This window comes from Salmo salar, chromosome ssa09 (assembly GCF_905237065.1).
Source record: "Salmo salar chromosome ssa09, Ssal_v3.1, whole genome shotgun sequence".
Lineage (NCBI taxonomy): Eukaryota > Metazoa > Chordata > Actinopteri > Salmoniformes > Salmonidae > Salmo > Salmo salar.
The window spans coordinates 111,817,972-111,922,428 of NC_059450.1; the positions used below are offsets into that span (position 1 = coordinate 111,817,972).

The 104,457-nt window shown below is 41.8% G+C and overlaps 3 protein-coding genes and 1 long non-coding RNA gene across 9 annotated transcripts; 3 read left to right on the forward strand and 1 right to left on the reverse strand.

The window, feature by feature from the left end:
* Positions 1 to 6,545: 6,545 nt before the first annotated feature.
* LOC106612445 (ion channel TACAN) lies at positions 6,546 to 23,278 on the forward strand. The gene is made up of 12 exons (XM_014213569.2): positions 6,546 to 6,821; positions 7,052 to 7,170; positions 7,302 to 7,421; positions 7,574 to 7,633; positions 7,842 to 7,937; positions 8,781 to 8,870; positions 9,449 to 9,514; positions 12,150 to 12,211; positions 12,364 to 12,456; positions 12,556 to 12,620; positions 22,460 to 22,528; positions 22,819 to 23,278. The coding sequence occupies exons 1-12, from the start codon at positions 6,753 to 6,755 to the stop codon at positions 22,933 to 22,935; spliced, it is 1,026 nt and encodes a 341-aa protein (XP_014069044.1). The 5' UTR covers positions 6,546 to 6,752; the 3' UTR covers positions 22,936 to 23,278.
* A 526-nt stretch (positions 23,279 to 23,804) lies between these two features.
* Positions 23,805 to 73,357, forward strand: porb (P450 (cytochrome) oxidoreductase b). Of its 3 annotated transcripts, none has more exons than XM_014213572.2 (16): positions 23,805 to 24,107; positions 33,628 to 33,817; positions 59,650 to 59,698; positions 61,351 to 61,479; positions 62,305 to 62,454; positions 64,599 to 64,723; positions 65,056 to 65,145; positions 65,259 to 65,357; positions 65,610 to 65,726; positions 65,895 to 66,013; positions 66,360 to 66,541; positions 66,948 to 67,097; positions 70,337 to 70,604; positions 70,800 to 70,945; positions 71,442 to 71,527; positions 71,684 to 73,357. In XM_014213572.2, the coding sequence occupies exons 2-16, from the start codon at positions 33,636 to 33,638 to the stop codon at positions 71,826 to 71,828; spliced, it is 2,037 nt and encodes a 678-aa protein (XP_014069047.1). In that variant the 5' UTR covers positions 23,805 to 24,107; positions 33,628 to 33,635; the 3' UTR covers positions 71,829 to 73,357. The 3 variants fall into 3 exon arrangements, with proteins under 3 accessions (XP_014069047.1, XP_045580278.1, XP_014069046.1); XM_045724322.1 differs by lacking the exon at positions 23,805 to 24,107 and adding an exon at positions 24,764 to 24,786; XM_014213571.2 differs by lacking the exon at positions 23,805 to 24,107 and adding an exon at positions 24,813 to 25,055.
* A 6,345-nt stretch (positions 73,358 to 79,702) lies between these two features.
* Positions 79,703 to 97,327, forward strand: LOC106612447 (RNA-binding protein FUS-like). Of its 4 annotated transcripts, XM_014213574.1 has the most exons (17): positions 79,703 to 79,751; positions 79,906 to 80,042; positions 80,826 to 80,856; positions 82,086 to 82,122; positions 82,208 to 82,274; positions 82,366 to 82,453; positions 82,609 to 82,718; positions 83,043 to 83,190; positions 86,455 to 86,489; positions 87,058 to 87,090; positions 87,269 to 87,414; positions 89,618 to 89,747; positions 89,832 to 89,939; positions 94,661 to 94,769; positions 94,926 to 95,005; positions 95,116 to 95,254; positions 96,898 to 97,327. In XM_014213574.1, exons 2-17 carry the CDS (start codon positions 80,033 to 80,035, stop codon positions 96,935 to 96,937), a joined length of 1,311 nt encoding a protein of 436 aa, XP_014069049.1. In that variant the 5' UTR covers positions 79,703 to 79,751; positions 79,906 to 80,032; the 3' UTR covers positions 96,938 to 97,327. The 4 variants fall into 4 exon arrangements, with proteins under 4 accessions (XP_014069049.1, XP_014069051.1, XP_014069050.1 ...); XM_014213575.2 differs by lacking the exon at positions 79,703 to 79,751 and having other exon boundaries at positions 79,895 to 80,042; positions 82,369 to 82,453; XM_014213576.2 differs by lacking the exons at positions 79,703 to 79,751; positions 83,043 to 83,190; positions 86,455 to 86,489 and having other exon boundaries at positions 79,889 to 80,042.
* Positions 88,514 to 89,227, reverse strand: LOC123744705 (uncharacterized). Its single transcript, XR_006771109.1, has 3 exons — positions 89,211 to 89,227; positions 88,574 to 88,745; positions 88,514 to 88,532 (listed from the first exon to the last, which is right to left on the reverse strand). It is a non-coding gene; the product is annotated as an uncharacterized lncRNA (long non-coding RNA).
* Positions 97,328 to 104,457: the final 7,130 nt, after the last annotated feature.

A 104,457-nucleotide genomic window follows, 5' to 3' on the forward strand; every position in this document is an offset into this window, starting at 1 on the left:
TCACTGTAATAGCGACAGTAAATTGGACAGTGCAGTTAGATTAAGAAATTAAGCTTTCGGCCCATATAAGACATGTCTATGTCCTGGGAAATTCTAGTGCTACCTCCAACGTCATGCTAATCACATTAGCGCATGTTAGCTCAACCGTCCCGCGGGGGGGGGAATAAGCAATATCCTAAATGTGTCAAGTGCAGTCTGGTGGCTCCTCATTACACACCACAGACCAGCAAATATTATTTACATCATCAACATAAGAATCACTACAAAATGTATTGTATGACCTCTTATTCACTATATTAGGCCCAGCCTTTGGAACTTTGGTTTTCCTAGATACCGCTACTATATTGTGATCACTACATCATATGGATTTGGAAATTGCTTTAAAGGAAATTTCTGCAGCATTAGTAAAGATGTGATCAATACATGTTGACGATTTCGTTCCTGTGCTACTACCCTGGTAGGTTGACTGACAACCTGATCCAGGTTGCAGGCACTAGTTACAGTTTGAAGCTTTTTCTTGACTGGGCAGCTTGATGAAACCCAGTCAATATTTAAATCACCCAGAAAATATGCCACTCTGTTGATATCACATACATTATCAAGCATTTCACACATATTATCCAGATACTGACTGTTAGCACTTGGTGGTATATAGCAACTTGTCAAATAATAGTTCTGCAGGAGGGGTGAAGTCAGGCGCAGGAGACTCAGGTACGTGAAACACGTAGTTACTTTAATGAAGAAAAACAAGTCCAAAATATCAAGCCTACAAGGCAAGGGAAAAAATATTCCAACAAAGGAAGACTAACACAGTCTTGGGAATATAACGGGATGCAGCCCAGCAACCCTAAAGCCAAAACGCTAAATATAAAAGGACCAGAAAAGAAATCCCCCCCCCCAACCTACGTTAACAGACATGAAACAATCCCGCACAACCCCAAACACAAAACAGACAGACTAAATACCCCACTAATTACTAAACACAAAACAGGTGCTACCCTAACCAGACATTACCAAACGAAACAGAAAAGGAAATCGGTGGCAGCTAGTAGGCCGGCGACGACGACCGCCGAGCACTGCCCGAACGGGGAGAGGCGCCACCTGTGGACGTTGTGACACAACTTCCCACAAGAATGGGGTTTAGGTGAGGCAGATTAACCTGTAGCCATATAACTTCAACATGAGATCCTCTCTAAGCTTTAAAGGAATGTGGTTCTGAATATAGACCGCAACACCGCACCGTTTGCATTTCTGTCTTTTCGGTAGATGTTATAACCATGTATTGCTACCACTGTATTATCAAAGGTATTATCTAAGTGAGTTTCAGAGATTGTCAGAACGTGAATGTCATCTATTACAAGCAAGTTATTGACTTCATGAACCTTGTTTCTCCGGCGACATTAATATGGGCTATTTCTAGCACTTTTCTGTGTTGCTTGATTACACAGACTTGGTGCTTGGAGCGACAAGACCAAGGGTCCCAGACCTATCATCGCAAAATTTGAACACTACCAACAATAGGAGCTGATCAAAAGCAGAGGAAGGAGCTAAAAAATAGATAGTTTGTGTGTATGTATTGATATGTTGGCTACGTGTGCATTTAAAAAGAAAATGTCATTGAGCTGTTCTTGTCTGTTAATGTTGTGTATTTTGGCATGTTTTGTGTGGAGCCCAGTTAGAGTAGCAGCTGCTTTTGGAAAAGCTAATGGGGATCCTAATAAAAAAAATTAAAAAGCCAATAACTGTGGCTATAAATGCTACAAAATCAACCTTCTTCACAATGATTGCATCCAGATCACTTGATTGATAAAAAAACATTTGCAACTGGTTGCAGTGCGTCAACTAGAGGTCGACCGATTATGATTTTTCAACGCCGATACCGATACCAATTATTGGAGGACCAAAAAAAAGCCGATACCGATTAATCTGCTGATTTTTTTATTTCTTTATTTGTAATAATGACAATTACAACAATACTGAATGAACACTTATTTGAACTTAATATAATATATCAATAAAATCAATTTAGCCTCAAATAAATAATGAAACATGTTCAATTTGGTATAAATAATGGAAAAACAAAGTGTTGGAGAAGAAAGTAAAAGTGCAATATGTGCCATGTAAAAAAGCTAACGTTTAAGTTCCTTGCTCAGAACATGAGAATATATGAAAGCTGGTGGTTCCTTTTAACATTAGTCTTCAATATTCCCAGGTAAGATGTTTTAGGTTGTAGTTATTATAGGAATTATAGGACTATTTCTCTCTATACGATTTGTATTTCATATACCTTTGACTATTGGATGTTCTTATAGGCACTTTAGTATTGCCAGTGTAACAGTATAGCTTCCGTCCCTCTCCTCGCTCCTACCTGGGCTCGAACCAGGAACACATCGACAACAGCCACCCTCGAAGCAGCATTACCCATGTAGAGCAAGGGAAACAACTACTCCAAGTCTCAGAGCGAGTGATGTTTGAAACGCTATTAGCTTGCACCCGGCTAACTAGCTAGCCATTTCACATCGGTTACACCAGCCTAATCTTGGGAGTTGACAGGCTTGAAGTCATAAACAGCGCAATGCATTGCAAACGGCTGTTTGAATGAATGCGTACGAGCCTGCTGCTGCCTACCATCGCTCAGTCAGACTGCTCTATCAAATCATAGACTTAATTATAACATAATAACACACAGAAATACGAGCCTTAGAACATTAATATGGTTGAATCCGGAAACTATCATCTCGAAAACAAAACGTTTTTCCTGTCAGTGAAATACGGAACCGTTCCGTATTTTATCTAACGGGTGGCATCCCTAAGTCTAAATATCCCTGTTACATTGCACAACCTTCAATGTTATGTCATAATTACGTCAAATTCTGGCAAATTAGTTCGCAACGAGCCAGGCGGCCCAAACTGTTGCATATACCCTGACTGTGTGCAATGAACGCAAAATGACACAATTTCACCTGGTTAATATTGCCTGCTAACCTGGATTTCTTTTAGCTAAATATGCAGGTTTAAAAATATATACTTCTGTGTATTGATTTTAAGAAAGGCATTGATGTTTATGGTTAGGTACAGTCGTGCAACGATTGTGCTTTTTTCGCAAATACGCTTTTGTTAAATCATCCCCCGTTTGGCGAAGTCGACTGTCTTTGTTAGGAAGAAATAGTCTTCACAGTTCGCAACGAGCCAGGCGGCCCAAACTGCTGCATATACCCTGACTCTGTTTGCAAGAGAAGTGACACATTTTCCCTAGTTAAAATAAATTCATGTTAGCAGGCAATATTAACTAAATATGCAGGTTTAAAAATATATACTTGTGTATTGATTTTAAGAAAGGCATTGATGTTTATGGTTGGAGCAACGTGTACCTAAGCGATTATATGCAACGCAGGACAGGCTAGATAAACTAGTAATATCATCAACCATGTGTAGTTAACTAGTGATTATGATTGATTGATTGTTTTTTTATAAGATAAGTTTAATGCTAGCTAGCAACTTACCTTGGCTTCTTACTGCATTCGCGTAACAGGCAGGCTCCTCGTGGAGTGCAATGTAAAGCAGGTGGTTAAAGCGTTGGACTAGTTAACCGTAAGGTTGCAAGATTGAATCCCCGAGCTGACAAGGTAAAAATCTGTCGTTCTGCCCCTGAACAAGGCAGTTAACCCACCGTTCCTAGGCTGTCATTGAAAATAAGAATGTGTTCTTAACTGACTTGCCTAGTTAAATAAAGGTAAAAATAAAATAAAAAATTGGCCAAATCGACGTCCAAAAATACCGATTTCCGATTGTTATGAAAACTTGAAATCGGCCCTAATTAATCGGCCATTCCGATTAATCTATTGACCTCTAGCGTCAACAGCCATATCTTCTACAGCTATTGCTCCTTCAACTCTCTTCACCGTCTCCACGAGGACTAAGTTACTGCTAAGCAACATGTTGCAAGAGGAAGAAACTGGCGGGATTTCAGGGTTTGCGACTCCAAGTTCAACGGGCTCTGGCACAAACACGGACAGGCCAGTGGCTAGTGCTGACGCATTTCGCATTAGTCCCCCAGAGAATTTTGATTGTATGGACATTCAAAACTGGCCGAAATGGATCAGGCGTTTTGAAAGGTACAGGGTAGCATCAGGTTTAAACGTGAAAAATTTGGCATTTCAAGTTAATGCACTGATCTACTCTATGGGTGATGAAGCCGAGGATATATTAAATGCTTCAACGTTGACTGAGGAAGAGAAACTTAACTACAGTGCCGTTAAAGGCTGTTTTGAAACGCATTTTGAAGGGAGACACAACATTATATTTGAGAGAGCTAGGTTTAACATGTGCAAACAGGAGCAGGGTGAAACCACCGACAGTTTTATCACAGCTGTTCACAAACTAGCAGAACATTGTCAGTTTGGAGCGCTCAGGGAAGAGCTGATCCGAGATCGGATTGTAGTGGGAATAAGAAATATATCACTTTCTGAAAAGTTACAGTTGGATTCCCAGCTTACCTTGTCCAAAGCTGTAAACCAGGTTAGGCCGAGTGAGGCAGTAAAAAGACAGCAGCTCCTTGCAGAGCAAAGAGAGTGAGGAAATAAATGCATTTTCATACCGAGCTAAAAAAAAACGGAGGGGAACACGGAACGGAGACAGACGTGGAGAAAACAATCACAGACAGCACCAGTAGCTAGTTCAAGTGTTTGTCGCAAATGTGGGAAATCCCATTTCAACAGATGGAAAGATTGCCCAGCAAAGGATGCGGAATGCAGGAAATGTCACAGGAGAGGACACTTTTCAGCTGTCTGTCGATTAACGCAAATGCATGAGGTCTCAGAGGAGGCACAGCAGGACAGCATCTTTCTGGGAGAAGTAAGGGAAAACAAGGCTAGCTGGCATTCAGACATTAAACTCAATGGGGAGGTTGTGTCATTTAAACTAGACACTGGGGCAGCAGTGACAGCTATCCCAACTAGGCTGCATAGCTATAGCAGAGATGGCCCTTTGCTCTCTACAAACAAAAAACTGTACGGGCCCAGTAATAAGATTTTACCAGTGGTAGGGCAGTTGTTGATTAAACTGGAGAGTAAAGACAAAAGTGCCATCCAGCCTGTCTTCGTCATTGACTCTCTAGCCAGACCGTTGCTGGGGCTGCCAGCAATTGAAGCATTGTAACTCATTGAGAGCGCGAGTGAACTGGAGGACCCAGGTGAGGTTTTCAAAAATAAATTCCCAAAAGTGTTTTCTGGTCTAGGAAGGATAGAAGGTGACTACCATATCCGCCTGAAAGAGGATGCTGTCCCCTATGCCCTTACCACCCCCCGCCGTGTGCCTATCCCTTTATTGGCCAGAGTAAAGGAAGATGGAAGAAATTGGGGCGGTGTCTAAAATAGAGAGTCCCACAGATTGGTGTGGTGGGATGGTAGTGGTCCCAAAAGCCAATGGGGGACATGAGGATCTGTGTGGACATGACTAACTTGAATGAGGCACTCTGCAGAGAGAGACACATCTTACCATTAGTGGAGCAGTCACTGGCTCAGTTGGATGGCTCACAAGTCTTCACAAAGCTGGATGCCCGCTCAGGTTTCTGGCAGATACCGCTGTCATCAGAGAGTAGGGCGCTCACAACGTTTATAACACCGTTTGGCCGATACTGTTTTAATGTTTTGCCATTTGGAATCGCTTTCGGTCCTGAGCATTTCCAAAGACACATGTCCCAGCTGTTGGATGGGCTGAGTGGCGTCAGAGTCCACGCGGACGATGTGCTCGTGTGGGGAAGGGACAGAGCAGAACATGATGTAAGGCTCACAGCAGTTCTGACCAGACTCCAGGAGACTGGCTTGACACTAAATGAAAATTGCACTTTTGCACAGTCAGAGGTCTTGTTCTTGGGACACAAAATCAGTGCAGCTGGAATAGAGCCAGACCCAGAGAAGATCAGCGCCATCACAGATATGCCCAGACCCCAGGATGTGGCTGAAGTCAGGACCTTCTTAGGCATGGCCACATATGTGGGTAAGTGCCTCCCACAGTTTTCAGATACAACCAAACCCCTGAGAGACTTACTAGCCAAAGAGAATGACTGATCATGGGGTCACATGCAACAGGTGGCGTTTGACAAAATCAAAGGAGACCTGGCCTCACAGAGAGTGCTGGCCCAGTACTGTCCCCACGCTAAGACAAAGGTATCAGCAGATGCATCATCCTTTGGGCTAGGGGCGGTCCTCACACAGATGCAGGACAACATGGAGTGGCTCAGCCAATACTTTATTGGCCTGCAGTTTACAGCAGAGACTGACCACAAACCACTGTTGGCTCTGTTAGGGACAAAAAAAAAATGTTTAGATAATACTACAGTCAACACTGCACTAGGACTGTTGTCCAAAACTGGTGTTAGTTGCAGAAGTAATAAACGAAGAATACAAGTTGGATTGGGAGAACGTGATGAAAGATGTGATAAACAGATAATTGCAAGAGAGAACAATGTCCATGTCAATCAAGCATATTTGTAACAAAGTCAAAGTTCACTGCCTGCCATAAACAGCCCGTGGACACGTATTACACACTCCTTGAAAACGTTTCACATTACAGGGTCAGGAACATAGTTTGTTCATATAGACTCGAGCTGCTCTCTAGTAGATTTAACAGCAAGACCCTATTGACATTGCCTGTGATTTTAAGCAGTAGGCCTCTCTACCAGCCAGAGGACACAAAATTCCAGGTGGACACTAAGATTTCAGCAATTGGGAAACTCACAAAAGTTAGAAAATATGCCTCCAAGTTTGACAGCTGCACTGCAAGAGTGGGAAAGTCTAGAGAAAGAGTATCATCAGATTCAGGTGAGATTTCAGATCCTATTCTAATACAAATCAAATCAAATGTTATTTGTCACATGCGCCGAATACAACGGGTGTAGAATACCTTGAAACGCTTACTTACACAGTTACATAGTGTTACATACAGTAATCACAGTGGTTCATCAAGAAGAATCATTAGAATAGATGTAATAGGCTATACATTATTGTCAGTATCTTCTATATTGATATGATGATTAACATTTCGTTACCAGGAGAGCCAACGGCTATACTTGCAGAAACTAGATGAAGTTTCCAAGCTGCAGAGCAATTGCTCTTCGTCTATCTCCCACCATCGGAGTAGACTGAAGGACATGTCTCAGTTAATGAAGAAGTAAGTTAATGGACACGCATACACACGCTCACACACACACACACACCTTTGCTCTCCTCGCTTTCTCTAAACGGTTTCATGCACCCTAACACACTGTTTTTCAAGGCCCTCTATCCATCCTTTATAAACAGATGCAATAAGGAGAGACTGACAGAGGAGGATGTAAAAACCTTGGATGAAATCAAGGAGCACATCAAGGCAAGACCCAACACTTTCTTTGAAATGGAGGCTTTCCTTCCAAAGAAAAATGGGTATGAGTGTCACTACATTAAAAACATTATTTCACAGGTCTCAGGGGAGGGACATGTGAAAGAGTTGTTGGCTGTTTTCCTATTCTGAGGATTTATACGTTTCAATGACTAGTTAAATAAAACAATTCTCATTCATATCTCACAAACTACAGGCTGTATCTCAATCTTGTTCTGGGCAATGTAAGCGTGACTCTTCTGAGCAAACAGTCAAAGTAAGTAGCTTCCACTTCAATGGATTTGTTAACTCTTAGAAATTTGAACATACTGTACTACTTATCTAGTGAACCATAAACCGAGTTGTTGTTCTATTCCAAATGTCCCCATCAGATGGAGCTGATAATTAACAAATCATAAATTATCTTTCAACAGATGGCAACAGAGTGACTTTGCATGATTAGAAAAATGTTTCTTCCTCCTCAGATTTGCCTACAAAGATGAATATGAGAAATTCAAGCTGTACCTCACAGTTATACTGCTCCTATTCACCTTCATGTGTTATTTCTTTGTGAGCTACAGGTAAGCTTGAACAGCTATGAATAAGCCCACAAAATCTTCATAATTGTGACTTGACAGCAAATGGAAAGTTTTATTCCAACACTATACAGTGTATATCCATTTTCAGAATTGTTGGTAAATTATCTTTTATTGTTTAAAGAACCTATGGAAGAGATTGGTGTGTTTTTCAACGTCATGGCATGGGGTTGTTCAATGACAAACATGTATTTGTTTGAAATCTATCACTTGATGGTTTCATTTCAGAAAGACAAATAATCATGTTTTGTTGCAAAATGCTATATACTGTATCTGCCTCACGCTCTGAGAAACAAGTAGTGATGCTAGGTTTTACACAGTCAAATGTGACAAAGAACAACATTTTTTTATAAATAACAAATACAAATGATACATTTGTGACATCAATATATATATTTTTTAATGTAAATAAAAATAACAATACAGTCATATGAGATCTGTATGTAAAATATTTACATTTTAGTCATTTAGCAGATGCTCTTATCCAAAATGAGCGACTTACAGTTAGTGCATTTATCTTAAGATAGCTAGGTGAGACAACCACATATCACAGTCAAATATACAAGATACAAACATTCCATTTCACCTAAACAATGGCTATATAGCGATTTGCAACAAAACCCATTTTAATACACATCTAAAATCTATTCATAAAAAAATCTGAGAACAGTAATACTTTGCACACACATGAAGGTACCCATAAGCAATCATATGTCATTCAACCCTGTCTAGTGTCTGAATCTCTCTCTCTCTCTGTGTGTGTGTGTGTGCGTGTGTGTGTGTGTTTGTGTGCGCGCATGTTTGTTTGTGTGTCTGTACCCTGTCTAGATTGGTTGACGCAATCCTCAATTTCTTGCTGGTGTGGTACTACTGCACCCTCACCATACGGGAGAGCATCCTCATCAGCAACGGGTCCAGGTAGGCCCATCAGTCTTCAGACCTAATCCCTGGCTAGAGATACATTCTTACACTGCTCAACCGTAAATGACTTTGGCAAAATAGTAACTACTGCCTCCCGAGTGGCCCAGCGGTCACTACAGACCCGGGTTCGAGACCCATGAGGCGGTGCACAATTGGCCCAGCGTTGTCCGGGTTAGGGGAGGGTTTGGCCGGCCGGGATGTCCTTGTCCCATCACGCTCTAGCGACTCCTGTTGCGGGCCGGGAGCTTGCATGCTGACATTGTCGCCAGTTGTACGGTGTTTCCTCTGACTCATTGGAGCGGCTGGCTTCCAGGTTAAGCGGGCAGTGTGTCAAGAAGCAGTGTGGCTTGGCAGGGTTGTGTTTCAGAGGACTTATGGCTCTCGACCTTCAACTCTCCCGAGTCCGTACGGGAGTTACAGCGATGGGATAAGACTGTAACTACCAATTGGGGAGAAGTTAAAAAAATATATATATAAAATAGTAACTACTACAGTATGATGCATTTATAAAAGTACTCACTCTTCATATTAGCCTATTCTGATTATTTTCTTGTTGTATTTGGTTGATGTTTCAGGATCAAAGGCTGGTGGGTTTTCCACCATTACGTCTCAGCCTTTCTGTCTGGAGTCATGCTGACATGGTGAGAAAACTCAGGAAGCGCTTGTTTCCAATAGTTGATCACACACCAACCACATTGTAGGTTTTTTCATAGGCAGTTTCCATTTCAAGCAAGGGTATGATAGATGGCAAACAATAGAATCCGGTTTGCATCCAGTTTCTATTGTCAACATGTTAAGTTACTGCAGTGGGATAAATCAGGGTCACACTTAGTGTTTCTTGGTAGTCTTAAACAAATCTACTTTGAAACAAAAGTATACCCCTCACACACATGGTTATGGGCTTAAAAAAAGAAGACACCTGTACCATGTCAGATATAGAGTTGAAATGTATTCCATTTTGAGTTTGCATCCCAATATTACACTTTATATTCGTCACAGAAGATTTAAATATAACAAAACCGTTTCACATAGAAACACCGAATTTATTTAAATAATGTTTATTAATTACGAATTTATGACAAATATTAGTAACATTCCACCTATGAGGCCACTAGAGGACGATCTAGTCATTTGACTGCAGGAAAGGGGTACGCACTTTTCACAACACCCAAAGTCACTTAACATACACAAAAAATCAGCAGGATATAAAGCAATAAAATCACATATTACATAAGTAAGTACAGTACCACTCAAAAGTTTGGACACACCTTCTCATTTAAGGGTTTTTCTTTATTTTTACTATTTTCTGCATTGTAGAATAATAGTGAAGATATCAAAACTATGAAACAACACATAAGTAATCATGTAGTAACCAAAAAAGTGCAGGGTTGGGGAGTAACAGATTACAAAAAAGTGTTAAACAAATCAAAATGTATTTTAGATTTTAGACACAACAAAGTAGCCACCCTTTGCCTTGATGACAGCTTTGCACACTCTTGGCATTCTCTCAACCAGCTTCACATGAAATGCTTTCCCAACAGTCTTGAAGGAGTTCCCACATATGTTGCTTTTCCTTCAATCTGCAGTCCAACTCATTCCAAACCATCTCAATTGGGTTGAGATCGGGTGATTGTGGAGGCCAGGTCATCTGATGCAGCACTCAATCACTATCATTCTTGGTCAAATAGCCCTTACACACCCTGGAGGTGTATTGGGTCATTGTCCTGTTGAAAAACAAATGATCAGTGCAAACCAGATGGGATGGATTATTGCTGCAGAATGCTGTGGTAGCCATGTTGGTTAAGTGTACCTTGAATTCTATATAAATCACTGACAGTGTCACCAGCAAAGCACCACCACACCATCCTCCTCCATGCTTCACGGTGGGAACCACACATGCAGAGATCATCCGTTCACCTACTCTGCGTCTCACAAAGACTCGGTGGTTAGAACAAAAAATCTCAAATTTGGACTCATCAGACCAAAGGACAGATTTCCACCGGCCTAATGTCCATTGCTCGTGTTTCTTGGCCCAAGCAAGTCTCTTCTTATTGGTGTCCTTTAGTAGTGGTTTATTTGCAGTAATTCGACCATGAAGACCTGATTCACGCAGTCTCTGAACAGTTGATGTTGAGATGTTTCTGTTACTTGAACTCTTGCATTTATTTGGGCTGCAATTTGAGGTGCAGTTAACTTTAATGAACTTATCCTCTGCAGCAGAGGTAACTCAAGGTCTTCCATTCCTGTGGCAGGCCTCATAAGAGCCAGTTTCATCATATTGCTTGATGGTTTTTGCGACTGCATTTGAAAAAAGTTGACTGACCTTCATGTCTTGAAGTAATGATGGACTGTTTTTTCTCTTTGCTTATTTGAGCTGTTCTTGCCATAATATGGACTTGGTCTTTTACCAAATAGGGTTATCTTCTGTATACCACCCCTACCTTGTCACATCACAACTGATTGGCTCAAATGCTTTAAGAAGGAAAGAAATTCCACAAATTAACTTTTAACAAGGCACACCTGTTAAATTAAATGCATTCCAGGTGACTACCTCAGGAAGCTGGTTGATAGAATGCCAAGAGTGTGCAAAGCTGTCATCAAGGCAAAGGGTGGCTACTTTGAAGAATCTCAATTATAAAATATATTTTGATTTGTTTAACACTTTTTTGGTTACAACATGATTCCATGTGTGTTATTTCAAAGTTTTGATGTCTTCACTATTATTCTACAATGTAGAAAATAGTCAAAATGAAGAAAAACCCTTGAATGAGTAGTTGTGTCCAAACTTTTGACTGGTACTGTATATAAAAGTGCACTAAACATAAGGACAGACGGACCATGGAGAACACTAAACATGATGACAGACTAACCAGGGAAGTGAACTAGACAGAAGATAAAAGCTAAGACAGAGAATCTGGGTAAGCCTGTGTGAAGAAGGTTTGGATAGGTGTATGGATTGTGAGGTCCTGACATGGAGAGGGAGTTCCAGAGTTGGGGAACTACAGTTCTAAAAAAAACCTGGTCTCCCATAGAGTGGAGCGTGGTGTGAAGGATGGTGAGGAGGCCAGTGTCCGAGGAGTGCAGTGAACAGGTGGGAGTGTAGGGATGCAGGAGGTCAGTAACGTATGTGGGCGCCAGTCCATTTGAGTGCTTTGTAGGTGAGCATTAGCAATATAAAGATGATCCTGTATTAAACTGTCAGCCAGTGAAGTTCAACAGTATACAGTATATAATAGAGTACACTGTATTTAAAAGTCATTGTCTGATGTCTCTTAGGCCTGATGGATACCTGTACCAGAATTTCAGGAACCAATTCCTCGCCTTTTCTTTGTATCAAAGTAAGCTTTCGTACTTAAAAAAAACAAGGAATATATTAGTGTTACAACAATTACAAGTAACTGTCGAGTTTAAAAAATGTCAACCGTGTGTGTGTGTGTGTGTGTGTGTGTGTGTGTGTGTGTGTGTGTGTGTGTGCGCATGCGCATCACAGGCATGGTTCACTGTATGCAGTACTACTATCAGAGCGGCTGTCTGTACAGACTAAGAACCCTGGGAGAAAGACACAACATGGACCTGACTGTGGGTGAGACACAATGTAATAATTACAATGACCCTCCATGTTATAGCTACATAGTTACAGATACATTTGTTTACGTCTATGCTGTGTCCATCTATCTTTTAGAAGGATTTCAGTCCTGGATGTGGCAAGGGCTGACATTTCTTCTGCCCTTCCTGTTTTTTGGTCATGTGAGTATGGGATCTGGCTGTGGGATTCCCCTCAGCTCAGCATTAGTTGAGCTGGAGTTAGTTTGCTTTGTCACATATATAATGCTGAGTCACATTGAGGCTACTTTGTTGTTGCATAGGAATTGCATAATAAATCACACATACAGTGCCTACAAAATGTAATCACACCCATTGACCTTTTTTCCACATTTTGTTGTTTTACAAAGTGGGATTAAAATGGATTCCATTTAATCTACACAAAAATGTGAACATTTATAAAACATGAATGTAAAATAAAATCTTGATTAGATAAATCAAATGTTACTGGTCACGTACACATACTTTGCAGATGTTATCGCAGGTGCAGAAAAATCGTGTTTCTAGCTCCAACAGTGCAGTAATACCTAACAATACAATATGCACAAATCCCCAAAATAAAAAAGGAATAATTATGAGAATGAGCAGTGTTAGAGTCCAGAATATGAATATATACAGTTGAAGTCGGAAGTTGACATACACTGTCACGGCTGTTCGAAGGAGCGGACCAAAATGCAACGAGTTCGTAGTTCCACATATTTATTCAAACGTGAAACTGAATGCAATACACAAAATACTTGACACAAAAACGACAAACCGTGACGCAGAGAGGAAAACACACTACTCAAAAGATAATAACCCACAAACAACAATGGGAAAAACCCCTACTTAAATATGATCTCTAATCAGAGGCAATGAGGATCAGCTGCCTCAAATTAGAGATCAACCCCAAACAATCCCAACATAGAAAAAGACAAACTAGAACTTAAACATAGAAATAGAAAACATAGAACAACCAAAAACACCCCCTGTCACGCCCTGCCCTACTCTACTATAGAAAATGACATCTTACCAGGGCCAGGACATGACATACACCTTAGCCAAATACATTTAAACTCAGTTTTTCACAATTCCTGACATTTAATCCTCGTAAAAATTCCCTGTCTTAGGTCAGTTAGGATCACTACTTTATTTTAAGAATGTGAAATGTCAGAATAATAGTTGAGAGAATGATTTATTTAATATTTTATTTATTTCTTCATATTCCCAGTGGGTCAGAAGTTTACATACACTCAATTAGAATTTGGTAGCGTTGCCTTTAAATTGTTTAACTTGGGTCAAACGTGTCGGGTAGCCTTCCACAAGCTTTCCACAATAAGTTGGGTGAATTTTGTCCCATTACTCCTGACAGAGCTGGTGTAACTGAGTCAGGTTTGTAGGCCTCCTTGCTAGCACACGCTTTTTCAGTTCTGCCCACAAATTTTCTATAGGATTGAGGTCAGGGCTTTGTGATGGCCACTCCAATACCTTGACTTTGTTGTCCTTAAGCTATTTTGCCACAACTTTGGAAGTATGCTTGGGGTCATTGTCCATTTGGAAGACCCATTTATGACCAAGCTTTAACTTCCTAAGTGATGTCTTGAGATGTTGCTTCAATATATCCAAATAATTTTCTGTCCTCATGATGCCATCTATTTTGTGAAGTGCACCAGTCCCTCCTGCAACAAAGCACCCCCACAACATGATGCTGTCACCCCTGTGCTTCACGGTTGAGATGGTGTTCTTTGGCTTGCAAGCCTCCCCCTTTTTCTTCCAAACATAACGATGGTCATTATGGCCAAACAGTTCTATTTTTGTTTCATCAGACCAGAGGACATTTCTCCAAAAAGTACAATCTTTGTCCCCATGTGCAGTTGCAAACCGTAGTCTGGCTTTTTTATGGCGGTTTTGAAGCAGTGGCTTCTTCCTTGCTGAGTGGCCTTTCAGCTTATGTCAATATAGGACTTGTTTCACTGTGGATATAGATACTTTTGTACCTGTTTCCTCCAGCATCTTCAAAAGGTCCTTTGCTGTTGTTCTGGGATTGATTTGCACTTCTCGTACCAAATCTGTCTGTAAACAATTGTTGGAAAAAGTACTGGTGTCATGCACAAAGTAGATGTCCTAACCGACTTGCCAAAACTATAATTTGGTAACAAGAAATTTGTGGAGTGGTTGAAAAACGAGTTTTAATGACTCCAACCTAAGTGTATGTAAACTTCCGACTTCAACTGTATGTATATGATGTGTGTATGTGTGTATAGACATTACGGGCAGTATATGAATAGAAAAGATGTGGACAGCAGTAGTTATAGGATGAGCCTTGACTAGAATACAGTATTTACATATGAAGAGGGTAAAACAGTGTGCAAACATTATTAAAGTTACCAGTGTTCAATGACTATGTACATAGGGCAGCAAGTATTCACCCCCCTAAGACAATACATTAGAAACATCTTTGGCATTAATTACAACTGTGGCTCTTTTGGGGTAAGTATAATGACACAGACACAGATGCAGGCACAGGAGGCAGATGGTTCGAGTCTCAGATATTTATTGTACAAAAGGGGCAGGCAAGAGGCAGGTTGAGGACAGGCAAAAGTTAATAAACCAGGTCAGCGTTCCAAACGGTACAGGCCAGCAGGCAGGCTCGAGGTCAGGTCAGGCGGGCTTAGTCTCAGGGCAGGCAAGAGGTTAGAACCAGGAGGACTAGGAAAAACAGAGACTAGGAAAAACCAGGAGCTCGGTTGCCAAGACAAGATGAACTGGCAACAGACAAACAGAGAACACAGGTATAAATACACTGGGGAAGATGGGTGACACCTGGAGGGGGTGGAGACAAGCACAAAGACAGGTGAAACAGATCAGGGTGTGACAGGTAAGTCTCTAAGAGCTTTGCACACCAGGATTGTACAATATTTGCCCATTATTCTTTAAAAAATTATTCAATCTCTGTTAACTTCTATGGGCTAGGTGGGACGTTAGCGTCCCACTCTATTCAACAGCCAGTGGAATCGCGTGGCGCGAAATACAAATACCTCAAAAATGCTATAACTTCAATTTCTCAAACATATGACTATTTTACACCATTTGAAAGATAAGACTCTCGTTAATCCAACCACGTTGTCCGATTTCAAAAAGGCTTTATAGCGAAAGCAAAACATTAGATTATGTCAGGAGAGTACCCAGCCAGAAATAATCAGACACCCATTTTTCAAGCTAGCATAGAATGTCACATAAACCCAAATCCCAGCTAAATGCAGCACTAACCTTTGATGATCTTCATCAGATGACACTCCTAGGACATTATGTTATACAATACATGCATGTTTTGATCAATCAAGTTCATATTTATATCAAAAACCAGCTTTTTACATTAGAATGTGATGTTCAGAACTAGCATACCCACCGAAGACTTCCGGTGAATTTACTAAATTACTCATGATAAACGTTGACAAAATACATAACAATTATTTTAAGAATTATAGATACAGAACTCCTTTATGCAAACGCTATGTCAGATTTTAAAATAGCTTTTCGGCGAAAGCACATTTTGCAATATTCTGAGTACATAGCTCAGCCATCACGGCTAGCTAATTTGACACCCACCAAGTTTGGGGCAACCTAAACTCAGAATTACTATTAGAAAAATTGGATTACCTTTGCTGTTCTTCGTCAGAATGCACTCCCAGGACTTCTACTTCAACAACATGTAACGCCCTGGCCATAGAGAGGGGTTTTTTGTTCTTTATTTTGGTTAGGCCAGGGTGTTACATTGGGTGGGCGTTCTATGTTCTTTTTCTATGTTTTTGTATTTCTTTGTTTTGGGCCGTGTGTGGCTCCCAATCAGGCACAGCTGAAGTTCATTGTTGTTGATTGGGAGTCACACATAAGTGCATGTTTTTCCGTTGGGGTTTTGTGGGTAATTGTTTCTGTTAGTGTTTGCACCTGACAGGACTGTTTTGGCTGTCAGTTTTTCTTGTTTTCTTGGAGAGCAGCATGATGGACTCATGGACGTGGGAACAAATACTGGACGGAGAGGGACCATGGACTCAGGCTGGGGAGTATCGCCTCCCGCAGTGGGAGATCGAAGCGGCGAGAGCGGAGAGGCGATGGTATGAGGAGAGGGAGCGCAACAGGCATGAGAGGCAGCCCCAAGATTTTTTTGGGGGGGCACACGGGACAGTCGGCGGTGCCGAGGTCGGAACCAGAGCCAGTCTGGTTGACGTTGGAGGTGAGGGAAGGGTGCGAAGCAGAGACAGTGAAGGAGTTGATGGGGAGATTGGAGGAGAGAGAGATGAGAGAGCTGCTGGTTTGGTGCATAAGGCACGGCATTCGCCCTACGGAGCGTGTCAGTGAATTGATGTCACCTGAGTCAGTTCTCCATACTCGTCCTGCGCCCAGAAACAGGCCTCCTGCATGTCTTCCAAGCCCTGCACGTCCTGTGCCTACGCCCAGAACCAGGCCTCCTGCATGTCTTCCCATCCTGGTCAAGCCCGTGCCTCCTCCTCGGACCAGTCCTCCAGTGGGTTTCCCCATCTTGGTTAAGCCTGTGCCTCCTCCTCGGACCAGGCCTCCAGTGGGTCTCCCCATCATGGTCTGTCCTGTGCCTGCTCCACGGACCAGGCCTCCAGTGGGTCTCCCCATCCTGGTCAGTCCTGTGCCTCCTCCTAGGACCAGGCCACCAGTGGGTCTCCCCATCCTGGTCCGTCCTGTGCCACCTCCCAGAGCCGCCCGCCAGTCAGGAGCTGCCAGAGTGGCCCGCCTGTTCGGAGCTGCCAGAGTGGCCCGCCTGTTCGGAGCTGCCAGAGTGGCCCGCCTGTTCGGAGCTGCCAGAGTGGCCCGCCTGTTCGGAGCTGCCAGAGTGGCCCGCCTGTTCGGAGCTGCCAGAGTGGCCCGCCTGTTCGGAGCTGCCAGAGTGGCCCGCTTGTCCGGAGCGGCCAGAGTGGCCCGCCTGTCCGGAGCTGCCAGAGTGGCCCGCCTGTCCGGAGCTGCCAGAGTGGCCCGCCTGTCCGGATCTGCCAGAGTGGCCCGCCTGTCCGGATCTGCCAGAGTGGCATGCCTGTCCGTATCTGCCATCGCCACCCGCCAGCCGGGCGCAGCCAGGGTCGTCCGCCAGCCGGGCGCAGCCATCGCCGCCCGCCAGCCGGGCGCAGCCAGGGTCATCCGCCAGTCGGGCGCAGCAAGGGTCGCCTGCCAGCCGGGCGCAGCCTTCGCCGCCCGCCAGCCGGGCGCAGCAAGGGACACCCGCCAGCCGGGCGCAGCCATCGCCGCCCGCCAGCCGGGCACAGCCAGGGTCGTCTGCCAGCCGGGCGCAACAAGGGTCGCCCACCAGACCTTCGGCGCGGCCAGGTGCACCACCTAAGAGGGCGACGCCAAGGGTGGGGCAGAGGCCACGTCCCGCACCTGAGCCGCCGCCATAAGAAGGCCCACCCGGACCCTCCCATTCAGTGTCAGGTTTTGCGGCCGGAGTCCGCACCTTGGGGGGAGGGGTACTGTAATGCCCTGGCCATAGAGAGGGGTTTTTTGTTCTTTATTTTGGTTAGGCCAGGGTGTTACATTGGGTGGGCGTTCTATGTTCTTTTTCTATGTTTTTGTATTTCTTTGTTTTTCCGTTGGGGTTTTGTGGGTAATTGTTTCTGTTAGTGTTTGCACCTGACAGGACTGTTTTGGCAGTCAGTTTTTCTTGTTTTTGTATAGTGTTCTCTTCGTTGTATTAAAATTCAAGATGAACACCAACTCCGCTGCACCTTGGTCTACTTCCACAGACAGTCGTTACACAACAAATGTTGTTTTGGTTCCAAATAATCCATAGTTATATCCAAATACCTCCGTTTTGTTCGTGCGTTCAGGTCACTAACAGAAGGGTAACGTGCGAGCGCATTTCGTGACAAAAAATGTACTTAGAAGCATGTCAAACGCTGTTTAAATTCTCTAGGGCCAGTGGGACGATTTCGTCCCACCTACGTAACAGCCAGTGGAATCCCGTGGTGCGTTATTCAAATACCTTAGAAATGCTATTACTTCAATTTCTCAAACATATGACTATTTTACACTATTTTAAAGACAAGACTCTCGTTAATCTAACCACACTGTCCGATTTCAAAAAGGCTTTACAACGAAAGTAAAACATTAGGTTATGTCAGCAGAGTACCCAGCCAGAAATAATCAGACACCCATTTTTCAAGCTAGCATAGAATGTCACATAAACCCAAATCACAGCTAAATGCAGCACTAACCTTTGATGATCTTCATCAGATGACAATCTTAGGACATTATGTTATACAATACATGCATGTTTTGTTCAATCAAGTTCATATTTATATAAAAAAAACAGCTTTTTACATTAGCATGTGACGTTCAGAACTAGCATACCCCCCGCAAACTTCCGGTGAATTTACTAAATTACCAGAGTGGCCCGCCTGTCCGGATCTGCCAGAGTGGCCCGCCTGTCCGGATCTGCCAGAGTGGCCCGCCTGTCCGGATCTGCCAGAGTGGCCCGCCTGTCCGTATCTGCCATCGCTGCCCGCTAGCCGGGCGCAGCCAGGGTCGTCCGCCAGCCGGGCGCAGCCATCACCGCCCGCCAGCCGGGCGCAGCAAGGGACACCCGCCAGCCGGGCGCAGCCATCGCCGCCCGCCAGCCGGGCGCAGCCAGGGTCATCCGCCAGCCGGGCGCAGCAAGGGTCGCCTGCCAGCCGGGCGCAGCCTTCGCCGCCCGCCAGCCGGGCGCAGCAAGGGACACCCGCCAGCCGGGCACAGCCATCGCCGCCCGCCAGCCGGGCGCAGCCAGGGTCGTCCGCCAGCCGGGCGCAACAAGGGTCGCCCACCAGACATTCGGCGCGGCCAGGTGCGCCACCTAAGAGGGCGACGCCAAGGGTGGGGCAGAGGCCACGTCCCGCACCTGAGCCGCCGCCGTAAGAAGGCCCACCCGGACCCTCCCATTCAGTGTCAGGTTATAGATACAGAACTCCTCTATGCACTCGCTATGTCCGATTTTAAAATAGCTTTCCGGTGAAAGCACATTTTGCAATATTCTAAGTAGATAGCCCGGCATCACAGGGCTAGCTATTTAGACACCCAGCAAGTTTAGCCCTCACCAAAGTCAGATTTACTATAAGAAAAATTTTATTACCTTTGCTGTTCTTCATCAGAATGCACTCCCAGGACTTCTACTTCAATAACAAATGTTGGTTTGGTCCCAAATAATCCATAGTTATATCCAAATAGCGGTGTTTTGTTTGTGCGTTCAAGACACTATCCGAAAGGGTAAATAAGGGTTACGCGCCCAACGCGTTTCGTGACAAAGAATTTTTAAATATTCCATTACCGTACTTCGAAGCATGTCAACCGCTGTTTAAAATCTATTTTTATGCCATTTTTCTCGTAAAAAAGTGATAATATTCCGACCGGTAATCTGTGTTTTAGTACAAAGTGAGAGAAACTAAAAACATGGTGTCGCCCCGTGCACGCGCCTCAGCTCATTGTCCTCTGATAGACCACTTAACCAAAGGCGCTAAAGTTTTTCAGCCAGCAGCTGGAATTACATCGTTCAGCTTTTTCCCGGGTTCTGAGAGCCTATGGGAGCCGTAGGAAGTGTCACGTTACAGCCAAGATCCTACATTTTCAATAAACAGAGCCAAGAAGCCCAAGGAATGGTCAGAGAGGGTACTTCCTGTACAGAATCTTCTCAGGTTTTTGCCTGCCATATGAATTCTGTTATACTCACAGACACCATTCAAATAGTTTTAGAAACTTTAGGGTGTTTTCTATCCAAAGCCAATAATTATATGCATATTCTAGTTTCTGGGCAGTAGTAATAACCAGATTAAATCGGGTACGTTTTTTATCCGGCCGTGTAAATACTGCCCCCTAGCCCTAACAGGTTAAAATCAATTTTTATGCTATTTTTCTCGTAAAATAGCGATAATATTCCAACTGGACAACGTTGTATTCATTCAAAGAGTGAAAGAAAAGAATGGCGAGATCTCGTTAACGCGCATCTCCAGACTCACTGTCCCCAGGCAGGCCACTTACAAACTCTGCTGCTGTACTTTGCCCAGAGACAGGAGACACGTCATTCCACTTTCTGAACGCTTTAGAGAGCCAATGGAAGCCTTAGAAAGTGTCACGTAACAGCACAGATGCTGTAATTTTGATAGAGATGCAACAGAAGGACTACAAATTGTCATACAGGCCACTTCCTGCATGGAATCTTCTCAGGTTTTTGCCTGCCATATGAGTTCTGTTATACTCACAGACACCATTCAAACAGTTTTAGAAACTTTAGAGTGTTTTCTATCCAAATCTACTAATTATATGCATATTCTCGTTTCTGGGCAAGAGTAGTAACCAGTTTAAATCGGGTATGTTTTTTATCCGGCCGTGAAAATACTGCCCCCTAGCCCCAACAGGTTGTAGGTTGTTGATCATTGCTAAATAAAGACATGTTTAAGGTTTGCCATAGATGTTCAAGTTGATTTAAGTTACAACTGTAACTAGGCCACTCAGGAACATTTAACGTCATCTTGCTAAGATCTTTGACGATTTTTAACATTTAACGTCATCCAGTGTAGATTTGGCCTTGTGTTTTAGGTTATTGTCCTGCTGAAAGGTGATTATTCGTCTCCCAGTGTCTGTTGTAAAGAAGACTGAAGCAGGTTTTCTTCTAAGATTTTGCCTGTGCTTAGCAGCCACCATCATGCTTGAAAATATGAAGAATGGTACTCAGTGATGTGTTGTGTTGGATTTGCCCAAACATAACGCCTTGTATTCAGGACAAAAAGTTCCTTTCTTTGTCTTATTTTTTTTGCAGCATTACTGAAGTTTCTTGTTGCAAACAGGATGCATGTTTTTGAAAATGTTTATTATGTACAGACTTTTCACTCTGTCATTTAGGTTAGTATTGTGGAGTAACTACAATGTTGTTGATCCATCCTCAGTTTTCTCATATCACAACCAATGGCCTCATGGTGAAATCCTTGAGCAGTTTCCTTCCTCTCTGGCAACTGAGTTAGGAAGGTATCTTTGTAGTGACTGGGTGTATTGATTCACCATCCAAAGCCTAATTAATAACTTCACAATGCTCAAAGGGCTTTTTTTTTTTTTTTTTACACATCTACCAATTGGTGCCCTTCTTTGCGAGGCATTGAAAAACCTCCCTGGTCTTTGTGGTTGAATCTGTGCTTGAAATTCACTGCTCGAATGAGATATTCGTATGTGTGTGGTACATAGATGGGGTAGTTATTCAATAATAGTGCTTTTCATGATTTTTCTAACACAGAATAAGTCCATGCAACTTATTCTGTGATTTGTTAAGCACAGTTTACCTCCTGAACTTATTTAGGCTTGGCATAAGAAAGGGGTTGAATACTTATTGACTCAAGACATTTCAGTTGAATTTATTCATGATTTTGAACATTTTCTTCAAACAAAATTCCACTTTGACATTATGGGGTATTGTGTGTAGGCCAGTGACCCAAAGTCTCAATTTAATCAATTTTAAATTCAGGCTGCAACACAACAAAATTTTGAAAAAGTCAAGGGGTATGAATACTTTCTGAAGGCACTGTAAATCTTCAGTCATATTGTAGAATTATGCTTTATCATGTTTTAGTGGCTCCTGAACCAGACCTGGGTTTCAAACTTGAAATAATTATTTCAAATACTTTATCTGTGCCTGTTTTAACTTGCCTGGCTTAATAAACAAATAGAACAGTCCCAAAACTGCTAACCCTGCCCATCGGGAACTCCAGGCAGACTCAAGCTTGTGCTCAAACAATTTTTTCAAGTATTTTAACCCAGGTCTGCCCTGAACATTTTATTGACCTAGCACTTGCTATTGTGTGTGTGTGTGTGTGTGTGTGTGTGTGTGTGTGTGTGTGTGTGTGTGTGTGTGTGTGTGTGTGTGTGTGTGTGTGTGTGTGTGTGTGTGTGTGTGTGTGTGTGTGTGTGTATTACTTAATGTGTGTGTATGTAAAGTACGTAAGTGATGTTTTGTGTTTCAGTTTTGGCAACTCTACAACGGACTCTCTCTGTTCAGGATGGCTCGGCTCCCAGACTGTAAAGAGTGGCAGGTCAGTGTGTCCCCAGACAGCTTTCCTGATAGACATATTCTTTGCTCCATTCACCCTCTAAAGTGATTCAGTTGATAATGATAAAGAGGGCCTCATGTCTTAACAATGTTAATGTGTGAACAGGGCATGGGGTTTGTACATAAAATGTTGATTTATTTATTAAACGTATTGATTATAGTCTCCCATCCATAAAAGCAGACAACAAGCCATCCAGTTTTCTATTATATAATTATAAAAAAGCTGTCTTCCCCATCTTATGGCAGTATTCACAATTTCTGCTGTCATTCTAGGTCTCAATGTGTGGAATCTCTTTCCTCATTCTGTTCATGGGCAACTTCCTCACTACTGTTGCAGTAGTCCGCACCAAGCTCAAGAGCAAGGACCAGGCAAAACCCAAGGGTCAGTGAGATGAAGAGGATACACAGAAACTGCATCCGCTGGTTCATCCCATAGGAGATTCTCCGGAACATTTCTATAATCATGGCTCATTTACAAGTGATAGAGGATCATGGGCAGTATTCAATGATCCCCTACTTTGGTTGCTTTGGGGTTGCTACTGTATAGATGTGTGAATTGGTTAAATATGAAGATAGTTTCTGCTCAATATAATAATGGCACAGCATTTCAGCATGTTTATGGTGTGACTTAGACATTTCAGAATAATTTCTACTAAATTAAAAGGATAGTCACAGTGTGATTGTGCAATAACATGGCCTCTAATTGCTAAAATAATAAATGATATACTGTGGACCTATCGCATACCCCCATCTTCAGGTGTGTTGTGTGTGTGTGTGTGTGTGTGTGTGTGTGTGTGTGTGTGTGTGTGTGTGTGAGAGAGAGATTCCACATGGTGTGACAGATTGTTATTGATTCCATGGATGTCATCCCATAAGGTACAGGTCTGTGGTACACTGCTATTTGTTCTTGGTACTATCAACAATCAAAATACACTCATTTATTTTTACCTTTATTTAACTAGGCAAGTCAGTCAGTTAAGAACAAATTCTTATTTCCAATGACGGTCTACCGGGAAACAGTGGGTTCACTGTCTTGTCAGCTCGGGGATTCGATCTTGCAACTTTTCAGTTACTAGTCCAATGCTCTACCAATTGGTTAGTATGACTGAAGGTAACTTGTTTCAGGGATGTGCAGACAGTTTGTACTATTGGGTGGATTACATAACCTTGACTCCTGGCCCACTGCACTGTGATCTGTGTTGTATTATTCCAGTTATATGTGCACGTCATTAGGTAATGTCTTTATGGACTAGTCCATTTCTTAAAATGTGTATTCTTCAAAGTAAGATATTCAGAAAATATCGTGAATAAGCAAATAAGTATAGTTAATTTAATTGTTAGACAAAAATAATGGGTGATTCTATGGTTTCTTTCTGTACACGTGATCTGACCTTGTCAATCGATAGCATGTCGTGACTTGTATATTCATTTTTTCACTCTTGAGTAGTAAGTACTACACCCCTTGAGAAAACTGTTTGGTTTAGTCCTACTGAGTGACGGCACGGTAAAGTTTCCTCATTATGTTGTGCACTGTGGTTTTGCATGACGTTGAAGACTAGAAGGTAAGTAGCTAGCTGAAAGTCTAGCTATGTTTCATATACAAAAGTGCCGTTTCCTTGACAGCATTGAATATTATTGTCCTGAGAATGGATTGTAATTCATGTCAAGTTTATTTCAAATTTAGCTACGACAAGGCCAGTTTAGCAAACTAACCAACTGTCAAGCAAGTAACGTTACTACTGTATAACATTAACGTTAGAACTAACACTTTTCAGCAAGTACAGCTAACCTTAGCTATCTAGCTAATGGCTAAATAGTTATATTTTGCGATTTAGTTTATAATCTAGTTAATTTACTGATATACCAAACACTGTGTTTAGTTAACAGCTTTGCCACTTGTCACTTTGTAGGGTCAGCTAGTAGCAGCTAACGTTAGTAGTTTGGTGTTTGATTGCTAATGTCCTGGTCAAGCAACATATCAATGTATGTAGGTCGTTATCAATAAAACGTCACAATAAGGTGCAGAGCGTTACATTTGCCTCCTCCGGGGCAACTGGGCAAAAACAATTGACAACTGCGTGCCGTTCAAAGGATTGTTAAATAAATGTTAACAATTTGGTTGTAATCGCATCAATTCTTGAAGAGTATAGTCAGAACTACAAATGTCCGATTATTCCATGGAAAACAATTGCGTATAGCTCTATCATCCGTTTTACAGCAAGTAACAGGATGCTTTTCATGGTAAGTAAACATCAGTTGATAATGTAATTTCAGATACGTGAGGGTAGCCTGACGATAGCGCTCTATTTGCCACCATTAATTGGATATTTGAGTGATATAAAATACAAGTGAACTATACATGACAAGGATGAGTGGTTTAGGTTAATTTCCAATTTCTGCACTCTGCATGTCAAGCAGCAGAAGGGACCATTTGCTGATGTACTATTAGCTGATCATGTTTACTTTGAAAGCTACCGGTAGAAACTTTGTACAGTCGCCTAAACATAGTGGTAAGTAGACTTCTTTGTACTTTTTTCTCCAACCTAGCAAAGTTACCTAACATGATCCTCTTTTCAACATCGTTTAAGTGTTTAATCACGATTGCGGCTGACAGACATGATAGGTAGGCTACTTTGATGGACAACGTCAAATCGGCTAGCTAGCTAATAACAGATCACGTCAAGGGTTAAGCTAGATGGCTATATCCAAGTATTGTTTGATTTGCTTGCCAACTATAGTGGTGATAACAGAAGTCTAACTGACCACTTTACCAGGACAAGGACTTGCTTATGTCAAGCTTTTTCCAAAAGCCTTATGATGAAGCAAGCTAAATGACACATGCTATTTGCTTAGTTAGCTACATGGCAAATGGATAGGCTACCCTAATTTATCTGAAGTTACATTTTTTAAATGTTTTATTTCACCATTTAACCAGGTAGGCAAGTTGAGAACAAGTTCTCATTTGCAACTGCGACCTGGCAAAGATAAAGCACAGCAATTCGACACATACAACACAGTTACACATGGAATAAACAAAACATAGTCAATAATACAGTAGAACAAAAGAAAACAAAAAGTCTATATACAGTGAGTGCAAATGAGGTAAGTTAAGGCAATAAATAGGCCATGGTGGCGAAGTAATTACAATATAGCAATTAAACACTGGAATGGTAGATGTGCAGAAGATGAATGTGCAAGTAGAGATACTGGGGTGCAAAGAAGTTCTCCCACTTAAAAATATGAGAGAGGCCTGTAATTTTCATCATAGGTACACGTCAACTATGTCAGACAAAATTAGAAAAAAAATCCAGAAAATCACATTGTAGGATTTTTTATGAATTTATTTGTAAATTATGGTGGAAAATAAGTATTTGGTCACCTACATCAAGCAAGATTTCTGGCTCTCACAGACCTGTAACTTCTTCTTTAAGAGGCTCCTCTGTCCTCCACTCGTTACCTGTATTAATGGCACTTATTTGAACTTGTTATCAGTATTAAAGACACCTGTCCACAACCTCAAACAGTCACACTCCAAACTCCACTATGGCCAAGACCAAAGAGCTGTCAAAGGACACCAGAAACAAAATTGTAGACCTGCACCAGGCTGGAAAGACTGAATCTACAATAGGTAAGCAGCTTGGTTTGAAGAAATCAACTGTGGGAGCAATTATTAGGAAATGGAAGACATACAAGACCACTGATAATCTCCCTCGATCTGGGGCTCCACTTAAGATCTCACCCCGTGGGGTCAAAATGATCACAAGAACGGTGAGCAAAAATCCCAGAAGCACACGGGGGGACCTAGTGAATGACCTGCAGAGAGCTGGGACCAAAGTAACAAAGCCTACCATCAGTAACACACTATGCCGCCAGGGACTCAAATCCTGCAATTACAGACGTGTTCCCCTGCTTAAGCCAGTACATGTCCAGGCCCGTCTGAAGTTAGCTAGAGAGCATTTGGATGATCCAGAAGAGGATTGGGAGAATGTCATATGGTCAGATGAAACCAAAATATAACTTTTTGGTAAAAACTCAACTCGTTGTGTTTGGAGGACAAAGAATGCTGAGTTGCATCCAAAGAACACCATACCTACTGAGAAGCATGGGGGTGGAAACATCATGCATTGGGGCTGTTTTTCTGCAAAGGGATCAGGACGACTGATCCGTGTAAAGGAAAGAATGAATGGGGCCATGTATCGTGAGATTTTGAGTGAAAACCTCCTTCCATCAGCAAGGGCATTGAAGATGAAACGTGGCTGGGTCTTTCAGCATGACAATGATCCCAAACACACCGCCCGGGCAACGAAGGAGTGGCTTCGTAAGAAGCATTTCAAGGTCCTGGAGTGGCCTAGCCAGTCTCCAGATCTCAACCCCATAGAAAATCTTTGGAGGGAGTTGAAAGTCCGTGTTGCCCAGCGACAGCCCCAAAACATCACTGCTCTAGAGGAGATCTGCATGGAGGAATGGGCCAAAATACCAGCAACAGTGTGTGAAAACCTTGTGAAGACTTACAGAAAACGTTTGACCTGTGTCATTGCCAACAAAGGGTATATAACAAAGTATTGAGATAAACTTTTGTTATTGACCAAATACTTATTTTCCACCATAATTTGCAAATAAATTCATTAAAAATCCTACAATGTGATTTCCTGAAGAAAAAAAATCTAATTTTGTCTGTCATAGTTGAAGTGTCCCTATGATGAAAATTACAGGCCTCTCTCATCTTTTTAAGTGGGACAACTTGCACAATTGGTGGCTGACTAAATACTTTTTTGCCCCACTGTAGCATTTAGTCTTCATGTTTCATAAGTTACAAATCTCTACTGGCCATTAGCCAGAGCCATGTTTTAAATTAAATATACTTTATAGAAACTAGCTACAGTTGAAGTCAGAAGTTTACATACACTTAGGTTGGAGTCATTAAAACTCGTTTTTCAAATACTCCACAAATTTCTTGTTAAATACTATAGTTTTGGCAAGTTGGGTAGGACATCTACTTTGTCCATGACAAAAGTAATTTTTCCAACAATTGTTTACAGACAGATTATTTCAAGTATAATTCACTGTATCACAATTCCAGTGGGTCAGAAGTTTACATACACTAAGTTGACTGTGCCTTTAAACAGCTGGGAAATTCCAGAAAATGATGTCATGGCTTTAGAAGCTTCTGATAGGCTAATTGACATCATTTGAGTCAATTGGAGGTGTACCTGTGGATGTATTTCAAGGCCTACCTTCAAACTCAGTGCCTCTTTGCGTGACATCATGGGAAAATCAAAAGAAATCAGCCAAGACCTCAGAAAAACCATTGTTGACCTCCACAAGTCTGGATCATCCTTGGGAGCAATTTCCAAACGCCCGAAGGTACCTCGTTCACCTGTTCAAACAATAGTATGCAAGTATAAACACCATGGGACCACGCAGCCGTCATACCGCTCAGGAAGGAGACATGTTCTGTCTCCTAGAGATGAAGGTACGCTAAAAGTGCAACTCAATCCCGGAACAACAGCAAAGGACCTTGTGGAGATGCTGGAGGAAACAGGTACAAAAGTATCTATATCCACAGTTAAACAAGTCCTATATCGACACAACCTGAAGGCCACTCTGCAAGGAAAAAGCCACTGCTCCAAAACCGTCATTAAAAAGCCAGACTACGGTTTACAACTGCACCTGGGGACAAAGATCATACTTTTTGGAGAAATGTCCTCTGGTCTGATGAAACAAAAATAGAATTATTTGGCCATAATGACCATCGTTATGTTTGGAGGGAAAAGGGGGAGGCTTGCAAGCCGGAGATTACCATCCCAACCGTGAAGCACGAGGGTGGCAGCATCATGTTGTGGGGGTGCTTTGCTGCAGGAGGGACTGGTGAACTTCACAAAATAGATGGCATCATGAGGACGGAAAATTATGTCGATTATATTGAAGCAACATCTCAAGACATCACTCAGGAAGTTAAAGCTTGGTCGAAAATGGGTCTTCCAAATGGACAATGACCCCAAGCATACTTCCAAAGTTGTGGCAAAATGGCTTAAGGACAACAAAGTCAAGGTATTGGAGTGGCCATCACAAAGCCCTGACCTCAAGCCCATAGAACATTTGTGGGCAGAACTGAAAGTGTGTGCGAGCAAGGAGGCCTACAAATCTGACTCATTTACAGCAGCTCTGTCAGGAGGAATGGGCCAAAACTCACCCAACGTATTGTGGGAAGCTTGTGGAAGGCTACCCAAAACGTTTGACACAAGTTAAAAAATTTTAAGGGCAATGCTACCAAATACTAATTGAGTGTAATGTAAACTTCTGACCCACTGGGAATGTGATGAAAGAAATACAAGCTGAAATAAATAATTCTCTCTACTATTATTCTGATATTTCACATTCTTAAAATAAAGTGGTGATCCTAACTGACCTAAAACAGGGAATATTTACTAGGATTAAATGTCAGGAATTGTGAAACTGAGTTTAAATGTATTTGGCTAAGGTGTATGTAAACTTCCGACTTCAATTGTTTACATCAGCAGAATTGTGTCGTAGTGGCAAGAAAATATATGTGAACCCTTTGGAATTACCTGGATTTCTGCATAAATTGGTCATCAAATTTGATCTGATCTTCATCTAGGTCACAACAATAGACAAACATAGTGTGCTTAAACTAATAACGCACAAATGATTGTATTCAATATAGACAAGAGAAATATATCATTTAAACATTCAGTGTATGTCGGAAAAAGTATGTGAACCCCTAGGCTAATGACTAACCTGGAGTCCAATCAATGAGACGAGATTGGAGATGGTTGGTTAGAGATGGTTGGTTAGAGCTGCCTTGCCCTATAAACACTCACAACATTTGTGTTTGCTATTCACAAAATGCATTGCCTGATGTGAACCATGCCTCGAACAAAAGAGAGCTCAGAAGACCTAAGATTAAGAATAGTTGAGCTGGAAAGGGTTACAAAAGTATCTCTAAAAGCCTTGATGTTCATCAGTCCACGTTAAGACAAATTGTCTATAAATAGAGGAAGTTCAGCACTGTCGCTGCTCTCCCTAGGAGTGGCCGTCCTGCAAAGATGACTGCAAGAGCACAGCGCAGAATGCTCAATGAGGTTAAGAATCCTAGACTCAGCTAAAGACTTACAGAAATCTCTGGCACATGCTAACATCTCTGACGGGTCTACGATATGTAAAACACTAAACAAGAATGTTGTTCATGGGAGGACACCACAGAAGAAGCCACTGCTGTCCAAAAAATAAACATTTCTGCATGTCCGAAGTTCACAATAGAGCACCTGGATGTTCCACAGCGCATCTGGCAAAATATTCTATGGACAGATGAAACTACAGTTGAGTTGTTTGGTAGGAACACACAACTATGTGTGGAGAGAAAAAAAAGGCACAGCACGCAAACCTCATCCCATCAAAACCTCATCCCAACTGTAAAGTATATTGGAGGGAGCATCATGGTTTGGGACTGCTTTTCTGCCTCGGGGCCTGGACAGCTTATCATCGACGGGAAAACTGAATTCCCAAGTTTTATCAAGACATTTTGCAGGAAAGTGTTAGGCTATCTGTCCGCCAATTGAAGCTCAACAGAAGTTGGGTGACGCAACAGGACAACGACCCAAAACACAGAAGTAAATCAACAACAGAATGGCTTCAACAGAAGGAAAATACACCTTCTGGAGTGGCCCAGTCAGTCCTGACCTCAAGCCGATTGAGATGCTGTGGCATGACCTCGAGAGCAGTTCACACCAGACATTTCAAGAATATTGCTGAACTGAAACAGTTTTGTAAAGAGAAATGGTCCAAAATTCCTCCTGACCTTTGTGCAGGTCTGATCCACAACTACAGAAAACCTTTGAGTTTATTGCTTCCAAAGGATGGTCAACCAGTTATTAAATCCATGGATTCGCATATTTTTTCCATCCTGCACTGTGAATGTTTACACGGTGTGTTCAATAGACATGAAAACATGTCATTGTTTATTTTACGCAGGCTGTGTTTGTCTATTATTGTGACCTAGATGAAGATCAGATCAAATTTTCCAAAGGGTTCACAGTTTTCTTGCCACTGTATGTCTCCTAATAGCCAGAACGTGCCACTTGGCCAGTGCACCATGGCTGACAAAGCATACTTTCTGAATGCTTGTTCAGCAGTTTATTTTCCCTTTTGTCAATGCTCCTGTGGTTAGTCATTACACATTATTATCGCCTTCCTCCTTATGAAATGGCACTAGTTGAGATGGTGGTTGCTGTGTGTCAGCTTGCACTGCTAATTGTTTTGACTTGGAATGAGCGAAGCACTTTGAGACATTATCTGGGTGAATGTAGATATCATTTCTTCCTAGTACTGGACCGCCTACAACGTGCACATTTTTTTTGTAGGGCCTAATCATAGAAGTTCTTATAACTACCTATTGAAATTGGGATTCTATCAATAAAATGTCACTAAGGTGCAGAACATTTGAGTTGCCTGCTGGGGGACAAGGCGACCACCAGCTCCACTAAAACCATTGATAAGTCTGTGCCGTTTTCAAGGTATTGTTAAATACATGTTTTACAACTATTTGCTTGGAGTATCACCTCTTGAAGAGCGTATTCAGAACTACACTGAGCAAAAATATAAATGCAACAATTTTACTGAGTTACAGTTCATATAAGGAAATCAGTCAATTGAAATGCATTCATTAGGCCCTAATCTATGTATTTCACATGACTGGGATTACAAATACAGTGCATTCGGAAAGTATTCAGACCCCTTCACTTTTTCCACATTGTGACGTTACAACCTTATTTTAAAATTGATTAAAAAATATATATAAAAAATTCTCAATCTACGCACAATACCCCATAATGACGAAGCGAAAACAGGTTTTTAGAATTTTTTGCAAATGTTTTACAAATGTTTCTACAACTTGATTGGAGTCCACCTGTGGTAAATTGAATTGATTGGACATGATTTGGAAAGGCACACACCTGTCTATATAAGGTCCCACAGTTGACAGTGCATGTCAGAGTAGAAACCAAGCCATGAGGTCGAAGGAATTGTCCGTAGAGCTCCGAGACAGGATTGTGTCGAGGCACATGTCTTGGGGACCTTCAATGCTGCCGACAGTTTTGGTACCCTTCCCCAGAACACAGTGGCCTCCATTCTTAAATGGAAGAAGTTTGGAACCACTAAGATTCTTCCTAGAGCTGGCTGTCTGCCTGGCCAAACTGGGCAATCTTGGGTGAAGGGCCTTGGTCAGGGAGGTGACCAAGATCCCGATGGTCACTCTGACAGAGCTCCAGAGTACCACTGTCCAGATGGGAGAACCTTCCAGAAAGACCACCTCTGCAGCACTCCACCAATCAGGCCTTTATGGTAGAGTGGGCAGACAGAAGCCACTCCTCAATAAAAGGCACATGACAGCCCGCTTGGAGTTTGTCAAAAGGCACCTAATGACTCTGACCATGAGAAACAAGATTATCTGGTCTGAAAAACCAAGGTTGAACTCTTTGGCCTGAATGCCAAGTGTCACGTCTGGAGAAAACCTGCCACCATCCCTATGGTGAAGCATTGCAGTGGCAGCATCATTCTCTGGGGGTGTTTTTTATAGCGTCAGGGACTGGGATCAAGGGAAAGATGACCGGCGCAAAGTACAGCGAGCTCATTGATGAAAACCTACTCCAGAGTGCTCAGTACCTCAGACTGGGGTGAAGGTTCACCTTCTACACAGCCAAGACAATGCAGGAGTGGCTTCGGGACAAGTCTCTGAATGTCCGATCAAACATCTCTGGAGAGACCTGAAAAAAGCTGTGCAGCAATACTCCCCATCAAACCTGACAGCTTGAGATGATCTGCAGAGAAGAATGGGAGAAACTCCCCAAATACAGGTGTGCCAAGCTTGTAGCCTCATAACCAAGAAGACTTGAGGATGTAATCGCTGTCTAATATGCTTCAACAAAGTACTGAGTAAAGGGTCTGAATACTTATGTAAATGTTATGTTTTTAATATGTTTGCAAAACCGATTTTGCTTTGTCATTATGGGGTATTGTGTGTAGATTGATGAGGAAAAAATACAATTTAATACATTGTAGAATAAGGCTGTAACGTAACAAAATGTGGAATAAGTGATCTGATAGTATTTCTGATTGGATTAACGCACCACCACTAATGAGCTGTGGAGCTTCCCAAAGTAATGTTTTCTTTTCCTCAAACGGCAAGCAAGGCCTGTTTTTACATCCATTGAGAATGACAATAGTTCCTCAATGTATTTTAATCTTTCCAGCTCTTTCCCTTTCAATAACTACTCAGCGTGAAAGGGAAAAATGTCATACTCTGATCCAGTGGAATTGTAAAAAAAGAAACCTACCTGATTACTTCTTTATTGTACAAATAGCCTACAGACAGCTGTGTCTGGAGGGTCCAGAATATTTTATACAATGTTGCAAGTTGAGCTTCCAGCAGGACCCAAATTAATAGTAATAGACAGGCTACCCATGGCCTGTCTGCAAATGGTATTTATTTTCATCAGGATATTTTCTACCTGCAGGCTGCAATGTTTTTCTTTGTTGGTTTAATAGGATAGTTTTACATTGTTGGCAATATAAGTTCATTTCAGGTTTATCATTTTCATTTGGATATAATTTTAATTAACCATGTGATAATGAATTTGAGATGACCACATTTATTCTAAGTTCAATTAAACTGTTCCATGAAAACCATAACTGGCATGCAGATCAGTAGAAATGGTAAGATAAATTGGCATTCCACAAGTTTTCCGATTCCTTGTGTAGCAGGCAACCTCAGAGTAATTGCAGAATCTGCGAAAGCCAGTAGGAGCGGGAGGAGAGTAGTTGGGGCGAATTAAATGTTTTCTTCTGTCTACTCTTGAGTCATTTGTGTCTTATTTCATCAAACAGTGCGCGTAGTTGACTTAATTAAAATATGTAGGGTGTGTCCTAATATTTGGAAAAATACACATTCTTTAGACCAATCGATTGGTCGAAAGAACAGACTACTTTCTGTGAACAGATCTATTTTTGTAGGGGACAGCCCTACTCGTGATCTTTAACCTCTGCCCTGTCTGGTTTCCCTGGCAGCCCTGTGTATGACAATGGCGGACGTGGAAGCAGAGAGCAGCACCCAGCCGGAGGCCATGGAGGAGGAGAATCCTCTGTTCAGTAACCTGGACCTCTTCCTCTTCACCCTCATCGCCGGCCTCATCATCTACTGGTTCATGTCCCGCAAGAAGGCAGAGCCCATCCCCGAGTTCAAGAAGCTCGACCAACCGTGAGTCCTGCTAGTTGTTTGCTTAATGCACACCAGGCGCTTGCTGTACATCCCTCAACAAATAAGTCACAAGGGCCTAACCACAGAGTTAACCTCTATGGGCAAGGCGGGACGAATTCGTCCCACCTACGTAACAGCCACCTGAATTCAGTGGCGCGATTTTTGAATCGTTTGAAATACTATTACTTCAATTTCTCAAACAGATGACTATTTTACAGCTATTTAAAGACAAGACTCTCCTTAATCTAACCACACTGTCCGATTTCAAAAAGGCTTTACAACGAAAGCAAAACATTAGATTATGTCAGGAGAGTGCCCAGCCAGAAATAATCAGACACCCATTTTTCAAGCTAGCATATAATGTCACAAAAACCCAAACCACAGCTAAATGCAGCACTAACCTTTTATGATCTTCATCAGATGACACACCTAGGACATTATGTTATACAATACATGCATGTCTGTTCAATCAAGTTCATATTTATATCAAAAAACAGCTTTTTACATTAGCATGTGACGTTCAGAAAAAGCATACCCCCCGCAAACTTCCGGGGAATTTACTAACAGTTTGCTAAATTACTCACGATAAACGTTCACAAAAAGCATAATTATTTTAAGAATTATAGATACATTACTCCTCTATGCACTCGATATGTCCGATTTTAAAATAGCTTTTCGGATGAAGCACATTTTGCAATATTCTAAGTACATAGCCCAGCCATGACGGCTAGCTATTTAGACACCCGGCAAGATTAGCCTTCACCAAAATCCTATTTCCTATAAGAAAAATGTTCTTACCTTTCCTGTTCTTCGTCAGAATGCACTCCCAGGACTTCTACTTCAATAACAAATGTCGGTTTGGTCCCAAATAATCCATCGTTATATCCAAATATCCTCTGTTTTGTTCGTGCGTTCTAGACACTATACGAATGGTAAATAACGGTCGTGCGCATGGCGCATGGCGTGACAAAAAATGTCTAAATATTCCATTACCGTACTTCGAAGCAAGTCAACCGCTGTTTAAAACCAATTTTTATGCCATTTATCTCGTAGAAAAGCGATAATATTCCGACCGGGAATCTGCAATAAGCTAAACAGCCGAATGAAATTTCTCCACGGTGGCGAATCGTGCACGCGCCTCATTCAATGGTCCTCTGATTGGCCACTTGGATAAGGCGATAATCTGTTTCAGCCAGACGCTACCTCGTCATCGTTCAGGTTTTTCCCGGGTTCTGAGAGCCTATTGGAGCCCTGGGAATTGTCACGTTACAGCTAAGATCCTTACTCTTCAATAAACAGATGCAAGACGCACGACTCCTTGTCAGACAGGCCACTTCCTGCATGAAACCTTGTCAGGTTTTTGCCTGCCATAGGAGTTCTGTTATACTCACAGACACCATTCAAACAGTTTTAGAAACTTTAGGGTGTTTTCTATCCAAACCTGAACAATAATATGCATATTCTAGCTTCTGAGTTGGTGTAGGAGGCAGTTAAAAATGGGCACATATTTTTTCCAAAATTCTCAATACTGCCCCCTAGCCCAAACAGGTTAAAAAGGGCACGATTACAGTATTACTCATAGATTTAGGAATTAGAGTACTAGAATTGACATGAACTATATGATGGTCCAAAGATCAGCCATGTTGGGCAGGGAGTTAGTCAACCATGGTTTGCCAGTGCTGTGATAAGATATTGTGTAAAACAATTAACCTCTATGGGCTAGGCGGGACGTAATCGTCCCACCTACGTAACAGCCAGTGTAATCCAGTGGCGCGATTTTCAAATACCTTAAAAATCCTATTACTTCAATTTCTCAAACATATGACTATTTTACAGCTATTTAAAGACAAGACTCTCGTTAATCTAATCACACTGTCCGATTTCAAAAAGGCTTTACAACGAAAGCAAAACATTAGATTATGTCAGCAGAGTACCAAGCCAGAAATAATCAGACACCCATTTTTCAAGCTAGCATAGAATGTCACAAAAACCCAGAAGACAGCTAAATGCAGCACTCACCTTTGATGATCTTCATCAGATGACAACCCTAGGACATTATGTTATACAATACATGCATGTTTTGTTCAATCAAGTTCATATTTATATCAAAAAACAGCTTTTTACATTAGCATGTGACGTTCAGAACTAGCATACCCCCCGCAAACTTCTGGGGAATTCGCTAACATTTTACTAAATTACTCACGATAAACGTTCACAAAAAGCATAACAATTATTTTAAGAATTATAGATACAGACCTCCTCTATGCACTCGATATGTCCGATTTTAAAATAGCTTTTTGGTGAAAGCACATTTTGCAATATTCTAAGTACATAGCCCAGGCATCACGGGCTAGCTATTTAGACACCCGGCAAGTTTAGCACTCACCATAATCATATTTACTATTATAAAAGTTTGATTACCTTTTGTTGTCTTTGTCAGAATGCACTCCCAGGACTGCTACTTCAATAACAAATGTTGGTTTGGTCCAAAATAATCCATCGTTATATCCGAATAGCGGCGTTTTGTTCGTGCGTTCCAGACACTATCCGAAATGGTAAAGAAGGGTCGTGCGCATGGCGTAATTCGTGACAAAAAAATTCTAAATATTCCATTACCGTATTTCGAAGCATGTCAACCGCTGTTTAAAATCAATTTTTATGCAATTTTTCTCGTAGAAAAGCGATAATATTCCCACCGGGAATCTCCTTTCCGGCAAACAGAGGAAAAAATCACAAAGACGGGGGCGGTCAGGTCACGCGCCTAAGCCCAGAGTCCCTTGATCGGCCACTTGAGAAAGGCGATAATGTGTTTCAGCCTGGGGCTGGGATGACGACATTCAGGTTTTTCCCGGGCTCTGAGCGCCTATGGACGACGTAGGAAGTGTCACGTTAGAGCAGAGATCCTTAGTAAAAGATAGAGATGGAAAAGAAGTTCAAGAAATGGTCAGACAGGCCACTTCCTGTAAAGGAATCTCTCAGGTTTTGACCTGCCATTTGAGTTCTGTTATACTCACAGACACCATTCAAACAGTTTTTAGAAACTTTAGGGTGTTTTCTATCCATATGTAATAAGTATATGCATATTCTAGTTACTGGGTAGGAGTGGTAACCAGATTAAATTGGGTATGTTTTTTATCCAGCCGTGTCAATACTGCCCCCTAGCCCTAACAGGTTAAATCGGGTATGTTTTTTTTATCCAGCCGTGTCAATACTGCCCCCTAGCCCTAACAGGTTAATGTGCAGTATTTATCTGCATTGTTTGTGTGTTAGCTAGCCAGCCAGCCAGCCAGAACTATTCTTCTAAAATTGTATCTGCCAATACGCCAACATTCCATTCAAACAATGCAGTCAAACTCCAGCCATACACTGATGCAAATCAGTTGATGATAAGACTTTGACAATGAAATCACATTTTATTGGTTGCACACACACATTTAGCAGATATTGCGGGTATAATGAAATGCTTGTGTACCTAGCTCCAACAGTGCAGTAACACACACACGTAAAATGGCGCCTGAGCAGAAGGCAGACATTTTACATGCCACCGATCGATAGTTTTTTGTTCTTTTTCGTTTATCTGCATTGTTTAACTTCTTTTTTTTAAACTCATTTTGTACATCATGTTGCCGCTACCATCTCTTATGACCGAATATAACTTCAGGACTGCGATTACTCACCACCGACTAGCAGAATCCTTTTTCTTCTTTCACGACTCTGACAAGCCCGAGGCGGAGGATATACGGCTCCCTCAGGAACAGGGAGGCGATTTAAATAAACCCCCACTAACCTCAATTCTGCTAGCAAACATTCAATCTTTTGGACAATAAAATCGACAAGTTATGGGGAAGATTAAACTACCAACGGGACATTAACAACTAACATCTTATGCTTCACGGAGTCGTGGTCGAACGACGACAATATCAACATACAGCTGGCTGGTTATATGATGTACCAGCAGGATAGGACAGCGGCGTCTGGTAAGACAAGGGGTGGCGGACTGTGTATTTTTGTAAATAACAGCTGGTGCACTATATCTAAGGAAGTCTCGAGCTATTGCTCACCTGAGGTTGAGTAGATCATGAAAAGCTGTAGACCACACTACCTACCGAGAGAGTTCTCATCTGTATTCTTCGTAGCTGTTTACTTACCACCTCAGTCAGAGGATGGCACTAAGATGGTATTGAATGAGCTGTATTCCGCCAAAAGCAAACAAGAAAATGCTCACACAGAGACCAGTCGTGAAGCGTGCACGACAAGACCTATTCCCCCTCAAGAGACTGAAAAGATTTGGCATGGGTCCTCAGATCCTCAAAAGGTTCTACAGCTGCACCATCGAGAGCATCTTGACTGGTTGCATCACTGCCTGGTATGGCAATTGCTCGGCCTCCGACTGCAAGGCACTACTGAGGGTAGTGCGAACAGCCCAGTACATCACTGGGGCCAAGCTTCCTGCCATCCAGGATCTCTATACCAGGCGGTGTCAGAGGAAGGCCCTGAAATGTGTCAGACTCCAGCCACCTTAGTCTTAGACTGTTCTCTCTACTACCGCACGGCAAGTGGTACCAGAGTGCCAAGTCAAGGTCTAAGAGGCGTCTAAACAGCTTCTACCCCCAAGCCATAAGACTCTTGAACATCTAGTCAAATGGCTACCCAGACTATTTGCATTGCCCCTCCCCTCTCCACACCACTGCCACGCTCTATTTATTATCTATGCATAGTCACTTTAACTCTACCTACATGTACATACTACCTCAACTAACCGGTGTCCCCGCACATTGACTCTGTATATAATTTTTTTTACTGCTGCTCTTTAATTACTTGTTATCTCTTATTCTTATCCATACTTTTTTTTTTAAACTGCACTGTTGGTTAGGGGCTAGAAAGTAAGCATTTCACTAAGGTCATCACCTGTTGTATTCGGTGCATGTGACTAATACAATTTGATTTAAAAGAATGGAGTTAAGAAATGTTAGAACAAGCAATGTCGGAGTCTGGGGTGTGTCTCATTTAGATAATGGTGAAAATAAAGAAACCCTGGAATGAGTAGGTGTCAACTTTTGACTGGTACTGTATGTAATGGGATGTATAGACAATACGGACTCGGGTGGCGGAGTTCCTTGATGATCTTGACCTTCCTGTTACACCAGGTGCTGTAGATGTCCTGGTTAGCAGGCAGTGTGATGCGTTGGGCAGACCTCACCACCCTTTTGAGAGCCCTGTGGTTGCGTATGGTGCAGTTGCTGTATCAGGCGGTGATCCAGCACAACAGGATGCTCGCAATGATGCATCTGTAAAAGTTTGTGAGGGTCTTAGGGGCCGAGATGCGCTGTTGCGCCTTCACCACATTTGTCTGTGTGGGTGGACCATTTCAGATTGTCAGTGACGTGTATGCCAAGGAACTTGAAGCTGTTCACCTTCTCTACTGTGGCCCTGTTTGGTGGATGGGGGCATGCTCCTGAAGTTCACGATCAGCTCCTTTGTTTTGTTGAGAGAGGTTATTTTCCTGGCACCACTCTGCCACGGCCTTCACCTCTTCCCTGTATGCTGTCTTATCGTTTTCAGGCCTACCACTGTTGTGTGGTCTGCAAACTTGATGATTGAGTTGGAGACGTGCATGGCCACGCAGTCATGGGTGAACAGGGAGTACACAGCTGAGCACGCACCCTTGTGGGGCCCCTGTGTTGAGGATCAGCCAAGTAGAGGTGTTGCCTACCTTCACCACTTGGGGCGGCCCGTCCGGAGGTCCAGGACCAAGTTGCACAGGGCGTGGTTCAGAGACGCAGGGCCCCGAGCTTAATGATGAGCTTGGAGGGTACTATGGTGTTCAAGGCTGAGCTATTGTCAATGAACAGATTTCTTACATAGGTTATCCTCTTGTCCAGATGGGATAGGGCAGTGTGGAGTACGATTGCGTCATCCGTGGATCTATTGGGGCGGTATGCGAATTGAAGTGTGTCTAGGGTGTTTGGTAAGGTGGAGGTGATATGATCCTTCACTAGCCTTTCAAAGCACTTAATGATGACAGAAGTGAGTGCTACGGGGCGATAGTCATTTAGTTCAGTTACCTTCGCTTTATTGGGTACAGGAACAATGGTGTACATCTTGAAACAAGTGGTGACAACAGGCTGGGATAGGGTGAGATTGAATATGCCCGTAAACACTCCAGCCAGCTGGTCTGCGCATGCTCTGAAGACGCGGCTAGGGATGCCATCTGGGCCGGCAACCTTGCGATGGTTAAATGTATTACTCGCGTCAGCCACGAAAACGAGAGCTCGCATTCCACGGGAGTGGTGGTGGCCCGCGTTAGCGGCACTGTTTCCCTCGAAGCGAGAGGTGTTTCACCTTGTCCGGGAGCTGGTTTTCCCTTTATAATCTTTGATTTTCTGGAGTCCCTGCCACATACTTCTCATGTCTGAGCCTTTGAATTGCCACTCCACTTTGTCTCTGTACTGACGTTTTGCCTGTTTGATTGTCTTACGGAGGGCATAACTGTACTGTTTGTACCATATTCCAGTCACCTTGCCGTGGTTAAATGCGCTGGTTCGTGCATTCACTTTTGCACGATTGCTGCCATCTTTCCACGGTTTTTGGTTGGAATAGGTTTTAATCATCACAGTGGGAACAACATCCCCTATACACTGTTGTAAATGTAACAAGTACTGATATTGTATCATATAATAACATCCACAACTTTCCAAGAAAACAAAATTAGACATTTATGTTCCGTTTACATACTGTAAATTTTAGAGCGCCGTTTCCCAAACACGGTCCTCGGGATCCCAAGGGGGTACGTTTTTGTTTTTTGCCCTAACACTACACAGCTGATTTCAAATGAAAGCTTGGCTATTTATACAAAGTTGGTATAAAACCTGTATAAATTGTTTTTATAATTATATGACAATTTAGGTTGACAATGATTCCATTACACAATTTCTGATACATCATATGCCTTTAATTTTCCTGCATTAGTAAAAGCAGGAAATGCGTCACCTATGCCAGTACCACAATTAATTCTAATTAGACTGGTTTTGGATTTCTCCCTGACCAAGATGGCTGCCATTTGTGTCCCATTTATGGAACATTTTTGAATATAATAGGATCTCTATGGTGTTAGGACTATGTTACTATTATCTCTATGGGCCCGACTAAATCCTAGTTTTCATCTGTTTATTGTTCCAGGGAACACTGTGCTTACTGTTACGTTGGAGTTTAGGGTTGAAAGCACACAATGCTGCATCATGGTTTAGAGATCGGTTTACTAGGGCCGGGATGTTATCACGATACTCATTAGTATCGTGGCAAGGAAACAACACGAAGCGGACTTATTTTCTTTAGGGAAAATGGCCAGAATTTTGGCAACAAACATGTTGTCATCCAGAGTCACATTTTCTTAATTTTCCAAGCTGTAGCACACTATTTTACTGAAAGCAGGTATTTTAAAGGACTAATGGGTTTGTTCTGCTTGGCGTTTTCATTTTTGCCATGCCCCCCCAAAAAAATCACAATACTGCTATGGTCAAAGACCTACAGTTTACAGTGCTGGTGTGTATTTTCTGAGGGAGGGGCTGTAATATAGCTTACCATACCATAATGTGGATTTAAATACACGGTGCTGTAAACGGAGTCAATTTTTTTTTCATTGATTTAAGCTGCTGTTTGGCAGTGTATTGTTACTGATGTTCACGAAAGAGGACATTAATCATTTCTGAATGTGTTCCTATACCTCAAGTTGAGCGTAGTCCATAATGTAAAATGAATGGAAGTTATTGGCAGTGCACCTATTACCTACATGTTCCAGCTGGGCCCAGTAGTGAATTGATGTATTTCTTTTCCCCTGGAGGAAAGCTACATGTGAGTAGCTTCCCCTGTGCTGCCCTGCTTGCTCCCACCCTCCTCATCGCTTATATTATCAGTGTGGAGTCAGTGACTGAGGCTTGGCTGTCCTTTGCTCCCAGCTCAGTGCACTGCTCTTCCACCACAGGCTGGCTGGAGCCTGAGCCATTCCCCAGAGCAGCTGAGGCTGCCTTCCATTTGTTCTAATCAATGGGGAAAAGCTGTCTATGAATAGTCCTGGCCTGCTCTCTCACTGGCCCAGGGCTGTGCTCAGTGAATGGAGACAGTGTTGCGAGGAGCGGAGGCAGACAACACAGCGAGGCGGCTCCTGACACTGCTGCTCGGTGTATGGGACATCATGAACATGTGTGAAAACAGGGGCTGGTTGGCAGGAGGCGAGGGCCCGGGGGAGAATTCCGGGAGCTGAACAGAGGGATTTTTTTTTTTTGTCGGGGTGGGGGCAGGGCAATAAAGTCTGACTAAATTGGTCACATATGCAACAAAATATTTTGACCATGGGTTTTATTTTGGGAGCACTGTGCTGTACTGTTGTTTCCGAGTGCCCTAGAGAAAAAAGTGGGTGTCGATTCGATAGCGTTATGGTTGCACCATAACGACATTGAAAACATCTTGCTTCTAGTCCAACCAGGTCAAAAGATCTGACCTATTATTACCGGCGCAACATTTTTATCTTCCTGTAGCGGATCGCCAGGACCACATTTTTACATTCATAAACCATGTCGTAGGCCGTACTAAAACTGCATCATTAACCATTTGTTTACACTTTCATGTTACTTCATTGGCTAGCTAACAACCTGGTAAGTTTACCAGTATATCTAAACATTTTGGGTACAGAAGGGAAAGGGATTGCTTCAGGAGATCAATGATCATATGAGTGACAGATCTCTTGCATGTCGTCACCACCAACCTGCATAAAGTGTACATTGTTCAATGTAATCAATCGGAAAATAGTGCATTTACACAATGTAGAAACCTAATTCCACAAATGATTTTGGAATTTCAATGACAGGTATTTGTATCAACATTTTAGCTTTTATAATAAACTGTCTTTACAGTGTAACATATTATTGTCTAAGGCACATGTGCTTCAAAAGTAGCTAGAATTCATATAGGCCCAATATACATCAAAGTCCAATTAAAAAAATATATTCTGGTGATCCTAAATTTCATGTGCTGCTCTTAACTTTTTTAAATTGGTGCTCCCAATTTTTATTTATAATATTTTAGAGCCCTGGGTGGGGGGTACAGCAAAGGAGAGGATAACTACAATATAACCCAGCCCCCTTTATTCTCCTTTAAAGACATGTTCCGGTACTCTGGCGTCTAAGAAAGTTCCTGCTTTGGGCTGGATGATTCAATGTGTAGTTCATACATACATACATACATACATACATACATACTGTTTTACCTCAATTAGCCGCAACTTTTCTTTAAGCTTTGCCCCTAAGCAATTTGAGTTCTAGTCAATGCGCTTCAGCCCCTCGCGTTTGAGTGATGGTTAGCAAGAGGCCTGCCCAGCATTATCCAATGAGGTTGCAGAGCAGTCACAACTGCTCAGTGGAAAGCAGAGAGAGGGAGAACAATGATGACCTGCACATATTTTCACGGGACGTAGTATGCCATTTTTGGGACACTTTAGGCTCTTGAGTGCTACTTTCAGAACTACTGGCTAAAAAGTATACAAAAGTACTAGATAATCTCTTTTGAATGGGTATTCTGGGCACCTAACTGTGTTATGAATTGGGTGTCGCAATCTCTCCTGTACAAGTTGAGCAGCCTCTGTGTTTTTGGGCCCGAGCCAAAGTTCCCTGGAGAGCTAGTGAGAAAGGCGAGTTAAGCCCTCTCTGTGAGTCCTCCCAAAGGTGGAAAGTTGAGGCAAAGACAAGCAGACTTTTTTTCCCTGCTCTAGTTGTTTTTGTTTTCCCTTCACTTTTTTTCTTTTTGGGGGAGGCCATCTCTTATTTGCCTGGCTTCTCCGCTTAATGAAGTAGGGTCTGTGCCACAAATGTAATCCTTTTATGATAGAGGTTGCTATAGCAATCACATTCCCCCTTCTCCAGTGGTTGGGGGGCACTTAGTCAGACGGAGCTTCTCACCCTTAAATGGACCACAACTTGTGTGCCGTAGCTAGCTAACACCTTTCAGATTGGAGAGGAAAAGAGGTGGGGATGAGGAAGGCATGCGTTGAGGTTTTTAAGTTTCAATGTTCTCTGTGTGTGTGAGTGACGCTTCAGGGTTTTATGGGAAGTCTGTTTCCCACCATTGCCTCTTCTGTGCTTGCCAGACGTGGTTGGGGTGTGTGGACTGGTGTGTGTGAGAGAAGGATTAAGTGTGTGGTGTAGAGTACTCAGTGGAGAACAGACCTCTGCTCCTACCAGAGGCAGAGGACCAGCCAGAGTTCAGGCACAGCGGGTTGTTCTAGGTGTCTTTGGGCAGCTGTAGCTTGGATTGTGGACGGAGTGCTGCTGTGGTTCAAGCTGGTGTACACACTACTCAGCTCAATCTTGTTGTGGAATGTGTGGCAGCACCTCTTAGCTTGGAGTTTGACAGTGGTGTGGCTTCGCTGGTGGACACGGCCGAGTGCTATGGGCTGTGTGTTTTCCATGCCGGAGGATAGGAGCGCTGCCGCAGAAAGGTCAGTATGAAACTTCGTACTCCGAAATCTGGACTTCAGTGAGTTTCTTTCAAAGAAAGGCACAGGCATCGCATGTGAGCCAAGTCTACAGCTTGTGCTTTCATAGTTCAGCTTTAATTTTTTTAATGTCTTCTGAGAACCTCTGATCGCACCCTGGCACACAATGACGTGAACAGATTCTTCTCCATTCAATAATTTTGCGGTTAGATCAGTTGATAGAAGCTTAACTCTGTGGTGTGTTAAGTTTCTATGGGATGCCTTGGCTTGAGGACAAAAGTGTGTGTCCCATTTCTATAGGCAACTCACACTGCTCTTAGTAGTTAATGCAATTCATATGCACTGTGTGGAGCCCCATTTCATGGATCCCACGTGTCTGACTGCTAGTAGGCCGACACCGTCATTCAAGATGGAGCTCCTCCACTGCAGATGATCAGACTGGATGTTGTTGCCCAAAAGAACTGGGTCTGCCCGAAGGAAGTTGACATAGGCTTGGGTGCTAAGTCAGTCCTCAAGGTAGTGTGAGAATTTAGAAGTATTACTTTCTGTCAAATTATGGTGAGGATGCAGGCAGCAGATTGTTTTCTTTTGTATTAAGTCATTAATCACTATTTACGGCCCATTATCCCTTTGTCAGAAACTGCAGAGAAAAACCAGTGAAGGAGAGCTCACTGTCCTAGAGTTTAGGAGAGACTGCATGAAGGGTATGTCAAACATCCTAAAGAAAGTGCAGGACAAGAGCCCCCTGAAATACCCCACCGTAAAACATATGGCATGTTTGGACCCCACTCATGTTCTCTGACCCAGACTGGTGTCAGGTAAGGATGAGCAGTCTTGTGCATAAGTTTCTGCTAGACAAGCAGTTGTCAGGAGGTGTCTCTGCTGGTAGGAATAGTTTAATAGAATAGTTATTACCAAATGTATACACAATTATAACTTGTATAAGTGACAGAAGCCTGTCTGATGTAATATAATGATTAGTCAGTGATGGTGCCAGAGGGTAGGGCTGCCGTCTTATCGGCTCTCAACCAATCATGCTGTTTTATTTATTTTTTGTGTTCGTAACTTTTGTACATAATGTGGCTCCTACTGTCTCTTATGACCGAAAAGAGCTTCTGAACATCAGAACTGGGATCATTCACCTCAAATTGGACGAGGAGTTCTTCTTCAATGAGTCAGACGCGAGGGATATACTGCAGACACCAGACCAGGCCCGATCGCTGTGATTCGCTGGAGAAGGAAACGCAGATTTCGAGGCAAAAGATCAGGGTGCCTTGCGAGCATCAGGCGATGAGTGGCAAATCTGCCCTTGCCTTCCGTTCTGCTAGCTAACGGTCAATCGCTGGTTATACACTCTATCGGCAAGACAGAACAGTAGCCTCTGGTAAGACACGGGGCAAGGGCCTATGCATTTATGTAAACAGCTGGTGCACGATATCTAAGGAACTCAAGGTTTTGCTCGCCTGAGGTAGAGTATCTCATGATAAGCTGTAGACCACACTATCTTCCTAGAGTTTATCTATATTTTTCATCGCTGTCTACATTCCACCACAGAGTGAGGTTAAAACCGCACTAAATGAGCTGTGTTCCGCCATATGCAAACAGGAAAATGCTCATCCAGAGGCGGCGCTCCTAGTGGCTGGTGACCTTAAATGCAGGGAAACTTGAATCAGTTTTACCGAATTTCTATCAGCATGTTAAATGTGCAACCAGAGGGAAAAGAACTCTGGACCACCATTACTCCACACACAGAGATGCGTACAAAGCGCTCCATTGCCCTCCATTTGGCAAATCTGACCATAACTCTATTCTCCCGGTTCCTGCTTACAAGCAAAAATGAAAGCAGGAAGTACCAGTGACTCTGGGTATAAAAAAAGTGGTCAGATGAAACAGATGCTAAACAACAGGACTGTTTTGCTAGCACAGACTGGAATATGTTCCGGGATTCTTCCGATGGCATTGAGTACACCACATCAGTCACTAGCTTTATTAATAAGTGCATCGACGACGTCATCCCCACAGTGACTGTATGTACATACCCCAACCAGAAGCCATGGATTACAGACATTATTCGCACTGAGCTAAAGGGTAGAGCTGCCGCTTTCAAGGTGCGGGACTCTAACCCGGAAGCTTATAAGAAATCCCGCTATGCCCTCTGCCTGTTTGATGGTTTGTCAAAGCGTCAATACAGGACTAAGATCAAGTCTTACTACACTGGCTCTGACGCTCGTCTGATGTGGCAGGGCTTGCAAACTATTAGACTACAAAGGGAAGCACAGCCGAGAGCTGCCCAGTGACACGAGCCTACCAGACGAGCTAAATTACTTCTATGCTTGCTTCGAGGCAAGTAACACTGAAATGTGCTTGAGAGCATCAGTTGTTCCAGACAACTGTGTGATCATGCTCTCCGCAGCCAATGTGAGGAACGTTCACCAAGGCCACTGGGCCAGACAGATTACCAGGACGTATACTCCGTGCATGCGCTGACCAACTAGCAAGTGTCTTCACTGACATTTTCAACCTCTCCCTATCCGAGTCTGTACCAACATGTTTCAAGCAGACCCCCATAGTGTTCTTGGGCACAGGGACTAAGGTAACCTGCCTAAATGACTACCGACTCGTAGCACTTACGTCTGTTGCCATAAAATGCTTTGAAAGGCTGGTCATGGTTCACATCAACACCATTATCCCAGAAACCCTAGACCCACTCGAATTTGCATACTGCCCCAACAGATCCACAGATGATGCAATATCTTGCATTCCACAAGGCCCTTTCCCACATGGACAAAAGGAATACCTATGTGAGAATGCTATTCCTTGACTACAGCTCAGCGTTCAACAACATAGTGCCCTCAAAGCTCATCACTAAGCTGAGGACCATGGGACTAAACAACTCCCTCTGCAACTGAATTCTAGACTTCCTGACGGGTCACCCCCAGGTGGTAAGGGTAGGTAACAACACATACGCCACGCTGATCCTCAACACGGGAGCCCCTCAGGGGTGCGTGATCAGTCCCCTCCTGTTCTCACTGTTCACTCATGACTGCATAGCCAGGCACGACTCCAACACCATTAAGTTTGCTGATGACACAGTGGTAGGCCTGATCACCGACAATGAGACAGCCTAAAGGGAGGTCAGAGACCTGACCATGTGGTGCATGGACAACAACCTCTCCCTCAACGTGATCAAGACTAAGGAGATGATTGTGGACTACAGGAAAAGGAGGACCGAGCACACCCCCGTTCTCGTCGACGGGGTTGTAGTGGAGCAGGTTGAGAGCTTCAAGTTCCTTGGTGTCCACATCACCAACAAACTAACATGGTCCAAGCACACCAAGACAGTCGTGAAGAGGGCACAACAAAACCTATTCCCTCTCAGATCCTCAAAAGGTTCTACAGCCGCACCATCGAGAGCATCCTGACTGGTTGCATCACTGCCTGGTATGGCAACTGCTCAGCCTCTGACTGCAAGGCACTACAGAGGGTAGTGCGTACAGCCCAGTACATCACCGGGGTCAAGCTTCCTGCCATCCAGGACCTCGACCCAGACCATGGCTTCCCAGACTATTTGCACCCCCCCCACCCCACTGCTGCTATTCTTATTATCTATGCATTGCCACTTTAATAACCCTACCTGCATGTACATAATTACCTCGACGCCGGTGCATCACCAAGTCCAACACCCTCAGGAGCAGATGTAAGGAGAAAATTATGTGAATTAAAACCAGTCGAGGCAGAGTTGGAGAGTAATGCCACAGAACAGACACATGCCATGATGAAATAGAGAAAGAGGAGAGCAAGTCAGAGACCCTATTTTTAATTTTTTTCTCTCTCCATTGTGAGCATAGTTGAAATTAGTTGTCCCAGGTCTGGTAGGTAGTGGATTGGCACCAGCATTTTGTTTTGTTTATATGCAACCCTGTACATGAAATGTTTCCTTTTTAATAAACACATTTGGACATGATGTCCCTAACCCTAAGTCATTGGTGTCCTTCAGTACTTTTTGCAGAGTTTTGTTGTTGTTGTGAAATTGGTCTTAAATTGCATTCCAAGTGGCATTAAAGGTCTTAAGTTTTTTAAATTGAACTTGCTGAAACCTGCAGATTCCCCCCAGACCCACGAACACACAGCCCCGTCTCCAGCGCCCGCATCACTTTACGCCATATGGCCTAATACTGCACCGTTTTCTTTTCTCTCCGTAGCCCACGCACTTTCAATATTTAAATAATGAGAATTTTCCATTGTGTTAATGATGGCGGATTGATTGCTTTCCAAGTTTTTAGTATACGTTTTTTCAAGATGAGTGGTAAAAGAATCGTCCAACCCATCGGATATCTCACTACACCCCCATATGCCATGTCTTGAAAAATACACACAGATGGATTAAAAGTAAGTTTACGTTGTACACTGCATTGTAAACTAACTTGCCTAGTTAAATAAAAAATGTAATGCTTCTGGGCAGCCAACTTTATAGCTCCGCTCACAATTTACGTATATACCATTCCCAGAAAGCATGGATTATTTAGTCGTTATTAGTGTTTCACTTAAGACATTACTCTGCTGTTGTGCTCTAGAATGTTTGCATCTTGTCTCTTGTGTAACAAATTCTATACATTTGGCTTATACTGGATTAAGTGTAAAATTTTGTTAACTGTAACTTAGTTATGATCCAACTTTCCCTCCTTGTGCCAACATTAGTTCTTTTTAGGTCTTGGTTCCAATAGTTTATATTAAAAAAAAAATCTAAGATTGTCAGTTGAATACACAAAACCTTGTTGAGAGCATATCATATGAAAGTCCGTTTCTGGCACAAATAAGGTTGCTCAGATGTCAAGAATTTCAAATCAACATTTTGTGATGTAACCTTAAATTGTATGTATTTGAAACTTCAGTCCAAAATGTATTTTGTATTCTGTCATGGAAATAAATGCATTTCCTGTTACCAAGTCATGAAACATTATTTTGTTGAAATATAATTTGATCTGAGAAATTGAGCTAATTGATTGTGTCCAAATTGGCATTTTTTATTTATTTAAAGTGTCTTTGCTGGTAGGAATAGTTTGGACCAAACCTCTTGCTACCAATGAGTAAGGTTTGATTTTTTTTTTTTATTACATTGTTTTTAACAAAAGCCACCCACGGACCTCCAATGCCAATCCCAACTCTAGAACCAGTATAAATTCTCTGTTTGACAATTAGTATGAAGCTGTGGCTTGGAGTATTGCTTTTCCTTACTATGTAAAGTATTCCCTGTGAATCTGGTCAAGTTTTTAGTTGAGACTAGTAGTTGAAGTCGCTTGCATCGCTCACCATAAAGTAGTGTGAAAGTACCAGGTTTTGACCACTAGATGCCGCTCTTCCTGCTATACTGCCAGACTATTTGATCCATTTTGCTGGTCTCTTGTGTTTATTAAATAGATCTAATTTCCTTTGCAACTTTGGGGAGAAAACCAATAGATTTGGCTCATTATGAAAATAAATTGTGTGGTCAACCTCACAATTCAAGCCAGCCCTCTGTGAAAGCAACTCAGTTTATCCTTTTTGCAACCTAGTGCTTCAACCCAACTCTCACCCTCCAATCCAACAGGTCCCAGACGTGCTCAATGGGATTGTGATCCGGGCTCTTCACTGGCCATGGCAGAACACTGACATTCCTGTCCTGCAGGAAATCATGCACAGAACGAGCAGTATGGCTGGTGGCATTGTCATGCTGGAGGGTCATGTCAGGATGAGCCTGCAGGAAGGGTACCATATGAGGGAGGAGGATGTCTTCCCTGTAACGTACAGTGTTGAGATTGCCTGCGATGACAACAAGCTCAGTCTGATGACGCCGTGGCACCCCCAGACCATGACGGACCCTCCACCTCCAAATCGATCCTGCTCCCGAGTACAGGCCTCGGTGTAACGCTTATTCCTTCGACGATAAACGCAAATCGGACCATAACCCCTTGTGAGACAAAACCACGACTCGTCAGTGAAGAGCACTTTTTGACAGTCCTGTCTGGTCCAGCGACGGTGGGTTTGTGCCCATAGGCGACGTTGTTGCCGGTGATGTCTGGTGAGGACCTGCCTTACAATAGGCCTACAAGCCCTCAGTCCAGCCTCTCGCAGCCTATTGCAGACAGTCTGAGCACTGATGGAGGGATTCTGCATTCCTGGTGTAACTCGGGCAGTTGTTGTTGCCATCCTGAACCTGTCCCGCAGGTGTGATGTTCGGATGTACCGATCCTGTGCAGGTGTTGTTAAACGTGGTCTGCCACTGCGAGGACAATCAGCTGTCCGTCCTGTCTCCTTGTAGCGCTGTCTTAGGCGTCTCACAGTATGGACATTGCAATTTATTGCCCTGGCCACATCTGCAGTCCTCATTCCTCCTTGCAGCATGCCTAAGACACGTTCACGCAGATGAGCAGGGACCCTGGATGTTTTTGAGTCAGTAGAAAGGCCTCTTTAATATCCTAAGTTTTCAAAACTGTGACCTTAATTGCCTACCGTCTGTAAGCTGTTAGTGTCTTAACGACCGTTCCACAGGTGCATGTTAATTGTTTATGGTTCATTGAACAAGCATGGGAAACAGTGTTTAAACCCTTTACAATGAAGATCTGTGAAGTTATTTTGATTTTTACGAATTATCTTTGAAAGACAAGGTCCTGAAAAGGGATGTTTCTTTTTTTGCTGAGTTTATGTATTAAGATTAGTGGCATTTACCATTTAACCCAACTATGGCTGACTCCAATTAGTCGACTGGTCAATTGTTTGGTCCTAAGGCTGTTGGTCAACCGAGTTTGTTTTAGTCGAGCAGTAACAAATATACAGCTTTGGTAAACTGATCATTTTGCAGTGGTCTCAATTTTTTTCTGGTTTTACTATTTATAGGTACAGTTGAAGTCGGAAGTTTACATACACCTTAGCCAAATACATTTAAACTCAGTTTTTCACAATTCCTGACATTTAATCCTAGTAAAAATTCCCTGTCTTAGGTCAGTTAAGATCACCACTTTTATTTTAAGAATGTGAAATGTCAGAATAATAGTAGAGGGGTTTATTTCAGCTTTTATTTCTTTCATCACATTCCCAATTAGTATTTGGTAGCGTTGCCTTTAATTTGTTTAACTTGGGTCAAACATTTCGGGTAGCCTTCCACAAGCTTCCCACAATAAGTTGGGTGAATTTTGGCCCGTTCCTCCTGACAGAGCTGGTGTAACTGAGTCAGGTTTGTAGGCCTCCTTGCTCGCACACGCTTTTTCAGATCTGCCTACACATTTTCTTTATGATTGAGGTCGGGGCTTTGTGATGGCCACTCCAATACCTTGACTTTGTTGTCCTTAAGCCATTTTGCCACAACTTTGGAAGTATGCTTGGGGTCATTGTCCATTTGGAAGACCCATTTATGACCAAGCTTTAACTTCCTGACTGATGTCTTGATGTTGCTTCAATATATCCACATAATTTTACGTCCTCATGATGCCATCTATTTTGTGAAGTGCACCAGTCCCTCCTGCAGCAAAGCACCCCCACTACATGATGCTGCCACCCCCGTGCTTCACGGTTGGGATGGTGTTCTTTGGCTTGCAAGCCTCCCCCTTTTTCCTCCAAACATCACAATGGTCATTATGGCCAAACAGTTCTATTTTTGTTTCATCAGAGAACATTTCTCCAAAAAGTACGATCTTTGTCCCCTTGTGCAGTAGCAAACCGTAGTCTGGCTTTTTTATGACGGTTTTGGAGCATTGGCTTCTTCCTTGCGGAGCGGCCTTTCAGGTTATGTCAATATAGGACTTGTTTTACTGTGGCTATATATACTTTTGTACCTGTTTCCTCCAGCATCTTCACAAGGTCCTTTGCTGTTGTTCTGGGATTGATTTGCACTTTTTGCACCAAAGTACATTCAATGCCAGACAGAACACGTCTCCTTCCTGAGCGTTATGACGGCTGCGTGGTCCCATGGTGTTTATACTTGCATACTATTGTTTGTACAGATGAGGGTGGTACCTTCAGGCGTTTGGAAATTGCTCCCAAGGATGAACCAGACTTGTGGAGGTAGACAAAAAAAAATTCTGATGTCTTGGCAGATATCTTTTTATTTTCCCATGATGTCACGCAAAGAGGCACTGAGTTTGAAGGTAGGCCTTGAAATACATCCACAGGTACACCTCCAATTGACTCAAATGATGTCAATTAGCCCATCAGAAGCTTCTAAAGCCATGACATTTTCTGGAACTTTCCCAGCTGTTTAAAGGCACAGTCAACTTAGTGTAGGTAAACTTCTGACCCATTAGAATTGTTATACCGTGAAATAATCTGTATGTAAACAATTGTTGGAAAAATGACTTCTGTCATGCACAAAGTAGATGTCCTAACCGACTTGCCAAAACAACAACAAATTTGTAGAGTGGTTGAAAAATGAGTTTTAATGACTCCAACCTAAGTGTATGTAAACTTCTGACTTCAACTGTATGTGTTTGGGGAAAATGAACATTTTTGTTTTTATTCTATAAACTACTGACAACATTTCTCCCAAATTCCCCCCCCCCCAAATAGTCATTTAGAGCATTTATTTGCAGAAAATGACAACTGGTCAAAATAACAAAAACGATGCAGTGTTGTCAGACCTTTGAATAATGCAAATACAATAAGTTCATATTCATTTTTAAACACAATACTAATGTTTTAACTTAGGAAGCGTTCAGAAATCAATATTTGGAATAACCCTGATTTTCAATCACAGCTTTCATGCGTCTTGGCATGCTCTTCACCAGTCTTTCACATTGATGTTGGGTGACTTTATGCCACTCCTGGCGCAAATATTCAAGCAGCTCGGCTTTGTTTGGTGGCTTTTGACCATCCATCTTCCTCTTGATCACATTCCAGAGGTTTTCATTGGGGTTCAGGTCAGGAGATTGGGCTGGCCATGAGAGGGCCTTGAACTGGTGGTCCTTCATCCACACCTTGATTAACCTGTCTGTGGAGCATTGGAGCATTGTCCTGCTGGAAAAACCAATCCTCAGAGTTGGGGGACATTGTCAGATCTGAAGGAAGAACGTTTTCTTCCAGGACAACCTTGTACATGGCTTGATTCATGCGTCCTTCACGAAGACAAACCTGCCCATTCTATCCTTGCTTGAAGCATCCCCCAGATCATCACCGATCCTCCACCAAATTTCACAGTGGGTGCGAGACCTGGAGAGGCCTACAAGCCACAGTGTCTTGCACCCACTGTGAAATTTGGTGGATGATCTGGGGGTGCGTAAGTGCTTAAGCAAGGCTGGAATCGGCAGATTTATTTTGTGAAGAACGCATGAATCAAGCCACGTACAAGGTTGTCCTGGAAGACCCTGTCATGGCCAGCCCAATCTGTATAGCTCTGCATTTACATGATTGTTTGACTGTAGGTGGGGGATGGTGCATCCTGTATAAACACACACTCACTTCCTTGACAACAGCTCTGCACTGCTCCGTGAAGCGCAAGAAGTATGAATCCCCTGATTTCTACTGAGGCCATATCACCGTAAATGCGCTGCATTGCCAATGCAGATGTCGGATTGACTATGCGCCAAGATGCACAATGCACGCTCTCTCCTGCCAATTTGTGCACATTCATTGTTTCATAACTTCATTGTGTGAATTGTTTGTGTTTTGATTGTTAGTGTATATCAATTCCTCATTACATATCACCAATAGTACATTTAACGTTAATTCCCTATAATCTCTAATCTACAATGTTTGTTACTTTGGTTACGGTAGTTTCTGTTAATGCATTCAATATTATTATTCCAGTCTTCCCGTTCTCATTGTCGGAGTGGACACATTGTTTGCAGAGTACACAACCTATGCTACACTTGTGAATGTTGAGTAACGACATACACGCATAGAAGTAGGCCTATAGGCTACCTGGCCTTCGCGCAAATGTAGGCATATTAACATGCCCTTCTGGGGATCTGATTAGTATTTCTAATTGGCTTAACGCACCACCACTAATAACCTGTGGAGCTTCTCAAACAGTCTGTTTTTACATCCTTTGACAATTACAATAGTTCCTCAGTGTATTTGAAAATCTTTCGCACTCACTCCCTTTCGATAACCACTTAGCATGAAAGGGAATAATGTCCTGCTCTGATCCAGTGGAAACATGATAAAATATGCCTACCTGATTACTTCTTATCAGCGCTTGACTTGGACTGGAATCATTTCTGGTACTCATTTTGGGTGCTAATACAGTTTATATTTAGGTGCAGGAGCTCCACAATACTTTTGAGATAATATTCTGTAAGCGGAACAGGAGCTCAAGCAGTAGAACATTTTAGGTGCTGGTACTCCGCTCTGGTGAGCTCCTGCCCAAGTCAAGCACTACTTCTTATCTCTTGCGCAAATAGTCTACAGCTGTGTCGGTCCCGAGCTCACTGGGGCGGAATATTTTGACCAATGTTGCAAGTTTGCCAGAGCAAGTTTGTTGCAGACAGGCCATATGTAGTCAGTGATTTATTGGATATTTATTTTTATTTAGATTTGGATAGAATTTTGATAAACCACATGACAATGATTTTGAGAAGACAATCATTATACATTTTAAATTAAACTTTCACAAATGTGCATATGAAAACTATAACTGGCATGCCGATCAGTAGAAATTGGCATTCCACATGAGAAAGGTTGCAGCCGACTCGTGTAGCCTATTACCGGTAACTTCAGGGGAGTAATGGCAGAATCTGCGAAAGCCAGCAAGAGCGGGAGTAGAATAGTTGGGTAAGGTAATTTTTCTATTTTTTTTCTCCTGGTTATCTAGAGCTCTTGCGCCCTCTTAAGGAATTTTTCTTATTTCATCAAACCGTAAGCTTAAAGCATCAGACAGGCTCGGTGGATGTAGTTGATTTGATTAAAACACATAGGGTGTGTCTCTATATGGAAAAATACATTTAGTCGGGGACAGCCCAAAACCCAACCCAGTAATAAAAACTCCACTTTGTCTATGAAAGCCAATGGAAGCTCATCATAACACACCCCTTCTTACATGTGTCTCTTGGGGTCAATCTTCTCCAGGTGAACCAAGGGCTTGAGCTGCTCAGCGACGCTGCGCATGTCTTTGCAGAACACTATACAGTGTGTGTTTGGGACTTTTACCATTGAAGACCATTGAAACCATCGTCTAACAGTAACTAATCCATGCCTGTTTCCTGGACACCGATTAAGCGTAAAAGGACCAACTGAATTGCTTTCATGGTGGAATGGTTTGAATTGTGAGGATGACCACACTATTTATTTTCATCATGAGCTAAATCTATTGGTTTTCTACCCAAAGTTGCAAAGTAAATGTTGTAATCTACAGTGCATTCGGAAAGTATTCAGACTCCTTGACTTTTTCCACATTTTGTTACGTTAGTCTTATTCTAAAATTTAAATTTGTTTTTCCTCAATCTACACACAGTAACCCATAATGACGAAGCGAAAACAGGTTTTTAGAAATGTTTAGCAATGATTTACAAATAAAGAACTAAAATAATACATTTACATATACATAAGTATTCAGACCCTTTGTTATGAGACTTGAAATTGAGCTCAGGTGCATCCTGTTTCCATTGATCATCCTTGAGATGTTTCTACAACTTGATTGGAGTCCACCTGTGGTAAATTCAGTTGATTGGACATGATTTGGAAAGGCACGCACCTGTCTATATAAGGTCCCACAGTTGACAGTCAAGCCATGAGGTCGAAGGAATTGTCCGTAGAGCTCCGAGACAAGATTGTGTCGAGGCTCAGATCCAAAACATGTCTGCAGCATTGAAGGTCCCCAAGAACACAGTGGCCTCCATCATTCTTAAAAGGAAGAAGTTTGGAACCACCAAGACTCTTCCTAGAGCTGGCCGCCCTGCCAAACTGAGCAATTGAGGGAAGAAGGGCCTTGGTCCGGTGGTGGGTGGTGACAAGAACCCAATGGTCACACTGACAGTTCCTCTGTGGAGATGGGAGAACCTATTATAACACCTCAATGGAAAGATGTGAGGAACACGAACACGATGGTGTTCTCCGTTTTGCTCTACGGCTCCCACAAACATCGGGACTCGTCTGAAGTCGGGACATCTGATCTGCCAACTTCTGTCTGAACGGTTTGTACTAATATGACCCCTCTGTGGAAAGATGAGTCTTTCACAAACACGTACATGTTGGTTTTCTCTAGGATGCCCACAAGCCTCACAAGACCAGTCTGAAGGTAGCTGGTTAACAGTTTTTATTTTTTATTATTGTAAGTATATATGGAGTTAGTGTTGTGCCTAAAATAAGGGGTTAAATGCAACAAAAACATATATAGTTTCCTAATCTTATATCTCAGATATAGGACAGGCACTTCAGATTAAGGACTATCTGTTTATCCATGTTTGAAGCTGTTATTCAATGCGTTTCTATGGGCTAATAGCAATATCAAAATTATTGTTTGATACCTGAAGGGGTCCTAAAACTCAAAATCAAATCAAATAGCTAAATGATCATTGGTTTGACCATTATAAAACAATTCCATATGTTAGCTTCGGCCGGCTGAAGCTAATAATTTAGCTAAATCTTCCCAACTGCGAACACACACACACACACGGGACGCCCACATCAAACCCGAAACCAACTCACATTTGAGTTCAGTCATGGCCACTAGCATTTCTTAATGAACCACATCTAAAACGAGGCCAGTCTAAAGTGCAGTTGTCCTTTTAGACTTTGTCATATGGTACAAAATGGGGTAGCGCTCACATCTTTATGTATTTGCAAGTTGTCAGCTTCACACCATCTTTACTCAAATGTGAATACAAAAGGAAATGTGCATGGTGGACCTTCTCATATAGTCAAAATGTTGGAGTATGGACACTTTGAAGGTTAATCCTTGACATTAAATGTCAATTTACATTTTTGAGTCTTCAAAAAATGTGCCATATAGGAAAGATTCAAGACCGAAAGCGACCCTTTTGAGCTAAAAGGTTGTTTTTCAAGCTTGCGTGCCTGTCATACTTCACTGAAAGTTACTCACCCTAGCCTGACAGTAACACTTGAGTAAATTGGAAAGGAAATGAAGAAATAGAGAAACACAATTCTATGAGTCATGTTACAGCCAGGGATATTTACGCAGAAGAAAGTGTGATGATGATGCAAAATGCATCATCTGATGAAAAAAAAAAAAACATCACACTATCCATTTTTATTGAAAGTGCTCTGTTTTGAAAACTTAACTGCTGACATGCACACTTTTTGGGGGGACTATATCAACAGGGGACTAATTAACAAAATACTCATGTTTTTTGAGTAAAATATCCTTTTAAAAGAATGCCAGGACAGGGAGGACACAGTATTAGACCCTGTGTTACATCATTGGCCTTGCCAAACACCTTACCCCGCTTAACCTCTACATTACTCTGTGTTTACTTAAGAGATAGAGGACATCAGTCAACTCTAGGTTTGGGGCATATTCACGTTGAAGAGTTGTAGCAGAGGGACCATGACGAGATTTACTTTTTCATAATATGTACATAACCTTTTAAATTTACATTAGCAATGTAACGTTACGTGCCGAGAGGGGGTTCGGGGGCAATGAACGGTTTTGCTCTGCAGCTTAAATTTACGGTAAATATCCCTGTATAGCCACTAGCCAGTAAAGCATGCTTAACAAACTATTCAACTATGCAAGCAACTTTTCATCTTAACTATATTGCACTCTTGAATAATGCAACAATTCACAAGCATGTGCAGACAGGGTTTATTTTCACATCTGTACACTCATTACATTTTAGCTTCAATACAAAGGCACAGTTACTAAAGCTAACATGCATCATTAAGTAACGTTAGTCTATAAAAAATGTATGATTACCCTCTCATACGAATAGAAAAGTAGAGTAGGCCTACCTTACAAAATTAGAACAAACCAGGCTTTATTTTATCAATATAATGCAAATCATTACATGTGGTAAAAGCTAATTGTGACAAAAAAGTGGATAATTCACTGTGGATTTGAGAATAGCTGTTTTACTTGGCCAGTGCAGCCACCATTGACAGTTGTATTTATTTTTTAAAGCTACGCCTACAATTTCAGAATGTAACAGGCTGTTACTGCAATTTCAGGTAAAAACTCAAAATATTAGGAAAATGTCTATACATTTCAGCTGATTCAAAAACACTGCTCTGCTATTACAATGTTTATTGTAGGAGTGTTGGACTCAGCAAGACAATTTAACACTGCCTTGCTTGCAGGGGGGCCAGTGACATGTGCTTCCTCCAGAAGTAGCGGTCGAGAGGTGACAAGTTAACAAGTTTACATTACAGTAAAAGGTCTAGCCGAGGGTATTTTCTCAATTTCTAGGCAATCTCTCGTAGTGAGAATAGGATCTTAAAACCTCTTAAGGATCCCCTTTTTCAATTTTCGCCTAAAATGACATACCCAAATCTAACTGCCTGTAGCTCAGGACCTGAAGCAAGGATATGCATATTCTTGATACCATTTGAAACGAAACACTTTGAAGTTTATGTAAATGTGAAGTTAATGTAGGAGAATAACACATTAGATCTGGTAAAAGTTAGTACAAACATTTTTTTTTTCTTTGTATTATCTTTAAAATGCAAGAGAAAGGCTACAATGTATTATTCCAGCCCAGGTGCAATTTAGATGTTGGCCACTAGATGGCAGCAGTGTATGTGCAAAGTTTTAGACTGATTCAATGAACCATTGCATTTCTGTTCAACATTTTGTGTGAAGACTGCCCAAGTGCCAATAACTTTTCAAGTTCATAACTGTGCACTCAAACAATAGCATGGTATTCTTTCACTGTAATAGCTACTGTACATTGGACAGTGCAGTTAGATTAACGAGAATTTAAGTTTTCTGCCAATATCAGATTTTTCTATGTCCTGGGAGATGTTCTTGTTACTTACAACCTCATGGTAATCGCATTAGCGCACATTAGCTCAACCGTCCTGCGGGTGGGACACCGATCTGTAGAGATCCTTAAAAGGTTTTAAACAAGATAGCCTGCCGTTCTTTTAGTCAACTCCTCTGTTGTGTTGTTCACTGTCATACCAAGCAATGTTGGCTAAAACACAAACGGATCTGGCAATGAGGCTATAGGAAAATTTGAAGGTCCTCCAATGACATGCTTGTAACATTCCCATTATTGTGCATAGTGTGATGATAAACCATTAGTGTAAAAAGTTACCATTTGGTCCCTGTACTAGGCATGTGTGCTTTTCTTGCTTGTGAAAAGCATCATTGATTTGCTGTGTTTTATGTCCCAGCAGATAGTGGTGAAAGAATAATTGTTCAGTGCAGGATTTTCTTTATAGACTTTGGAAGTGCATAATATTTATCTCCTTTTTCTTTCAGAGCACCTTCTACTCGAGAGACTAGTTTTATTGAAAAGATGAAGAAAACAGTGAGTGTTTTTCTATTTCAGTATTTTGGGTGTAGAAAGGATAATGGTCTAGCTACTAGACTGACTTTACTGTGGATCCTCTGGACTCCTCAGTCCAGACTTGGGTTCAAATACTATTTAAAATCATTTGAAATATTTTCTGGGCTTGATTGAGCTTGTCTGGTACAATAAAACCAATAGAATATTTAAAAAGGTGAAAACCCTGCCCATCTGGCAATCCAGGAAGAAAAGAGCAAATGCTAAAAGTATTTGAAAGATTTGAAATAGTATTTGAACATTTTGTCTGTTCAGTACTAGCTGACCTTGAGAAATGTATATAGTTGATTTGGCTGCAAAGTCCCCAGATATCAGAAGGTGAAATAAATACAATTATGCTATTTTACGACATCATGTAGTTTAGTCTCTGTTGCTCACTGTCTATTGATTTATCATGGGAACCATAAATGGTGAAATACACGGAGTATACAAAACATTAAGAACACCTGTTCTTTCCATGACATAGACTGACCAGGTGATCCTTTATTGATGTCACTTGTTAAATCCACTTCAATAAGTAGATGAAGGGGAGGAGTCGGGTTAAAGAAGGATTTTTAAGCCTTGAGACCATAGATCCCAACAGTGGAGGTTTCAGAATACCCACAAAAACAATAGTTTTTCCACCATAAATTTTTCCCATAGGGGATTTTAGAAACACTTAAATTAAAGGCTATGCTTCGTGTGGGCTTACCCTGGCGTGACGTTTTGATAACCATTTAAGTCTTTCTCGGACAAGGTGACTTTTAGCAATATATTCAGCTCAATTTACTCATTTATAAAATGCTAAATAGCATCAAAGTAGACATCATGCAAAACTACAAATCACTGCAAGCTCCTGCATGTAATCTCTTGCTGACACCTTTGCTAACGAGTATTGTCAATTTATAACTTGCACAAGACAGTTCACAGAATTGTCCATTTTAAAGAAATGTAGCCAATTGATTCATTACTACATTTAGCTAACATTAGTTAATCCAGAGATTCTTACCTTTGCCTCGATTCGGCAGTCTCGTCCAGATCATCATGGCATTTGTAGTTCTTTATGATAGCCACATTAGCAGCTAATTAGCGATTCATTTTTGGGGTGGTAAATATAGTCACATTGTCCTAGAGAGATTTACATGTTTATCAAAATGTCACGCCAGAGTAATCCTACACAAAACACAGCCCTTATTTTAAGTGTTTCTAAAATCCCCTGTGGGAAAAAGTTATGCTGGAAAAACTATTGGAACCATTTCCCTGTTTGACCGCTAGGTTTTATGGGTATTATGACTCATACTGTGGTACTATATTGGGACAATATGGGCCAGCATCCCTGTGAAACGCTTTCGACACCTTGTCCTGAGGGCAAAAGGAGATGCAACTCAATATTAGGAAGGTGTTCCTAGTGTTTGGTATACTCAGTGTTTTAAATTATTCTATCACAGACCATAATGCTCTAACCTGTATAATGTAATATTTTACCTCGTTATTGGACAGCAAAAAGTTAAATGGCAACAGGGTGGGTTGGTATTTGGTTATAACTAGGGCCTGGAGTTTTTTCCTGGCCGCCAGGTCATGTGGTCAGGAAAAAACTCCTGGCCCTTATTCCAAGTGTTGCTGCTATTTCCCTCCAGGGTAGGAACATCGTGGTATTCTACGGCTCTCAGACAGGCACGGGCGAGGAGTTTGCCAACCGGCTGTCCAAAGATGCCCAGCGCTACGGCATGAAGGGTATGGCTGCCGACCCCGAGGAATACGATATGGTAACTAATTAACGACATTCCAATATCAGTGTTTATATGGTTACATATGAAATTCGGTATCCTGGTTCCGTTTTTCTGGATCATTTGAGAATTTTACTAAATAGGTTTTGCTTTCACAAGACCTGAAATAATCATTTTGGGTGCGATTTGAATTCTACGTGACATTAGCAAGCTAGCTTGTTTACAATGGGCAAAAAGAACCATACAATTCGTGCTGCCGCGTCACAATACCTGGTACTCTGGTCCTGGGTCTTGGATCCGCTACTCACACAGGTCCAGGATTCGCTTCAGTCAGGGTTTGTTAGTGTTTCACACAGGCTTTATAGCATGGATCAGAGTACCAAAAGCTCCAAGATCCGAATCATACAGGGAATATGTAGCCTAGTGGTTAGAGCGTTGGGTCAGTAACTGAAAAGTTCCTGGATCGAAACCCCGAGCTGAAAAAGTAACAATCTGTCGTTCTGCCCCTGAACAAGGCAGTTAACCCACTGTTTCCCGGTAGGCTGTCATTGTAAATAAGAACTTGTTCTTAACTGACTTGCCTAGTTAAATAAAAATGTGAAAACACCCTTAGTATAATAACGATTCTAATAACCCATTTATGACAACCCTGTCTAATAAGGCTTCTATACTGCCACCCCAGCAGCTCCAACAAGGATTCATACCTGCATAGCTCAAAGGTGGCTCATCTGTACCCCTCCTAACAATATTAGTCTCTTGAGCCAAGGTCCTGTTCCAAAAAGTTGAAAACATAATTGTGCCCTGAATGGCATACAGCACATGTAATGGCAAACATCTAATGTCCAGGCATCTTCTAATCCACAGTCTGAGCTGTCCCGTCTGGCTGAGATTGGCAACTCCCTGGCCATCTTCTGCATGGCCACTTACGGTGAGGGAGACCCCACAGACAACGCCCAGGACTTCTATGACTGGCTGCAGGAGACCGACGGGGAATTGGATGGAGTCAACTATACTGTGATTATCTCTTTCTCTCTCTCGCTCTCTCCTCCCCCTGTTATTCATAATCAGGGCCAGGAGTTTGCCCAAGAAAAACTCCTGTTGGCCCCATTCACATACAGTTGAAGTCGGAAGTTTACATACACCTTAGCCAAATACATTTAAACTCAGTTCTTGACATTTAATCCTAGTAAAAATTCCCTGTCTTAGGTCAGTTAGGATCACCACTTTATTTTAAGAATGTGAAATGTCAGAATAATAGTGTAGAGTGATTTATTTCAGCTTTTATTTCTTTCATCACATTCCCAGTGGGTCAGAAGTTTACATGCACTCAATTAGTAGTTGGTAGCATTGCTTAACTTGGGTCAAATGTTTTGGGTAGCCTTCCACAAGCTTCCCACAATAAGTTGGGTGAATTTTGGCCCATTCCTTCTGACAGAGCTGGTGTAACTGAGTCAGGTTTGTAGGCCTCCTTGCTCGCACACGCTTTTTCAGTTCTGCCCACAAATTTTCTATAGGATTGAGGTCAGGGCTTTGTGATGGCCACTCCAATACCTTGACTTTGTTGTCCTTAAGCCATTTTGCCACAACTTTGGAAGTATGCTTGGGGTCATTGTCCATTTGGAAGACCCATTTGCAACCAAGCTTTAACTTCCTGACTGATGTCTTGAGATGTTGCTTCAATATATCCACATAATTTTCCTACCTCGTGATGCCATCTATTTTGTGAAGTGCACCAGTCCCTCCTGCAGCAAAGCACCCCCACTACATGATGCTGCCACCCCCGTGCTTCACGGTTGGGATGGTGTTCTTTGGCTTGCAAGCCTCCCCCTTTTTCCTCCAAACATAACAATGGTCATTATGGCCAAACAGTTCTATTTTTGTTTCATCAGAGGACATTTCTCAAAAAAGTACGATCTTTGTCCCCATGTGCAGGTGCAAACCGTAGTCTGGCTTTTTTATGGCGGTTTTGGAGCATTGGCTTCTTCCTTGCTGAGTGGCCTTCCAGGTTATGTCGATTGAGGACTCGTTTTACTGTGGATATAGATACTTTTGTACCCGTTTCCTCCAGCATCTTCACAAGGTCCTTTGCTGTTGTTCCGGGATTGATTTGCACTTTTTGCACCAAAGTACATTCATCTCTAGGAGACAGAACGCTTCTCCTTCCTGAGCGGTATGACGGCTGCGTGGTCCCATGGTGTTTATACTTGCGTATTATTGTTTGTACAGATGAACATAGTACCTTCAAGCATTTGGAAATTGTTCCCAAGGATGAACCAGACTGGTGGAGGTCTACAATTGTTTTTCTGAGGTCTTGGCTGACTTCTTTTGATTTTCTCATGATGTCATGCAAAGAGGCACTGAGTTTGAAGGTAGGCCTTGAAATACATCCACAGGTACACCTCCGATTGACTCAAATTAGGTCAATTATCATATCAGAAGCTTCTAAAGCATTACATAATTTTCTGGAATTTTCCAAGCTGTTTAAAGGCACAGTCAACTTACTGTATGTTAACTTCTGACTCACTGGAATTGTGATACAGTGAATTATAAGTGAAATAATCTGTCTGTAAACAACCGACTTGCCAAAACTATAGTTAGTTAACAAGAAATGTGTGGAGTGGTTGAAAAACTAGTTTTAATGACTCCAATCTAAGTGTATGTAAACCTCCGACTTCAACTGTACATTAGCCAAGCGTTCACTTTCAAATGTGTATTTCACGTGAATTAACTTTAGTGTGAGACCGAGATGAGTTATGCTAACATCCAAAAAATAGGCTTTATGTGTATGGTTGAGTTCTGGCTTCGGCCATAGCTGACATACGTGCCATCCTGGCTGGTTGGTCATTGTCGGAGTTGGTCCAACATTCCTGCCCTCAATGGGATGAAGAATTTCACTTCTGACTGGAGGCAATCTGGCCACGCACTCTGAATGGTCACTTGGGCTCCTTCCACTCCCTGCCAGTGTCTTTTTGTCCTAGACTTGAAAGACAGCATTAATTACACTTAATGAAAGATGATAGACGTTCAGTGTACTCCCAGTAGGAGCTTGCGTTGAATGTGTGTGCATGTCTCTGTGTGTGTGTATATAGTATACGATCTTATATTGATTTTGTATTTTTTTTACTAGAAGTGACTGATGTTGACATCTCTCCCTGCAGGTGTTTGCATTGGGCAACAAGACATATGAACACTACAATGCCATGGGGGCGTACGTGGACAAGAGGCTGGAGGAACTGGGAGCCAAGAGGGTCTTTGACCTGGGCATGGGAGACGATGACGGCAAGTGAGTGAGGCTGCGTTGGAGGGGTGCGTCCCAATATCTATTTTCCCCTGAAGAGTGCACTTGTTTACTACTTCCCACAAATCTAAAGGCATTGGACTGGTGGAGGCATGCACTAATGGGAGTTTACACCATATTTGTTATACCAGTCATGTCCTTTCAAATCAGTGAAGGGAAGTGAACGATTGCACACTTTGGTAGGAAGGAGAGATAATTGGACATAACCTTGGATCTCTCCCGAATCAAAGTGTGACCGATGTTGAGATCATAATGATGGCCAAATGATGGAAATGGGGGTTGATAAGAGGGTTTTTCTGCTTCTTTTCATTTTTCAGCCTGGAGGAGGACTTTGTGACATGGAGGGAGCAGTTCTGGCCAGCCATGTGCGAGCACTTTGGAGTGGAGGCTTCAGGAGAGGACTCCAGGTACTTATCCCAATTTATTGTAATTATCACATTCTCATTTTCCCTCAATTCATACACAGAGTATGGAAGGAGAGATTTGCAGATTAACTGTAGGCCCTCTCGCTCTACATTAGCATTCGTCAGTATGAGCTCAAGGAGCACAATGACATCAACATGAACAAGGTGTACACAGGAGAGTTGGGCCGTCTGAAGAGCTTTGAGACCCAGAAACCGTGAGTTATTCTACCCCATCCTCTTCACTTATCATTACAATATCTGCTACAGAGTTTCGTGTTCTAAAGATTTCTCTTTAAACAAGTATTACTGCCCGCTAGTGGAGCTAAAGGGGATTTCCTAGTTGGAACGCTAAAGTGCGACACTGCTTCATCTGTCGATGTTCACCTCTATGATTTACCTCATATTGTCTCTGCATACTGATGTGTACAGTTCACTGGTATGAAATTCTATTGATCCTTTCCCCCCAGTCCTTTTGACGCAAAAAACCCCTTCCTGGCTCCAGTCACTGTTAACCGCAAGCTCAACAAAGCAGGTGACAGGCATCTCATGCACCTTGAAGTGGACATTACAGGCTCCAAGATTAGGTAAGCGAGAGCCAAGAGCTGTAACTTTCTTTGTATAGTTATCAACCAATATCTACCTCCCAGACAGTATTTCCTTAAAAGGAATAGGCTACACTTCTTAGATGAAATGGTGCCTTTTTATATAGTGGAAAGATGACTTGAAAACCCTTTGTCATTCTGTCTTTGTAGATATGAGTCGGGAGACCACGTTGCCGTCTATCCTACCAATGACACAGCGATCGTGAACAGGCTGGGACAGATCCTTGGCGTGGACCTTGATTCAGTTATCTCTCTCAACAACCTTGATGGTGCGGCACTGACCTGATGCAACACCTTGACTCAGAGTCCTCTGAATATCTCTCAATGTCTTTTTAAGATCCTTAAACACACACATTCTGTTTGGACATCTCTTGAAATGTTACTCTCCCTGTATTACATTTTTTTTTTAAGGAGAAAGTTTTGTGAAATCACCAACTGCTTTTTATTACTCTAAATCTTAGGGTCGGTGTCCTTCACCCAGGTTAAGCCTAGTCCTGGACTTAAAAGAAGCTTCATTGAGAATACTGTTTAGTCCAAGATTGGGCTTAATGTGTGGAAACTGTCCCTTAATGTATAACCAATGTTAATGTGATGCTATCTGATGCCGTTTCTCAGAGGAGTCCAATAAGAAGCACCCATTCCCTTGCCCCACCACCTATCGTACGGCTCTGACCCACTACCTGGACATCATCCACCCGCCTCGCACCAACGTCCTGTATGAGCTGGCCCAGTACGCCACTGACCCCAAGGACCAGGAGAACATGCGCAAGATGGCCTCGTCTGCTCCCGAGGGCAAGGTGTGTGGCTGTGACACTGTGTTAACTTATTTCCTATTCTAAAAGTAGTCAAGATTACCTCAACATACACAAGATGGGTTATTGGTAGTGGGAAAGTTACGCTTAAACCTCAGGGTTGGGGTCAATTCAATGTCAATTCAGGAAGCAATCTTGAAAAGCATTGAGAAAAATTGGAATTGGAATTCAAATGTACTTTCTGACTGAACTGAAATGGAATTGACCCCAACCCTGATAAGCCTATAACACATGTGAAAAGTTGCCCTTAAGCACAGATCTAACTCCAGCCTTAACCAATTTCGGAGGATGGTAAATATATCTGACCCAGATGCCTGACTCCAGATCAGTGGTTAGGGGCAACTTCTACCTACTCCATGTTATCCCAGCTAAGTGTTGTGGTCTCTACTAGGCTCTGTACCAGAGTTTTGTGCTGGAAGACAACAGGAACATCCTGGCCATCCTGGAGGATCTGCCGTCCTTGCGGCCTCCCATCGACCACCTGTGTGAGCTCATGCCCCGTTTGCAGGCTCGCTACTACTCCATTGCCTCCTCCTCCAAGGTGAGGATATATACAGGGTGTATCCATGCATTGTAGCAAAACAATGGTTTCTAGTGAATATACCCCAGTACATCAACCCTAATGACGCCACACCCTAACTCCTCCTCAATACATTTATTTTTCTTGTTACATTTACAGTAGTTATTTAGCAGACGCTGCCATCCACTATAAATTATATTGAGATAATGTGAAACGACCACGTATTATTATTATTATTATTATTATTATTATTATAGGCCCAGTGCAGTCAAAAACATGATTTCCCTGTGTTTTATATGTGTATATATAAACTATGAAACAACACATATGGAATCATGTAGTAACCAAAAAAGGTTTAAACAATTCTAAATATCTTGATATTTGAGATTCTTCAAATGGCCACACTTTGCCTTGTTGACAGCTTTGCACACTCTTGGCATTCTCTCAACCAGCTTCACCTGGAATACTTTCCCAACAGTCTTGAAGGAGTTGACACATATGCTGAGCACTTGTTGGCTGCTTTTCCTTCACTCTGCGGTCCGACTCATCCCAAACCATCTCACTTTGGTTAACCTCTTAAATCTAGACGTTCCGCTAGCGGAACACCTGCTCCAATATCCAATGATGGGCGTGGCGCGAAATACAAACTCCTCGAAAATCCGAAAACTTCAATTTTTCAAACATATGACTATTTTACACCATTTTAAAGACAAGACTCTCCTTTATCTAACCACACTGTCCGATTTCAAAAAGGCTTTACAGCGAAAGCAAAACATTAGATTATGTCAGCAGAGTACCCAGCCAGAAATAATCAGACACCCATTTTTCAAGCTAGCATATAATGTCACAAAAAACAAAACCACAGCTAAATGCAGCACTAACCTTTGATGATCTTCATCAGATGACACTCCTAGGACATTGTTATACAATACATGCATGTTTTGTTCAATCAAGTTCATATTTATATCAAAAACCAGCTTTTTACATTAGCATGTGACGTTCAGAACTAGCATTCCCACCGAACACTTCCGGTGAATTTACTAAATTACTCACGATAAACGTTCACAAAAAACATAACAATTATTTTAAGAATTATAGATACAGAACTCCTTTATGCAATCGCGGTGTCCGATTTTAAAATAGCTTTTCGGTGAAAGCACATTTTGCAATATTCTGAGTAGATAGCCCGGCATCACGGGCTAGCTATTTTGACACCCACCAAGTTTGGCCCTCACCAAACTCAGATTTACTATAAGAAAAATTGGATTACCTTTGCTGTTCTTCGTCAGAATGCACTCCCAGGACTTCTACTTCAATAACAAATGTTGGTTTGGTTCCAAATAATCCATAGTTATATCCAAATAGCGGCGTTTTGTTGTGCGTTCAAGACACTATCCGAAGGGTGACGCGCCCGGCGCATTTCGTGACAAAAAAATTCAAAATATTCCATTACTGTACTTCGAAGCATGTCAAACGCTGTTTAAAATCAATTTTTATGCGATTTTTCTCGTAAAAAAGCGATAATATTCCGACCGGGAGTCGTTGTTTTCGTTCAAAGACTGAAAATTAAAACATGGAGTCGTCTCGTGCACGCGCGCACCAGTCTCATTGTTCTCAGATCGACCACTTACCAAATGCGCTACTGTTTTTCAGCCATGGCCTGCAAAGTCATCATTCAACGTTCTGGCGCCTTCTGAGAGCCTATGGGAGCGTTAGAAAATGTCACGTTACAGCAGAGATCCCCTGTTTTGGATAGAGATGATCAAGAAGGCCAAGAAATGGTCAGAGAGGGCGCTTCCTGTTTGGAATCTTCTCAGGTTTTGGCCTGCCAAATGAGTTCTGTTATACTCAGACACCATTCAAACAGTTTTAGAAACTTTGGAGTGTTTTCTATCCAAAGCTAATAATTATATGCATATTCTAGTTTCTGGGCAGGAGTAATAATCGGATTAAATCGGGTACGTTTTTTTATCCGGCTTGGAAAATACTGCCCCCTATCCATAACAAGTTAAGGTCAGGGGATTGTGGCGGCCAGGTCATCTGATGCAGCACTCCATCACTCTCCTTCTTGGTAAAATAGCCCTTGCACAGCCTGAAGGTGTGTTGGGTCATTGTCCAGTTGAAAAACAAATGATAGTCCCACTAAGCCCAAACCAAATAGGATGGTGTATCACTGCAAAATTCTGTGATAGCCATGCTGGTTAAATGTGCATGGAATTTTAAATAAATCACAGTGTCACCAGCAAAACACCCCCACACCATAATTTTTATTTTACCTTTATTTAACTAGGCAAGTCCGTTAAGAACAAATTCTTATTTTCAATGATGGCCTAGGAACAGTGGGTTAACTGCCTTGTTCAGGGGCAGAGAACGACAGATTTTTACCTTGTCAGCTCGGGGATTCGATCTTGCAACCTTTCGGTTACTAGTCCAACACACTAGGCTACCCTGCCGCCCCGTAACACCACCTGCTTCATGGTGGGAAATACACATGTAGAGATCATCCGTTCACCCAACCTGCGCCTCAGAAAGACACGGTGGATGGAACCAAAAAAACTCCAGTTTGGACTCCAGACCAAAGAACAAATTTCCACCGGTCTAATGTCCATTGCTCGTGTTTCTTGGCCCATGCAAGTCTCTTCTTCTTATTGGTGTCCAAGAGTAGTGGTTTCTTTGCAGCAATTCAACCATGAAGGCCTGATTCACACTGTCTCCTCTGAACAGTTGATGTTGAGATGGGTCTGTTACTTGAATGTATTTGGGCTGCCCTTGAATGAGTAGGTGTTCTAAAACTTTTGACCAGTAGTGTATTTCCACACTGAGGTTGAAGTAATACTTTGACATTGAGAAATTGATAAAGATTATGCCCTTTACGTGTAAAATCTGTTTGAAAAGACAGCCAAAAATGTCTGCCTTATGGATGGGAGCGAGTTTGTGCTTTCCATGGTGACGTCACCATCCAGTAAATTAGTTAATAGGCCAATAAGAAAGAGTTACAAACCTCTCTGCCAATAACAGAACATTTTCAGTTTACCCTTCCCAATCACACCACTCCCAGACAGTCCTAGCAAAATTATTGCTTGAGAAATTCTTCTTTGTTAAGAAGCTCTTTTTGTTTCATTTTAATTGAAATAAAATCAGTCAGGTACTTAAGTGATACCCAGAGATTACAGCTGCACTGGTCCTTTAAGCATCCATTGTCGGTCAACCTGCAATAGTGTCATCTAAAAAGAGTGGTTAATGATGCCTTCTCTTTGTAGGTCCACCCCAATAGCATCCACATCTGTGCTGTGCTGGTGGAGTACACAACTAAAACCGGGCGCCTCACAAAGGGAGTGGCCACCACCTGGCTAAAGAACAAACTGGTTGCGGACAACGGCCACAAGTCCACGGTCCCCATGTACATCCGCAAGTCCCAGTTCCGCCTGCCCTTCAAGGCCAGCAACCCAGTCATCATGGTCGGTCCTGGGACCGGCATCGCTCCCTTCATGGGCTTCATCCAGGAGCGTGGGTGGCTCAAAGAACAAGGTACATGGTAGACACCATGATAGAAGCTTGCCATAGACGCATTGGAAATGTTTGTGTTGGTTTCCTGATTGTTTTGTTATGCTGCATAGTATTTTTTTATGAGTTGTCATGTTCTGTGTCACACTGACTAAAATAAAGCACCTTAACTCTCTTGTATGGATACCATTAAGCCAATTGGTCTGCTTTTTCCTGTAGGCAAGGAGGTGGGGGAGACGGTCTTGTACTGTGGCTGCAGGCACAAGAAAGAGGACTATCTGTACCAGGGGGAGTTGGAGGAGGCTGAGAAGATGGGTGTCATCACGAAGCTCAACGTGGCTTTCTCTCGGGATCAGGAGCAAAAGGTATACTTTTTTTATTAGTTATAGTTATTCAGCACTAGGACCTTAAAAAACTATTATTAAAAATGGTGAACAATGCTTTTCTGTTAGCTAGAATATGACATATTTATTAAACAGCCATATACGACCATACAGCCATATTGTTATCTGAGCCTACACACACTGCAGTTGGGACACCAAGACAAGATTGTAATCCTTATCATATTTCCATTGCGTTCTTGAGTGTTGCCAATCATGGTTGTTGGTACTATAGACCGGTATCTTTATCGGTCTGATTCTGTACCACTGGGGGTGTACTATTAGTGGGGATGGTCAACACATACTCCACACAGAGTGCTAGGCTAGCCCTCAGAGGATACCTGAGGGATTGAGTTTGTGCTGCCTCATCTCATAAAGGAAGAGGAACATGTTTCCTTGCAAGGTCGTTTTTTTTGTTTGTGTGAAGACTGGAAGCTCAAGAGAATGTTGTAAGATCTGTTTCCTCTCGCTGTCCCGCCAGGTGTACGTGCAGCATCTCCTGAGGACCAACAAGGAGGACCTGTGGAGGCAGATCCACACAGACAACGCACACATATACATCTGCGGGTAAGGAAGGATCCTCGCCAGTAACATTTGCACCTTGGCGATAAAATTGATTGAAATTGAGTTGACATATTTCTTGAAAGCACTCCCGAATTCACAAAAATCCTCAAACAAGGGTTAAAAGACAAATGTCTTATAGAGAAATGCTCCTGTTTTTAGGGATGCGCGGAACATGGCCAGGGATGTGCAGACAGCTTTCTATGAGATAGCAGAGGAGCTGGGCGGCATGACACGCACTCAGGCCATCGACTACATCAAGAAACTGATGACCAAGGGACGGTACTCGCAGGACGTCTGGAGCTAAAACCCCTAGGATCCAACCACATCCTATGTTTGTTTGTTTTTAGACTTGCATTGTTATTTGTGTCAGTTATCAGCAACGGTTATAATGAGTCACCAACCCTGGTACTGGAGAGCTACCGTTTGTGCCGGCTTTTGTTCCCGCCAAGCACTAAAACATCGGATTCTATTGATTGCCTTATCATGACCTTGATTAGTTGAGATGGGTGTGTTTGTGTCAGGCTACAATAAAAGCCTACACACTGGGACCAGGATTTGTGACCACTGGGGAAGGATATTGCTGCTGTCATCTCTGGTTGTTTTTATTCCATGGAGCAACACAAGCACTCACCAATGCACCACAATAACAGTCGGTCATCCTCCATTCAAATGATTTATTGATATTCTATGTCAGTCAGCCATCAGTTTGGTAGTGTCAAATGTAGTATCACATTTGTTGACGTTGTAGCTTTTGCAGGAGAAAGAACGTTTGATAATGATATACTGTAGCTGTACATAATTGTACGGTGCAAAGGGAGGGGGTGGGCTTAAATACAAAACTCATACAGTGCAAGTCTCTTCTTTAGGAAGTTGACCTAATCTGGGTACTCAAGTGTATTCCGTATACATGATAAATATTTTAGATTTGTGAAATAAAAAGTGAGGACTTTGTCTATGAAATCAGTAACTGAAAAGCTTAGTGTTTGTTTACAGTACCTTTTGCATTTGGTTAAGCGAGATAGCCTTTTTACGCAATGATGTTACTGTACATTTCTAATCAATCACAGTAACCCTTAGCAAGGCATGATAAAAGTATAATTTTGCAATTCAGTAGTCAAGCCCTCTATTGAGGAGAAATGATTACCTTTTATTTTCCACAAGACTGCCTTTTAAATATATCAAAGAAAATGATTTGTAGGTTCCCTGTAGTATTTGTATACATGATGCAAGTAAGCATCAAAGGAGAATGGGTAAATAATATGCATATTTCGACTTAAATTCTCTGCATTATCCAGTTTACAATGAAACAAAAACCAAACACGTACACCACCTAGTAGCAAGCATTCAAATGTACATGTTTTTTTATCATGCACACCTGGCACTGTACCCTGAGAATGTAGATTTCTACAGCTTGTTGGCTTTGAGTGTCAACTTTATTTTATTTTCTATGTACTATTGCACACTAATCAGTGTAAGTACTGGATGATATCACACTTATCTATGAAATTTGGCATATCCTTTCTTCACTTCACTGAAAACTAAGGGCAAGGTTGTCAACTTGTGGAAATGGTAAACACGTTTTGTCCTGTAAGCCAAGCAAAGCATATCAATTTGTAAATTTAGTGTGTGCCTTATTGAATGTGCTGCCTGACTTAAATGTAGTTTTTTTTTTTGTAAAGGCAATTTTTCTAAAATATTGGAGAAAAACCATAAACGTATGAAGACATTCATGTTACTTTTTTGTCCACATTCCATTTTATAATACAATAAGTGTCAACTGAATGAATGGATCTAAGCATATCCTTTTAACATTAATAAAAAATATTGATTAAATATTGTTAACAGATTGAGAGTTTGTTATTCATGTCTGAGGTATGCATCCTCTTCTGATCAAATTTTTGAAAATGAGATTATTGTTATTTTCAATTGTTAGACGTAAGGATGGAGGGATTAAATGTTTGATGGATGCAAAATGTAGTTTATTTTTTTATTTAACCTTTATTAGAGTTGCATATTTTGGGGAATATTCAGGAAACTTTCTGTTGGATTTAACAGGAATTTATGGGAATATATGCAAATTAATATTAACACCATTTAAATGTAATTGTTTTTTGCATTGGATATATTTACCATATCATATGGAGACAGAAACATAAACATTTTACCTTATAAGTAGAGATAATTGCAAATGAATAAATCCTTCCATTGCAGATTTAAAATATATATATATATATATATATATATATATATATATATATATATATATATTTACAAATTGAACTTTAACTAAATGTGTTGACTCTTTACATGGGATGATTTCACTGAACAACAAGAGAAGGGGAATATTGAATGATCCTCAATGATCCATCGCATCTCCCAAAATCGTTTTCAACATAAATCTGTTAAAATGATAGTCTAGAAACTAAAGCTTTGGTTGTCTTCTTCTCAGGCTTCCATGTCTTCTCCCTGGACCTCCTCAATGTCCACCTCTTGAACATCAGACTTTTAGGCCTCATCTTCACTGTCACTTTCCAACCTTTATTGAGGATGGCTCGTTGTCAGGCTCAAAAAGCCTCAAATTTGCCCGGATGGCCACCAATTTTTCAACCCTTGTATTGGTCAGACTGTTGCATGCTTTGGTGTGTGTGTTCTCAAACAAGGACCAGTTGTGCTCTGAGGTGGCTGATGTTGGTGGAATTTGGAGGATGATGGAGGCAACAGGGGAAAGAGACTCAGATTCACAAAGTCCCTTCCACCAGGTGGCTGATGAGATATGATGGCACGAATGCCATATTGCATCTCCATCCCAAAACCTTTGCTTGGAAGTGTACTTCGCCAGACTGCCAAGAACCTTGCCCTCGTCCAGGCCAAGGTGGCGAGACACAGTAGTGATGACACCATAGGCCTTGTTGATCTCTGCACCAGACAGGATGCTCTTGCCAGCATACTTGGGGTCCAACATGTACGCTGCGGCGTGTATGGGCTTCAGGCAGAAGTCTTCACACTTTTGATGTATTTCAGAACTGCAGTTTCCTCTGCTTGGAGCAACAGTGAAGTGGGCAGGGCAGTACGGATTTCTTCTCTGAGAGCAGAGTCTGAACATCAGACAGGATGGCATTGTCTCCCTCAATCCGTGCAATGGCTACTACTATAGGTTTCAGGCTGCTAACCGCTCTCCCAAAATACATCATCCAGGAGGATCCTCTTGATGGGGCTGTCCATATCGGCATACTGTGATATAGCCATTTCTTGGACTCCTTCCCCTCCAGGAGACTGTCAAACATGATGACAACACCACCCCAATGGGTGTTGCTGGGCAGCTCCGGATGTGGTGCTCTTATTCTTCTCACTTTGCTTGGTGAGATAGCAGCACAGCAATCTACAACTTGATGACCCTTCAAATACCTAACCATTTCAATGGCTCTCTTGTAGAGTGTATCCATTGTTTTCAGTGCCATGATGTCCTTGAGGAGCAGATTCAATGCATGAGCAGCACAGCCAATGTGTGTGATGTGATGGTAGGACTCCTCCACTTTAGGCCAAACAGTCTTCATGTTCGCAGCATTGTCTGTCACCAGTGCAAATACCTTCTGTGGCCCAAGGTCATTGATGACTGCCTTCAGCTCATCTGCAATGATCTTAGTGCTGCTTTTGATACCATCGATCACCACATTCTTTTGGAGAGATTGGAAACCCAAATTGGTCTACATGGACAAGTTCTGGCCTGGTTTAGATCTTATCTGTCGGAAAGATATCAGTTTGTCTCTGTGAATGGTTTGTCCTCTGACAAATCAATTGTAAATTTCGGTGTTCCTCAAGGTTCCGTTTTAGGACCACTATTGTTTTCACTATATATTTTACCTCTTGGGGATGTCATTCGAAAACATAATGTTAAATTTCACTGCTATGCGGACGACACACAGCTGTACATTTCAATGAAACATGGTGAAGCCCCAAAATTGCCCTCGCTAGAAGCCTGTGTTTCAGACATAAAGAAGTGGATGGCTGCAAACTTTCTACTTTTAAACTCGGACAAAACAGAGATGCTTGTTCTAGGTCCCAAGAAACAAAGAGATCTTCTGTTGAATCTGACAATTAATCTGGATGGTTGTACAGTCGTCTCAAATAAAACTGTGAAGGACCTCGGCGTTACTCTGGACCCTGATCTCTCTTTTGAAGAACATATCAAGACTGTTTCAAGGACAGCTTTTTTCCATCTACGTAACATTGCAAAAATCTGAAACTTTCTGTCCAAAAATGACGCAGAAAAATTAATCCATGCTTTTGTTACTTCTAGGCTGGACTACTGCAATGCTCTACTTTCCGGCTACCCGGATAAAGCACTAAATAAACTTCAGTTAGTGCTAAATACGGCTGCTAGAATCCTGACTAGAACCAAAAAAATTGATCATATTACTCCAGTGCTAGCCTCCCTACACTGGCTTCCTGTTAAGGCAAGGGCTGATTTCAAGGTTTTACTGCTAACCTACAAAGCATTACATGGGCTTGCTCCTACCTATCTTTCCGATTTGGTCCTGCCGTACATACCTACACGTACGCTACGGTCACAAGACGCAGGCCTCCTAATTGTCCCTAGAATTTCTAAGCAAACGGCTGGAGGTAGGGCTTTCTCCTATAGAGCTCAATTTTTATGGAATGGTCTGCCTACCAATGTGAGAGACGCAGACTCAGTCTCAACCTTTAAGTCTTTACTGAAGACTTATCTCTTCAGTAGGTCCTATGATTAAGTATAGTCTGGCCCAGGAGTGTGAAGGTGAACGGAAAGGCTGGAGCAACGAACCGCCCTTGCTGTCTCTGCCTTGCCGGTTCCCCTCTTTCCACTGGGATTCTCTGCCTCTAACCCTTTTACAGGGGCTGAGTCACTGGCCTACTGGTGTTCTTCCATGCCGTCCCTGGGAGGGGTGCGTCACTTGAGTGGGTTGAGTCACTGACGTGGTCTTCCTGTCTGGGTTGGCGCCCCCCCTTGGGTTGTGCCATGGCGGAGATCGTTGTGGGCTATACTCGGCCTTGTCTTAGGACGGTAAGTTGGTGGTTGGAGTCATCCCTCTAGTGGTGTGGGGGCTGTGCTTTGGCAAAGTGGGTGGGGTTATATCCTGCCTGTTTGGCCCTGTCCGGGGGTATCATCGGATGGGGCCACAGTGTCTTCTGATCCCTCCTGTCTCAGCCTCCAGTATTTATGCTGCAGTAGTTTATGTGTCGGGCGGCTAGGGTCAGTCTGTTACATCTGGAGTATTTCTCTTGTCTTATCCGGTGTCCTGTGTGAATTTAAATATGCTCTCTCTAATTCTCTCTTTCTGTCTTTCTCTCGGAGGACCTGAGCCCTAGGACCATGCCTCAGGACTACCTGGTATGATGACTCCTTGCTGTCCCCAGTCCACCTGGCCGTGCTGCTGCTCCAGTTTCAACTGTTCTGCCTGCGGCTATGGAACCCTGACCTGTTCACCGGACGTGCTTGTTGCACCCTCGACAACTACTATGATTATTATTATTTGACCATGCTGGTCATTTATTAACATTTTAATATTTTAACATCTTGACCATGTTCTGTTATAATATCCACCCTGCACAGCCAGAAGAGGACTGGCCACCCCTCATAGCCTGGTTCCTCTCTAGGTTTCTTCCTAGGTTTTTGGCCTTTCTAGGGAGTTTTTCCTAGGGAGTGTTTCCTAGCCACCGTGCTTCTTTCACATGCTTTGCTTGCTGTTTGGGGTTTTAGGCTGGGTTTCTGTACAGCACTTTGAGATATCAGCTGATGTACGAAGGGCTATATAAAAATAAATTTGATTGATTTGATTTGATTGAGACCGGTGTGTCTGTTGTCCCTTGTGTCTGTGCTTTTGTAGAATACTGGTTGCGGGGTGGAGATGTAGTTAATTATTCCTTGCCCACAAACTTTCGACCACCCATTAGAGATGATTGCGATACAGTCTGCTTTCTCTATGATTTGCTTAAAATCTGCATCCAGCAAATGAGTAGATATAGCATGGCTGGGTGGAGGGGTGTATGCTCGGCGAAGAACATTCAGAAATCTCTTCCAATACACATTGCCTGTGAGCATTAGAGGTGAACCAGTTGCATATACAGCTCGAGCAAGACATTCATCGTCATTTCTCTGACTACGTTCCTCCATTGAGTCAAAAAAACTTCTGATTCCAGGAGGACCATGAGCTGTTGCTATCGATAAGGTGTCTGATTCATCATTTTCACCTCGAATAGAAGTAGAGGGACTTTTGTTAGAGGTTCCTTGTGAGGGCTGAGGGAATTTTATGCACTTGGCCAGATGATTCTGCATCTTTGTTGCATTCTTCACATATGGTTTGGCACCATATTTGCAAATGTACACAGCTTTTCCTTCTACGTTAGCTACAGTGAAATGTCTCCACACATCAGATAGTGCCCGTGGCATTTTCCTGTAAAGATTATGAAGAAAATTAGTTTTAAAAAAAAATACAATTCCATGTACAGATAAGCAGTTAGATTAAACTCCTTTGTAAGATAAGTGTTTTAAAATGAAACATGTATGGAAATAGGTGAATTAACACTTAAGTTAGCAGGCTCAAGCAGGCTAAAACCCACATGGTAGCAAAAACTAACTAGCAGAAATTGTTACGTTAGAAATGATTTAAACACACTTTGCTGTAGGCTACTATTTACTAGTTAACAAAAAATAATGTATGTCATAAAACCTATTCACCCCATCAAGTATTTTAATCAAAACTTTCCAGAAAGCATGTAGTCCTTGGCTCAGATAGTGTAGTCGTGTGGGCTCAATAGCATCTCATTAGTGTGCAAGATCTTGAGAATCAGCTGTACATGTGATGGAAGAGTTCACTGCACATGTGATGAAGAATGCACTGTGCATGCAGAGGGTTGCAATTCCATTGAATTGGGGATAGTTTAACCAAAATATGGCACAAGACCTAGAATTGCCTTAAGTGTATCCCACAGAAAAGGTTCACTGTTATAAGATAACTTTTTGATGAATTTAAGCAAAATTCCCGGGCATACACTTTCCATGGGAAGTTATGTAAAGATTCTGGAAATGTACTAGAAAGTTTTCCGACCCTTTGCAACCCTAACCTTTATTTAACTAGGCAATTCAGTTAAGAACAATTTCTTATTTACAATGCCGGCCAAACCCGGACGATGCTGGACCAATTGTGCGCCACCCTTTGGGACTCCCAATCAAGGCCGGTTGTGATACAGCCTGGAATCGAGCAAGGGTATGTAGTGACGCCTCTAGCACTGAGATGCAGTGCCTTAGACCGCTGCGCCACTCGGGAGCCCAGAGTGACCGGTTGGGTGATGGATAAAAGTATGGTTGATGGATGGAGGCCCTATGTTGCTGCTATCTACCCTTTAGCAGATTTGAACAGGCATAATAACTGGTCACACAACTAGTCTCAACTTAAGTATATCACACACAAAAGGCCACCAACGGAGTATACTACAAAGCAGGATCCATCAGCTAACTTTGATAACCAAAAATAACTATAGATTTTTTGTTTCTTTAAAGGGGACGTTTTTATATGTGGCCATATTTACACTCTTTCTGTGGTTGTAGTCTGTGCATCCCTTGCCATACACAACAATGCATTATGAAAATGTGTCTAAGCATGTTATAAAACACTCCAAACCAACTCATATTACATCAGAATCTCATTCTGGATAATGCCTCTGTACTACATTTTTTAAAGAATGTTCCACTGTCCCATAAATCCATATTTGCATATTTGTTGTTGTAAAAAGCATCATTCAAACATGGTTGTATGGCACAGTGGGAAAATAAATCAATAATTGGGTGCAGAGACCTCAAGAATGAGATGCTGATGTAATATGAGTTGTTTTGGACTCAGCAAAATGTAACAAACAATTTTCTAAAATTTTTTTTTTACAAATGATTGGGGGATCAACTACAAGTACATAAAGAGTAAAACTAAGGCCACGTAAAATGGGTGAACTTCCCTGGTTGTTGAGTCAATGAGACAATGGCCATTTGAAGTTCATCTTTCAAAAAAAATACAAAGTTATTTCCGAATATTTTGGCAAGTTAGCTAGCCAACTCCTTGATCCTGCTTGATAGTATACCCCTCTGGGCTAGCTCCTTCCAAGTCGAGCGTTCCCATGCGATCGGCTGATGAAGATGAAATCAAACGGAAAGAAGAAAACGGCGCAACATGAAACATACCATTATCTAACAATAGGGGTATTTATTTTTTATCAAACTACTGTTAATGTGCCGTGTCACTAGATGTTTGACACATGTATTCAATACGAACATAGCTATATTCAACTCACATGTTTTGAAGGGTACTTGGTTTCAAATTATTATGCGTAAGACATTTTTTGTTATTACACAGAAGTTGGTTCAACCCAGCAGCAGGTCAGAGTTCATAATTGCCGCAGTGTGTGTGCGGCTGTGCGCTGATGTTACTGGGATTTTAATTTGTTGAAAAGTGATTCATCGAATTTTTTTTAGAAAAGAGAATGGCCTCCGGTAAGTTTATTGTGAACTAATTGTACGTGATTTGTTCAATATCATGTTTTTGTGTCACATTTGTTATAAAATGTTAAATGAAACCGCTAAGACGGATGGTCTCAGTTAGCGAGCTAACGTTAGTTTAGCAAGCTTTCAGGCGCGACCATCAGAATAAACACTAGCCATAGTTTGTTGGCGAGTTTATTACCTCTTTTTAAAAAGTATTATTATTATAACGTATGCCGCTTTCTGTAAACATACTTTGTTATTTTGACTCGCTCAACCATATTTCTTATTGTTTCGTTTCTCTTGTAGATGAGAATTGACCGCCATTTTTGTCACGCAGCGTGGTCCTGTTAGTACCGCGCTAACTAGCAAGCTAACGTTGTTAGCTAGTCAACGAGAAACATGTATATTATTGGCTACGGTAGTTAGCTAGCTATGCAATGTTAGCTGTGTAACGTTAGCTAGCTATCCAAGGCCTGCTATTTTCACCGTGTATTTATATACATTTCATACTGACTTGCACTGCATTCTTTATGATAACGTACTGTTGTTCCCATCTAACGTTGTCACAGCTTACCATGCTAGCTAAGTTTACTTGATATCAATATAAACTAAAGTAATCCAGCAAGATAAATTAACTACAGGTTTACGTCCGGGTTGATACGAAAATCTTTGCTAACATTCGTATTATGTGACTTGTTCAATGGCTAACTAACAGATAGCTAGCTAGCCAATGAGCTAACGTTAGTTGTAGCAATTTTGCCACCCGTTCACCCATATCCTTCTCGTTCACAGATTCGGGCTACGGTCAGCCTGGCGCTCCAAGGTAACGTGATATCACAATGAATACGTTAGCTACTCAATGTTGCTTTCAAGTTGCAATGAAACGTATCTATTTAGTTACCACTCTTTAGCGATTATACCATTTCTAAACTATCCAATTAGCCACACAATGCTTGATTCACTTCACATGTCTAATGTATTGTTATGGTTTTGACGGGTTAACTAATTGATTGTAGGCATATCCACAGTTATCCTGGCTTCAGCGCACATCTGAAGTCTATTGGTTGGACTCCGGGAATTGTGAATCGTATTGGTGGGCGGTGACAGAAAGGGGGACTACCAAAATATAGCTTGCTACACAAAAAACGGTGTCCTGTCAACAAAGGCAGATGTATAATATCTAGGAACTCTCCTTACCAGATGAACCCCACCATATTCCTGCTGTCTAGATAGTGGTAGGAAGTCTTGAATGAAGTGTGTGGTCTAATGGCACACATATGCCGTTGTTGACAGGGTATTTGTTGACAGGGTATTTATTTGTATTTTTTGTGAAGCCGGCTATATTGTGGTAGGGTTATTTTCCATGGCCAGCCACCAGAATGATGCACAACTCCGAGAGTCCAACAAATAGACTCAAGATCTGTCCCAAAGATAAGTTATGGCCGAGTTTGTTGCTAGGACGTTTAATGAATTTAACCGTAAGTTGACATCTGACGTTGTGCTTTAGAAATAAACTTCCAAATCAGTTGTTGGGGTGTTTACCTTACATTAAAGACATGTTCCGGTACTTTGGTGACTAAAAGCATTTTTTTTTTACCTCCCGCTTTGGGATGGTGCTCATGATCATGGTGCTCATGATCTATGAGCAGAAGAATTGTCTTACCTCAATTAGCCACGAAATCCCTAGTTTGAAACAAACTGTTTTCTTGAAGCTGTGCTGCGCCATTTTCATACATTTCCCCCCCATGTGGGCCAGCCCCTTAGCAATTCTAGTTCTAGCCAATGAGCTTCAGCCCTTGTCATTTGAGTGGCAGCTAGCAAGAGGCCTGCCCAGCGTTATCCAATGAGGTTGCCGGGTGGGCCCAACGGCTCAGTGGAGACAGCAGAACCTCATTGGAGCAATGACGTGGTGCACATATGTGACGTAGTACGTACATTTTCGGTCATCACTTTTGACTCGTGAGTGCTACTTTCAGAACTACTGGCTAAAAAGTATACAAAAGTACTGGAGAATGTCTTTAAGATATCTAACTTTACCTCTCCCTCCCACAGCTATGGAACTTATCCTCCTGCTCAGCAGAGCGGGCAGGTATGTGTGGCCCCTCAATTTCTCACTATTTCCTATGTTATTTCATCACAATTTTGTTCATATGACAGTTCAATGCTTATTGCAGGCCTACGGTCAAGGAAATGGAAGTGGCTCGTATGGTGGACAGAGTTACGCTGGCTATGGACAGTCTGGTATGTAAAACTTATATAGAGTCATGGGAAATTATTTGAGTTCTAGGAGTTGCCGTTTTTAATACCTAACATTTCTTTTTTGTTTTTCCAGCAGAGAGTTATGGCCAAACAACACAGGCGGCAAGTTATGGCCAGCCTTATGATGGCTTTGGGCAACAAGGCTCGGATTCCGCTGCTGGGTAAGGCCACTGGCACTACATTAAACTAGTATTGCTTGCAGTTACATACTTTACCTTTCTAGTGGTCTAATATCATTGCAAATGTTACCTTTTTAATAATTCTTAAACACTTTGTTGGTGTCTCAAGAGAATAATTGTTGTGAGAACTTCTCAAGGTATGGTGGCGCTGACAAGTCCTCATACAGTCAGCCGAGTTCCTACGGTGGCGCCGCTGGTGGTGGCTCTTATGGACAAGCTCAAGGTGGCTACAGAGGTCGAAGTGAAGGTTAGTTATTGTATCCATTTATATATTACATGGCACTAATCTTTTTTTATTGATCAAGTGTCCAGATGGCCTGCAAATCTCTATATACCTTTTTTCCTGTTTATTTGAGAGGGAGGGTCAGCGATTCATAGCCATCTTTGGCCAAGACTGGACTGTTTAAGTATGGCTGAATGCCTCTAATAAAAATACTAAATAACTTTTCATTGCAGAAGGATCTCGTACATATAAAACAAAGTGCCATATAAAACAGGAAATAAAAACGTCTTCAAAGAAAGACAACAGCCACATAACTCAAAGGGCTTGTGTGCCTATGTTTTGCCCCAGGTGAAGGCGGTCAGGGCAGGAGGTATGGTGGAGATGATGGGGGCTCAGACAGGGGCTCTTCTGACGGGTATAGAGGCCGAGGGCGTGGTGGGTACGAGCGTGGGGGATACGACAGGGGTGGAAGAGGCGGCCCTCCATCCGGTATGGGGTAAGTTCCAGAGCGTGACCACCCGCAAGGTACTTCTGCAACACCCATGCCAGGTAGATGTTCCTTCCAATGCAATGCATGATACCACCTCACCATTCTGATCCATCACCCCATACCTCATCCACATTGACTAATACCTCCTCACCCCCCACCCCACCCTGCTATTTTCACCTGGGATGGGCTTAGGGCTGGGCGATATGGCCTAAAAATCATATTTAAATTTGAGTCACAATATTACATCTTCATTTTTGATAAGTTATCTAAATAAGCTTTGTTGTGCAATTAAAAGGCAATACACTGCATTTCAAACAGTCGGGAATAATCTAATGATTTCAGGGCATGTCAAATTATACCTAGGCCTAATATAAGCCTTCCACAACAATTGTTTATTTATTTTTTCACCTTTATTTAACCAGGTAGGCCAGTTGAGAACAAGTTTTCATTTACAACTGTAAATGAACTGCAAAGCAGTGTGACAAAAACAACAGTTACACATGGGCTAAACAAACGTACAGTCAATAACACAGTAGAAAAACGTATGTACAGTGTGTGCACATGTAGTAAGGTTAGGGAGGTAAGGCCATAGTGATGAAATAATTACAATTTGGCATTTACACTCGAGTGATAGACATGCAAGTAAAGCTACTGGGGTGCGAAAGAGCAAAAATAAATAACAATATGGGGATGAGGTAGTTGGGTGGGCTATTTACAGATGGGCTGTGTACAGGTACAGTGATCGGTAAGCTGCTCTGACAGCTGATGCTTAAAGTTAGAGAGGGAGATATGTCTCCAGCTTCAGTGGATTTTTTTTTTTAGTAAAAATGTTTTTGCAATTCGTTCCAGTCATTGGCAGCAGAGAACTAGAAGGAAAGGCGGCCAAAGCAGGTGTTGGCTTAGGGGATGACCAGTGAAATATAACTGCTGGAGCAAGTGCTACGGGTGGGTGTTGCTATGGTGACCAGTGAGCTGAGATAAGTCAGTGCTTTACTTAGCAAAGACTTATAGATGACCTGGACCCACTATAACCATAAGACCCACTAATTATTTTATCAAAATAGTTTAACCTGCTTTTTGTGCAATAAACACAGATCTGGCTTTAAAGACTGTCTATGAAAAATGCAACTTCTGTTACAAATTTAACAATAACCATGCACATCTACTAATAATGACCAACTTCTTGTAACATGCATTATAGAAAATAAGCACAGGGTTCAATCTCTCAAGTGCTAGTGAGTAGCCAACTGATCTTTATATTTCAAGTTTAGCCAACTTTGATCTATTTTCTTGCTAACAAGGTACAACAGTTGCACTGTTATGAATAGACCCAACTGTTGGAACAACAGCCTGCCTGTTCACTTTGTTTAGATATTGAAGTCAAGTGTCCTACCTGAATAAGATGCTTATTTCTCAATTAGAGCAAGTTGCCAATTCCTTTATACATTTATTTTTATGCTCATAGCACATTTATGAAACGGACCAGACAGCGACACATGTCTGTGGCGAAAATTATGCTAGCGGTACCGCAATGCCGTGCATGACAAACTGAGCATTTATTTTCCACAACATGTTCATTCATACTCTTGTTTTAATAGGGTCTGTTCTACATTTTGGGAGTTGAGACATAAAGAGACATTATTTTACTGTAATAGACAAGAAGTTAAGCTTTTCGGTGTCCATATGACCGGAGACGAGCCAAAAAAAGACACAGAATGCTCAAAAACTAACAAAAACTGTAAACCTTAAATCTTGCTATACGGGCGTTTGGAACAGCGCGTTAAAACTTAAGTCGATATCGCCCAGCCCTAGATGTGCTATGTTTCACCTTGAGGGTTCACTCATACAATTTGAATTCTATTTCTATGGTTTCAATGACCTGTGAGGCAATAACTTGTATTCCATCTCAACCATAAATATGCATGCAATATTCTAGCTGATTATGGCCTTGCTAGCAAATGGCAATAAATGAGAAGCTCAAAAGGCTTGTGGGACAGATGACATGGTGGGTTGTCTGCTACTGACACCTGTGGTGCAAGGAGTTAAGTGGAATCTGTTCACCTTTATGAATTACATAGGGTTTTTGAGGATTAAGTCACTTCACCATCCAAGGATCCTGTAGACCCCAGCTTTTTTACATCTTCATTAACAAGGCTGTTGAACATAGTCAGGACATTCACTTGCTAGAAATCGGTTCACCTTGCAATCTACAGGGGTCAGTTCTGAAAAAATGTTTTGTATTTGACAAGCAAGTATAGATCTTGGCCATCATTTGAAATTGAGACATTATTTGTAACTGGTAGCTTTTAACAACCACTTTAGTAATGGCATTGAATAACGCGTACAGTAGTTCTGCCGCAGTACTGTCACATTCTAAAAATGGCTGACAATCTAGATTTCATTTTACATGGTCCCTGACAAGTAATAGACATCAGAGGCAGGTTGGAATGCTTCAACACATGTATATCAAATGTGGCCTCAATCTAAGATCTATCTGCTACGATGCCTGCTGGCTGTTATTATGAGTGCTATTTCCTAATGAAAACCATTCATTGGCTGATTTTTGTGCACAGTTAAGACTATAGTCTAGCTGGCCTCTAGGAGTGAGGATTGTATTTGCTCCCCCCTCCCCCCCCTCCCCTTGTTGCTTTGAGAACCGCCCCATGAACGGTTTAAACAATGCCCCAGAGTGATCTGTTCTTGAAGTGACCTGATTTTCACAAGTTAAACCCAAGGAACATTGTAAGCTGCTGTACATCAACAGGTTTCATTTAAGTGTTGTATATTTGACATGGAGACATTTGTATTGTGTTAACTTTGGATCTACATTTTATACTACAGGTTTCAGTGAATGAAATAAAACTTGGACCTCAGCTAATGGAGCTCATATAAGCACTCAATGGAAGAACACTCGACTTGTCGAGTGCCACAACTATTCAAACCATTTCGACCTATCAGTAACTTTTATCAAAAAAATGTTAGCCAACTGAATGCTGTAACTAATCTGGTCTTGTAGAAATCTAAATTTACACATTAGCCATCAGAGCCTCTTCACTCATCAGAACCTACTTGTACATAGTGGGAGTTCTGCTTAGTTTTGTCCATTTGATCTTAAAACATCCAAGAATAACACTTTCCCATGTGAGTGGGAAGACATTTCCACGATAGTCGCACACCATGGCAGGAGTGCATACTGATGGGGATGTAGGGGAGCTTTGAGCTCTGTTGGGACAAAGGAAACCCATCATATCTACAATTTTTCCTCTGCAGAGGTGGTGACCGTGGTGGCTACAAAAATTACGGTGGTAAGTGACGAGCATCAGAACTGTCTCGGTTGGGGAGGAAAAAGGTTGATTAGCAAAGATAAAAACGGGAGTCAGAAAGAAAGCAAAACAAACTGAATGCCACCATTTTCTTGTCCAAACCTCAAGGGCCTCCACCTATTGTTCTTAGTGATGGGATTTTCTCATAAATGCTCTTTAGGTCTTTTAGCACGTGAAACCTGAAGTTTATACATAATGGTATTGTTGCATGAGGACAATGTTGAATGTAAATGACAGAAGATGAGATGTGCTGTGGCGAAGAAGGAAACTGGCTAGAAACTGGATTTTTTTATATTTTTTTATTTCTTCTAAACTCAAACATTTCTGCCCATGTTGGAAGGTGTTGAGATATATATGATGCAACCGTCTCAACACTGCAGCAGAAAGCTGTAAACTGCCTTATTTTATGTTTTAAAGTAGCCTCATGCATACACTGTATTGGTAGAGAGTTGACAAATTCTTGTTTGTGTGAATGTTGAATGCAGTTGTGTTGTGTCCGAAGTGCAGATTCTCATGGCTTTCCCCACCTTTCCCATTTGTTGTGTTTCAGGTCCTCGAGACTACGGCTCAAGGGATGAACCAAGTGAGTTGCACATGCTTGTTTGCTTCTTGTTGCCCTGAAATTCTATCTAGGGTTTGACTCATCCTGCAATCATACCAGACTAACACTGACTTCTAGTCTCTCACAAGCAAATGCCACAGAACAACAGGCTGGTTCAAGTGATGCGTCTGCTGATTAGTACCTCGTTGTTTGTCCCCAGCTGGAGGCAGCGGCGGTAGCCAAGGTAGCGGCAGCGGTGGGGAGCAGGACAACTCTGACAACAACACCATCTTTGTCCAGGGACTGGGGGAAGATGTCACAAGTGATGAAGTGGGCAACTACTTCAAACAGATTGGGATCATTAAGGTATGGCTGTAGGGATTGTTTCTAGACGGGGACTGCTTCTCCCTATTCACTTGCATTGGGTACAAGTGGGGGGGTATAAATGTTTAGTTAAATATCGCAATATTATTTTGGACCGTATCAGACCTGCCAACTTGCAGATATTTTGAGTACCATGCACACAATTTGAGGTCAAAGTACGCTGGTACAGAAAAACACCCCTAAAATGGGCTACAATTGGCACATTGTGGTTTTTGACTCAACCGTCTGAAGTTGGCTCCTTAGTTAAGGTGTCATTACGACAAAGGTAGTTAGCGACAGATTTTAGTCAACTAAGTGAGAACACTTTTCAACAAAGGTAGTAGACGTGAGCGCATTGACGAGCAAGGAAACGTGCAGTAGTTCAGCGCACGTCGCTGCGTCAATGGAAACGGACATGGCAGAGAGCTGTTCTGCAAATACCATCCTTTACATAAAGTTGTTACTGTAGATTAGTAGGCCTATGTTAATTAATCAGTTATTGGTCTGCCCTCTTGATATAACTGTATCAACATTAGGCTGCTAATGATGTGATCATAGTCAGTTTACCCATGACAAGGCATGTTGAATGAATGGTAGCCTAGTGGTCAGACCTAGTGGTCAGACATAACTTGATGGATTTGGTCAGGGATGGTTATCTGAAACAAGCTCATAGGCCTAGTTTCATATTCCAAATAGCCTACAGTAAGCTAGACTACTACATAGTATCTAGTAATTTAATTATTCAGAATTAAGACTGCAGTTTACATTTTTACTAGACTATCCACATAGACACCTATTAATTAGAACAGTCATTACGTCTACATTTATCTAGAAAAATGTGTAATTGAGAACACTTTCATTTAGGGCAAAACACAAGACTTAAGTGTTGGCTACATGGTTTAAGACCAGGTTTCAAGAAATGGCAGATATCTGCACCTGTAATCTGCACCTGATATCTGCACCTGTAATTCAACTATCTGTAATTCAACTATCTGATATCTGCACCTGTAATTCAACTATCTGTAATTCAACTATCTGATATCTGCACCTGTAATTCAACTATCTGTAATTCAACTATCTGATATCTGCACCTGTAATTCAACTATCTGTAATTCAACTATCTGATATCTGCACCTGTAATTCAACTATCTGATATCTGCACCTGTAATTCAACTATCTGATATCTGCACCTGTAATTCAACTATCTGTAATTCAACTATCTGATATCTGCACCTGTAATTCAACTATCTGTAATTCAACTATCTGATATCTGCACCTGTAATTCAACTATCTGTAATTCAACTATCTGATATCTGCACCTGTAATTCAACTATCTGATATCTGCACCTGTAATTCAACTATCTGATATCTGCACCTGTAATTCAACTATCTGATATCTGCACCTGTAATTCAACTATCTGATATCTGCACCTGTAATTCAACTATCTGATATCTGCACCTGTAATTCAACTATCTGATATCTGCACCTGTAATTCAACTATCTGATATCTGCACCTGTAATTCAACTATCTGATATCTGCACCTGTAATTCAACTATCTGATATCTGCACCTGTAATTCAACTATCTGATATCTGCACCTGTAATTCAACTATCTGATATCTGCACCTGTAATTCAACTATCTGTAATTCAACTATCTGATATCTGCACCTGTAATTCAACTATCTGTAATTCAACTATCTGATATCTGCACCTGTAATTCAACTATCTGTAATTCAACTATCTGATATCTGCACCTGTAATTCAACTATCTGTAATTCAACTATCTGATATCTGCACCTGTAATTCAACTATCTGTAATTCAACTATCTGATATCTGCACCTGTAATTCAACTATCTGTAATTCAACTATCTGATATCTGCACCTGTAATTCACCCTGCCATGGGTTCCTAAGATTATCTCCAAATATTATTAGCATTTTAAGGATATTGTGATTCAAATCTGAAACAGCTCGTGTTTTCCCCTTGATAAAGTCATTAAATCATCTCATCAATAGGAGTAACAATCCTTTTTTAACAATACATTTCCTTACTCGCAATAAAATCACAGTATCAAATCGCGATACATATTGTATTTGCGCCTAAGTATCGCAATCATTTATTGTGAGGTCCCTGGCAATTCCCAGTCATAATGGCTATCCAGATTTGTGTGTCACCGTGTTAATCTTTGTGTCCTGTTTTGATAGTTGAACAAGAAGACTGGCTTGCCCATGATCAACCTGTACTCTGACAAGGCTACTGGAAGACTGAAGGGAGAGGCCACTGTCTCATTTGATGATCCACCTTCCGCCAAAGCGGCCATTGAGTGGTTTGACGGTAAGGGTGTACTCTCTCTTCCCGTGCTCGTATGCTGTCTACAGTTCTTCTGTTCCATTCTAATCTATGTCCATTTTCTTCTAGGCAAAGAATTCCAAGGGAAACCCCTCAAAGTGTCTTTTGCCACCCGAAGAGCTGAGTTCACGCAGAGGGGTGGTGGTGCAGGAGGAGGGGGAGGAAGAGGAGGAGGAGGTATGTTTCATTCACTTTTGGTTGACAAACATTCAAATGTTGCTGCAACTGCCTGTGGGTGAGTTCGCCAAAAACACAAGATTATCTTTGTGCTAAAAATGCCCTTTAAATCCATTGATTTTAAAAATCGGAATCTGGTTTACGATATGAGTGCATCAGTCCGTAGGGACCCCAAATGTAACATGAATAGGGCAGTAAAACTCTAAGGGGTGATGGGTCTATTCCTGATTTTTGCGCATCTTCAGCATTTAAATGCTTGTAGAAATAGATTGTGCAATATTAGGCTTTATTAGTTGAGTGACAACCAGGGCCGTGCTCAGACCTTTTTTCAGGTTCCCCATCAGCAATAGTTTTGATAGTTTTTTATTTTTTGCTTTAAATTTAAGTGAATTTAGTCATTTTTAGATATACAGAGTAAAGTTGATCAATTCTATACAAGGACAGCAATCACTTTTGCGAGCCGCACAACATGGTCGACTCGGCCTGGAGGAGAAGAGAACCTCCCTGAAAAGTTAATTTTTAAATGTAAATATTGATACATAAACTCAAACACTTATTTGCAGAAATGACTAGATAATTAGTGGGTGATGGTGAGTGGAGATCCTAAGTGGGGGGGTCAAAAAGCATACATTACCCCCACCCCATTATGAGGTGTGGTAGATGCCCAGTCTCCCCTATGGCTCAGCTCCGGTGTGTACATACACCATACACATATACCGTGGCAAGAAAAAGTATGTGCACCCTTTGGAATTACCTGAATTTCTGCATACATTTGTCATAAAATTTGATCTGATCTTCATCTCAGTCACAACAATAGACAAACGGTGTGCTTAAACTAATAATGCACAAATTATTGTATTCAATATAGACAAGAAAAATACATCATTTAAACATTCACAGTGTAGATTGTAAAAAGTATGTGAACCCCTAGGCTAATGTTTCCAAAAGCTAATTGGAGCCAGGAGTCAGCTAACCTGGAGTCTAATCAATGAGCCGAGATTGGAGAAGTTCAGCACTATTGCTACTCTCCCTAGGAGTGGCCGTCCTGGAAAGATGACTGCAAGAGCACAGCGCAGAATGCTCAATGTGGTTAAGAAGAATCCCACAGTGTCGGCTAAAGACTTACAGAAATCTCTGGAACATGCTAACATCTCTGTTGACGAGTCTACGATATGTAAAACACTAAACAAGAAGGGTGTTCATGGGAGGACACCACAGAAGAAGCCACTGCTATCAACAACAAAAAAACATTGCTGCATGTCGGAAGTTCGCAAAAGAGCACCTGGATGTTCCACAGCGCTTCTGGCAAAATATTCTGTGGACAGATGAAACTACAGTTGAGTTGTTTGGAAGGAACACACAACTATGTGGGGGGGGGGGGGCACAGTACACCAACATCAAAACCTCATCCCAACTGTAAAGTATGGAGGGAGCATCATGGTTTGGGACTGCTTTTCTTCCTCAGGGCCTGGACAGCTTATCATCGACGGGAAAAGTGAATTATTTAGTTTATCAAGACATTTTGCAGGAAAATGTAAGGTTCTGTCCGCCATTGAAGCTCAGAAGTTGGGTGACGCAACAGGACAACGACCCGAAACACAGAAGTAAATCAAAAGAATGGCTTCAACAGAAGAAAATACGCTTTCTGGAGTGGCCCAGTCAGTCCTGACCTCAACCCGATTTGAATTGCTTTGGCATGACCTCGAGCAGTTCACACCAGACATCCCAAGAATATTTCTGAACTGAAACAGTTTTGTAAAGAGGAATGGTCCAAAATTCCTCCTGACTGTTGTGCTGGTCTGATCCGCAACTACAGAAAACATTTGATTGAATTTATTGCTGCCAAAGGAGGGTCAACCAGTTATTAAATCCAAGGCTTCACATACTTTTTCCACCCTGCACTGTGAATGTTTGCACAGTGGGTTCAATAAAGACATGAAACTGTATAAAAATGTTAGGACCAATTTATGCAGAAATCCAGCTAATTCCAACGGGTTCACATACTTTTTCTTGCCACTGTACATAATTCACATCTCAGAAAAGTCTGTTCTGACAGATCCAGCACCTGAGCTCCATCAGCAGCAGATTTGAATTTAGAATAGAAAATACAAATGTTTATGCAACAAATGTTAGCGCATCTATTCGCATCGAACAGAATCTCATAGATTTGTTCCTCTAATCAAACAGAGCACCACATCGTTTCAAATGAAACTATCTGAGCCCATGTATCTAAATGGAAAGATGCACGCCCCTAATAGGTAATGGACAAATTATCTTAATGCAGAAGACTAGATGGACTTTTTCCATGAAGAAAAATAGTGACTTGCTTCAAAATAATTATTTGGGCAGTGGGTAGGATAGCCTGAACATGTGAAAGATGGTTTGTGTCTCTTGCTTGAACTAGGTTTGAGCGATATACCCGGGTATTTTGAAATGCTGACTGACCAGGTGAAAGCTTTGATCACTTATCCCTCACTTGTTAAATCCAATTCAGTCAGTGTTGATGACGGGGGGGGGGGCTGGTTAAATAAGGATTTTTAAGCCATGAGACATGGATTATTTGTGCCGTTCAGAGGGTGAATGGTTAAGACAAAATATTACAGTGCCTTTGAACAGGGTATGGTAGTAGGTGCCGGGTGCACCAGTTGGTGCTCAAGTTTTCCGTGTGTATCAAGAAGGGTCCACCACCCAAAGGATATCCAGCCATCTTGACATAGCTGTTGGAGTCAACAAGGGCCAGCATCCCTGTGGAATGCTTTCGCCACCTTATAGAGTCCATGCCCCGACTGGAGGGTGTGCACAACTCAATATTAGGAATGTGTTCTTAATGTTTGATATACTCAGTGTATATGTATGCATGTAAACTTAATTTGAGGTTATTTTCATCCCATCAGGTGAACAGTTTAGAAATTAGAGCACTTTTGTACATTAGTCCCTCCATTTTAGGGGACCAAAAGTATTGGGCCAAATTCACGTGTTTTAAAGTAGTAAAAAGTTAAGTATTTGGTCCCATATTGATAGCACGCAATGACTACATCAAGCTTGTGAGTCTACAAATTAATTGGATGCATTTGCTCTTTATTTTAAGATGGTCATATCACGGATCATTTACCTATTTGATTTAGAATTTGTGCCTTCCTGCTAGTCGCCCATATAAATTAATTGAATGACATTCATACATGGAAAAGGTCAAAATAAATCAAAAGGCAGTAGTTTAGTGTCTCCTATATAAACTCAGCAACAAAAAGAAATGACCTCTCACTGTCAAGTGTTTATTTTCAGTAAACTTAACATGTAAATATTTGTATGAACATAAGATTCAACAACCGAGGCACAAACTGAACAAGTTCCACAAACATGTGACTAACAGAAATGGAATAATGTGTCCCTGAACAAAGGGGGGGGGGTCAAAAAAGTAAGTCTATCTGGTGTGGCCACCAGCTGCATTAAGTACTGCAGTGCATCCTCATGGACTGCACCAGATTTGCCAGTTCTTGCTGTGAGATGTTACCCCACTCTTCCACCAAGGCACCTGCAAGTTCCTGGACATTTCTGGGGGGCAATGGCCCTAGCCCTCACCCTCTGATCCAACAGGTCCCAGACGTGCTCAATGGGATTGAGATCCGGGCTCTTCGCTGGCCATGGCAGAACACTGACATTCCTGTCCTGCAGGAAAACAAGCACAGAACGAGCAGTATGGCTGGTGGCATTGTCATACTGGAGGGTCATGTCATGATGAGCCTGCAGGAAGGGTACCACATGAGGGAGAAGGATATCTTCCCTGTAACACACAGCGTTGATTGCCTGCAATGACGACAAGCTCAGTCCGATGATGTTGTGACACACCACCCCAGACCATGACGGACCCTCCACCTCCAAATTAATCCCGCTCCAGAGTACAGGCCTCGGTGTAACGCTCATTCCTTTGACGATAAACGCGAATCCGACCATCACCCTTGGTGAGACAAAACCGTGACTCATCAGTGAAGAGCACTTTTTGCCAGTCCTGTCTGGTCCAGCAGACGTTATGTTCGGATGTACCGATCCTGTACAGGTGTTGTTACACGTGGTCTGCCACTGCGAGGACGATCAGATGCCCGTCCTGTCTCCCTGTAGCACTGTCTTAGGCATCTCACAGTACGGACATTGTAATTTATTGCCCTGGCCACATCTGCAGTCCTCATGCCTCCTTGCAGCATGCCTAAGGCACGTTCACGCAGATGAGCAGGGACCCTGGGCATCTTTCTTTTGGTGTTTTAGTAGAAAGGCAGAGTCAGTAGAAAGGACACTAAAGAGGCCTGAGTTGTCATAACTGTGACCTTAATTGCCTACCATCTAAGCTGTTAGTGTCTTAATGACCGTTCCACAGGTGCATGTTCATTATGGTTCATTGAACAAGCATGTTTAAACCCTTTACAGTGAAGTTTAGATGTTTATGAATTATCTTTGAAAGACAGGGTCCTGAAAAGAGGCCGTTTATTTTTTTTGCTGACTTTAGTTAGTCTTTAGCACGCTACTCTTACACGGTTTAAGCTACAAACGCTGTTCATACTTTAAAACCTGTAGACGGAGTCAGGACTGAGTTGCTTGTATACAACTTTGATATCTTATACACTTTTTAAACAATGAACTGATGTTTTTGGAACCCCTTTGTTGAAGCTAGGCCTTCAGAGGTCCTTTGTCCCTTGCACTTTAGTTAAGTGGTGTTTGTCGCTCTCTAGGTTTTGGCGGCCGTGGTCGTGGACGTGGGTTTGGAGGAGGAGGAGGTGGTGGTGGTGGTGGAGGACCCAACTTTGACATCAAGGGAGGGGACTGGCCTTGTCCTAACAGGTATTTATTGCAATATTTTATTTGAAGCATGACAGATGCAGTTACAACAATTTGATGGGTCATCCATTGCACATTGTGTGTCACTGAATTCTGTTCTCATATGGAATGGCTACATCTTTGAATGTGATTTGACTAATGTTCCCCTCTCCTTTTCAGTTCTTGTGGCAACATGAACTTTGCGCGTAGATACGAATGCAACAAGTGTGGCACGCCGAAACCAGGGGACAGCGGAGGAGGTATGTAAGGATGGCTACACTATAGGGGATGTTGAGTCATTTAACCACATACTATAAACTATTACTGCTCAGTAGGAGAACTTGCTCTAATGGCTGGTTTGTGTTTGCAGATCGTGGCGGTGGAGGCCGAGGGTATGGTGGTGACAGGGGCGGCGGCTACAGAGGCCGTGGGGGATTCCGTGGAGGTGACCGCGGTGGTTATGGCGGAGGTGGATATGGTGGTGACAGGGGCTACAAGATGGGAGGAAGGTAAATTGATCACTGCTTAACCTCTATGGGCTAGGTGGGACGCTAGCGTGCCACCCGTGGTGCACTCCATCAACAGCAGGTGCATTTCAAGAGCGGCAAATTTGAATCCAAATAAATGTCAAAATTCAAATTTTTCAAACATACAACTATTTTACACCCTTTGAAAGATAAACATCTCCTTAATCTAACCACGTTTTACGATTTCAAAAAGGTTTTACGGCGAAAGCATAAATTTAGAGTAAGTTAGGACAGTACATTTACAAGAGTTGTGTGTAATGTTTTGTCAATTCAAAGACAGGGTCACCAAAACCATAAAACCAGCTAAAATGATGCACTAACCTTTTACAATCTCCATCAGATGACACTCCTAGGACATTATGTTAGACAATGCATGCATTTTTAGTTCTATCAAGTTCATATTTATATCCAAAAACAGCGTTTTACTATGGCATTGATGTTGAGGAAATCGTTTCCCTCCAATAACCGGCAGTCAAGTCAGCGTCACAAATTAAATAATTAAAATTAGAAAACATTGGTAAAATATTATATTGTCATTTAAAGAATTATAGATTTACATCTCTTGAACGCAATCAACTTGCCAGATTTAAAAATAACCTTACTGGGAAATCACACTTTGCAATAATCTGAGCACTGCGCCCAGAAAAATACGCGTTGCGATACAGACTAGACGTCATGTTGGGGAGATCTAAAATCGAAAATACTATGTAAATAATCCATTACCTTTGATTCTCTTCATCAGATGTCACTTCCAGGTATCACAGGTCCATAACGAATGTAGTTTTGTTCAAAAAAGCTCATCATTTATGTCCAAAAATCTCCGTCTTGTTAGCACATGATCTAAGCCAGCCGGACTTCTCGTCATGAACGAGGGGAAAAAATATATTTACGTTCGTTCAAACATGTCCAACGTTGTATAGCATAAATCATTAGGGCCTTTTTTAACCAGAACATGAATAATATTCAAGGTGGACGAATGCATACTCTTTTATAACGTATTGGAACGAGGGTACCCAACATGAACTCGCGCGCCAGGTGTCTAATGGGACATCATCGTTCCATGGCTCTTGTTCGGTCAGATCTCCCTCCAGAAGACTCAAAACACTTTGTAAAGGCTGGTGACATCTAGTGGAAGCAATAGGAAGTGCCAAAATATTCCTCAGCCCCTGTGTTTTTCAATGGGATAGGTTTAAAGGTAATACAACACATCAGGTATCCACTTCCTGTCAGAAAATGTCTCAGGGTTTTGCCTGCCAAATGAGTTCTGTTATACTCAGACACCATTCAAACAGTTTTAGAAACTTGAGAGTGTTTTCTATCCATATATAATAAGTATATGCATATTCTAGTTACTGGGTAGGATTAGTAACCAGATTAAATCGGGTACATTTTTTTTATCCAGACGTGCAAATGCTGCCCTCTAGCCCTAACAGGTTAATTTCCCTCCCATGCAGTTAGATGTTTGACCAGGAGAGGGCATACCTGAGATGTGAAAGAACTGTAGAATATTGAATTAGGGTTACTTTTTTTATCAGATTGTTCTCTAATAGTAAGATATTTCTATATTAAGATGGCTTCATGGTACAGTATAATTTACTATGGATCTATTTTCCCCCTTCCCTCAGAGGTGACCATAGAGAAGACAGAAGAGACCGGCCATACTAAGGATTCACATGGACACCATTCCAGAATGCCCAGGGGTTGGGTTGGGTTAGGGGGAAGGGAGTGGGGGGGATTGTTCTACACTTTGATTTGCATACCTTTCATTACCAATGCATCACATGTATTGCTTCTGATCTGTCTTGTCGAGAGGTCAGGGAAATATGTGCAACTACTGTGAAAGGACTTTTGTGCTTATAAGCAGGGTTGTAGGTATAGAAGGGGGCAGGGTCAAATGTCATTTTTTTTGTTTGTTTTCATTTCCCTGATTCTACTAGGTCCAGGCATCGTGAGGTAGACTTCTAAGACTTCGTATCATTGTTTTGTCAAATTTAAATGAACAGTTTTATTTGGGTTTCTCTTTTTTCCAAATGATATTAAACTGTTCTGATCTTAGTGTCTTCATGTATGTTTTATTTCAAATTTCTAGTTAGTATTTATATAATTTGAGTGCTTGGGCAGTAATTGCTAAGTAGTCAAATCACAAGCAACATAATACTCCAGCACTAAGTAAGCTTGTGGTCAGCTTTCTAAATATCTGTAGGTCAATTAATTTGAACAATATCGAGGTAGCCTAAAGAAAGTGCCCATAGAAGGGAAGTTTTTACATTCTAGCCCTTGAGCTGTGGGTGGTACTGTCCCTCCCCTATGTGAGCAAAATGATTAGGAGAGGAGTGGCTCGTGTGCCGGTGTAGCCTACACAACACTGATCACAAACATTGATATTGCCCTGGCTGTTGCACATTAGACAAGCAGTACTTGGAAATATCTTATTTGGATTTAAATGTATGGTGATGTCTGTGGGGTTAATCTAAGGATATTGCAAGTGTCATACAATGAGTTTGACTCTTCGGACCAGAATAAATTGTGGCATATTGGCACATGAGTACCAGCGCCGTTATAATCCAATTCAACGGTTTGCATGCTAGTGTCAACGGACTGGTGGGTTGAGACCTCTGAGGCAGAGGTACGTTTTTGTATTTTGAGTTTATGTTTACAACTTTAGAATTAGCCTATTTTTGTTACAAGATATTTTAACACTGGCTGCATTTATACAGGCAGGCCAATTCTGATCTTTTTTCCACTAGTTAGTCTTGAAGAATCACTGATCTTTTTCAGAGTTCATCTGATTGGTCAACAGACCAATTAGTGAGGATAAAGTTACTAGATGCTGTTGTATGCAGATTAATGAATATAGCAATTTGACTCACTTAAATTGAGCCAGATATCATATGCGTAAAGCAACTGTCAATTTAGAGTCTGGTTGTTTTTAAGATGGATCGGTAGGCTATCAGATTGAGTAAAATTCATTAGAATCTAATGCATCTTGTATTCAGGGATGGATGAGTTTTGTGGATTATTATTTTGCCTATGTGACCTGTGCAAATTCTGGCATGCGTTTGACCTTCCAGCAAGATTCCACAGCTAAATTCTGGCAGGTATAAGTACCCAAATGAAAATGAGCATCCTATTCTACTGGTTACACTGACTGCCCACAACACCTTCATTACAGTTCCTGTTCAGTATTATAGCCTAACATTTTACACGTTTTACCCAACTCCATTTGTTATACTGTTAGAGTATTTCCATACACACTGAACCAAAAAATATAAATGGAACAATTTCAAAGATTTTACTGAGTTACAGTTCATAAAGGAAATCAAATCAATTGAAGTAAATTAATTAGGCCCTAATCTATGGGTTTCACATGACTGGGAATACAGATATGTATCTGTTGGTCACAGATACCATAAAAAATTACATAAAAGGTAGGGGTGTGGATCAGAAAACCAGTCAGTATCTGGTGTGACCACCATTTGCCTCATGCAGTGCAACACATCCCTGGATATAGTTGATTGTGGAGTGTTGTCCCACTCTTCAATGGCTGTGTGAAGTCTCAGACTCCTGCAGGTGAAGAAGCTGGATGTGGGGGTCCTGGGCTGGTATGGTTACACATGGTCTGCGGTTGTGAAGCCGGTTGGACATACTGCCAAATTCTCTGAAATTATGTTGGAGGTGGCTTATAGTAGAGAAATGAACATTCAATCTGGCAGCAGCTCTGGTGGACATTTCTGCAGTCAGCGAGCCAATTTCATTCTCCCTAAACTTGATATCTGTGGCATTGTGCTGTGTGACAAAACTGCACATTTCGTGTCCTTTTTTTGCCCCCAGCACAAGTTGCACCTGTATAATGATCATGCTGTTTAATCAGCTTCTTGATATGCCACACCTGTCAGGTGGATAGATTATCTTGCCAAAGGAGAAATGCTCACTAACAGGGATGTAAACAAATTTGTGCACAACATTTGAGAGAAATAAGCTTTTTGTGAGTGGAACATTTCTGGGGTATTTTATTTCACCTGATGAAACATGGGACCAACACTTTACATGTTGCTTTACAGTTTTGCTCAGTGTAATTTAATTGTGTAGTACTGAGTCAAAATAGGTGTATGAAACAATCTGTGGTAACTCTGGTTTCATAAACTGCTAAATTGCTGTGTTGTGCAATTAAATGAGGCAAAGTATTGATTCAGAAGACAACTGATATTGTATTAGACAGGCAAAAGCTAAAAGTGGATTCCAGTATAATAAAAAATGTGGTTTGATTCTGCCAAGGTGTTAAGGACAATGGAACTTTTCTCTCCACATTCCCTGTGTGTAAGAAGTCGGACACACACAGGATTGTCTACTGTTCGCCAGCTGAGAGTGTTTAGCACCTCTGAACAGAGTTGTCATCTGTTTATTTTTTTATTTCTTCCCTAGCACATCTCTAATCATAACTCTTCCTGTTGTTAACATCAAGCCCAGCAGTTAGAACCTGATAACTGAGGGTCTCTCTACTATCTCTCTGTTAGATGGGTGGTCCAGAACCCAGAACTCCTCTCCTCAGTCACCCAGAGGGATGAGGGGGAAAGTTACCATGCTACTACTTGGCAGTGATTATAACATGAAATGCAACAACAATAAAAATATCCAGATGGCTTTTTAAAGACATGTAGAGAGGCCCTAAGGAAAAAGTTGAAGTTTACAAGGCTGAGTTCAATTAGTGTCTGATTTCATAATGTTTAAATACCAAGTAAGTGTGGGAGTCTCATGAAAAATACCGTGACGTTTATTGCAGGGCTTCCTGGAGAAATATGGCTACCTGCACCAGGACAATCACATACACAATGCCGCAGAGGTCAAAACAGCAGTCCGGTACGGTACTACTGTCACTCAAATAACTGTCGTTATTTTGAATTGTCTCCATCTCCTTCATGCAATACTATACTGTGTCCCACAAGGTACTGTTCGTCTACCTTACGTTTTTTTTCTCTTTGTCCCCTTCATGTGTCCCCTGACATTCTCCACCTTGCCACTCTGTCTCTCTCACACTACTTCACCACCTCACCCTCTGATCTCAATTCGACCAAGGAGGCATGGAGTAGTGTTTTTCCTCAGAGAGCCTGTTGCCCAGTGGAGCAGAATATTTATGTTGGCCCGAAGACTGAAGTCGTAATCTAATTACTTACATTGGAATATACACTTATCAAGATCGCTGTTGGCTGATAAGAGTCAGTTCTAGGCTATTAGCCTGGTAGCTGTCAAGTTGTGTGGTGTTAAGGGGAGGGCGTAGGTCTGTGTTACAGCCTGAATTCAAAATGGATTGAAAAAATAATAATTCCTCAGCCATCTACACATAATACCCCATAATGACAGTGTGAAAACATGTTTCCGTACCCATTGGATGCTGTGATCACAATATATTGGCTATATCCAGGAAAGCCAAAGTTCCACAAACTGGGCTTAAAATGGTGTATAAGAGATCATACAAGAGATTTTGCTGTGACTTATGTGGATGATGTTTAAAATATTTGTTTCTCTGATGTGATTAATAAGGAGCATTCAGATGCTGCACCTGATGAATTTATGAAATTGCTTATTCTAATTATTGATAAACATGCACCTTTTAAGAAATAGACTGTTAGAACTGTTAAGGCTCCATGGATTGATGAGGATTGAAAAACTGTATGGTTTAAAGAGATGGGGCAAAAGGAGTGGCTAATAACTGGCTTACTGCAAATTGACAAATGATGTGACTAAACTCAACAAAAGGAAGAAGAAACTGTATTATGAAGCCAAGATCAATGATGTAAAGAATGATGAAAAAAAAACTTGAGTACTTTAAATGAAACTCTGGGCAGAAAGAAAAAAAATTACTTTCATCAAATCAGATGGCTTATTCATCACAAAACCATTTGATGTTGCTAATTATTTTAATGATTACTTCACTGGCAAAGTGGAACAACTTAGGTAGGAAATGCCAACAACGAACAGTGAGCCAACATACTCATGCATAAAAAAAACACATAATGACATTTTCAAATTAATAAGAAGATTGTGGGAACTGTACTGTTAGATTTCAGTGGAGCCTTTGATATTATTGACCGTAACCTGTTGTTGAGAAAACGTATGTGTTATAGCTTTTCAACCTCTGCCATATCGTGGATTCAGAGCTATCTATTTAATAGAACTTAGAGGGTTTTCTGTAATGGAAGCTTCTCTAATGTCAAACATGTTAAGTGCGATGTGCCGCAGGGCAGCTTTCTAGGCCCTCTACTCTTTTCTATTTTTACCAATGATCTGCCACTGGCAATAAACAAAGTATGTGTGTCCATGTATGCTGATGATTCAACCATACACACATCAGCAACCACAGCTAATCAAGTCACTGAAACCCTTAAAGAGTTGCAGTCTGTTTTGGAATGGGTGGCCAGAAATAAACTGGTCCTGAACATCTCTAAAACTAAGAGCATTGTATTTGGTACAAATCATTCTCTAAGTTCTAGACCTCAGCTGAATCTGGTAATGAATGGTGTGGCTGTTGAACAAGTGGAGGAGACTAAATTACTCTGTTACCTTAGATTGTAAACTGCAATTGTCAAAACATTTAGATTCAATGGTTGTAAAGGTGGGGACAGGTCTGTCTGTAATAAAGAGTTGCTCTGCTTCTTTGACACCACACACAAATAAAGCAACACCTCTCGGCACAATGCCTCTCCCCCATGTGACCTACTTGTTGTATGTACTGTATGTGTAACTGATAGATGCACACACACACTACATGTTAATGTTTTTAAATGTATGTAGATTGTAAAGTATTTTGTCTTTTTCATTTTGTGTGGAATCCCAGTAAGACTAGCTGTCACCATTGGCGTTGGCTACAGGGGATCGTAATGAATCAAATAAAACATGGAAAATGTTGCCCATTTATTAATGAAATATCTCATTTACATACAGTACCAGTCAAACGTTTGGACACACCTTCTCATTCAAGGGTTTTTCTTTATTTTTACTATTTTCTACATTGTAGAATACTAGTGAAGACATCAAAACTATAAAATAACACATATGGAATCATGTAGTAACCAAAAAAGTGTTAAACAAATCTAAATATATTTTAGATTTTAGATTCTTCAGTAGCCACCCTTTGCCTTGACAGCTTTGTACACTCTTGGCAATCTCTCAACCAGCTTCATAAGGTAGTCACATGGAATGTGTTTCAATTAACAGGTGTGCCTTGTTAAAAGTTAATTTGTGGAATTTCTTTCCTTCTTAATGAGTTTGAGCCAATCAGTGTGGCATATACAGTGGGGCAAAAAAGTATTTAGTCAGCCACCAATTGTGCAAGTTCTCCCAGTTAAAAAGATGAGAGAGGCCTGTAATTTTCATCATAGGTACACTTCAACTGTGACAGACAAAATGAGAATTTTTTTTCCAGAAAATCACATTGTAGGATTTTTTATGAATTTATTTTCAAATTATGGTGGAAAATAAGTATTTGGTCAATAACAAACGTTTATCTCAATACTTTGTTATATACCCTTTGTTGGCAATGACACAGGTCAAACGTTTTCTGTAAGTCTTCACAAGGTTTTCACACACTGTTGCTGGTATTTTGGCCCATTCCTCCATGCAGATCTCCTCTAGAGCAGTGATGTTTTGGGGCTGTCGCTGGGCAACACGGACTTTCAACTCCCTCCAAAGATTTTCTATGGGGTTGAGATCTGGAGACTGACTAGGCCACTCCAGGACCTTGAAATGCTTCTTGCGAAGCCACTCCTTCGTTGCCCGGGCGGTGTGTTTGGGATCATTGTCATGCTGAAAGACCCAGCCACGTTTCATCTTCAATGCCCTTGCTGATGGAAGGAGGTTTTCACTCAAAATCTCACGATACATGGCCCCATTCATTCTTTCCTTTACACGGATCAGTCGTCCTGGTCCCTTTGCAGAAAAACAGCCCCAAAGCATGATGTTTCCACCCCCATTCTTCACAGTAGGTATGGTGTTCTTTGGATGCAACTCAGCATTCTTTGTCCTCCAAACACGACGAGTTGAGTTTTTACCAAAAAGTTCTATTTTGGTTTCATCTGACCATATGACATTCTCCCAATCCTCTTCTGGATCATCCAAATGCTCTCTAGCAAACTTCAGACGGGCCTGGACATGTACTGGCTTAAGCAGGGGGACACGTCTGGCACTGCAGGATTTGAGTCCCTGGCAGCGTAGTGTGTTACTGATGGTAGGCTTTGTTACTTTGGTCCCAGCTCTCTGCAGGTCATTCACTAGGTCCCCCCGTGTGGTTCTGGGATTTTTGCTCACCGTTCTTGTGATCATTTTGACCCCACGGGGTGAGATCTTGCGTGGAGCCCCAGATCGAGGGAGATTATCAGTGGTCTTGTATGTCTTCCATTTCCTAATAATTGCTCCCACAGTTTATTTCTTCAAACCAAGCTGCTTACCTATTGTAGATTCAGTCTTTCCAGCCTGGTGCAGGTCTGCAATTTTGTTTCTGGTGTCCTTTGACAGCTCTTTGGTCTTGGCCATAGTGGAGTTTGGAGTGTGACTGTTTGAGGTTGTGGACAGGTGTCTTTTATACTGATAACAAGTTCAAACAGGTGTCATTAATACTGGTAACGAGTGGAGGACAGAGGAGCCTCTTAAAGAAGAAGTTACAGGTCTGTGAGAGCCAGAAATCTTGCTTGTTTGTAGGTGACCAAATACTTATTTTCCACCATAATTTGCAAATAAATCCATAAAAAATCCTACAATGTGATTTTCTGGATTTTTTTTCTCATTTTGTCTGTCATAGTTGACGTGTACCTATGATGAAAATTACAGGCCTCTCTCATCTTTTTAAGTGGGAGAACTTGCACAATTGGTGGCTGACTAAATACTTTTTTGCCCCACTGTATAAGATGGCCCTATTTGTTAAAATACCAAGTCCATGTTATGGCAAGAACAGCTTATATAAGCAAATAGAAACGACAGTCCATCATTATTTTAAGACATGAAGGTCAGTCAACGTGGAACATTTCAAGAACTTTGAAAGTTTCTTCAAGTGTAGTTGCAAAAACCATAGAGCACTATGATGAATATGGATCTCATGAGGACCGCCACAGGAAAGGAAGACCCAGAGTTACCTCTGCTGCAGAGGATAAGTTCATTAGAGTTACCAGCCTCAGAAATTGCAGGCCAAATAAATG

Bases quoted from the DNA above. Each gene is read 5' to 3' on its own strand.
- LOC106612445 (XM_014213569.2), top strand. From the start codon at position 6,753: ATGCCTCCAAGTTTGACAGCTGCACTGCAAGAGTGGGAAAGTCTAGAG. The intron at 6,822-7,051 runs GTGAGATTTCAG...TTTCGTTACCAG, and splicing joins AAGAGTATCATCAGATTCAG to GAGAGCCAACGGCTATACTT. The intron at 7,422-7,573 runs GTATGAGTGTCA...CACAAACTACAG, and splicing joins TTCCTTCCAAAGAAAAATGG to GCTGTATCTCAATCTTGTTC.
- porb (XM_014213571.2), top strand. From the start codon at position 25,001: ATGTTTACTTTGAAAGCTACCGGTAGAAACTTTGTACAGTCGCCTAAA. The intron at 62,455-64,598 runs GTGATTATCTCT...CTCTCCCTGCAG, and splicing joins TGGATGGAGTCAACTATACT to GTGTTTGCATTGGGCAACAA. The intron at 70,605-70,799 runs GTACATGGTAGA...TTTTTCCTGTAG, and splicing joins TGGGTGGCTCAAAGAACAAG to GCAAGGAGGTGGGGGAGACG.
- LOC106612447 (XM_014213574.1), top strand. The intron at 87,415-89,617 runs GTATGGCTGTAG...CTGTTTTGATAG, and splicing joins AACAGATTGGGATCATTAAG to TTGAACAAGAAGACTGGCTT. The intron at 95,006-95,115 runs GTATGTAAGGAT...TTGTGTTTGCAG, and splicing joins ACCAGGGGACAGCGGAGGAG to ATCGTGGCGGTGGAGGCCGA.